The 144,179-nt window shown below is 34.9% G+C and overlaps 1 protein-coding gene and 1 long non-coding RNA gene across 3 annotated transcripts; both read right to left on the bottom strand.

Moving 5' to 3' along the window:
• Positions 1–28,729: 28,729 nt before the first annotated feature.
• On the bottom strand, positions 28,730–102,493 carry LOC125093613 (uncharacterized). Of its 2 annotated transcripts, none has more exons than XR_007125297.1 (3): positions 102,405–102,493; positions 71,150–71,313; positions 28,730–29,218 (listed from the first exon to the last, which is right to left on the bottom strand). It is a non-coding gene; the product is annotated as an uncharacterized LOC125093613 (long non-coding RNA). The 2 variants fall into 2 exon arrangements; XR_007125298.1 differs by lacking the exon at positions 28,730–29,218 and adding an exon at positions 38,514–38,630.
• On the bottom strand, positions 75,644–77,305 carry LOC125093612 (sorting nexin-2-like). The gene is given in 2 exon segments (XM_047719068.1): positions 75,644–77,085; positions 77,087–77,305. Coding segments are annotated over 2 exon segments (1,560 nt in total). The 3' UTR covers positions 75,644–75,744.
• Positions 102,494–144,179: the final 41,686 nt, after the last annotated feature.

Here is a 144,179-nt window from a genome sequence, read left to right as displayed (position 1 = left end):
GGTTTTTAATAGGAGCTCTATTACATATTTATAATTAATTAAATAATTGGCTTTTGGTGATTGATTCAAGCTCCAGGCCCTCTTCCCTGCCCAGAGACTGAGGATTGAAAATTCCAACATTTTAATCAAGGTCATTTCACTTGACAACCAGCCCCTTCATTCTTTAGGGATTTCCAAAAGTCACCTCATTAACATAACAAGAGACACCTTTATTCTCATCACTTAGAGAAATGCTAATGATTTTAGGAGGTCTGTGTCAGGAACAGAACAAAGACCGAATGCACATTTCTTATAAATCACAATCACACACATACATAAACATAATGAATCTCACCAGTAAGCTTTTGAGAGAAAAAAAGAGTTCTGAGAAATTCATGCTATATGACTCAATTTCTGTAAAATTAAATTGTCTTATGCCTTGGGGTAAACTTATGTGTATGACAAAATTGTAAAGGAAAGAAAACAAGTGTTAACATTTACTTTAGGATTGCGTTTACCTGGCGTGGAGTTATGCATTGGAATGATTTCAGAAGGTTCTTCAAAGTTAATGATAATATTCTGTTTGTTGTACGAGAAGATTGGTGCACACATTTTAAAAAAATATTTATTTATTTATATTATATATAGAAAGAGTCCATAGGGGAGGAATAAGGGGGAGGGAAAGAGAGAGTCTCAAGCAGGCTCCCAGCTGAGTGCAGAGCCCAATGGGAGGGCTTAATCTCACAACTTTGAGATCATGGACCTGAGTCAAAATCAAGAGTGGGAGACTTAACTAACTGAACCACCCAGGCACCACCATAGATTTTACTTTTATTGCTATTCTGAACTTTATGTATTACATACATTTATATATTTAATCATTCTATATCTATATACAGCATTCACATATTTATAGATCATATCAAATATATATTACATCTGTAAGTATACACATATATTCAAGCATACACATGTGCAATGGATATGATACATCTTGTATTGTAGAAATTTAAAAGGGATATTAAGCTAAGAAAAACAAAAAAAAATTTGTGTCTACACTTAATTTAGGATTGAGAAAAGACTAATATTAATGTAACAGAGATTCTGGAACATTAAGATGTGAATTTGAGGTCAATTGGTTGGCCAAAATGCTACCTTCCTTGGACACCCCTGCCATTTCTGAGGGAGCATTATAAGGCAGAACAATGAACAGGGAGGTGAAATATGGGTGAGGGAGGACTTGTTTTTTATGAAGAGATAGTGCAGTGTATATGAAGGAGTACAAATTTAAAATCAAGGAGAACTGGATTTTCATCCTGACTCATACTCTTAAACAAGTCATTTAATTTCTAACTATGTTTCTTCATCCTTAAAATAGGAGAGCACTTGTCATGATGAACACTGGGTGATGTACAGAACCATTGAATCACTATATCGTGTACCTGAAACTAATATAACACTGTATATAAAACATAATGGAATTTAAAATAAAATAAAATAAATAATCAAATAGGTATAACAATACACAATGTTATAGAGTTACTTTGAGGATTAATTATAACTACTAGTATGTATCTTACATTGTAGAGCCTCAAAGAATGTTATCGTTATCTACATTCTCCATAATCTGTGACAAAAACAATAATAATAAAAATAAGGATTGATATTTCCCGCTCAGTTTAGAAGCATATCATATGAGAATAGATTCAAATAAATTTTCAGAGGGACTCTGAAGTAAGATGTTTTTGAGACCAGTGGTCACTGTGAAAGATAGTAAGGATTACTTATATTTTAGAGATTTGAAAGTAAATTTTCTGTTTATATCTTTTCCCTTCTGCAGTTCTGGCCTATTATGAACACTTTGTCAGTAGGAAGTTCAATTTTGTGTGTGTAATGGCCAAATTCAGCATTTCTCTACATAATAATGCAAGAAAATATTTTGAGAGGAAAAAAAAGGGTTTTTTTTCTGACATTATCTCTCAGAGGAACCCTTTTAATAAGTATATTTCTAAAATTAGACTAAAAAAGTCTGAATATTACAGTGTCAGATTGCCAAAGAAATGCAAATAGCCCTCAAATGCCTAACCAACTAAGTCTTTGTGAGCCTAAGTGCTATATTCTGAGGTAAATTTGCTTTCAAATTATGGAATTAAGATCCTATTTAGTTTTCTGCACAGGTTTAAAGGGAGAAACAAAATGGATACACAAATGTGCCAATAAGAAAACAAAGGAAATCCAGCTTGGTATTGAAAAACATGGTGAAGTTCAAAATTTTGCCACCAGAGCTCAGTCTCTCTCAGGAATTCAAAATTGGATTTCCTTCATCCCTGATTTTCTGATTATGGGTAAGATACTCATTTTCTAGTTCTTTGCTTACTTGGCCTTTGGCATGATTCTTCTACACTCCCTCATTTTTCTGCAAGCAATAGGCTTGACCTTTTTTTTCCAGTGGGTAATCTGGCAAGTGAGCGCAAATGTGGTTTTGCTCTCAACTTGACCTTGGAATTTGCTTTATTTGAAGTAGGAGACTTCAGTTAGAAGTCAGATGGCACTTTCTCATTCCTATTATTTTGGTGTTTACTCATTAGAAAGTTGTTTGTCCTTTGAAGAATGTCTGTCCCAAAGCTCCCTGGAAACTGTGTGTCCAGTTAAGATTCAACTCTCATTCCATCTCCAATTGGCTTACTCCTATTACTCCCTTTAGATCCCGGTTGCCAATCAAGAAAACTGAATGCCCTAAGAGGATAAGATAAAAATTCACTCTTCAGTTGAAATTACTGACATGTCTTAAATTCAGTGGTCCTAGTAATAACATTTAAACTGAGGGTCAGATAACTTTGGTCATAATAAAAACACAATTCCAAATATTACAAGTTAGGTTGCTGGGCCTTAAACAAATTAGCAGTACTCAAAGGAGAGGAAACAAGATTTCCCAGGGATACTCAAACATTTTCCCCATCTTTGAAAGTTTTCTTTTACCATTGGGCATATATTCAAATATTAGTTGTTTTTGTTTTGTTTTGTTTACAACAGGAATTGAAGAAAATACTATACAACAACAGCAAAAAAGAGAAACTGAAAATGCGATAGATTCCATTGTGCAAACTCAAATGCCCTATATCAGAAAGTGCTAGTGACTATGAAATCTGAGGTAGTTTTATTGTATGAGACCAACCTTCCTCCAGTGAAGAAGGCCATGGTGTAAACATGGGATTTGGGGAATTGAACAAAAACTTTGGATCCTTCATCATTTGGCTCTTCTGTAGTGTCAGCAATGTGAAAGAGAATATGTCCCACTTGCCCTAAGCTAAATGTGCTTCTAAGTGAGCAAGGATGAATGTGAAATCTGATGCTACTCCAGATACTTCTAGACTATTACAATAGAAACTGAAAATATCTCAGAATCGTCCCCTGCTCTACAATGGTACTTTGCAGCCTCCAACAAGAGACTACTATTTCAGCTGTTTTAAATGCAAGCATATATAGTAAATTAGTAAGATAACAAATAAGAACAGATGGAAAGTTCATTAACTATGCTGATCCTGCATAATACAGGGTGACTTCAAATATGCTTGAAATGAATATGAAGCAGAGTTTCAGTTTTTTTCCTCTTTAACTTTTTTGGTACCTTCCTTTTAGGGTTGATGCAAAAATGGAAATCAACAAAATTAGACTGATGTGTTCTGTGAAAATCTGTGGTTTCCTATGCAGATTCTTGATTGTGGAATTTTAAGAATTGCATTAAATACAGTAAACTATTACTTTTATATAAAAGAACTACATACAGTAGGCATAATGGCTTCCTAAAGATGTCCATATCCTAATCCCTAGAACCTATGAATATATTACCTTAAGTGGCAAAGGGGAGTTAAGGTTGCAGACTAAATTAAATTTGCTAAGCAACTGACCTTGAAATAAGGAGGTTATTCTAGACTATGTAGGTAGGCCCAATACAGTCTGAGGATTCTTAAAAATTGGAAGAGAGAGAGGAAGAAGAGGAAGTTAGAGTATTAAGGTATAAAAAGGATTCAACTTGCTGTTCCTAGCTTTGAAAATAAAGGAAGAAGGCCATGAGACAAAGCAGCCTCTAAAATCTGGAAATGTTCAAGGAAACACATTCTCAAGAGTCCTAAGAAACTCAGTCCAGCTGACACATTGATTTTAACCCAGCTGACACTCATGTCAGACTTCTGTTCTATGGCACCATAAAACAATAAATCTGTATTATTTTTAAGCCACCAAATGTATGGTAATTTGTTATAGAAGATTGTTATGGTAGGACTCTAACTAACCAAGGACCTTATATATGTTTAATTTTATTGTCACATGTTTGCTTATAAAGGATAAATTAGGTTATACCTAACCTAAAGCAGAAATGAACCCATGATATGCTGAGGTGACATTTATTTAATCAAATGTAACCTTTCTAGATATTCATCTATTCATCCCACTAGTCAGTCAATCTGTCAATCATAAATTGATTGAGGACCACTGTATGTCAGAAATCATGGAAAACACTCTGGAGACAGAAATGAAAAATAAATGCACTGTACTTATATTCTTGAAAGTTAGAATTCTGAGTTCCTTTAAGCTACTGAGAAAATTGTCACAAGTAAGCCCCAAAATATCATTGACTTAAAATATTAAAGTTAATATTTATACCTATAAATCAAGTGTAGGTTAGATGGCTCTTATGTCTAATACCCAACAAGCTGTCATTCAGTGCTCCAGGCCCCTTCCATTCTGTGGCTCCATCATCTGTGAATTTTCAGTTCCTGCTGCAGAGATGGGAGAGAAAGCATGGAGGATTTAATGAATGATTTTGAAGGACAAGACTGGAAGTGACATGTAATTCTGAGTACATTTCTTTGCTATAGGATCAGTAGCATGGCCACAACCCAATTAATTGCAAGGAATGTTGGGAAAAATAGTTTTCCTGTGGACTCAAGAATAGATAATATGATCGGAGAGCATGTCACTGCTATTAACTATAGTCTTCTCTTGAGTATTGAATTCTTTATTCTCTTTCATGGAATTATGCACCTCGTCTTAAAGTGGACAAATCCCAAATCTCTGCATTTACTCCAAACGACTCAAATGTAGGATCTTCAGTAAAGTTCAGTGCTTTCCATCTTATTCAATGACCTAAATCATAAAACAAAATTTATCTACCCCACCTCCTTCCCAAATAATAGAAAAAGTACTGCATAACTACAATCAACACATTTGGATGGAAAAGAAAGGAAGATAATTATGTCTATCTGTTATTGACTGTTAAAAATCTTTGACACAGTTTTAATAAGAAAGTTGTAGGTACTACACCAGACTTTTAAAATATTTATCTATAAGATAATATTAAAAATCATAGCTATGATGGAGGTAAACTTGGTTATAGAAGCTTAAAGAATTTCCACATAGGGAGTGCCTGGGTGGCTCAGTGGGTTAAAGCCTCTGCTTTCGGCTCAGGTCATGATCCTAGGGTCCTGGGATCGAGCTCCGCATCAGGCCTTCTGCTCAGCAGGGAGCCTACTTCCTCCTCTCTCTCTCTCTGCCTGCCTCTCTGCCTACTTGTGATCTCTGTCTGTCAACTAAATAAATAAAATATTAAAAAAAAGAATTTCCACATAGGCATGGAAAAAATCTGATTTTTTTTTCTACATGTATTAATTTATTTTAATTAGTTTTGTGATACTAAAAATTGGTAGTATAATGTCAACAACATTCACATCACATAAATATCTTTATGAAAAACTTGTTAATATTGTGGACAGTATGTCAAGTCTAATATGAAATTAGTTGGATAGGTGGAATACATGCAATTTGAGCTAATTAAATGTCTTTATGCAATTCATAAGATTAGAAATATTTTTAATAGTGAACTGATTTTGATATTTTAGGTAAAAGTTTCTTCTGAACAAAAGGGGAATGGAAAGTCAGTCTTTTTTCAGTTCAGTGTAGATATTAAGGTTTGTCAATATGTCCCTTGGTTAGAAACCTAAATGTTTAGAAAATTTATAGTATGATTATATTTTTATAATTTTTTCATGACATATTGATATTTCAGTAGTATTCAATATTAATTTATATATCCAACATTCTGTTATATTTTATACTTGACTCATAAGGTAAATGGGGAGATGTAATACTCATAGACACAAATGAGATTATAAAAGTGTTTTTGAAGAGAGATGGAAACTGCTTAAAGTGGCTTTTAATTCCTTTAGGCACAAAAATCCCATATTCTGTAGGTATCAGAGCAAAGAATTAAACCCAGATTTATTTCCCTTCAAGGCTTATGATATTTTTTTATTATAGTAAACTGTCCATGTAAAATCTTATAGATTGGTTCTTGAAAAGTAGAAGACAGTTTTACACTTATTGAAGATGAGTATTTCCAGATACTTGTATGTATATGTCATTTAATTTAATATTGTCAACAAACCCTCAACTTAGGATGCCTCTTTTAATAATTCTCCAATCAGGGGTGCCTGGGTGGCTCAGTGGGTTAAGCCACTGCCTTCGGCTCAGGTCATGATCTCAGGGTCCTGGGATCGAGCCCCACATCGGGCTCTCTGCTCAGCAGGGAGCCTGCTTCTTCCTTTCTCTCTGCCTGCCTCTCTGCCTGCTTATGGTCTCTCTGTCAAATAAATAAATAAAATCTTTAAAAAAAATAAAATAATTCTCTAATCACACTTAAAATTTACTGTAAGCCCTGAGCCCCACTTGCCTTTTTTTTCCTCTCCATTTTGTTACTCTTCCACCATAGCAAGTACATTCTTCTTTCAAAACCCTTACTTCCTTCTCTCTCCATCCCGAAGTCTCATTTCCCAGAATTTTATGTACCTACTTGGTACATATTTTTCCATTGTTAGTCAATTCCTCTTTGAAGAAACTTTATCTGACCCCTTTGACCATCATTCTCTTTCTTCTTTTCACATTTTACTTACCATATGGGAAACTCTATCTATCATCTATCTCTCTCTTTCTTTCTTTCTATCATCTATCTATCTTTATCTATCTATCATCTATCTATCATCTGTTTTTCTTTCTTTCTTTATCTATCTGTCTACCATCATCTATCTAATCATCTACTACCTGCCAACCTACCTACTTACCTAAGTCTTCCTACAACTGAAATACAAAACCCATAAAAGAAAATCTTTAATCCTTTCATTTATATCCCAAACATCAAAACAGTCAATACATATTTGTTTAATGGAGGAAATGTTTACAGATGAAGAAAGAGAGGTTGCAATAAAGCTCAGTTCATAGAGTGAATAGCTATTGTCAGAGTTGTTGAATCCTATCTTACCAAGTTCTTCTTCGTTATTTCACTGATTCCCTAATAGTTTGTCTTCAGGTTAGTTTAGATAAAGCTTATCATTTAATATTTCACTCAAAGGAATTTGCTATGGATATAAGAAGGAATGCTTTCCACATTGAGTAGGTTAATACTATGTACACACACACACACACACACACACACACAATGTATTACAGAGAAGATTCTGTATTCTCTCATTAGAGGATTTAATGTTTGATTATGAGAAGCATAGTGAAATTTTTTTCTTTATAATTTCATGCAAGACACACCTTTAAAAATAGTCTTTTAGTAGAGTCAATCACTCAATAAAAATCTTATATTGATAATGTTGTTGATAAATGGTAGCGAACATCAAAGATATTTAAAAACGTGACAGTTTAACATATTCATATAATGGAAATTCTCATTTAGTGGTTTTATTTTTGTATCCCCTTTTATTTTTACCATTTTTGCCATTTAAACTTTAAAGGTTCTTATGGTATAGTGCCTCAGGATATGATTTTCTAGTTTATAAATAAATGCTGCCCAGCCTACAATGATGAACTATTGGGGAAGTGAAAAGAGAGATAATAGACCATTTGACTCTTAAAAATGCTGGTAGCAAACAAAATATATTGGTAGGAAAAATTAGTCCTAAAGGAAATATAAGTGCTCTGGGATAAAACATGAAATTAAAAAAATATATTTTTTAGGGGCACCTGGGTTGCTCAGTGGGTTAAGCCTCTGCCTTCAACTCAGGTCATGATCTCAGGGTCCCGGGATTGAGCCCCACATCTGGCTCTCTGCTCAGCAGGGAGCCTGCTTCCCCCTCTATCTCTGCCTGCTGCTCTGCCTAGTTGTGATCTCTCTATCTCTCTGTCAAGTAAATAAATAAAATCTTTAAAATATATATGTATATATTTTAGTTTTTGTAAAATATTTATAATGTTTTGTCAAATAAAGTGATACAAAATAAGACTTTCTCCAGTGTTTCACAACAGCTGCAAAAGGCAATATGAGAAAACTAAAATTGAAACTAATAATAACAATAATAATAAAAATAATAATTTTTGTTTAGCTATAGGCAACTTCTGCCATCACGGTAGCTTTTTTTCTTTTTTCCAATTATTGTAGTGAAGATTTACAGTGGTTTACTGAATTTTGCCTCAATGAGGAATACACATCACCATATATGTCTAAATCATAGAAATTACATCATGATGTCACAAAAATTCAAAGCAGAATATTCCTCTTTCATACAGGTCCTGGCTGGAGTTGGGGAAATGGTCTGTTGAAATTTTAAAAAAAATTTTAAATGTTTTCTCAAATCTTTATTACTACTTTAAATGGAAAAAAAATAGTTCAATTACTTTTAAACTATACAGAATTCATTGTACTTTCAAAGAACATTAGAACTATCCACAACAGATCTTCAGAAATCTTTTTGTCTTCAGTATTTTGGATATCAAGTTGCTATCTCAGGTAACATTCAACAGAAATTTAAAGAAGGACAAATCTTTTAGAAAATACTATTGAAATATGAGTCTATATCAAATATCTGTATATGAACCTATATTTATGTAATGCCATCTATTATTTCTTCCAACAGCTTTGTCTCAAATTGATCTCCATCTGATCTTCAACAGCAGTTAGTCTTCAAATTATTTGTTCTTTTATTTTTTCCTGCTCTGACTTGTGTCTTTCTCCAAAGCTGTTAGCAAGTACCTCAATTCTGACACTATCTACCTGGAAATAGCATCAGATCCCACAGGTTAAGAGCTCAGGGTATTTACCATAAAGATACAAACGTAGTGATCCGAAGGGGCACGTGCACCCGAATGTATATAGCAGCAATGTCTACAATAGCCAAACTATGGAAAGAACCTAGATGTCCATCAACAGACGAATGGATAAAGAAGATGTGGTATATATACACAATGGAATACTATGCAGCCATCAAAAGAAATCTTGCCATTTGCGACGACGTGGATGGAACTAGAGGGTATCATGCTTAGCGAAATAAGTCAATCGGAGAAAGACAACTATCATATGATCTCCCTGATATGAGGGAGAGGAGATGCAACATGGGGGGTTGAGGGGGTAGGAGAAGAGTAAATGAAACAAGATGGGATTGGGAGGGAGACAAACCATAAGTGACTCTTAATCTCTCAAAACAAACTGAGGGTTGATGGGGGGAGGGGGTTGGGAGAGGGGGGTGGGGTTATGGATATTGGGGAGGGTATGTGCTATGGTGAGTGCTGTGAAGTGTGTAAACCTGGCGATTCGCAGACCTGTACCCCTGGGGATAAAAATATATGTTTATAAAGCTGTAAAAAAAAAAAAAAAGAAAAAGAAAAAAGAAAGGATGAATACCCAAGTTTTGTAGCAACATGGACGGGACTGGAAGAGATTATGCTGAGTGAAATAAGTCAAGCAGAGAGAGTCAATTATCATATGGTTTCACTTATTTGTGGAGCATAACAAATAGCATGGAGGACAAGGGGAGATGGAGAGGAGAAGGGAGTTGAGGGAATTTGGAAGGGGAGGTGAACCACGAGAGACTATGGACTCTGAAAAACGATCTGAGAATTTTGAAGGGGTGGGGGGTGGGAGGTTGGGGGCATCAGGTGGTGGGTATTGTAGAGGGCACGGATTGCATGGAACACTGGGTGTGGTGCAAAAATAATGAATACTGTTATGCTGAAAAAATAAAAAATTAATTAAAAAAAAAAAAAAAGAGCTCAGTTTCACAAGACTGCCCTCAATTAACACATCCGTTGTAAATACAGATTCCCACCTGTTCTTCTAACCAACCGATTGTAAATCAGAGTTGTTAGAGCAACTCACAGAACTCATAGTAATAGCATATTACAAAATCATGTAACTCAGGAAGAGTCCTATAAAAGACATTCAGGAGACAGGATATGGGAAACAGGTTCAGAGTGTCCTCACTCTCTCCCAGTGTGCCACTCTTCCTGTATCAAGAGAACTTGTTTCATTGTTCTTTCCTGCTTCTAAAAATCACCACATTCCTAGGCTCATGGTCCCCTTTTCATTCTTCAAGACCAACAACACAGACTGAGTCCTCTCCTGTCACATCACTCTGACCTTATTGGGCATAGACCAGGATAACCTCTCTATTTTTAGGTTAAATGATTATCAAATTCAATCTACAAACTTAATTCCCCTTTGCCATATAAGGTAACATATTTATAAGTTCTAGGGGTTTATATGTAGACATCTTTAGGGGCCCATTTTTATGCCTATCATAATGTGGATAATGAATATGGGGTGATAGGTCATTTTTTGTATTCCATGGTTCTTCTGGGAGATAATCTGAATCAAAGTTTTAATGTTAATGAGGAAGCCAGTAATATGTACTTTACACTACTTAGTTCAAAGGTAGAATGAGGGAATAAAACATTGGCAGCAGCATACATATTGACCTGTGTATTACTTTGAACTTCCTAGATATTGGTTGCCTTTTTTTTTTTAAACTGGACTTTAATTTTTTTTAGAGCAGATTTAAGTTTACAGTAAAATTGAGAGGAAGGTACAGGGATTTTTCATATATCTTCTGTCCTCACACATGAATAGCCTCCCGCATTACAGCAACACTCAACAAAAGAGTACATTTTTACCAAAGATGAACCTACAATGACACATTGTAATCCTCCAAAGTCCATGGTTTACATTGAGTTCACTCTTGGTGTTGTATTTTCAATGGGCTTGGACAAATGTATGATGACATAGATCTATCATTATCATGACAAAGTATCTTTTCTGTTCTAAAATTTTTCTATATTCTGTTTATTCATGGCCTCTACTCCAGCAACCACTGATCTTTCTTTTTAAGAAATTTATTTATTCATTCATTCATTCACTCATTCATTTATTTAGGGGCGCTGGGTGTCTCAGTGGTTAAGCGTCTACCTTCAGCTCAGATTATGATTCCAGAGTTCTGGGATCGAGCACTGCCTCAGGCTCTGGTCCTAGGATCAAGCCCACACCAGAATTCTTGCTCACATATGTCTCCCTGCCTGAATCAGTCTCCCTGCTTGGTGGGAAGCCTGCTTCTCCCTCCCCTTTGCCCCTCCCCCTGCTTGTGTTCCCTCTTTCACTGTCTCTATCTGTCAAATAAATAAATAAAATCTTAAAAAAAACCCAAAAACCTTACATATTCATTTTAGAGAGAGAGAGAGTGTAAACAAGTAGGTGATAGGGACACAGGAGAGGGAAAGAGAGAATTCTCAAGCAGATCCCCTGAAGAGCATGGAGCCCAACATAGGACTCAATCCCAGGACCCAGAGATCATGACCTGAGCCAAAACTGAGAGCCAGCTGCTTAACTTTCTGAACCGCCCAAGCATCCCAACAACTGATCTTTTTGTTGTCTCCATAGTTATGTCTTTTACAAAATGTCTAGTTGGAATCCTGTTATTTATAGCCTTTTCATATGGCATTCTTTCACTTAATAATATGATTTTAAGCTTCCTCCATGTTTTTTCAAGACTTAATTGTTCACTTCTTTGTGCCACTGAATAATATTTCATTGTCTGGATGTATTATATTTTATTTATCCATTCACTAACTGAAGGGCATTTTGGTTGCTTCTAAGTTTGGGGAATTCTGAATAAAGCTTTTATAAACATCCATGTGCAGAGTTTTATGTAGGCATACATTTTCAATTCATTTGGATTGAATGAAATGAACCAAGGGGTTCATTTGCTGAATTGTATGATAAGAATATCCTTGGTTTTGTAAGAAATCATGAAGCTATTTTTCAAAGTGACTGTACTACTTTACATTCCCACCAAATTCCTGTTTTCTACAACTTTATGAGCCTTTTGTGTTTGTTGTCAGTGCTCTGGATTTGGGCCACTCTAAGAGTGTGTAGTAGTATCTCATTTTAGTTTGTATTTCCCTGATCACATATAGTGTGGAGCTATTTCCATATGCTTATTTTGCCATTCATGTATCTTATTTGGTATGGTGTTTAAGGTCTTTGACCTATTTTTTCAGTTAGTTTGCTTATTTTCTAGTTGTTGTGTGTTAAGAATTCTTTGTATATTTTGGATAACTATCTTTTATCAAAGTGTCTTTTTTTTTTTTAAAGATTTTATTTATTTATTTGACAGAGAGAAATCACAAGTAGGCAGAGAGGCAAGCAGAGAGAGAGGAGGAAGCAGGCTCCCCGCCGAGCGGAAAGCCCGATGTGGGGCTTGAACCCAGGACCTGGGATCATGACCTGAGCCGAAGGCAGCAGCTTAACCCACTGAGCCACCCAGGCGCCCCTCAAAGTGTCTTTTGAAATATTTTCTCTTAGTCGGTGGCTTTTCTTCTCATTCCATTGACACCATCTTTCACAGAGAAGACATTCTAAATTTTAATGAAGTCCACCTTATCAGTTGTTTCTTTCATGGATCACTCCTTTGATATTGTATCTCAAAAATCATCATACTCCAAGATTATTTAGATTTTCTCTTATTATATAGTCTGAGTACTGATCAGTGTGTGTGTGTAGGAAGACTACACAAAGTCCATGAAAAGAATCACCAAAAGGAACAGAAAGAAGAAAACTCAACAGATCACACAGTGCAGGGAGCAATTTGTAGTCTCAACATAAATCACGGAAAACTCAGAATAAATTTGGTACTGGGTAATCAGGAGGGTCTTGTCTTGCCAATGGGGGAAAAATCAGAACTAAACTAAAGCTTCTCTGGTTCCAACTAACGAAGTATAAAATGTAATCTTGAAAGGATTGAACTGCTTCCAAGTAAATTAATTGCATTCCAGAACAAACTTGACAATACTTATAAGAATACAAAATATAAACTGCTCAACAATGTAAGATTCCTAATTTCTGCTATCCAATTAGCAATTACTATACATGTCCAGAAGCAGGAGATATAACCCAAATAAAGAGAAAAACAATAGATCAAGAACGAAACAGAATTGGGGTACCTGGGTGTCTCAGAAGCCTCTGCCTTCGGCTCAGGCCATGATCTCAGGGTCCTGGTATCGAGCCCCACATTGGGCTCTCTGCTCAGCAGGGAGCCAGCTTCCACCTCTCTCTGCCTGACTCTCTGCCTACTTGTGATCTCTCTGTCTGTCAAATAAATAAATAAATAACATCTTAAAAAAAAAAAAAAAGAATGACAAGAATTAACACAGATACTAGTTTTAGTAGAAAAGAATATAAAAATAATCATCAAAACTGCATTTTCCATGTTCAAAAGCCAGAGGGAAGATTGAACATAAAAAGTAGAGATATAGGTAATATAGGAGACTCAAATTGAGCTTCTAAAACTGAAATAAATACTACCAAGTCTGACATTAAAAAAAAAAAATGGACTAGATGATATTAATAGCAGACAGTAAAACACAGAAGAGAAAATTAGTGAACTAAGTGACATACCAATAGATACTATTCTAAATAAAACACAAGGAAAAAAAAAAAGAAACTGTAATAATAGTGTTAGGGCATCTGGGCATCAGAGAAGTAAGATGAATTCAAGTGACCTGACATATGTGTAATCTGAATTCCCAAAGGAGAGGAGTGAAGTGTGACAAAAAATAATAATAAAAATCAGTGGCCAGGGGCGCCTGGGTGGCTCAGTGGGTTAAGCCTCTGCCTTCGGCTCAGGTCATGATCTCAGGGTCTTGGGATCGAGTCCCACATCGGGCTCTCTGCTCAGCAGGGAGCCTGCTTCTCCCTCTCTCTCTCTCTGCCTGCCTCTCTGCCTACTTGTGATCTCCCTCTGTCAAATAAATAAATAAAATCTTAAAAAAAAATCAGTGGCCAAAATTTTTTCCAGGTTTCTTAAAATGTATACACCTATAGATCCAAGAATCTTAAAAATTTAAGATTTAAAGAAAAAAAAAAACAGAAAGGAAACTGCATTAAAAAAAATTAAAATGAAATGGCTTAGAACTAGTAATAAAAAGAAATTTTAAAACTGCCATAAAAAAAGACACATTATATACAGATAAATAAAGATTAGAAGGACAGTAGACTTTCATCAGATAAAATGCAAACCAAAGGACAGAGCACATATCTTTAGAGTACTAAAAGACAAAGGAAAACAAAACAAAACAAAACAAAATGCTACCAACTCAAACTTTTGAGTCTAGAATTAATATTTTCTTTTTAAATTAATACAAAAGAAATATATCTGGAAAATCTGAAGAAATTATTTATAAACAACTTATACTACAATTAAAGGAATTTCTTCATACACAAGGAAAATGATAAGAGATGAAAATCTATATTTTACAAAGAGATAAAGAACATTGGAAAAGGTAAGAATGTGTGTAAACATTGGACTTATTTTCTTCATTAACAAAAAAAAAAAAAAAATAGGAGGGAAAGGGGCAGAGGGAGAGGGTGAGAGAGAATCCTAAGCAGGTCCCATGCCCAGAGTGGAGCCAGATACTGGGCTCGATCTCACAACCCTGAGACCATGACCTAAGCTCACATCAAGAGTCAGACGCTTAACAAACTGAGCCACGCAGGTGCCCCTGGATTGATTTTATATATTTTAAATATTTTAAGCTGATAACTGAAAGTATATCAAGCAAGTATAATAAAAATATATTATGGGATTTATAACATAAATATTATAAATTTAGGAGAAAAATAAGACAAACTTGAGACTGATAACAAAATATATACTTTTCTCATGTTCTTATACATAAAGTGACAGGATATCACTTACAGATCAGACTGGGATAAGTTAAATCTGTATACTTTAAACACTAATCACCACTAAATTAAGAAAAAAAATAAGAGAGTTACATCTAATAAGTCAACTACACTAACTAGTTTGGCAGGATCTAAAAAAGTTTGGTTTGGGGGCGCCTGGGTGGCTCAGTGGGTTAAGCCGCTGCCTTCGGCTCAGGTCATGATCTCGGAGTCCTGGGATTGAGCCCCGCATCGGGCTCTCTGCTCTCTCGGGGAGCCTGCTTCCTCCTCTCTCTCTGCCTGCCTCTCTGCCTGCTTGTGATCTCTCTGTCAAATTAAAAAAAAAAAAAAAAAATCAAATAAGCTCGTAAAAAAAAAAAAAAAAAAGTTTGGTTTGTTAAAGAAGAAAAACGACCTAACCTGTTATATCTTATGAAACTACAATTTATTTCAGGAAAGTGGTATAATATAACAAAAGCAATAAAGTAAAAACATGTTTTGTTGTCAGTGGCTTCCCTATAGTGAGTAATCTGGAGATACTGAGCACAGACTTCATTTGTCCTTCCTTTGCAGCATTGTACGAGATTTATATTTTCTCTTAGATCAGGAACCACTGGCATATGAACCAAAACACTGCAGATCCAGGGAGCTCAACGTGAAGTCTTGGCTGGTTTCTTACACCCTGCTGGTCATGTAGGCACCTTATTGCTATATGATCAGCCACAAAAAGCAGAAACCTGTGAGGCTCTCATGAAAACCAGGTGCAAAGCATCAATCTTGCTGTTATGATACTGACAGGTTGGCACAAAATACTCCCAGATTTGTTTCAGATCCAACGCACTGTCAATCATTGCATTTGTACAGGACCAGTGGTCAACGCCATGCAGGAACATCTTCACTTCAGCAAAATAGCTCAGGCAAACTCTAGGCCTGCTAGAATGAACCCTCATATCACAGTTCCCTGAACAATGACTTTTTTTAACTTTTTATAATTGTTCCTAATCTGATAGCCTTACAACTTTATGTGGTAAATTATGCAATCAAAATGCACACACTGGTACCTAACATTTGCAGTAACTGATGATATGGAGTTAAGTAGACAGTTTGAGCATATAATAATACCAACACAAATTTTTTGAAATATGTTTTTATGTGATATTTTTGCACAATTTTTCTTGTTTCCCAAATCTAAAGTTAACCATACTTTCCAGTGTATAAAATTAAAAACCATAAACAATATATCGTTTATTACATTTAAAACTGCTTTTGATTCTCTTTCATATGCTTGAGTCTTGAGAGGGTTTGATTCAGTCCTCTGATTAGATATTAATTAGATATTAATATCAGCAGTATTTAATTTATTTAATAATGAGATATTAAAGTCAACAGTATTATTAAGGGTTTTTTGGGTTGTTTTTTTTTGGCTTTTTGACTCTTATTTTTGCTTGTGATTCTGTATTTCACTACATAATACTGCTACATAGTACTCTAGTACATTACTATGATATAAACTTGACGTAATTATAGTACCTTCATTTTGTCCCATCCAACAAAATCTACTTTATTCCACATATAATACATTATTTCTCCTCAGAATATAGTTTAGGGGGCCCAGCTCTGTTATTCCAGGATTCCAATATCTTGAACACACAACCAGATTCCTTTTCTAAAGTTACATGATTTAACAGGTATTTATTCCCAGTGAAAAATGTTCCCATGTTCCCACACCAGAGTCCCACTATCACCCACAGTATTCTAGCTCTATTTGAGATTTGTCTTAAAATATCCATTACTTCCACTACAGGTAAAGAGTGGTTAGCAGTCAGCTGTGGCACTAGGATTGTCCAAGAGGATCTCATAAGGTTTTATTCTCTGCTTAAAAATCTCATAGATAAGATGGCTCATACAACTTCCACAGTGTTTATCTTAGGCTTCTGTAAGAATGGCTCAGCCATTTTGACTAGTCATTCAGATTTCTTTAGAATCACCACATGTAATAATATTCTATTTTATTTCAATATGTAGGCTTGCTTCTATGTCTGGGTTTGAACACAGCCACCTTAGTTATATCCCTCTGAAGTCCCAACAGCAAAGTCACAAAGAGTACATGGGAAGATACGTTCATTTGCTAGGGCTTCCATAACAAGATACCACAGGCTGGGTGGCTTAAACAACAATTTTTTTTTTCTTGCCATTCTGAAGGCTCAAAGTCCAAGATCCAGGTATCTGTAGGCCTTTCAGTTTGACTTGGGAGTTGCCTGCATACTTGCTGTGTTTCACATGGTCTTTCCTCTGTGTACACACATCCCTGGTATCTCTTGTGTGTCAAATTTCCTCTTCTTGCAAGAACATTAGATTAGGTCAGGGCCCATGCATATGACCTCCTGTAACCTGAATTGCTTCTTTAAAGGCTTTATCTCTAAACACAGTCACATTCTCAGGGGGTAGGGTTTGGAATTTCAACAACTGAATTTAATATGGGGACAGAATTCAGTTCATAACAGCTGGTGAGTTACCTTTTTTGATAGTATCAGTTGTAATCTGAAAGTAAAGTTGTACATCACAGACAGAAGCTACCTCACAGCAAGTGGTTTGGAGAGAGCAGACATGAGTTTCAGTGCCTCCCATCTGAAGGACCATGTCACATGTGTTTTCTCTTTGTCCAGACAGGAGCCATTGTTCTGTGCACCCAACTACTCAACCAGAGAGAGTCCAAGAGAGAGTCTACTTCATAACCTCTTACCCCCTGGCCCAAAAGGTGTATTTTTGCTTCAAGACTAATCCCAAGGCAGAGACCACAGAAGGTCTCCTGAAAAAAGTAAAAAATCATCAAACTCACTATTTTCAATAAACTCTAAGGATGAAGTAGTAACAGCACCCCAAGACTGACCTAGGAACCAGAGTTACAAAAACCACTGCTAATCATTATAACTCCTTCACAGGTATATTTCTTACTTAAACAAAATAGATTTGAATAATTCCAAATATTCCATGGAATAATTCAATGACTGCTAGAATAAACTCTCACAGCACTTCATTCTCACAGCATTTTAATGAAATAGAAAATTAAAAAAAAAGATTCAGTGAAAGAAAATTTTTAAACAGAGATTAAGAGAGAAGAAATAAAATAATATCAGAAATTTTTAAAAAGGGTAATCTTTACAGATACCCACTACATAGAATGAGAAGGAAATAAGGAAATACTACGCACAATTTTATTCAGATAAATCAAAAATTTTTATGACATGGGACAATGCTTTACAGGATATTAGCTGCTTAAATAAAATCTTTAAAAAAAAAAAGGGAGCACCTGGTGGATCAGTGGGATAAGCCTCTGCCTTGGGTTCAGGTCATGGTCTCAGGGTCCTGGGATTGAGCCCCGCATTGGGTTCTCTGCTCGGCAGGGAGCCTGCTTCCCCCTCTCTTCCTGCGTGCCTCTCTGCTTACTTGTGATCTCTCTGTCTCTCTCTCTCTAATAAATAAATAAAATCTTTAAAAAATAAAAATAAAAATAAAAGATATTAGCTGCTAATGGTCATTCATGAAATTTCACACCCAGATAGTTTCAATGGTGAATATTCTACCAAGTATTTAAATAGGAAATGTATCAACTATGTGTGAACACTTCGAAGAAATTAGATATGAAAAGATAGTTTCCAAATAATTCTATGAATCCAACATTAGCCTTATAACAAAAGTAGATAAGCCATTAAAAGAAAACTATAGTCCAATATTCTTCACAGAGACACAAATATTATAAATAAATATTATTGTAAATAAATATATAGATCTATAGATCTATATACATATAGATCTATATAGATATATATAGTTGGACTCAATTTGCTAAATATTTATTTACTGTATGTATATATCCATCTAGATATAGATATATCTATATCTAGATATAGATATGTAATCTTAAAAGATAGTATATCTTGACCAAGTTGAGTTTATCTTAGGAATGCAAAGTAAAATCTAAAAAAAAAAAAAAAAAAAAAGAAAAAAATATGGACAGATGCTGATTTTGGATACCTAGAAAAAACTCATAGCTAACTTCATACATAAAAGTGAAAGATTGAATGCCTTTCCCCAAACAGCAGAGATGAGCCAGGGATGTCTTTTCTCACAGCTATTATTCAATAATGCCTGCAAAATTCTAGTCAATGCAGAAGGGAAAGCATCTAGTTTGGAAGGAAAAGTTAATTCTTTACCTCTAAATCTATACAAGCCTAGCTTTTCCTTTTCTTGTTGACCTCAACCTAAATATTCCAGGCCCCAAGGCTTTTTCTTCTAGCCAGATCTGAAATACTCCATGGTCACCCTCTCACCTCCTCACTTGCTTTATTGAATACAGGCTGTGGAGAGTAGAGACTGATCAACACTTTCAGCATTGTATCCCTAAATTTGAGAAGACTTCCTAGCACACAGTAGGTAGTCAAAAAGTTTACAGAATGAAAGAATATGGGGGTGTCTGTGTGGCACAGTCAATTAAGCTACAGATTCTTGGTGTCAGTGAAGGTCATGATCTCAGGGTGTGGGATTGAGCTCTGACTGGGTCTCCATGCTCAGAATCTACTTGAGAACTCTCCCTCTCCCTCTGCCTCTCTCCTCCCACATATGTGAGTTCTCCCTCTCTAAAATAAACAAGTCTTTAAAAAAAAAAAGAATATGATGAAATTCAGTAAAAGAATTGGTAAAATTAATACAAAAGTACAAACTGAACTGCAAAAAATATAGATTAATTTCACTAGTAAAAATAGTGCCCCTCAGTCTTATTATTTTCTGGTCCTTTTAATTTAGATAAAATGTGGTTTATTTTTTTATTTTTTTTATTTTTATTTTTTGAAATATAAAAATAGGAAAAGTTTATTTATGAAGTTTGCATAACCCAAATTGCAGTTACACTATGTAAGTCATGCTGTACAACTGGCAAGGAAGAATGGAAGAAGATAGATTTAACTTGGTCACAAGCATATATACAACTTTTTAACATGTTCATGTTACATTATTAAGTATGGTAATACCTAATTGGATATCTGGATTCCTCCCTAACATACCTTATATTTTATCATGTAATGTCCCCCCTTTTTTTTTTTTAATTTTTTATTTTTTCAGCATAACAGTATTCATTATTTTTGCACCACACCCAGTGCTCCATGCAATCCGTGCCCCCTACAACACCCACCACCTGGTGCCCCCAACCTCCCAACCCCCACCCCTTCAAAATTCTCAGATCGTTTTTCAGAGTCCATAGTCTCTCATGGTTCACCTCCCCTTCCAATTTCCCTCAACTCCCTTCTCCTCTCCATTTCCCCTTGTCCTCCATGCTATTTGTTATGCTCCACAAATAAGTGAAACCATATGATAATTGACTCTCTCTGCTTGACTCATTTCACTCAGCATAATCTCTTCCAGTCCCGTCCATATTGCTACAAAACTTGAGTATTCATCATTTCTTTTTTCTTTTTTTTTTTCTTTTTTCTTTTTTTTTTTTTTTTACAGCTTTATAAATATATATTTTTATCCCCAGGGGTACAGGTCTGCGAATCGCCAGGTTTACACACTTCACAGCACTCACCATAGCACATACCCTCTCCAATATCCATAACCCCACACCCCTCTCCCAACCCCCTCCCCCCATTAATCCTCAGTTTGTTTTGTGAGATTAAGAGTCACTTATGGTTTGTCTCCCTCCCAATCCCATCTTGTTTCATTTACTCTTCTCCTACCCCCTCAACCCCCCATGTTGCATCTCCTCTCCCTCATATCAGGGAGATCATATGATAGTTGTCTTTCTCCGATTGACTTATTTCGCTAAGCATGATACCCTCTAGTTCCATCCACGTCATCGCAAATGGCAAGATTTCATTTCTTTTGATGGCTGCATAGTATTCCACTGTGTATATATACCACATCTTCTTTATCCATTCGTCTGTAGATGGACATCTAGGTTCTTTCCATAGTTTGGCTATTGTAGACATTGCTGCTATAAACATTCGGGTGCACGTGCCCCTTCGGATCACTACGTTTGTATCTTTAGGGTAAATACCCAGCAGTGCAATTGCTGGGTCATAGGGTAGTTCTATTTTCAACATTTTGAGGAATCTCCATGCTGTTTTCCAGAGTGGTTGCACCAGCCTGCATTCCCACCAACAGTGTAGGAGGGTTCCCCTTTCTCCGCATCCTCGCCAGCATCTGTCATTTCCTGACTTGTTCATTTTAGCCATTCTGACTGGTGTGAGGTGATATCTCATGGTGGTTTTGATTTGTATTTCCCTGATGCCGAGTGATATGGAGCACTTTTTCATGTGTCTGTTGGCCATCTGGATGTCTTCTTTGCAGAAATGTCTGTTCATGTCCTCTGCCCATTTCTTGATTGGATTATTTGTTCTTTGGGTGTTGAGTTTGCTAAGTTCTTTATAGATTTTGGACACTAGCCCTTTATCTGATATGTCATTTGCAAATATCTTCTCCCATTCTGTCAGTTGTCTTTTGGTTTTGTTAACTGTTTCCTTTGCTGTGCAAAAGCTTTTGATCTTGATAAAATCCCAAAAGTTCATTTTTGCCCTTGCTTCCCTTGCCTTTGGTGATGTTCCTAGGAAGATGTTGCTGCGGCTGATGTCGAAGAGGTTGCTGCCTGTGTTCTCCTTGAGGATTTTGATGGATTACTTTCTCACATTGAGATCCTTCATCCATTTTGAGTCTATTTTCGTGTGTGGTGTAAGGAAATGATCCAATTTCATTTTTCTGCATGTGGCTGTCCAATTTTCCCAACACCATTTATTGAAGAGGCTGTCTTTTTTCCAGTGGACATTCTTTCCTGCTTTGTCGAAGATGAGTTGACCATAGAGTTGAGGGTCCATTTCTGGGCTCTCTATTCTGTTCCATTGATCTATGTGTCTGTTTTTGTGCCAGTACCATGCTGTCTTGATGATGACAGCTTTGTAATAGAGCTTGAAGTCCGGAATTGTGATGCCACCAACTTTGGCTTTCTTTTTCAACATTCCTTTGGCTATTCGAGGTCTTTTCTGGTTCCATATAAATTTTAGGATTATTTGTTCCATTTCTTTGAAAAAAATGGATGGTACTTTGATAGGAATTGCATTAAATGTGTAGATTGCTTTAGGTAGCATAGACATTTTCACAATATTTATTCTTCCAATCCAGGAGCATGGAACATTTTTCCATTTCTTTGTGTCTTCCTCAATTTCTTTCATGAGTACTTTATAGTTTTCTGAGTATAGATTCTTAGTCTCTTTGGTTAGGTTTATTCCTAGGTATCTTATAGTTTTGGGTACAATTGTAAATGGGATGGACTCCTTCATTTCTCTTTCTTCTGTCTTGTTGTTGGTGTAGAGAAATGCAACTGATTTCTGTGCATTGATTTTATATCCTGACACTTTACTGAATTCCTGTACAAGTTCTAGCAGTTTTGGAGTGGAGTCTTTTGGGTTTTCCACATAGAGTATCATATCATCTGCAAAGAGTGATAGTTTGACTTCTTCTTTGCCGATTTGGATGCCTTTAATTTCCTTTTGTTGTCTGATTGCTGAGGCTAGGACTTCTAGTACTATGTTGAATAGCAGTGGTGATAACGGACATCCCTGCCGTGTTCCTGACCTTAGCAGAAAAGCTTTCAGTTTTTCTCCATTGAGAATGATATTTGCGGTGGGTTTTTCATAGATGGCTTTGATAATATTGAGGTATGTGCCGTCTATCCCTACACTTTGAAGAGTTTTGATCAGGAAGGGATGCTGTACTTTGTCAAATGCTTTTTCAGCATCTATGGAGAGTATCATATGGTTCTTGTTCTTTCTTTTATTAATGTGTTGTATCACATTGATTGATTTGCGGATGTGAACCAACCTTGCAGCCCTGGAATAAATCCCACTTGGTCGTGGTGAATAATCCTTTTAATGTACTGTTGAATCCTATTGGCTAGTATTTTGGCGAGAATTTTTGCATCTGTGTTCATCAAGGATATTGGTCTGTAGTTCTTTTTTGTTGGGATCCTTGTCTGGTTTTGGGATCAAGGTGATGCTGGCCTCATAAAATGAGTTTGGAAGTTTTCCTTCTATTTCTGTTTTTTGGAACAGTTTCAGGAGAATAGGAATTAGTTCTTCTTTAAATGTTTGGTAGCATTCCCCCGGGAAGCCGTCTGGCCCTGGGCTTTTGTTTGTTTGGAGATTTTTGATGACTGTTTCAATCTCCTTACTGGTTATGGGTCTGTTCAGGCTTTCTATTTCTTCCTGGTTCAGTTGTGGTAGTTTATATGTCTCTAGGAATGCATCCATTTCTTCCAGATTGTCAAATTTGTTGGCGTAGAGTTGCTCATAGTATGTTCTTATAATTGTCTGTATTTCTTTGGTGTTCGTTGTGATCTCTCCTCTTTCATTCATGATTTTATTTATTTGGGTCCTTTCTCTTTTCTTTTTGATAAGTCTGGCCAGGGGTTTATCAATCTTATTAATTCTTTCAAAGAACCAGCTCCTAGTTTTGTTGATTTGTTCTATTGTTTTTTTGGTTTCTATTTCATTGATTTCTGCTCTGATCTTTATGATTTCTCTTCTCCTGCTGGGTTTAGGGTTTCTTTCTTGTTCTTTCTCCAGCTCCTTTAGGTGTAGGGTTAGGTTGTGTACCTGAGACCTTTCTTGTTTCTTGAGAAAGGCTTGTACCGCTATATATTTTCCTCTCAGGACTGCCTTTGTTGTGTCCCACAGATTCTGAACCGTTGTGTTTTCATTATCATTTGTTTCCATAATTTTTTTCAATTCTTCTTTAATTTCCTGGTTGACCCATTCATTCTTTAGAAGGATGCTGTTTAGTCTCCATGTATTTGGGTTCTTTCCAAATTTCCTCTTGTGATTGAGTTCTAGCTTTAGAGCATTGTGGTCTGAAAATATGCAGGGAATGATCCCAATCTTTTGATACCGGTTGAGACTTGATTTAGGACCAAGAATGTGATCTATTCTGGAGAATGTTCCATGTGCACTAGAGAAGAATGTGTATTCTGTTGCTTTTGGATGAAATGTTCTGAATATATCTGTGATGTCCATCTGGTCCAGTGTGTCATTTAAGGCCTTGATTTCCTTGTTGATCTTTTGCTTGGATGATCTGTCCATTTCAGTGAGGGGAGTGTTAAAGTCCCCTACTATTATTGTATTCTTGTCGATGTGTTTCTTTGATTTTGTTATTAATTGGTTTATATAGTTGGCTGCTCCCACATTAGGGGCATAGATATTTAAAATTGTTAGATCTTCTTGTTGGACAGTTCCTTTGAGTATGATATAGTGTCCTTCCTCATCTCTTATTATAGTCTTTGGCTTAAAATCTAATTGATCTGATATAAGCATTGCCACTCCTGCTTTCTTCTGATGTCCTTTAGCATGGTAAATTTTTTTCCACCCCCTCACTTTAAACCTGGAGGTGTCTTCGGGTTTAAGATGAGTTTCTTGTAGGCAACATATAGATGGGTTTTGTTTTTTTATCCATTCTGATACCCTGTGTCTTTTGATTGGGGCATTTAGCCCATTAACATTCAGGGTAAGTATTGAGAGATATGAATTTAGTGCCATTGTATTGCCTGTAAGGTGACTGTTATTGTATATTGTCTCTGTTTCTTTCTGATCTACTACTTTTAGGGTCTCTCTTTGCTTAGAGGACCCCTTTCAATATTCCTGTAGAGCTGGTTTGGTATTTGCAAATTCTTTCAGTTTTTGTTTGTCCTGGAAGCTTTTAATCTCTCCTTCTATTTTCAATGATAGCCTAGCTGGATATAGTATTCTTGGCTGCATGTTTTTCTCGTTTAGTACTCTGAATATATCATGCCAGCTCTTTCTGGCCTGCCAGGTCTCTGTGGATAAGTCTGCTGCCAATCTAATATTTTTACCATTGTACGTTACAGACTTCTTTTCCCGGGCTGCTTTCAGGATCTTTTCTTTGTCACTAAGACTTGGAAATTTTACTATTAGGTGACGGGGTGTGGACCTATTCTTATTGATTTTGAGGGAGGTTCTCTGAACCTCCTGAATTTTGATGCTTGTTCCCTTTGCCATATTGGGGAAATTCTCTCCAATAATTCTCTCCAATATAACTTCTGCTCCCCTCTCTCTTTCCTCTTCTTCTGGAATCCCAATTATTCTAATGTTGTTTCGTCTTATGGTGTCACTTATCTCTCGAATTCTCCCCTCGTGATCCAGTAGCTGTTTGTCCCTCTTTTGCTCAGCTTCTTTATTCTCTGTCATTTGGTCTTCTATATCGCTAATTCTTTCTTCTGCCTCATTTATCCTAGCAGTGAGAGCCTCCATTTTTGATTGCACCTCATTAATAGCTTTTTTTGTTTCAACTTGGTTAGATTTTAGTTCTTTTATTTCTCCAGAAAGGGCTTTTATATCTCCCGAGAGGGTTGCTTTAATATCTTCCATGCCTTTTTCAAGCCCGGCTAGAACCTTGAGAATCGTCATTCTGAACTCTATATCTGACATATTACCAATGTCTGTATTGATTAGGTCCCTAGCCTTTGGTATTGCCTCTTGTTCTTGTTTTTGTTGTGAATTTTTCCGCCTTGTCATTTTGTCCAGGTAAGAGTTTATGAAGGAGCAAGTAAAATACTAAAAGGGTGGCAACAACCCCAGGAAAATATGCTTAACCAAATCAGAAGAGATCCCAAATTGTGAGGGGGGAGAAAGGGGATAAAAAGGGGTTCAAAAAGAAAAAAAAAAAAAGAAACTATTTAAAAAAAGAAGCCGATAAAGAAAAAATATAAAAAGAGGAAAAAATATATATATATTAGATAAACTATTTAAAAAACGTTAAAAAAGTAAACGGTAAAAGTTAAAAAAAATTAGCAGAAGAAGAGAAAAAGAAAAGAAAAAAAATTGAAAAAGAAAAAAAAATTAAATTAACTGCAAGGCTAAAAAATCATGGGGAGAAAGCCATGAGTTCCGTGCTTTGCTTTCTTCTCTGGAATTCTGCCGCTCTCCTTGGTATTGAAACTGTACTCCTTGGTAGGTGAACTTGGTCCTGGCTGGGTTTCCCGTTGATCTTCTGGGGGAGAGGCCTGTTGTAGTGATTCTCAAGCGTCTTTGCCCCAGGCGGAGTTGCACCGCCCTTACCCGGGGCCGTGCTGAGTAATCCGCTCGGGTTTGCTTTCGGGAGCTTTTGTTCCCTGAGCGCTTTCCGTAGAGTTCCGGAGGGCGGGAATGAAGATGGCGGCCTCCTGGTCTCCGGCCCGGAGGAGCCGAGAGCCCGGGGCCCCACTCCTCAGTGCGCCCCCAGAGAACAGCGCCCAATGATTCCCGCCACCCTGGCCTCCGGCCGCGCTCCAAGCTGACCGAGCCTGCGACCGGTTCAAGGCAACCCCGGGCTGAGAGTCACTCCTCAGCTCTGTCTCTGTAGCCGGCTTCTCCGTTCTAATACCGGTAAGCTCTGCGACACTCAGACACCCCCGATCCTTCTGCGACCCTGCGGGACCTGAGGCCGCGCTGACCCCGCCTGGGCTTCACCCCGGTTAATCCTCTGGAGCGATGTCCCTCAGCGGAACAGACTTTTAAAAGTCCTGATTTTGCTCCGTTGCTCCGTGGCTTGCCGGGAGACGGCCCCTCCCCCCGCGGTCTATCTTCCCGTCGCTTTGGATTCACTTCTCCGCCAGTCCTACCTTTCAGATAGTGGTTGATTTTCTGTTTCTAGAATTGCTGTTCTTCTTCTCTTCGATCTCCCGTTGGATTTGTAGGTGTTTGCAATCTTTAGATAAGCTATTTAGCTGATCTCCCGCTACCCGAAGTAGTCTCAGCTGCTACTTCTCCGCCATCTTGACTCCTCCTCCAATGTGGTTTATTTTAAACTTCATATCTACTTTAATAGCTTATGCCATTAAATTCTGTCCTAAGTGTAGAAATTGACTCATTTTTCCCCCCAGGGCTATTTTATAAATTTGAATATTAAAGAATAATAATTTCCTTACTCGAAAATGTCTAATTGACAAAAATCAATCCATTTGTTCTTCTTCATAAGCTCCCTTTTAATGAATTCAGCTTTCTTAAGGGATCAACAATTTTAATTTAAGAGATCCTTAAAAAATCAGAGCCTTGATGAAAATATATTTCATATTGTTAATCATCTTAAACATAGGGACCTATTAAAATTAATTCCACTATATAAATCCAACATTATGCCTTTATTTTAAAATGTGATGGTATAGATCTTTACATTAAGATATTAAAGTATATAAACTTACTTGAAATTAGATTAAATGCTCTGAGATTATTGGAGCACTGTGTTCTTTGAAAAGTTTGCCCCATGGTTGTCTACTCATATTTTATGTTAGTACTGTTTGGTAATGCCAATCTAACAATTTTTCAAGCTTTATTCTTTTTCCATGTATAATTTGCTTTTAATTGGAAAAAAACTAATAAAATTGTTACAATTTTGTGAAGAAGAGAATAACCATCCTTGAGTGAGTCCTAAGAACTTGCTTAAGGTCTAAAATACATGGACTTGGGGCACCTGGGTGGGTCAGTGGGTTAATCCTCTGTCTTCAGCTCCAGTCATGATCTCAGGATCCTGGGATCAAGCACTGCATCAGGTCCCCTGCTCAGCAGGGAGCCTGCTTCACCCTCTCCCTCTGCCTGCTGTTCTCCCAACTTGTGCTATCTCTGTCAAATAAATAAATAAATAAAATCTTAAATAAATAAATAAATAATCAAATAAATAAAATGCAAATAAAATAAATAAAATGCAAAATAAATAAAATAAAATAAAATAATCAAATAAATAAAATAAAAATCAAAAAAATAAAAAAAATCAAATAAATAAAATAAAAATAAAATAAAATCACAGTATCTGTGATCCTAGGTTATAGTTCTGGGCTTCGAGGAGCCTGAAAGTGTTAATAATTATATTATTTTATATAATCTAATTCTGTACACAGAACATACCAACATTCTTAAGTTTATATTGGTCTCATTCTATGCATTTGGGAAGGCCATTAATTGGTTAATATTTCTGGGGTCGGCATAAGTTTTACATTATTTGCATCATAATTACCATTAAAAAATCACATTATGGTAGTATTACACTTAACTTCTAAAATAAATACATAAAAGTAAGAATGTTGGTCTTCTCTATAGAATTTTGAAATTAGAAATTCTGGTACTATTTTATCATTTAACTAAGACAAATCAATAAATTCCAATGTTCCTGAGTTAAAAATCCCATTTCCTCATGTGTAGTATCCCTTCAGTGAGTGTATACTGACACACAGAGAGCTCTTCTAGGCAAAGTTGTAAATCCTGTTTTTGTTTTTTTTTTCTTTTTTTCTTTGTTTTTTTAAAGAGTCAAAAATTCTGAGATTTCCTTCCTTGACTTTAGTTTTCTTAACTATAAAATGGAGAGGTACAGAATGTTGGGAGGATACTGCCTATACCATGCTTAATGGGGATGTGGAGTTGAATTTAATAGTGTTAGGTGAGTAGAAGTGATTTCCAAAAGGATACACAATTCTATAGGAGAAATCCATGAGGCAAAGATAATTCTACTCATGACTTTCCCATTCTCCTTAGTGCTTAGATTAAACACTGGACTGTGTCTTATACGTGGCACAAATACATAATCAAAAAGAGAACAGAGCAAAAATTATACTTACTGCTTAACCTAGGACTTCCTCCAGTTGGAAAGAACAAATAATTAATCCTCTTATTCCACTCTTATCTATACCAACCCTGAAGGTTATTGGCTAAAAACTTTCTTGGCTTTATTGAAACTATGGATTGGGATAGGTCATAGCAAAAATTGCTTTTACAATCTATAAGAGCTCAAGGCTTAGAACACGGTGATGTACAAAGGTATGGCTGGGACAAAAGTAAAATAATAATAAATGAAAGAGTTAATGGGGTTTAAGCATGACTGGAACTCTCTTTTCTGTTTTTTTTTTTTTTTTTCTTCTTCTTCTTCACAGAATTATATGAGAGTATTTTGTTTTTCTGGTGCTCTTAGAGTTGATTTCAGCCATTCTAAAAGGCAAAATTAGAGTAAGAGAAAAATAATTAAGGCTGGATAAATATCCTTGTACTTGAATATACAGTTGTTTTCCATAACATTACACTAAAATGTGTTTTTCATTTTAAACTCAAATTGTAATATTGCTTCTTCAGTAACTTCTTTAGTACCCATCACTGTCATACCTGTAAAAGCAATAGAATGTGGATCCTATTAAGATCTAGAGCCGTTAAGTCCATTTTGAATGAAGCTCATCTGTAAGAAAGAAAGAAAACTTTACATCATAGTTCAGATATGCAGAATTGATGTTGAATAATAAAAATGTGAATTAAAGAACTGAATTCTATTTTAATGGAAATATTTTGACATATTAGAAATGGGAAATATACCTGTTATACAGGAAAAATGCATATACATAAAGGTTGCTTATAAGTGTTGTATGCGTGTGTTAGATGCATTGTATATAGTATATGTATACTCCAAGTTTCCAGTTAAAACAAATACTAAATAATTTAAAGTATTCTGTTGTGATAAATTAGGTTTATTTGAAATAGACTTATTTACAAGTGTATACAGTATTGTACAAAAGAGTCTTCAGCTTTTAGAATAAATGTTCACAAAATATAGGGGAAAATAGCTCTAAAGAAAAGGTCAGAACATCTGGAATCAAAAGCAAGTTCAAATATATTTTGGCATTTTAAAAAGTGGTTTTATTAATAAGCCGATGTCACAGTAGATGATAGTACTGGTGTCACTTTTACTTTCAAACCAACTTTTGTTATTATTTGCCAGCTTGGTAACAGGCAAAACACTTTTAAAAGTCCATTTATAATTCATAAGCATCACCGATATAGTTAAGTACGGGTCATAAAAATAAAAATCATATTGTGAATAAAGATTGTAAATTAAGCTATACAGAACAGAGTCTTATGTATTGGTAATGTAAGAGGCTGTGTTTGTAAGAAACCTTGTGTTTGTTCCGGATTTGAATTGAACTTTAGGCAGTAAGAAGTTAGCTTAAGGAAAGGCAGTTGTAGGTCAAACCCCAATTTTAGTCCAGTCAGCTTATGGTTTTAACAAAAATGAATGTTTTCTGATCTTCATATTTGACTTTAAAGTATAAAACATCTGCTTTTCTAAGGCATAATGTTCAGACAAAGGAACTATAATAATTATTTCTAAACAGCAACCAAAACTCCCTTTATGGGCTATTTACTTCACCTTACAGAAATAAATGATTAGAATACTTTTGCTTACAAAGTTGAGGTAGAGATATTCTACTCATCCTGGCAATACACTTTCTTGCCCCACTTACATCTTTTTTTTTCAGATGGAGATGAGAAGTTTCAAGGGAAAGTAGAAAAAGAATAGTACAGACCACATGGTATCTATTCCTTGTTAAGTTCCCCTAGCACTTTATTCCAACTCCTACAGCTAAATAAATGAGTGCCAGAAACTGGAAAAATCCTGTGTTGAGGCTGACTGTGCCCAAGCAGACCATCTTCAAGGCCAGGTTGACTGAGTTAGGAAGTAGTTGGGTAGTTGGGAGGCAGTTATCTAAACTTTAATTGAAGTTCTGGCATAAAAATACTGTAATATTTTGGAGAAGCTGAAGATAGTCCTGTTATAACAAAAATTGTACTGGACACAATTAAGTGGCTATTGCAATGAGATCAGAACTCAGTCTGAATCAGTGCAGCCAAAGAAGACTGGGAGGATCTCCAAGTGCTTGAGTAAGGGAACTCATGCGTCTTGTTTGCTAGGTGACATCACTCCAAAAAAAAAAAAAAAAAAAGTAAATCTTCTTGTGTTATTGTGATGGGAGGTTGTTTGTTTCACAAGTTGGAGCAATGTGCAAAGTTAGGCTCCTCCTTGCCCCAAAAAACTGAAAGATAGGTGTATTATCTCCCTTGTGGGTTACTTTTTTTTTTTTTTTTGTAAAGAATTTATTTATTTGACAGAGATTGAGTACAAGCAGGCAGACAGGCAGGCAGGGAGAGACAGGGAAGCAGGCTACTCACAGAGCAGAGAGCCCGATGGAGGGCTCGATCCTAGGACCCTGAGACCATGACCCAAGCTGCAGGCAGAGGCTTAACCCACTGAGCCACCCAGGCACCCCATGGTTTACATTTCTAAGGGATGGGATCTTAGAGCCTTGGTAGAGACATTCCTGGCTTGTAAAACTGGAAAGAGGTCTTAAAAGATTTCTCAAAGAAATTGGGGAAAGAATTTATAATTCCATTTCCAAAGCACCTGCTCTAACTAAAAAGATGTGAGGGCCTAAATTCAGGTAGGATCCTATCTAAACTTTAATCATACTGGGGGAATATTCAGGACATCTTCGTTAGTACCATTGGTGAGAACTGTGTTGGCTGAGGCTCCCCTGGTACCTTCACAAGAAACACTTACTCTTACTTCTAAGAGTAAGAAGGGCAGATAACTACTAACAATTAAATCAGCCAAAAGCTATGCCTATATAAATGGTGTTTTAAAAGAAAAGAGTCGATTCTTAGTCATGAGCCAGAGACCTGGAATACGTGCAGTAAATCACACTGTTCTATGTTCTTCTATTTAATTGTGTAAGTTGAGTTATTCTCAACAAAGTCATTTTTCTTTACAAAGTCATGAGTTTCCAGCCACTATTATGTAATATCCTCTTAGATAGATATTACTTGTTTGTAACTATTTGAGACAAGATAGTGGTACTTATAAGAGCAAACCAGACAATTGACTTCCCTCCTTCACTTAGAGAATTCTATCTCAGTTATTCTTTTTTTTTTTTTTTCTGAGTACAACATAAATTAGAAAAGAATCCTCTCTTTTTGCTAGAGAAGCAAGAACCAGACCAGAATTAAGGGAAATTTCTTCATTGTTGTGCAAAGAAATCAGCCTTCCCTTGCAGAAATGTCTTTTTGTTTGAGAATTGAATAATCTTAAACAGTTTTCCTTTTCACTGTGGGATTTCTCTGTGTATTTAACATACTCTTTAAATCTCCAAGAGAGAAATATACGATGCAAAATTTCTTAAGGTATTGAACCACGGTGTTTGCTATTCCTAAAGTAAGGTTAATATATTGTAGAACCAGGATAAACGGATCGAGTTAGGAAAATGATTGTTGTTCAAATCCCTCAGCATCATGCCACAGATAAACTTTTAAAGTTTGTTTTAAGTGTAAAGCAGAATCAGCAAATATCTGGCAAATGAATGAAAGGGGCCCAAAAGTATCAGTGGCCTCTTCCTTCACCCTGTGTTGATGAAGGAGGTCTGCAGTATAAAAGAAGCAGCTCATTTTCACAAAGAAAAGAGGCAGAACCAAAAAACTTGCTAATAGTCACCTTCCAATTCATGGATTTGTTTTATTTCCCCTGTTCGGGGAATTCTTAAGTTTTCTGTATATGTCACTGATTCAAATTTCTGCAGCAAGAAAATGCTAAATTTTTCTGCCTCCTTTTATGACTTAATTTTTCTACCATGAATTCCTTTTTTTTCCATCTCACTGTTTCTATCCCTGAATCTCTTTGATATCACCTTGAATGGTTATAAATAATTTCAATCTCTGTAATGTTTTCTATGAAATGTTTATGAGGAATGCCCATTGTCAGTGTGATATCTTAGAGTTTAGGATACATTCCAACCACAAAAAATAAATCCTACATTTCACTAGTCCTAGGATGTACTTTTTTTTATATTTTAATATATTTGAAATTGGGATACATCTTATAATTTATGGCCTTATATGATTAATTTGGCCTGGTAGCAGTCAAGTTGTATCTGTGGGTATATTAATGTCAAAACCATCTGCATCCAAATATTCAAATTAAATTCTAATTTTTTAAAAGATTTTGTTTATTTGACAGAGAGAGAGATAGTAAGAGGGGGAACACAAGTAGAGGAAGTGGGGATGGAGAAGCAGGCTTCCCACTGAGCAGGGAGCCCAATGTGGGACTCCATTCCAGGACCTTGAGATCATGACCAGAGCCAAAGGCAGACAAGCTTTAACTGCTTAATGACTGAGTCACCTAGGTCCCCTCTAATAGTTTTGAAAAAAAAAAAAAAATCATATAGATAATAGTGGAGCTGTCATTTAATGCATAGAAATCATTGGTTGTGGGGAAATGATGAATCAGATATATTTAGCAATATGTTAAAATTGTAGTCAAAATAAGGTGAGACCCATATGAAGTTAAAACTAGCTTACAGACAGACACAGAGCCAGTGGTTTCAGCTCATTTATGGATTCTTTCCAGAAATGTTGTATCATGGGGGCACCTGGGTGGCCAGTAATTTAAGTCTCCAACTTGATTTTGGCTCAGATCATGATCCCAGAGTTGTGAGATCAGCCCCAATTGTGGAGCTCCAAGTGAGCATGGAGCCTGCTTAATTAAGATTCTCTCTCCCTCTGCACCTCCCCTGAACATATGCTCTCTCTCTAAAAAAAAAAAAAAAAAAGAAAAAAAGAAAGCTATATCATGGTGGTCTTGATGGAATTCAGCATGACTTTGTGTTTAAAAATATGGATATGAGGGGCACCTGGGTGGCTCAGTTGTTAAGCAACTGCCTTCTGCTCAGGTCATGATCCCAGGGTCCTGGGATTAGGCCCCGAATAGGACTTCCTGCTCCAGGGGAAGCCTGCTTCTCCCTCTTCGCCTCCCCCTGCTTGTGTTCCCTCCCTTGCTGTGACTCTCTCTGTCAAATAAATAAATTTAAAAAAAAATCTTTAAAAATATGGACATGAAAGCCATGAGCTAAAAAAATTCAGAAATCCATATTTTGAAAGTGAAAGTTTTAGGAAGACCTTAACAAACTTAGTTTGCTATTTATTTATTTATTTTAAAGATTTTATTTATTTATTTGGCAGAGATAGAGATCACAAGAGAGGCAGCCAGAGAGAAGGGGAACGAGGCTCCCTGCGGAGCAGAGAACCTGATGCAGCGCTAGATCCTAGGATCCTGAGATCGCGACCGCGACCTACCGAAGCCAAAGGCAGAGGCTTAACCCACTGAGCCACACATGCGCCCCTGTATTGCTTTTTTTAAAGGTATATGCATGAGTTACATAAGATAACTCTGCACCTAATCAAGGTGAAAATAGTTCTTTTAGAAAATAAAATATGAGATGATAAGATTGTGTCAATATGACTAAAGATTGTTTTATAGGCAGGATTTTTGTCCTTTTGTAGTTGCATGTAAAATGGGATTGGTGATTAAAATTTATAATAAAGTCAGTGAAACTTATAAAATCATGATAAAAATTAGCGCTATGCTTATTTTTTTATAAAATGTAAACATTTTCTGATAAAATGCATTTTCCTGCTTTTTGCAGAATTGATCAAAATTTAAATTTTATTTAGAATATATTAGAATTATTTTTAGAATTTTATTAGAATTTATATTTAAAATGTATATTAAATCTTTTAATTTAGGCTATAACAAACAAATAATAGTTTTTTTTCCTTACCCAGCTAATATATAAATGAAGTGTTTTATCAGTCATATTCCCAAAATGACCTTCTCTATACCTCTTGAGCTTCTTACAAAATTCTAATATTTTTATGAGCAACTACATATTCAAGAGTAAAATTTATATGGAAAAGTATCAAAATACAATGCCAAATTATACTCAAATACAATTTTTTAAAAAATCAGGAGGGGTACTTGTCCTACCACATATAAAATTGTATCATACATGTATATAAAATTAAATACTATAATTTTGGTCATAGGTTAGGTATACAGACCAATGGAAAAAAATGAAAGTCTAAATATCATACAATAAAGGTAGTATTTTAAATCAGTACAGAGAGAAGATACTATCCAGTAATCATCCTTAACCCCCCCACCACACACACACACACACACACACACACACTCTTCTGATGTAAAAAAAAAAAAAATGTCAGTAGCTCATATAATCTTCAAAAAATAACTTTATAAGATTTAAACAAACCTGACCTTAAAATAAATAAATAAATAAACCAGTAATTGTAAAAAGTAAATATAGAAAGCTATGTTTATATTTTGGAATCAGGCCATCTAAAATAAAAGAATAAATTCAAAAGCTAGGAAGGAAAAGACAAAGAAATTTACCAAGCAAAACCTCAGTCTGTTATACAACCTTATTTTGGAGAAAATATTTGCATTCTATAGCAGGCAAGAACTTGAATCTTGTAAACAATAATAAAGTACAAATGAGAAAACATTTAAAAAGCTCGTCGTAAGAGAAAATACAAATGATCAATAATGTACAACCTAAGCAGTAATTAAAATACATTATTAGTGGTGCCTGGATGGCACAGTCATTTGGGTGGCAGGCTCTTGATTTCTACTCAAGTTGTGATTTCCACATCTTGAGATGGGGCCCTAAGCCATGCTCTGCACTCAGCATGGAGTCTGCTTGGAGTTTCTCTGTCCCTCTCCCCCTCCCTGCTTCTCTCTTTGTCTCTCTCTCTTTCATATAAGTTTAAAAATAAATAAATTAGATAAAATATATATAAGAACAAAGTTAGTTGGAGCTTTTCATCAGTCAGATTGTCAAACAGTAATATGTGTTGATGACATCAAACGATGATGATGTTAAGTTTGAATAATGTGGACCTTTACATACTCCTATGAGATTTGCAATTTTTAATGCCCATTTGGGATATGATGTTAGTATATGTATTATTTTTTTCTATATTTGCTGTAATAAATTAGTAGGTATTGGCAGAGGCTTTAGGATAGAATATGTTTCTTGAGGCTCCTGAAGAGAATCTCTTTCTTGTTTCTTCCAGCTTCTAGTGACTGCCACCCTTCCTTGATTTGTAGCTATATCACCACAGTCTTCAAGGTCAGCATCTTTAAATTTCTCTCTGGTCCATCTTCACATCCTTTCTCATGTGTTTGTGTATTAAATCTGCCCCCACCTCCCGAACCACAGCCTCCTTCCTCTAAAAATACAATTTTTTTTAATTGCATTTATAATGCAATTTTTAATTTAATTTTTTAATTGCAATTGTAATTGCATTTAGGGTCCATCCAGGAAATCCAGGATAATTTCCCCACATCAAGATCTTTAATTTAATGGCATCTGTAAAACTTTTCCCCACATAAGGTGACATTTATAGGTTCCAGGTGTTAGGAGTTGTATTCATTCAATTTACAAGGCCAGAGTCCTTGAAATCATTCTTGGCTTTCTTTTCTCTCATGCCCCATGTTTAAAAGATTGGGAAATCATTCTGACTCTGTGTTTAAAGTAATTGCATTTCTCCATGGCCACCATGCTGATTTAAGCCATGGTCAACACTTACATGTCTTTTGTCATAGCTTCTTAACAAGTCCTGCTTCTATTCCTGCCACATGCATTCAATTCTCAACACAAAAACCAAGTCATCCTTTAAACTCTTAAGGTAGGTTATGGTAAAATGGTGATCAAAAAACTACAAGGGCTCCCCATTTCACTGAGTGAAAGCAAACTTGCTACCATGGTCTACAAGCCAAATGTAATCTGTTCCCCACCCTGTAACTCCAACCTCCTTTCTTACCTCTTTCCACATTCACTCTAATCATCCCACTCCAGCAACACCACTATTCTGGCTTTTATACTGGACATATCCTTCATTTACAGCTTTATGTTAAATATTGCTGTGTTTAGGGGCACCTGGGGGGCTCAGTGTGTTAAGCCTCTGCCTTCAGCTCAGGTCGTGGTCTCAGGGTCCTGGGATAAAGCCCTGCATCAGGCTCTCTGCTCAGTGGGGAGCCTGCTTCCTCCTCTCTCTATGCCTGCCTCTTTGCCTACTTGTGATCTCTCTCTCAAATAAATAAATAAAATCTTTAAATATTGCTGTGTTTGGAATTCACTTATACCAGCTGTCCACTTGAAGAACACCCACACCTACAAAAGCCCTCACTCAACTATTATTAGCAGTAATGTCAACCTATTGCATCCTATTTACATCAAAATCCCCTTCCCAGAATAGCACCTCTGATTGTAGTCTTATTTTTTATTCAAGTATAATTAATATACAGTGTTTATAATTGTTTCAAGTATAATATAATGATTCAACAATTCTTTTTTTTCCAACTTCTTTATTATTTCTTTTTGAAGGATCTGATTCAACAATTCTATACATTTCTCCATGTTCATTAAGATAAGATTGTTTTACACCCTTTCTTTTCACTTTCTAACCATTATACATCATCATCTTTGTTATTTTAATCATTTATCTATTTCCCAATGGTAGGGTAGAACTTCCTTCAAAGTAGGGATGATTTTGTTTACTGATATATCCCAAAAACTTGGACCAGTGCTTGGTGCAGAATAGACATTCAATACATGTATAAGTAAATGAATTGCTTAATGCTACCAGCTGACCCACTATGGCATCTCACCACAGTTTTTGTCTTCTTTTTAAAAATGTTATTATTTTTTATTACTACTTACCACAGGGGTAGTTTCTTTTGACATTTGAAGATTTCTTTGATGTGAATTTCAAGTGAATTAAACTTTCCAAGAGTTCACTCTGGAAAAAAATTATTTTTTTAAAGCTTCATAGGTGATACTGTAGTAAACTCAGATTAACCACTTATTCTGTAGACTGTATGAAATTCTGAGCTGATTCCCTCTTTATTTTTTTTTTATTTTTTAAAGATTTTATTTATTTATTTGAAAGACAGAGATAACAAGTATGCAAAGAGGCAGGCAGAGAGAGATAGAGGGGGAAGAGGGCTCCCTGCTCAGCAGAGAGCCTGACATGGGGCTAGATCCCAGGACCCTGGGATCATGACCTGAGCCGAAGGCAGAGGCTTTAACCCACAGAGCCACCCAGACATACCTGATTCCCTCTTTAAAATATATCTCAAGATAACAAGAAGTACTTTGGAATTTTTGTGAGGGAACTAAATATACATGTTTGTATAAGAAATATCAGTTAAACTATCAGAAGAAAAAGAAAGAAAAGGGAAAGAAAATACATAAAAATTTAAGCTATAAAAAGATAAGAGGTGTAGTTTCTCTTATTACTTTCATCACTAATATTTAACTATATGTTTTCCTTTAAAAAGACTCAACGTATTGGTGTGGTGTGAGTAAGATGTACATATATTATTTCATACATAAATGAAGAGTTGTCCCCTTCCTTCAAGGAGCTCATAGTTCAAAGGAAGGTGATGCTTTAAACAGAAGCCTCATCTAAAATTGGAGATCTTATAATAGATGTATATTCTATTCCAACACCAAAGATGACAGAATATATTTTATGTAGATGTGTGAAATATGCCTATGCATTAGAAAACTAATTTTAACTGAATATATATATGTATGTATATATATATAGATAGATAGATAGACTTAGATATAGATATAGATATATAGTTAAAGAGAGAGCTAAAGACATTCTAGGAAAAGAAAAAAAATAAGAGTGTAATAATCACTGAATGGTGAGGTCAATGTATCTGTTGGATACATTGTAGCACAATGAGAAAAGAAAAGGAATTTTGTGAAATAAGTCTATGATAAAATAATATAAACTTTATTTTTATAGTTCTTGAATTAATATTAATGGTAAAATTTGGAGTAACTTTTAGTTATACAACTTTCTTTTCTCTGTAAACATAAAGTTATTTCTTGGAACAAAAGCTTCATAATCGCTGACAACTGTCAACCCAGCAGTACATTTTCTCTTTCTGTTTCCTGTCAACAAAGAATAAAGTTAGGTTACTCATGTAAAATTATGCTTTTAGAATTACAAACTTTAATCCAGAAGTAGCCATCTTGATTTGAGAAAATAAACCATATCATGGAACCAGTTTTTATTCCCTTATTATGCAAATTGTTTAGCATATTGCTCAAGCATCAGGAGACATGTTGCATGGTTATCAATATGTGTCAACTTGTGAATGCTTTTGGCATTTTTCTATTTATTTTGAAATCTTAGCGGTAGGAAAAGATTATTGAGAAAAGAACATGCTGAAACAGGATTTCCATTGTAAAATATATATATAGATAGTACAGATTAAAGACTATTCTCAATTTTCTCTCTCAGTCCTGCCGATCTTATGACACTGTCACATTGACAACACAAGGACTTTTAAGAGTAGCAAAGGGTAGTACCGGTGTGCTCCTCAACTTTTTTAGTAAGCTTAAATGCTTTTTTTTTTTTTTTTTAGACCAAATGGTTTTATCTTTTTTTTTTTAATTGTTGAGCTGAAGGAACTTTAGTTGAGCTCTTGTGACTTGCAAAAGATTTTGATATAAAAGAGATAGCAACAGTTGCTGGAGGGTAGCCAGGGGGGATGGAAATAGAAACCTATACAACACTAGTTCACTCAACTCTTAAAAAATGCTTCTGCAAGTTATCAAACAACTATTTTAAAAGCAACTGGGGATGCAGTTTTATAGGCATAAAATCGCGTGCAAGAGAATCAACTTAATCAAGACCCGGGGGAGGAGGAGAATAGTGAAAGGTCCATTGCAAAGGCACAAAGAAATGCAGCATCATGACATCTCACCTTGCTGGAGGGCAGAAGGAAACAGAAAAAGGACACTGGGCACTGATGCAATGTACAGATACAACAGAGTATTCAATTGTGTTAGGGTTCTCCAGAGAAACAGAAGTCACAGGAGAAATAGTAACTATATGAAAAATGGAACTCTCTCTGTCTCTCTGTCTCTCTCTTTATATATATATATATATATATATATATATATATGGAAATGTAGATAATTTTTTTTAAGATTTTATTTATCTATTTGACAGACAGAGATCACAAGTAGGCAGAGAAGCATGCAGAGAGAGCCTGATGTGGAGCTTGATCCCAGGACCCTGAGATCGTGACCTGAGATGAAGGCAGAGGCTTTAACCCACTGAGCCACCCAGGCGCCCCATGGAAATGTAGATAATTGTTAATGCTACTAAAATCTTGTGAATTCTCCAGAGCAGAAGTCTGGAAACTCAGGCAGAGTTACTACGTTGCAATCTTGAGGAAAATTCTTTCTTCTTTGGGAAAACTTTGTTTTTAAGGTCTTTCACTGATTGGATGAAGCCCACACATAATCGGGGAAGACTCATTCGATTTTCTCAAAGTCTACTGACTGAAACACTAATTACATCTAAAAAAATTACTTTAGAGCAATATCTGGAATGGTGTTTGAACAAAGAAATGGGACTAGCTAAAGTTCAACAAAAGAACAATAACCTTTCATTGACACATTAAAAAAACCATCAATAACAAGTAAAAGAAAAAAGATCTATGACTCAAAATGATCATTCCTGAGTTAGACAGCTTAATACAAGCCAGTGTGTCTTATAACCTACTTATCATTTGGGTCAGCTATTCCCATTCAGCTCTGCCTGCAGAGTTTCCACTGCCATGCATTGTGAGTCACGGGGGCTGGTCCTAAAATTTGATTCCTAGATTCTACTCCCACACTTCCATCTACTGACACGTTGTAGCCAGTCTTTGCAACTTGGTTTCTAATATCTATTCCTTCAACTATTTCTTGACCAGAAAAGAGATTATATGTCTTACCAAGGCCAGGTTTTTGCCTTTCTTCCCCACACCTTCTAGCCAGGCACAGCCCTGTCTCAGAGTGGATGCTTAGTACGCATGTGATGAGGATTTGGTGGCCTGCCTGAATTCTGAATCTTTTGTGTACCCTCAGCTACTAGGTTATTAGAGCGTTAATATTTATTTTAAAAACTTGTATTGAAGATATGCAATAGCATCCATTTGAATCCATTTTCATAAACAATTTTCTTTCCTCTTTCAAATGTAAACTGAAACATTAATGAAGCACTATTTTACATTTTTTTGAGAAGCAGAAAATACTTTAAAATTATCCCTTGTGCTTTCATTATGAAAGAACGTTTGTAAAAAAAAAAAAATCAGGTGAGGAAAAAAAGATTCTACTTCTTTTTTTTTTTTTAAGATTTTATTTATTTATTTGACAGACAGAGATCACAAGTAGGAAATCACAAGTAGGCAGAGGCAGGCAGAGAGAGAGGAAGGGAAGCAGGCTCCCTGCCAGGCAGAGAGGCCTATGCGGGGCTCAATCCCAGGACCCTGGGATCATGACCTGAGCCGAAGGCAGAGGCTTAACCCACTGAGCCATCCAGGCACCCCTAGGATTCTACTTCTTTAAGAGGAAGTCCCTTCATTTTATATTTGAAATCCCTCCAAAGCCTCCCATTATATATGTAAGTATATATGTGTATGGTAGGTGCTAGATGGCCGGTTTGTACAAGCACATCCTGAATGTCCCTGTTAATTACTATTGTTAGAATGTAGAGATCCCATCCTCCCTCTATGTTCCCATTGAACAGAAGAGAAACATGTTGCTCAGTGTTCAAGGTCAGTGTCTCTTTGGTACCAGAGAATGTCTAGATGGAATGCCTTGCTCTCCTCTGAACGTCAGCTGAACAAGGGGAAGAAGGACCACAGGTAGCTGCTGGGCTAGTTGTTATCCTATGAAACCTTGCTGCATTAGATCCCAGCAACGATACTTTGTCAGGAAGCTGTTCCTGGACTCTTGTGTGTTAGTTCCCCTAACAAACCTATGTTTCAGTCACCAGGTCATTTGTTTGGCCTTACCAGACCATCACCCATCACCCACCCTTGGCTTAGAGTCTTCTAAGGTGCAGCTACACAATATAATGTGTAATAAATATTTATTCATACATTATATAAATAATGAGCATGATTTAAGTGGTGGAGATGGATGTGTGGGTATAGAGGAGGAGCTGAAGAAGTAAGTCTGCGTGTATATGATTTCACTTTAATTAGACCCAGACAAATTTAAATAAATCATACTATAAAGTGGCGATTTACAGCATATTATAAAATTGTTGATAAAACTCTCATGACTTTTTACACTTTATGCAAACCTCTTGAATAACTTTTGAATGTTCCAATTATGAACATTAATCTCTCTCTGGCCTATGTAAAAAAAAAATTAACTCTGTGTAAAATATCAGTCTTCAGAGGTGTATCTTTGTTTTCCTTAATGATGAGTTTACTACAAGTAGTTAACTCATCTATAAAATTGGAAAACTTTCCAATCACATAGGTTTGGGAAACAATAAATGAAGATATCATGCAAAGATATTAGAAGTGTGTGTGGTATAAATAGTATTCATTAAAGATTATCAATATTATAAACTATATTAAAATCCTTTTGTTAGAAAGTAACATATAATTGCATCATCTGGCTTACACTCTGGAAGTAACATTTTAATAAAGATTTAGTGGATTTCATGGGAAATAAAGCAGATATATTTATCTGGCTTCAGATAGCCACAGAAGCCCTGGATTCTTTTTCCCATCTTATTTCTGTGTGCCTCTTTGTGCCTTCTGTAGCCCTATTTCTTTGGGCCTGCCTTCTCAGCTCTCTATATGCATAGTAAGATTCTTGCCTTATTCATAAATATTAACACCATATTACTTGGTTCTTCTATGTCTCAATATCAAAATCTCAAGTAAGGAAGCCTGGATTCATTTGGGTTAAAAGCTTAGTCCTTGTGAGACAGCTCCTGAGGCTTTATGGGTAGGTGCTTTTTGAGGTCGTTTAAGCAGGTAAGATAGGCAGACACACATAAGGTATTCAAAGGCATATGTATAATTTTTTTCACATCCATGATTTGAAGTCAGGTCTTGGGGCTTAGGCAGCGTATTACAGGACCATGTAGCTACATGATTTTTTTCAAAATGAGGCTTAACGTTATTGGAACAAAACTGGTATTGTGTTGTTATAGTACCCTGAATTTTCTCTTTATGTGGTTCCATGATTAAAGGGATATAACTATGACCTTACTTCTATGACAATGAACAGTGTTTGGTTCGGGAGAAAATTAAGTTTTGCTTTTTTTTTTTTCTTAATTTCTTTTTAAGATTTTATTTATTTATTTGAGAGAGTAAGAACACAGAAGGAGAGTGAAAGGGAGAAGCAGGAAAATTAAGGCTCTGAAGAACAGAATCTGCAGCTCAGGAGTTTTCTGAAAATTTATTTCAGAATAGAATGGTAGGCTGTTCTTTCTCTCTTTTTTTTTTTAAAGATTTTATTTGTTTATTTGACAGAGAGAAATCACAAGTAGGCAGAGAAGCAGGCAGAGAGAGAGGAGGAAGCAGGCTCCCTGCTGAGCAGAAAGCCCGATGTGGGGCTCGATCCCAGGACCTGGGATCATGACCTGAGCCGAAGGCAGCGGCTTAACCCACTGAGCCACCCAGGCACCCCCATGTTCTTTCTCTTTTTAATGAAAGAGACAAAAATAGGCACATTTTTTGCCCTGTTAATTTTATATTTGTGTGATTTCGAATTTTCAGCTTTTCTCTGCTGTTTTTTTTTTCAGCTCACTCAAAAAGTGAAAAGAAACTGAATTTTTTTTTTGTATCTGAATTATGACTAACCTTAATTTTCCTGCAAGAAACTGCATTCTAGTTTGTATATTGGATTTTAAGAAAAGACATGAGTAGCAACTTGACGTTTCTTATGCTTTTAAGTAAAGCATCTATTCTATAAAATTTAAAAATATCGCTTAAACATAATATAATCCTCGCTTAAACATAATATAATCACACAGAAAAAAAAAGAAACAAGAAGAAATACAAATAAAAACAGCAGTAGTGGACTGTATAATTATGCATTACCTATCTACAAAAAGCAAAAACCCATTCCAAAAAAAAAAAAGAAAAGAAAAAGGTAAGATTTTATTTTTTATATTCATTCCTCAACTCACCATCTCAGCCAAGGTATACAGGAATTGTGTATATATAACATTCAGGAAAATTAAGAGGCCAAAGTATATAGAAATGACTCATGAGGTCACCATAAGTTGATGCTTGTATAATAATATACAGAAAGAATAGTTTCAAATATAATTTCAAGTTTTGTTATGAGTAGAGGCTGCATGGAGTGAGTACTCTTGATCAGACTTATCAACCTCAGCACTACGGACATTTTGAAATAGCTACTTCTTTATTATGGGAAACTGTCCCATTCATTATAAAATGTCATTCCTGTCCTCTACACCTAGATGTCATTAACACCCCTACCTCCCCAAGTTGTAACAACCAAGAGTGTCTGTAGACATTGCTAAATTTACCCTAGGGAGCAAAATCAATTCATTATAGAATCGCTGCTTTAGTTTAATTCCTAAAATTAACCTCAAAAGTTGAGCCACATGAATATAGAATAATCATAAAATTACAAAACTAATATGTTGAGAGTTGCAGAAAACAAGCAGCAGGTATATGTCTTCAACAAACATTATTTATTGAGAGAAATAATAGTCAGATCTAAATCTACCATAAATGTCTGAAGAAAACCACAATTGAAAAAAATAAAATGTATATGAAATCTTACCTAGAATATACGAAAAACTGAAAAAAAAAATTCTGTGAAGTTTGAAAACTAGGGTAAATGCTTTCTCTCTAGTCTATTAACTAGCATAACAAATATTTTAAAAAAGAAAATGCAAAGTAGCTACACATTTTTCACATTATCACCAGTTTAGAAGATAAAATGACAAAATATACTCTTAATTATATCAATTAACTACAAATTGAATGATGAGTTTTGCTTGAAACCATTTATTTTCTACTTTAGAAAGAGGGCAGTGGTTAAACAATAATTATTTTAATGACATAAAAACCATGAAGTAGAGCTTGTTTATAATTATAACTCTAGACTAGAAATTTTAATCATTAAGAAGTTTTATGTCCAGAGATTTCATGTCCATGGACAGCATGGCTTGCTATTAATTTTAAACCCATTATGTTAGTTGTTTTGCATTTTTATTCCTAGAAAAGTCCAATTCTGACGCCACATGGTGGAGAAGACACTGCACTTTATTTAACACAATGTTTTAGAATTCTTTACATTCCCAACCAACACAGTAACTAATCCAACCCAATGGTGATTGAAGCTATTATTAGCTTTAGATATTTGTCAGATGAGCCTTTCTTTAAAGATTTAATTTATTTGTGTGAGAGAGAGACAGAACAAGAGAGAAGGAGCACAAGTTGGGGGAAGGAAGGAGGAGAAGCAGAATCCCTGCTGAGCAGGGAGCCCAAAGTGGGGCTCCATCCAGGAAATCCAGGATCATGACCAGAGCTGAAGGCAGATGCTTAACTGACTGAGTAACCCGGGCACCACTAGCATTTTTCTTTTAAAAGATGTTTTTTCTTAAAAAGGAAAATACAGCTTTTCTTTATTTGTCCATAAACTATACAAAAAGTGGCTTAACATTACAAAGCAACAAAGGAAAATATAATTGCTTACTTCATGTATGATATTCATCAGCAAAAAAAAAATATTTTGAACAAGACTATTAAAATATAATGTTTCGTTAACTATAAAATTGAAAGAGGCTGGAGAAAACTCAGTAAGATTCTTTTCAAAGAGCTTATATTTCATGCACAGTTATTTTAAAATTTCTTTTACGTAAGCCACATGCCAAAGTGAGATCTTAAGGATGCTCTTCTCTAGTTAGGTTTTTGTTTTATTTTGTTTTATCTCTATATAAGTCTTTTGCTAAAACTAGTAATATTATTGAAATTATTTAAGACTTGAAGAATTAATCAACAGAAGAATGGTATCTAGTATGTGCTATGTGTTGTCTTAATTAACATAAGTAATCATAGAAGACTATAGCATGGGAGATAGTTGCTAATCTTAGAGCAAAAAGTAACAGAGTCAATTATTTGTGACTAGATTTTTTTCAAATAGCATTAAATCTGGAAAAATTATTTCCACAAAAAATTCAGAGGTGTAAACCCTTCCCCTTGTCCAGAATTATAAATATCAAGACCTGATGTTTTAATTAAGACTGGAAAAAGATAAATAAATAGATGCATCAACACTTTGTTGCTGGCACTTTGAAGAATGAAGGACACAAATTGAAAATTTTAGCACAGTGAATAACTTAATGAAAAAGAAATATAGAGAACTATTAGAACAAAACATCTTTGGAAAATAAAAGAAGAACAGCAATTACAGAAAGAGGGAGATTAGTCTGCAATCTTTTTTTTTTTTTTTTTTTTTTTTTTTTTTTTTTTAGTAGGCTTCATGCCCAGTGTGGAGCCCAAAGCGGAGCTTGAACTCAAAACCAAGATCAAGACCCCAAGCAAAGATCAAGTGTCAGATGCTTAACTGACTGAGCTATCCAGGCACCCTTCTCTGCAATCAAATTTAAAGAAAAAAAAAAAAAAAAAAGATGAGGGCACCTGGATGGCTCAGTCAATTAAGTACCTGCCTTCAGCTCAGGTCATGATCTCAGGGTCCGGGGATCGAGCCCCATGTCAGGCTCTCTGCTCAGTGGGAAGTCTGCTTCTCTCTCTCTCACTCTCTCTCTGTGTTCTCCCTATCTCTCTTTCTCTAAAATAATTAAATAAAATCTTTAAAAATAGATGTCTAATAAAAAATAAAGAGGGAATGAGGCAAGAAGGATAAAGAGGCCATATACTCTTTGAAGTAGCTATTCCATGCAAAATTGCGTGGCTCTCAAAAGAGCATAAAGTCAATGGATTATCCAGAGCCAGAATATGATGATGAGGACTGATGAGGGCTTAAAGGCATGTCCTTAAGTCACATCTGTCTAAAGCTTACAACTTAAAGTGTACTAACTTTAAATTTAATATTTTTGATAAATACACATATACACACAATATTATATATAATACATATACGCATATATTCACATACCCACATATATATAAATAATATATAAATTCTTCGGTTAAACAAGTAAATTGCATATTTTCACTTGATCATGGGGATTTAGTATTACCTGATGGATCCATTTTAAATTCTAAAAATATCTATAAAAGACATGAGATGGATATTTGAAGTACATACACTGGTTGAGGAAATTCCAGCAAAGATGTGGTATCCAGAGTGAAAAATGAAATTGAGTATTATCCCACATAATATTTCCATTAAAAAACTTAATTATGTTTCATATGTTGCATCAGTGCTCATTATGTTTCCACCAACATCAGCAACATCTGGGAAATTGGCAGATGATACAAATATCACTCCATACCAGTCCTTCTGAATCAGAAACTCTGTGGTCTGGGTCAAAAAATTTGGGTTTTTATAAGCTCCTCAGTTATTTCTGAAGCACAGTGCAATTGAGAATCACTGTCTGGTAAAATACTTTGGACATGTTAATCCCCCAAAATGTAAAGAACTTGATGCAAAACATGCAACATCACATAAAGTAGCATGAAACAAATGCGATAATAAGGCCCCTCCATAAAGTCCTAGTTCCTGACACTTCAGATATATATATATATATATATATATATATATATATATATATATATATATATATATCTATCTCAAGAAGCTCCTCCCCAGTACACAGGGGTTCCTCAGAAAATTGTGTTGGGAGTAGCTTTCCTGAAGTACCTGAAGTTAACACTGTAAAGGTCCATGACATACTTCATGGACGTTACTTCTACTAAGCAGATGGTTGGAAAAAACGCTTTTGACAGAAAGGATGAATTTTCCACTCGTGAGGAGAATAGACATTTAGCTGTTGTTTAATCAGAATCCAGGCAAGGTTAATTTCCCATGCGTTTGAGGACAAGTGGTCAGCTGGAGTGGATCCTGAGCCAGCAAGTTTCAAGCACTGGTTACTCTTGCCAATGTAACTGGATGACATCCCGGGCTCAGATTGCCTAATGTTTGGGCTCTTCATTCCTTTTGTCATTAGCCCTTGAATATCTATGATGTCCATCAAATGTATGTATCACAAAAGGCTTTTCTGGTCAGTGAAAAGCATCTTAATGATCCATTGAGGTCAGGGCATTTTAATGTACTGAGTCAGTAAAGGCAAAAACAACAATGAAATAACAACAACATATTTCCCCTTCTTGGATTACTAGAAGTATTTAATCTTCACATAACACATTTGGCTTTTCAGCATGGACTCATTCTGCCCTGGAGAAAGTCACTTTCATTAAAAAATAAGGAAAATCACTCTTTTGAATAAAGCAAAGGAAAATAAGGAGTTCTGTATCAAAAGAGAATAGCTGCTCTTATTATGTTACAACATGAAGAAAAACATATATTGTTATCAATATAGTCATGCAAAGGATAGATAGAAGAAAGAAAATGCAAATAGTAGATAAATATTCAGTCAGTTTTACAGTATTTCAGACTTGATGCATATGTGCCCTGAACTTGGCTATCATGAAACAAAATACAAAGGAAAAATTGAGTTGCTTAAATCACATTTTCTGAGGGCCCATTATGTACCACACTGTGATGTCTGAATCTTCACATGCATTTGCTTATGCATTTTATGTATTTCTCATAATAATTCTGTTACGTAAATATTATTATCACTGTATATGAAGGCAAAGCAAGGTTCAGAAAAGTTAAGTACAAAGTAAACAGTGTTAGCATATGTTAGAACCAGATTTTTTGTTCCTGTTTTCTTTTATTTATTTATTTATTTTTTTTATCAAGATGCCCTGACTGCTAAGACCATACTATTTCTCTAAACCAGAAGTAAGCAAGCTTCCTGTAGAGCACTTGATAGTAAATATTCAAGTTCTGTAAATATGGTTTTGTGTTAACTACTCAATTTTCTCAGTTCAGTGTGAAAACAGATTTAGATAATATCTAAACAAATCAGTATTGCTGTGATCTAACAAAATATGGTTTACAAAATAGTCTATAAGCTATATTTGACTCATATAACAGTTTCTGACCTTTGCTTCGAACAATAATATAGCATGCTTGCCACCCCATCTAGACTTCTGTCAGCAAGCTATTGCACTCATTTCCCAGTTCTTAACTGATCACAGCTTCAACCTTTTCCAGAGTATTTTCCACAACTGTTGAAACACTCGAAATTTTAAATTCAAGAAGCAAGTATGAGCACCAAAGAGGGCAACCTCACTTAAGCACATCATTATGCTAAAAAGAAGGAACAGAAGGAGAATCTTAAAGGCATATCATTTTCAAGGATAATCAATAAAATTAACAGCTGACTTATCAATAGAGATAATGAAAGTAAGGAAACAATAGAACCAAATGCTTTAAATATGAAAAGAAAATATCTGTTAAACTACAATTTTATAGGGGTGCCTGGGTGGCTCAGTGGTTTAAAGCCTCTGCCTTCGGCTCAGATCATGGTCCCAGAGTCCTGGGTTCAAGTCCAGCATTGGGTTCTCTGCTCCACGGGGAACATGTTTCCTCCCCTCTCTCTGCTTGCTTCTCTGCCTACTTGTAATCTCTGTCAAATAAATAAATAAAATCTTTAAAAAAAAAAGCAACAACTATAATTTTATAGATAGAGAAATGATATTGAAAGGTGAAGTCACAATAAAGATACATGCAGATAAGCAGAAAATTAAGGAATCACTCAAAGGCAGATCTTCACCAAAATAAATATTGAGACAGTATTTTTTGTTTGTTTTTTGGAAAGCAAAGATGTGAACAACTCAGGAAACAGGTCATGTAGATTTCTTTGGAAGAACACTCTAGGCATAGAGTCTTAGCCAATGAGAAGGCCTTTAGGTGAATTCGTGAAAGAAGGTGGGTGAACCAGAAGATATAGCTGGGTGATTAAAAAGAGAGAGGTCAAAGTAATAATTTTGCCACCAAAGGACCATGATGTTTAGCACAAGTGTTAGGGAGCCAAAAGAGGGTTTTTATCAAAGAGTTTAAACAATTAAAGTAATATTTTAAAGGATTTTTCCCTTATCATTAAAATTCAGAGTAAGATTTAGCTTTCAAAATCTATCACTGATATGTATAACTTGTGGATTTTAGTTAGAACACACCCATATCTTCACATGCAAACACACTCATGCAAACACATACAGAACACACTACTTAATATTTATAACCAGTATATTTGCATGCAAATATTTATATCTAAAATTTCTGATTATTTTTATGCACATTGATCTATTTCCACTGCAGTTTTTATTAGCCTACTTCAACAAGGGAAAACTAAGCATTTTAATGTGATCTGTTAAAGACAGTTGAACCAAGGATGAGACAACAATACAATGACTGTCATGAATGTTGTCTATTTCTATGAAGTCACATTGTTAAGCAGAAATATTGGCATATTAATAACATTTTCAAGTATATTATGTAAGCTAGAAGAAATGATGAAATGTATAGTCAACTAAAATATACTTGGCTTTCAAAACCTGTGTTTTTGAGGGGTGCCTGCTTGGCTAAGTGGGTTAAAGCTTCTGATTTTGGCTCAGGTCATGATCCCAGGGTCTTGGGATTGAGCCCCATGCCAGGCTCTCTACTCACAGGGGAGCCTGCTTCCCCCCTCTCTTTCTCTGACTATCTCTCTGCCTACTTGTGTCTCTGTCTGTCAAATAAAAAACTCTTAAAAAAAAAAAAACCTGTGTTTTTGAAAACTTTAATTCTTTAATCACACAATGAGAACAGAATACAATTCTAATAGACTGTACCAGTTTTTTTACAACTAACATTAAATTTAAGAAACTTTAGCAAGGACTAAGTTTGCATTAAAATTGTACAAAAAAGTTTTTAAAAAGTTAAAGTAAAACTGCTCTTGCGTTTCAAGGAATAATTACCATTTACCATTATTTTCAAATTCCAGAGGACTGAATTTAAAATTTTTTCATTTGGGTTTGCATTTATAGATATACTGATTTATGTCATCATATATTAGAGAACAATTTATTAAATAAATGATAAATATAAAGGTACCTCTATAGCAGGGAATGGCAAACACTTTCTACAGAGTTAGTTATGTATCTCAACCATTCAACTCTGCCTTTGTAGCACAAAGCATAAAGTATGTGTAAATGAATTAGGTAGCTGTGTTCTAATATAAGTTTATTTAAAAAAAAAAAAGACACCAAACTGAATTTGCTGATCCTACTGTGCAGCATTAGAAATAGCCAATTACTTTATTTGACTAGAAATTGCACATTGAATAGATATCTCTGCAAAGTTTTGATATATATTTGAAAGAGTTCTAACATTGAGGTCCAATGACCTAAGCAAAACTTCTTAAAAATAAAATAAATTTGATTTTTTCTTTTGAATTTTATTCACAATTTTATCTCAATAGTTTGTCAAAAACATCATGAATTACTTACCAAAATTTTTATATATTTGTCTAACTTTCAAAAATGAAGAGACACAAAAAATAGAAAATAAATTAATTTAATTTAATTTGTATTTAAATTAATTTCCAATAGTTGTATATATATTAGCTCAACTAGTTTTTTAATAATGACTAAAAAGGAAAGATTTAATACTATCAAAATAGTCACTCAAATGTTCAGCTCATATAACATATCTCTTAATACTAATTTATTCAATTATCATTAATATGCTAAGTGGTTATATATCATTGCTATCACTTTTATTTATTTATTTATTTATTTATTTTTTGTTTTGAGAGAGAGAGAGAAAGCATGCAAGCAGGGTGGGGGGTGGGTAGTGATGGAGGGACAGAGGGAGAGGTAGAGAATCCCAAGTAGCCTCCACACCAGGCATGAAGCCAAACGCAGGGCTTGATCTCATGACCCTGAGCTGAAAGCAAGAGTAGGATACTTAACCAACTGAGCCACCCAGGTGCCCCTAATTGTTATTACTTGTATACAAACATAGCTATAAATGAAGTGGAGCTGAACAGGAATTGATATGAAAAATTAAATATCCATTTTTACTTTCTTATTCTATATAAAATTATATTACTACTAGTAATTTTTATGTTATTTCATAAATGCTCAATACTATTGCTTTAGGATTATGACTAGAATTATCATCCAACATGTTTATCATATTTTTCAGGGTTCACCCTTACCATCCCTTTTGAGTAAAAGGAGCATATTTTGTGAAACTGACAAAAGGAGCATATTTTAATTTCTATTTCTTAACATCTCATTTTAATAACTGACATTCACGCCAAGATCATACTGAGACTTATTCTCTAATCTGCTAATTCATTAATTCATTGATTCATATATTTATTTTTTTCTGGTCTTTACTTTAACCTGAGACATAATTTGTAACTAGAGGTTAAAATTAATTCAAAACCACTTGTTTTAAACTATTTAATCTCTTGTCATTTTTAGGTCTTTTCCCCACCTGTAAGATGCTAAATAGATCTTTTCATATTTCAATATGCCTGTGGATACTAAAACATTACAGTTCAGATTTCAAAAATATACCTTTTCACCACTTAAAAACTGTTAATATTTTTAACATGTTAATATTTTACCATTTACAGAGGCAAATTTATGCTTCACTTTTTTCTTTCTTTCTTTTAAGATTTTATTTATTTATTTGACAGAGAGAGAGATCACAAGTAGGCTGAGAGGCAGACAGAGATAGAGGAGGAAGCAGGCTCCCTGCTGAGCAGAGAGCCCAATGCGGGGCTGGATCCCAGAATCCTGAGATCATGACCTGAGTCAAGGGCAGAGGCTTAACCCACTGAGCCACCCAGCTGTCCCTTCATTTTCCTTTATGATTCAAATATAATTTGTGAATTTTAAAAAATACACATATGTAGTAATTGATGCCTGTTTCTTCTTAATTACTAGAGTTTAGCAATGTTTTCCTTTCACTACTAGTTCTACAGGATGACAGAAATTTTCAAACCTCTTGTAGCTGGTGGGACCATGTGATGAATTTTTGTCCGTGGATCATGAATTTGTGATATGTGTCTGGTGAGACAGGGAGGAGCCTGTCTCACCAGGGTCTCTTTTGTTACCTTTTGTTCATAGAGAACATGTGCTGAGATTATGAAGCCAGAAAGCACCCTGGCTCTCTGGAGGAACACTGTCCCAGAGAGTCTCTTGGACAAACAGTGTTAATTATGTGAGAACTAAATCTTTATTGTATTAAGTCATTGTGATTAGGAGACTGCCTGCTACCATATTAGAGCCATTGTAACTAGTAAAGTGTAGACATTGAAGAAAAAAAATTTAAAAGCAGTATAAGAGAATAAAGAAAGAAAAATCACCCCAAGCATTTCATTCATATATAATTCCATATATACTTGGACATTAAATGACATTATTCTTTACACACTATTTTGTAATCTGTTCTTTGGGTTAACATTACCTCCTGACCACTTTCCAAGCCATTAAATATTATTCCACCACATAATGTTTAATGACTGCATAGTATTATATGGTAACGGTCTATGAAAATTTATTCAATCAATTACCTATTCTTAGACTATTAGGTTGTTTAGAAAATTTTCTATTGCAAACCATATTACACTGAACAATGTTATAGCTTTATCTTAAATAATTCATAATTATGCCTATAAAATAAATACCTAGAAATAAAATTTTTGATGTGAATGTTATAAAATAATAAGGCTTTTACCAAATTACTTGCCATAAATGCATTGATTTACCCTACCACTAACATAATGAGAAATTTTTTTCACTATTTTGGGTCACTTTTGAAAAATTCCTAACATTAAAAATGCTAATTACATATGAAATTGGGCACTTTATATTTTCCATCTCAAAAAAGTTTTAATGTATCTTACATATTTTTTGAAATTTAAGTAATCTTGTCAATAATTTGTCAGCAATATTGGGAATTTGATTCAATTCAATTCAACAACTATTATTAAGTACTATGAGCTTTGTCCTCTCTAAGGCTCTGAATAACCCAAGATTAAATTATTGTATGGAAATTTCAACTCAAAATCTTCAAGTCAATTTTTTATCAGAAATATTTTAAAAACTGTGTCTAGTAGAGGCACCTGGGTGGCTCAGTGAGTTAAACATCCAACTCTTGGTTTCAGCTCAGGTCATGATCTCAGGGTCAATGGATGGAGCCCCATGTCAGGTTCTATGTTCAGCATGGAGTCTACTTAAGATTCTGTCCCTTCCCTCTCTTTCCTCCTCTGCTCCTCTCCCTGCTCATCTCTCTCTCTCAAATAAATAAATAAGTAAATAAATAAATAAATAAATTCTTAAAAACAAAACTAAACTGTGCCAACTAAAGTGTTCTAGTGCATTTACAATTTTAATTTCCTGTTGAGATAATATTTATATAAGAATCTCTAGCCAGGCAATCCTATGTATAAAGCCTTTAAAATTTTTTTAGAAACCTATTTTTCTCTTGATTCTAAATTATGCCTGACAATACATTTAGTCATATTTTTATCTTCATATATTGGGTCCCTAGCATTGCCAAACTCATTTCGGAAGCATTATTTATATAATCCTTATTCTTCCTAGTTCCAATACTTGTAGAAAATTCTGGTTGTCTCAGTCTGGATCAAATTCCTATCTCTGATGGTGTCTACTATAACTACAAGCTGGGTTATATTGTATGAAAACAACTTTTTCTGATGAAGTTCTTCCAAAATTGAAGGATTGCCTCCAAAGACAGATGTATGCAAAAGTGAGTGAGAGGGGCCTTTTTGGGCAGAAACCAAACACCAAAAGTGTTTCATGCTCATCCCTCTATCATTATCGGTAGCTCAATATAGTTTTCCTATCACTACAAAAATCACACTTGGTGGTTGCTATCTGTCATTTAATTTCTCGTATGATTTTCTAACAAACAATAAGCTCCCTGAGGCCGTCAGCTGAGGATATCTTATTTACCAATGTGTCTCAAGCCAAGCACAGTATCTGATAGTAAGTTCTTAATAAATATATGTTGCATGAATGCATAAATTAAATTCAATATAATTAAATTAAATTAATAACTTTTGGATATTTCTTTAATAAAGAATATTTGCAAACTGTGTTTTAACATTTGCCTTTTAGGATATTTTAAAAGCAAATGATATTCAAATAGATTAAACACATATTTAATAAGTACCCATTCTGTGCAGTATTGAATCCTTCAAATTAAGATTATAGACATAGTCTCTAATCATCTTAAGAATCTCATAGCCTGGAAGAAGAGGAAGTTTTTGACAGATGCACAATTCATGATGACAAGGAAAGTTGAAAGGATTCTGTGCCAGATGAAGGGATGGTATTACAGAAGGAACTTCAACTCAAGAATGGTTTATGCAATGATCTAGTTCATCCATTCAACCAAGGAAAAATCATGGGCTGACAATCACATGTTTCTTTGAGAAGAAGAATTTGGAAGATCAAGTTTGGCTCTAGATCCTTTGTGGTGGAGATGCATAGGAAAAGTGATAACGCAAATAGTAGCACAACATGTATTTATATTTACCTACATTTTTAAAAATTTAAATTAAATCAATATATAGTGTATCATTAGTTTCAGAAATAGAGTTTAGTGATTCACCAGTTGCATGTAACACCCTGTGCTCGTTACAAGTGCCCTCCTTAATACCCATCACCCAATTACCCCACCTCCTCCAGTACCCCTCAGTTTGTTTCCTATACTTAAGAGTCTCCTATGGTTTGTCTCCCTCTCTAATTTCATCTTATTTTATATATGTGTGTGTGTGTGTGTATATATATATATATATGTATATATATATACATATATATATATATATGACATATAGCTTCATGAATTTGTGTGTTGTCATTGCCCAGGGGTCATTCTAATCTTCACTGTATTAGATATACCAATCTCAGTTTTAGTAAATGTACTGCCAAGGGGAAGAATCTATATGTTTCTTCATATATAAAATGTATTTTTTGAGGTATAGTATTTTAACTCTTAAAATGACCTCACCAAATTATTTTTCCTTCTTCTTGTCAGTTTATACATTTTACTGAACTATTCATATTATAATCTCTGTGCACACCAAAACCACTATACTGCATGTGATGTGACTGTTTGTGGTTAAATTTGTGTAGAGAACAGGATTCTCTTTTGCTCAATGCTAGCTAATCTAATCCATCAGGATTGACATGAGTTTGTCCTCATCAGCAAAACTGTAATTAACTAAAAACATCTGAAAACTGTTACTGCCAGATGTCCATTGCCAGAACTGACTTAATCAGAGCTAGATGTTTCATGTCTTATGAACTCTCTTCCATCATCATGTGAAAGGCCAAAAAGGATAAATACAATGTTAATACAATCAGCAATCATGGGGAAAAATACAATGGTTTCGTAAGTTTGTAAGGGTCTCTAATTCTGAGACTCATTCATTAAACTAATCTCTGTATGTTTGTGTATTGTATGAGATTATCAGTTTATTAATCAAATAGGGCATGAGAAATAAGTTATGAATTTTGATATAAGATGTGAGCTATAAACAAGCATTGGTTTAGCTCTAGTTAATGGGACTTAATGTACTCTCCTCCTCCACTTCATGATTCTCTTGACCCTACTCCTCCCCTTCCTCCTCATCTTCCTCCTTCATTTTCCTATTCCTTCTCCTTTTTCTTCTTCTAAATTTCTTCCTTTTCCTCTTCCTCCTCCTTCACAATTTCACTAAATCCTAGCCAAATAAATTCTTTAAAACAGTTATTTTAATTAAAAAAAAAACACTACAAATCATCACCACCATCACCATGACAAAAGTATTTATTTAATACCGCAACATTTGTTCAGTATAACACACACTAATTTGTTTTGAGTAAAAAGAAGACCCTGAAGCTAATTCCCTGGATTCAGAATTAACCTCGAGCACTTGCTAGCTGTTACTTATATAAAATCTCCTCGTGTCTCTGAACCTGTTTTCCACGTATAATGTTATATATATAATTGGAGGAATAAGTAAGTTAACAGTAGATAGCTAGAACGTGGTACATCATACAAAGAATGCTTTTACTTATATCACACAGAAAAATATTTTACTTTTCTGAATATGCAAGTCAAATATCTATCAGTTTTTCCACATAGCACTGAAGATTCTCAGTAGTATGAACAAAAGACAAATGGTTGCCCAGAAATAGGAAAAGTTAAGGAGTAGACAAAATTCTATGATATTGTTGAGGTCTTCTCTCTCTACCCTTCTTCCACAAATGTGAATTTTAAGGTCAGAATATTAATCTGCTGATTGAATAGATTAGCGCTTTCTTGAAAATGTTAAAATATTAATTTCAGAAACACTGTGATAAGGGTGTCGATAATTTTTTTAACATATGAATCAATATTCTCTAGTACAACCAGAGAGATAGGAATCAATACATATTAGTTTAATGTCAAAGCTAGACATGCAGTTTTAAAAATAGGAAATTGCTTTCTGAGTGGAAAATAAAATGATTTTTTCTTAAAGTGGAAGATCCTTTCAGACCCCAAGTCATGCTTTGGTGATTCTTTTAGGTTCTATCACATTTTTTTGAGCTGTGGATTGTTATTTAGGGTTTTGTTTTCACCATTTCTAATATTCATTTTTTCTAAGATTTTTACTCTTCCCTTGAAGCTACACTTTCTTTTTCATAAGTGACCCCCAAGCTTGGCAAAAAAAAAAAAAAAAAAAAAAAAAAAAATATATATATATATATATATATATATATATATATATTTGTTAAATTTTGGACATTGTTTGTGAAGTAATAAGTCAACTGGTTATTTGAGCCAATTTTTCTTTAAGATAATTTGTATTTTAAGTAATCTCACACTTTAGCTCACCATTACAACAGGAGATAGAATGGAGGTTTTACACTAATAATGACTAATAATTAAAAACATACTTGAAAATTCTTCCTCTGAAATGAGACTATATAGATGCCAGTATCAGGGACAGATGCCTTTCTCTAAGAATTGCCAAGTAGGAAGGGACTCCACCATTACCAGTCACTAATTCAGTGCTCACCCTCACTGTTTACAGAGAGAAATAAGTAGGGGAAGAGTGGTTCGGAGGTAACATTCTACTCTTTCTTTGTTCCATTTTTGTTTGGAAGTGGGTAGCCCCTATTCAATATGCTTCTTTAAAGACTGTAAGGCTGTCAAATTCAATGAGTTGCCCTTGCACTAACATAAGAATTGAGGAGAAATATCAAGTTGAACTTTCAACTTACCTGGGTATAGCTGACTATGCTCTTTCCATTTGAGCTGTATCAAGGATGTATGAATGTTGTGGGAATCAAGAGTTACTACTGCAGAATTTAGGTCACTTGGAGCCATTTTCTCAAAACCAAACCCAGGAGCATTGTCTACCTGCCCAAAGATTCTAGGAGCAAGAGACAAATGCATGTACAGAGATGGAGCTTGTAGCTGAGGCAGGAGGGCTGTTTGGAAAACAGTAAACCAGATCTTGAAGAAGGAATTGGCAGTGGGAAAGAGAGGCAGGATTCATTGAAGAATTCAAACACATTTTTGAAAAATGTTTCAGCATTTGCATGTGTGCCACTAAGGGCACTGATAGTTAATCATTATTACCCAGAGATTTAGGGAAAAAGAGAGAGAGAGAGAGAAAATAAAATAACAAGCTCTGCTAGTTAAATAAAAAGATATGTTCCCGTAAGTGTCCCTCATATCTCCAAGCCAGGGGCAAGGGCACAGATAAAGGTTCAAATCATGTACATATAAATATTTTCAAGTTATGAATCAAGATAACAAATTGTTAAATAATATCCACTCTGTTTTCCTACTTAATAAATATAACTTCATAATGATAAAATTTTAAAATATGGGTAAGGCTGTGGATTTTATGAAAGAAAACTGGTTTTAACTATTATTGTACATTTCTAAATATTTTATATATGGCAAATTATGTTTAAGTTAGTAGAAAGATAAAATATACACATAATACATAAATTTTTATGTTTACCCCACATGGATTATTTTCCTTACTCTTTCTCAGAAAAACAATAATTATGTTATTATAATAAAAAATTTCACATAATTTATGCTCAAATGATAAATTAAAATCAGTTAGAAATAAAATGCAAGTTTATTGAAAGCATAAAAATGTGAATATGTGTATGAAAATGTAAATCAAGCTAAATGTAATTGTATCATATTCCTATGCTTCAAAAAGTTACTTTGTTTCTAAATTCACAATTCATTATCAACATTAAAAGACAAAACACAAATTATCAATAATGAATATAGAAACATTTAAAACAGAAACATTTTAAGTCTTTAAAAATATATTCAAATATTTCATATAATTAAAAATAAATTTTGCGAGCTAGTAACATGTTGGCAATTTAATAAACTGGGATCTCATTAATATTGCACATTGTGGGGGTGCCTGGGTGGCTCAGTGGGTTAAGCTGCTGCCTTCAGCTCAGGTCATGATCTCACAGTCCTGGGATTGAGCCTCGCATCAGGCTCTCTGCTCAGCGGGGAGCCTGTTTCCCCCTCTCTCTGCCTGCTTCTCTGCCTACTTGTAATCTTTGTCTGTCAAAAAAATAAAATCTTGGGACGCCTGGGTGGCTCAGTTGGTTAAGCAGCTGCCTTCGGCTCAGGTCATGATCCCAGCGTCCTGGGATCGAGTCCCACATCGGGCTCCTTGCTCAGCAGGGAGCCTGCTTCTCCCTCTGCCTGCCACTCTGTCTGCCTGTGCTCGCTCTCTCTCCCTCTCTCTCTCTGACAAATAAATAAATAAAATCTTAAAAAAAAAAAAAATAAATAAAATAAAATCTTAAAAAAAAATTGCACATTGTGTTTGGATACATATATACTATATAACCCCCCCAGACATGCAATATGAACAAATTTAAGAGTGATATACTTTTTTAATATTAAAAGTGTTTTTAAATCACAATAAATAACTATTGAAAGTATCACAGTAATTCTGAAATCACAAATTAAATCACATGGAAAAGGAAGAAAAGGAAGATTTGGCCCTCCTCAGATCAGGGAAAATATTTCACTAAGCAAGAATCTATTGTACCCATGCTATCTGAAATAAAGAATATGCAAGTTAATTAATTGGTCTTTTTTCTTACTGCACCATTTTCATGACATAAAGATTAACTGAAAATCAAACTATCGTATGATTTTGACACTGATAACAGAATACACAAATTGTCAAGGCACTAAGAAGTAGTCGCTTTTTCCTTCAAAATATACAGTAAGACAGATGGAGAAGTATTTCCTTGAGGTCTCAACAGAGTTTGGAGGGTAAATGCTTTGAAATTATAGGTCTTGTTGTGTCAGCATTGAGCCAAGATTTTGAATAAACCAGACATTCATATTCTGTAGTATATTTATTGTATTTTATTTTTATAACTTGCACATGCTATTTGATATATAAGTCATAGGAGAGGTCCCCTGATTGCCAAGGTCTAAGAAGGGTGTTATTTGGCCCTTTTTCCTTCATCCCTATTCCTGATTCCTAAAGATACAGAGAAAATAGAACACCACAGTGAGTGGAAGGAAAATCAAAGTTCCTTTCTTCACCCCAAGTCCATCAAGTGACAGACTTGGCTGATAATTGGAGAATATAGTTGGAAGAACATGGGAGTATTTTGTTACTAAGGGACAGGAAAGAAAACATAAGAAGTTGTGTTTCACAGCAGGGAATGGCGCACTGTAAAGATCTTCTAAAGCTTTTTTGAAGAATCCAGTAATGAACCCCACCAAATAGCCAATATTTGTATACCTGCATTAAGACATATTGCATTTGATTAGCAGAAAAGAAATGTAAATAGCCATTACAAATTAAAAATCAAAACTCAAGCAAAACACGTATTTGACTTTTTTCTTCTCATTCTTGCTCCTCTGACTCTAACTCTTCAACCCAAAAAGGGAAAGAAGCAGAAGGGATAAGAAAAGGAGTAATGACAGAACTCAGACACCGTAAGGTCATGGGCCTTCTTTCCTCCCACTGATCTTGGATCCACGATCTGATAGACTTTGAGGAAAGGCAGAACCTTAAAATTGAAATTAAGTTTATAGCTGTGATTTAACCAAAATGTAATATATAAATATTTTTATAAATACTTTTTAAAATAAAAATAAAATCATGCCATTTGCTCAATACCATTAAGTAACAAGAAAGGCAGATATTGTTTGAATATATTAATTATAGAAAAATTATTTTTTAAAAAAGTTTTATTTTATTTAAATTCAATTAATTAATATATAGTGTATTATTTGTTTCAGGGGTAGAGTTCACTGATTCATAGTTGTATATAACACCCAATGCTCATTACATCATGTGCCCTCCTTATGGCTGTAACCATTATCAATCCCCCATCTCCCTCTCCTCCAGCAACCCTCAATTTGTTTCTTAGGGTTAAGAGTCCTTTAGGGCTTGTTTCCTTTTCTGATTTTGTCCTATTTTATTTTTCCCTCCTTTTTCCTGTGTTTCTCTGAGAAAAACTTTTTCTTCATGTACCTTTTTTAGTCCAGTACATTCAATAAAATAGTTACATAGTTTGCAAATTTTCTGACTATTAGACTTTTCTCAATGTTTAACTCTTATAACAGTGATATAATGAACAACTTTATTATTCATTATCAACGTAGTTCCCTCAATATTACCTTAGAATATATTATCATAAATGTGAGACATATGAAATGTCAAGTTGTACTTCCTTAAAATGTATAATGACCTAACCCCGCAAATCTATTTGCTTTTCATAATTTTAGGACAACCTTTTTATTTATCCAAATTCAATTTTCTTTTAAGGAAGGTGAATACAATTTTAATGACTTTTTCATATAGTTCAATTTAGGAGCTTGATGCTAAATATAGAATAGAAACTCTTAAAACAAAAAAACAGAAGGAGTTAAAGAATGTCTTAAGTTACAAAGAAGTCCATGATGCTTGCTTTGAGCCATGCTCCAAACAATCATCCTTAAGTTCTAACAACACCTTTAACTGTGACTGACACATTCTAGGGTAACCCCCAATGTGATATAGTTCCCTCTCTTGAGTAGGAGGTGACACCAGTACACAGCTTCTAATAAATCAAATATACCAATTGAAATGTACTATCATTCTCATGACTGTGCTATGCTATACAACAGAAGTGAAAGGATTTCATCATCATCATTACCATCACCATCATCATCCTCAGGTCCAGATGTATTATTATTTTAAATGCTTTACCATAAAGTTATTAAAAAAGCTTGTATATGTCATTTGTATAATGAAATATTTTCTTTACATTCTGAATATTACTTCTATGAAGTCTTATTATGTTAAGAATGCTATCTATGGTCAAGCACTTGTAAATTATTGTGCAAATCATTTTTTAAGTAATGAATTTAGATAGAGATGAAATAAAGGGATGTAATCATGGGTCTGTTTTCCTATGATCTCTGTTCTTCTGATTACCACCATTGTCTTCCATTACTCATGATGCTATTTATCTGTCTCTGCACTTAAGACATGTTTTATAGTTATCCTTTTTATGTATTCCTCATTATCTCTTTGAAATAGTTTGTCAGCTTCATTAGACTGATGTAAAATAGTTGAATTAACCTTGCTTAGAGTTTTGGAAACTTTTCCAACTATACATTGTTATTATGTTGTTAAAAGAGAGAAGTTGCATAGTTAACTAACATCACTTGTAAAAGGTAGATTAACATCTTACATTCAAAACAAGTCAATTAAATAATAGTGGAGCAATAGGTAAGGCTATATGAATGCAAGGTCAAAAGATTAAGCCAAGTTTTCTGTATCTCTTAGCCAAGCTCACTATTTGGTGGAAAGACAAACATGAAACAACAGAAGTGTTCATCCACCAACATTCTGTTCTGTAACAAAATAACATTATTTAATTTTTTAAACATATTCTATCATTACTCCAGAAATGTCCATGGTGGGTAGTCCAAACCTGATAAAATATTCTCAAGGAAAAAAGTTTATCTTCACTTGATAGATTTAAAAAATTAAATTAAAATTGTCTTTTTGACTATTTGTCTAAAAGGGTTAGTTAGCATTCATTTTCTTCCAACATTTTAAGTTGAAGAAAAACAGTTGCATAATGGTCAATCAATATAAAATATTTTTAAAACAAATTTTCTGTATTTCATCCATTACTTAATATCCCTTTGTAAACCTCCTTAAGTCTAAAATAAAATCTGAAATGACTTTTATAATAACTAGTCCTCCTGATGACTTAACCATCACTATTCTAAGAAACTAAGAAGAAAAAAAAATAGGGTCTACAATAGGAGAATAAGTAGGGACGCCTAAGTGGCTCAGTTGTTAAGCATCTGCCTTATGCTCAGGACATGATCCCAGGATCCTGGGATGGAGTCCCTCGTTGGTCTCCTTGCTCAGCAGGGACCCTGCTTCTCCCTCTGCCTACTCTGCCTGTTCTGCCTGCAGGTCTCCGTGCTTCTGCTCTCTCCCTGACAAACAAATAAAATCTTAAAAAAATAAAATAAAATAGGAGAATAAGTAATAGAGTGAAATAAGCAGAGAGAAATAACATTGGGGGGGGGAATATTTTAAAATTCCGTATAGGTTGTTCACCTTACATCTTCTGATTTTCTCCAGATGAGAACTAAGTAAAATCAGACTCAGTGCTTAATATGAATTCCTATAAGGAGTTAAAAATGGGCCAGGTACTTGACGTGGAATCAACAGATCAGGACACATTTCTTTCTCTACTATTAACTCAGTGTGACCTTCAGTTACAGATTTAGCCCCTTTGATTCTAGGTTCAATTCAATTTAACCAATATTTCATGGTAAAGTTAGAAATTATGTAATGTGTTCTTGGCTTCCATAAGAGGCAGTTTGGTAAACAAAATTTAGTCCTTAACACTAAGAAAAATATATTATAATCACATAAACATGAGAAACAGGTAAAACTAGAATAAGTAGTAACACTAAAATTAGTTAAAAAAAAATCAAAATAACATGTGCAAACTCCCCAAAATGAGAATACACCTGTGTGAGCAAGAATGAACAAGAGAGCCAATGTTGCTAGAGATACCTGAGTGAGGAAGAGGACTGGGAAGGAAGGTATGAGAAGCAAATAGGATTAGCTCATATTGGGACACTTTGGACCTGATTTAAATACTGTCTTTTTTGTTTGCTTTTTTGTAGAGTGAGACCGTAATGTAATTGAAGGCTGCAAAAGAATAGTGGTATCTGATTAAGTCTTAGCCTCGTTCTTCTCCCACCAAATGAAGAGATTCAAAGAAGATTTATTAAAAGGCTACTTTAATAACCTAGGTAAGAGACAGTAGTAGCTTGACCAGCATTTGTCAGAAGAGGTGGCTGTGAACTGTGGTCAGATCCAGAATTCATTCTGGAAAGAGGATGGCAGAGTTTGTGGATAGAATCGATCACCTTTTTGAGAGAGGAATCAAGAATACTTCCAAGTTTTTGTTTTTGTTTTTGTTTTTGTTTTTTTGATCTGAGATATTAGAAGAATGAAGTAGCCAATAATTGAGATGGGGAAAACTATGGGAATATTCTTGCTTCCATAAACCAAAAAAAAAATATTTCAGAAAGGGAAAAATAAAGATTAGTATAGAAAAGATTTTAGGCAGAGAGGAAAAATAGAATAAACATGGAATACAGGGTAGCATGGTAGGAAAGATAAGAGCTCAGCTTATTTTACTCCTAAGTGAGCTGTTATGTCAAGAATACATAATGCATGTGGAATTACAGTATCTGATACTGATAACACATTATGAAAAACTTAGAATATTTGCTGAGGATTTCCCAGTTTTTGAAAATAACTAAAAGCAATGGGCTTTTTGAACAAGAAAGTCATGATTAGAATTTCAGAGACAACGTCCTTGTCTACTCTATCTGGAAGAGACCAAACATTTCTTCTGACTAGTATACTAAAAGTTGAATGATACAGTAAAATAGTATACATATATTTAAAAATACATATAGACTGATAAACTACCTGTTTGTATTCTAATCAACAATGTATACATAGTATCATTTTATACATATCAATGTATACATAGTATCATTGGATAAAAAATACCTCTAACTCCCATTTGAAGGTAAATAATTTAAATGTTAATGCAACCGAGCACCAGTGCAGAACCAATGTATCTGAATTGGACACTTTTTATTCCTTTTTTGGTAAAATGTTTTGATACATACTTTATCTATTTTCAGCTGCTGTGATTAATCATTTTCCTCTAAATATATTATACATATTCCACATACTGTCTAATTTACTTTTTCCTTTTAATATTTTAGGAGTTCCTAGTTAAGTCTATTAATTTGTTGCTGGGGGTTTTCTGTCTTTAGTTTTATATTTACAATTATTAAAATGGACACATGCATAATAATAATAATATCTGTGGACCTGGGTTGTCTACCTACCCTCTTATCTTGGGTAGCTCTGTTTCTCTACACATGAAAATACGACCAGCTGTAGTAAGTTAGCCACTTGCTTGCTATGATAGAATAAAAGGAAAAGAAACAGGGACAAGTTATAAGATTCTATTCATGTCAAAATAAAGAGGGCTTTACTCTGAGTGTTAACAGCTGTGGCCAAAATCCCTTATTATTTACAGATTAGTCATCTGACTGTGGACTAGGGCCAAATGCCACTGCAATAAGAATGGAAAACTTCCATATTTCCATTCTTTCATTAAATCTTTTGAGTGTCTTCAGCACTCATTTTCTGAGTTGAAAATATTTGAGCTCCCACGCTGTGTCACTTAAATTGAGTGGGACATGAAGACTAACAAATCAATTTTTGAGACAACCATGTATTATGAAAATAATTTTAAGTACCTTATAAAAAGATACTGGCCTTTCCCCAACATGAACTTTTTACTAATAGCTGGGTCATCCCAAACCTACATCATTTGAAAAAGTACAATAATTGGCCTAAAACCCAAATAGAATCTGTAGATAAATAACAAGAAAAAGAAAACAAAAGGTAGAGATAATAAGAAAAAGGAAGGGAAAGAAAGGAGACACAAAAATGTTGGCTGATAAACAATAAAAAAAAAAAAATGGTGCCCTTGAGCAGATGGACTGTTTGATAAAACACCAATATAAGTTGAAAAAAATCAATAAAACCTCAATCAATTCCCATTGTACAATAAGAGTACAATGCAGAGACCAAAAACTGTGTTAAAGAGATGAAATACGAACAACAGAATTCAAGAAATAACTAAAAAGAAATTATAATGCTATGAAAAAATGAATGGTAAGTGAGAAACTGCTCAATGAAGAAGAAATGAGCAAAGCTGAAAAGATCAGAGTTCAAACACGGATCTAGTAAAAGAAAAGCTTGATTTGGAAGAGAGGTAAAGAAGATCTATCACCTTCCTATACAGTTTCATCTAATTTTTTAATACATAATTAAAGTGTTGTCTATGAAATAACAAGTAATACTTAAAAATCCAAGAATTATTGATACAAAAATGTCAACAATGAAACATTTTCCAGTAAAGGTAATGTTCATGAAAGGTAAGAAAATTTTAGCAACTAAGCAAAATTTCCCAAATTACTTTGTAAAGAGAAAATCATCAAATAACCAGATTTTCTTTAATCCAGAATAAAACTGAGTTACAGAGAAATGCCTATAAAAGTACACTCTCCATAACATCCCCCATGAAAAAAGAAGAAATAGTAAGAAAAGAAAGAAGGGAAGAAGGAAGGAAGGAAGTCTTTTAAAAACACCAGAGGAAATATAATTAGAGAAAGAAACATAAAACATATAATAAAATTTTAAAAGAAAGTGAAAAACAAAAAATTATGACAAAAGATGACAGTATAAAGTATGAAAGAATGCCAGAATGCCAACCAGATACATCTGTGACAACAATGGGTATAACTGGGCTAATCGCTCCCAAAAAGAAAAGGACAAGTCAGTTATAAAGAAAACTTGCTCATATGTTACATTAAGAGAGAGAGAGAGAGAGTGTGTGAGCAGGGGGACAGGGGCAGAGGGAGAGGGAGAAGGAGAAACTTAAGCAGGCTCCACCCAACACAGAGCCTGATTTGTGGTATGATCTCATAACGTTGAGATCATGACCTGACCCAAAATCAAGAGTTGGACAATTAACCAACTAAGCCACCAGGTGCCACAAAAGTATTTATTTTTTAATTAAAAAGTATATAACCCAAAATCAGAAATCCTAAAATATTTGTGATCTATAAAATTTAGCATCATATGTTATAATTAAAATCTGTAAGATGGAGATGGGCATTGCAGGGTGTATCTTAGGTGTCATTTTGACAGAGCCCCCATTTACTCATCACCCCAGTGGACTTCAGCCAGATTAAACTGGATCCCAGTAAGAGTAGCAGATATATCTCCATTTATAAAACTGACTCCCTACCCCCAGAAAAGACTGCTTTCTTCTTGATAAAAAGAATTTTTGTTGTACCAACCACCACATGAAAGGTGCTCAGTAAATAATTACAGCACTCCTACTCTCAGTTCAAGGAACTGAGGAAAAAACAAAACAAACAAACAAACAAAAAGAAAATGAAACACATTTTTTGGACAAGTGAATAGAGGACTTCAGTGCATAGTTATTTAAAAAAAAACTATAAGAATATGTGGGAACATAGAAAAACTTTAACAGAAGGAAAATTCAGTTCAGCTCTCTAAGTTATATGTCAAGTGAACAAAATTATTTAGACTCTAATAACATAAAAATAAGCTAATTTTATTTTTTATTTATTTAATTTTTTAAAGATTTATTTATTTATTTATTTGACAGACAGAAATCACAAGCAGGCAGAGAGGCAGGCAGAGAGAGAGAGAGAGGGGGAAGCAGGTTCCCCGCCGAACAAAAAGCCCGACACGGGGCTCAATCCCAGGACCCTAGGATCATGACCTGAACAAGAGGCAGAGGCTTTAACCCACTGAGCCACACAGGTACCCCCAAAATAAGCTAATTTTAATCTTTACTTCTTCATACTCTAAATTCTGAGAGGTTACCATGTATGGGGCCAAATTAGGACTTTATTTGCCTTATTTTAGCTAATTCACTTTTTATTAATATAAAAATCTAGGCTATAAATTCTCCTCTCAATATTGTTATATCTGTATGCTGTGGGCTTTTTATCATAGTTTAAAATTTAAAATCACACAATTTCCAGCTTAATCTTTAGTAATATAATTTATTTGGAATTTATTTCATGGAAGCTTACCAAAGAAATATCAGGCATAGGTCTAGCAATTTTCCATGTTCTATCATCCATAATCTTCACAGCTGTTTGGTGAATCTCAAAGATACTGAGTAAATCTTTCATCATATTTAATATGTGGCGTATAGAAAAAAGTCCTAGAACTTATTTCCAAAAGCCCACCTTTTTATTGTAACATAACACCAATTGGTATATTTGGCCTTTTTTCATATACCTTATATGATTGGATGAATTGGAATCCAACCTATTTATTTTATGTTAAAAACTTAATTAGGTAAGTGCCTGGTAAGTGAATTTCTTTACACATGTACTTATTATAAAACAGGAACATGCAAAGTATCCTCAGAAAAGTCATCCAAATTGATATTTGCAATTAAATTATTTTCTTCAACTTCAGGGTACTTAACACAAAAGTGAACTCCAGGCTTTTATGGATATTAAATTGGCAGCAGATATGGAAAAATGTTAGCCTTATGTGACTGGATTCATAGTAAGAACTATGGCTGTCAGATATTTCTAACAGTTTTATTTTGACTGGTAAGTTTTTTAAAAACAAAGTGTTACTGGGCTTTAATTATTATTTCTGTAATAGGAAGTTACATGATAGATATCTGAATCAAACTTCAATTTGGAGGTATCTCCCTCCACCCTTATCAGATTTTCTTATTTAAATCTTTATTTCCTGTCCCTCCCCCCAGGTATTCAATTATCTGTAACAGAGTCATCACTATTCAAATGCTCTCAGAGGTCCTTGAATTTGTGTAACAGAAAAGAAAATACTACTTCAATTTGACAGGTTTAACATAGAATAAATTGAAATTGAAATGTATATTGTCTCTACCTTCTTTTGAGGTGTGAAGTAGAGAATTTGTTCATCCTGTGAAGATAATTATTATAGGAAAAAGTATTTTTTTTTTTATAAAAATAATTTCCAGTTAGGTGTAGTAGCCTGTTTGGAAAAGGGAATGAAGGGGCACATGCATGGCTTAATCAGTTAAGTGTTCAACTCTTGATTTTGGGGTGATGCCGTGATCTCAGGTTTGCGAGATCGATCCCCACATCAGGATCCATGCTAAGTGTAAAACCTGCTCTCCCTCTCCCTTTGCCACTCCCCTGTTCACTCGCTCTCTCGTTCTAAAAAAAAGGGGGGGGATACCATCTTATTTATTTTTATAACTGCTATTTTGAACTATGATTCATTGTCTATTCAACTTCCACTTTAATAAAGTGTTATTACTTCCAATAGTCATGATCAGGTCTTTCAATATAGGATATTGTCTATCCCATGACTTTAAATTTTCACATCTTCATGACTGCATGTGTGTCAGAATTGGGTAAGGCTTTGGAATCTCTCCCATCACTCAGAACTCAAATTTCAAAATAAAATGTAAAAATAATAATAGTAATAATAATAATAATTTTAAACAATTTAAAAATGTAAAAAAACACAAAACAAAACAACAACAACAGCAAAACACTCAAATGGAAAAGTATAATCCATGCTACCAAACAATACAGAAGCTACATTAGAGGCTGTCTATACTCTTCTTTGGGTTTTTTTCTTTTAATTTTGCTCTAGAAATTCTAAATATACAGTTGTGACACCAGAGTGAATCCATAGAGTCGTTATGACAATTTCTGAATCCATTCTGGTGATTATTCTGGAGAAGAAGTGAAGACCCTACATAGAGTCTTCTCTGTCTTCTATTTCTTTCCCATTAATGGGACTTGCTTAGAATCATAGTTTCTAGATAAAACAATCTTCTGAGACAAAAATCCAGTGATTTTCCACTTTGAAGACAAAAGATAGGATAAAAAGGGGCACTGAAGTTATGCTTTAGTGGTCTTAGAAGTCTGACTGACTCCCTTTTATTCGGATAGGACTTTTCTTGTTTCCACTACCTCCCTCAGATTTGTCTCTTCACATTCATTCTGTTGTCAATTATTATTATTATTATTATTTAGAGTTTTCTTTCATAGTATTTTCCTTGTTGTCTGGTGTAAGAGATCTAATCACATGCCATTTTTCATGCATATTGCTATCATGGGGATCATAGTCCCCTTTAAATTTTCCATAAAGATTTTGAAAAATCATCAGATTTCATAACTAAGGAATTAAGGTCATTTTGAAATTTAAATCTCCTATGGTCCCATATGATAAATTGCTATAAAGTTACTGGGTCAGGTTTGAATTTAGGGGAAAAAAAAAATATATATATATATATACACACACATATGTGTGTGTGTGTGTGTGTGTGTGTGTGTAGTCTCCAACTCAATTTTCCTGGCCAGAAAAAAAGAAATAAAAGAAAAAAGCAGGTATTTAAAGGGACATGTCAAAATTGAAAAATAAGCACAACCTAGCATCAGGAAAAGGCATTAAAATTTCTTAGTTAAAAGCTATATTCTGTCTCTTCTTTTCATTTCCTGTGTAACCTTGGTTAAGTAATTTAACCTGTAGTTCAATCGTTTTATTGGCCAAAGCAGAAATATATCTCAGGAGAAAATACACACTGCTCTAGTATGTTTCAGCTATCAAAGAACATGGAATATCAATTTATACCATCTATAATTTTATACATCATTTAAAATTTTTAAATCACAAGTCAATCTTGTTTTCTTTCAAAAATAAAATACGATCTGTTTCTTTGGAATTACAATGACTGAATCTTCAAATAGGAGAGGAGAATTAGAACTTGTACCAAATCATTTTTATGCTTTTCCTAGTCAGATGTCAAAGAGATAATGTCATTCATGAGAAAACAGAAAGAAAGAAGGAGAAAGACATAAGAGTGGATTGGGATACTATATATCCAAAGGTTTCTGAGAGAGAGAGAAAAATAAAAAAAAGATAACAGATTTTATACTGAAATTATCTCTCTGTTGTGCAAATACATCATTTCTTATAAGAAAAAAACCTGCATTTTCTCTTTATTCATATGAAATACATTTTTTAACCTCAAAGTCTTCATTATATGTTGATCATTTCACAAAGCAAATTTAGAAAGATATTTCTTACACAATAGTTTAATTAATCCAATTGACATATCCATGTTAAACACTGAGGGTAGAATATTTAGAGCAGAAAAATGCAATATTAAACTAAAGGATTTACATAATCTTGGGCACAGATGCCAGATTTTAAAAAGCCAACATCACCTTTCATAATTGAAAGCAAGGTACCTTTACAAAGAATCGTTTATTAAAACCAAAGTACTATTTCAATAAAGTATTAAGATTGCTGCATAGAATGCCCTGTGGGCAGCACTCTGAAATAATAGTGAATTGCTATTCTAATCCACAATGGAACATTTTAATAAGTGTGATAAATGACTCACAGAGAGCTTCAGATTTCAATGTCAGTGGAATTAGAATCAGGAAACGGCTGGCCCTGGGTGATGGATGTAGAGGATTTTTGTGGTAAACACTTTGCAATGTCAGGACAATACCAGCTTATGGAACACTCAGAGGTTAAATTCATGTCCATTTGTCAACTTGCTGCCTGAGGGTAAAAATGCAGACAGAAAACCAGTCTTACTTTAACTGGTAATATAGTTCCTCACATTCTGTAATACTTCAAAATGATACAAAGCAAAAAAATTAAAGATACAATGAATAGAGGTAAATCACTTGACACTTAGAGAGGTACCCTTAGTAATATTATGGATTGAAAAGATACATTGTGATCAACTGGGCTGATAGCCTTGACGGTTCTTTTCTCCTTTTTAAAAAATATGTTTCTTTCTTTAGGTGCCCAAGCTTTATGAGGATATAAATGTATATGTGATGCTTCTTCTTCTTTTAAATTTTCTAAACAGATGCAAATCATGTATTGACAAAATTTTCTCTGATTATTTTAACTTGAAATATAGATTCAGAGGAAGGATATTCTGAGATTTTAAAACATTTATGACATTATACAGAATAGTGTATTATTGTACTCCAGTGTTCAAATAAAAGAAAAGCCTGACCTAGTACATTATTACCTTCAATGGTTTTCTTGCATATTATTTTAAATGTTCCCAAAGGAGACAAGCATTTGATTTATGCTTCAAGTTTTCTAAACTAACCTTTTCCTCACTTTTTTTTAGTATGCAGTCTATCCTGCAGAAGAATTGTGCTAATATATACAGTACTTTGTTATCAATATAATAGGTCTTCACGAAACTTAACAAGGAGAATTCTAGAGGGCTAAAGCAAAAGTAGACCCAATGCGGGTAAATATAACAGGTATTTTCTAAATTCTGTTATCATAAAACCATAGACCTATACAAACTGCAAAGACATTATAAGGAAAAATATTTTACATTTATAAATAAGATCCACTAAAAATTACCAAATTAAGTTAACTCTGAAATACTCTTTTATATTCAGTTTTCAAAGTGGTTTTTGGTGATTGCCAATCAACTAAGGCAGTACTATCTAAAGTTTAATATGTGGAGAATCACTGGCGATCTTAGTCAAATAAAGATTGTTATGTAGCAGGTATGCCATGAAGAGCCATAGTGGAATTCCTCATAGGATTTCAGGTGAAGTTGTGGATAGCACCTTGATGAGCCAAGCACAAAAGACACATCCATGACTTCATCCCAGGCATGCTGTATAGGTGTACTTTTGAGGAGTAAAAAGCAACTGTTCCACATCACTCATAATTACATGAATAAATTATATTCTAAATGTTTCGTTCAGTTAGTGTCAAAAGTGACAAAAGTAGGTGTTACAGCCATGGGCATTGACTATGCAATCAGACATATGGGTTTGATACCCATCTTCACTCTCAACTAGCCGTGGAATTCGTGTCTATGAATCTCCACCTATGAAGCTAGAATACTAGTAAGTTACTCCATTCAGTGTTTAGAATGATTAAAGAAGACAAAGCAGGAGTGCCTGGGTGGCTTAGTGGGTTAAAGCCTCTCCCTTTGGCTCAGGTCATGATCTCAGGGTCCTGGGATCAAGCCCCGTGTCAGACTCTCTGCTCGTCAGGGAGCCTGTTTCCCCCCACGCTCTGCCTGCCTCTCTGCCTACTTGTGATCTCTCTCTGTGTGTCAAATAAATAAATAAAATCTTAAAAAAAAAAAAAAAGACAAAGCATATAAAACACTTAGAATAGTTCCTGGCATTTTATAGACCCCTAATAATTTTTATGTGTATTAAGAGATGAAAGTTACTGACCCAGAGCCAGAAAACCTGGATTTTAATTTTTAAATTAAAATTAAAAATTTTAAAAATTAAAATTAAAATTTTGAATTTAAATTTTAATTTGATTTTAAATTTAAATTTTAAAATTTAATTTAATTTTAAAGGGTTAAGTAACCCTTTAAAATGATTTTTAACCCTTTAAAATGATTTAAACTTTCTGATCCCAGTTTCCTCCTATATGAAATAGGAATAACTAAATATATTTCTAAGGACTGCTAAGATTATTAGGACAATACATATGAAAATACTTTGAGCCCTAAAAATCATGTAACTTAAACGTCTAATTTGTACTCCTCGAGTATTTAAGTCTTTTAAAGAACAGTTTAAGTTCACCAAATAGTGATAGGTATTCAACAGCAAACAAGTAACTTTCTTGATATACTTTTTGTTTTTTTTTTTTTAATCTCACCCTTGTCAGAGTTCCCCAAGAAAATTTTGGCAAAGTGTGGACAAATGAAAAACTGGTGAGTCCTACATATATTTTAATGCTGATTAGAAATTAAAATAAAAGTGGAAAGATACACAATTTTTCCTGCCCTTGAATAATAATATGTCACTGCTAGTAATACTCTATGTCTCTTTGCATGCTTAGAGAAATGTAACGTATTTTATTTGGGAAAAGAAAAGGAATCAACTCTGTCATACTTGAGCTCTGACAAAGGAGACACTCTGTAAATAGCTGTTAAAGAATTAATTCAAAGTGATAGTTTATTCCTGATTCTGTGTCTCTCTTGTGATATATCCTTAAAAGTATACTCAGTCTCTTTATTCCTTAGAGTCAATCTAAAATGGTATTATCAATGTAGAACTTGCTCCTTGGAAACATAACAGTGAACTGTGAGAATTAACCAAAATGATGACAGGTAAGCCTTTTGAACTGCTTCTTCAAGAAAGATTCCATAGAAACACAAACCTCTCAAGGCATTAAAAAAGTTCTTTTGAAAGTGGAGAAAAAAATAGCTGAGAGAGAGAGAGAGGTTGGTAGTGAGGAAAAAGGAACATCAGAAAGGAGGGAGGTGAGAGAACACAGGTTAAAGCCTCTTCCATTTCACAGAAGTAGCACCAGGCGAGCACACCCCTCTCTCTTCTGGATGAAGCAAAGGGTCTCATATTGTGTCAGCATTAGTGACCTGAAAAGGGGATGATCACTAAACTGATTAAACACAAATAGGCAGGAATTCTGGACACCCATAGGTTAAAGCTTAAAGATTACAAAGGGAGGCTGGAAAGAATGAGTCCATTTGGGAAACTGAAAGTTAGCGTACCAAAGAAACACCACAGTGGCAAAATTGAACTAATGTGATTCCAAAGTCAATAGTGTCATTTTATTTTTATTTTTTAAAAGACTTTATTTATTCATTTGGGAGAGACAGAGAACACGAGCAGGGGAAGGGGTAGAGGGAGACCAAGAGGGAGAAGCAGACTCCCTGCTCAGCATGGAGCCTGATAAAGGCTCAATGTGGGGTTCCAATAGGGGGCTCTATCCAGGACCCTGAGATCATGACTTCAGCCAAAGTCAGATGCTTAACCTAAGTACCCAGGTGCCCCAGTCATGTCATTTTAAATATCAGTGAGTACATCACTAAAAAATCCGAATACTAGACAATATGGAAAGGGTGCCCACAGTTTAAGATCATTTAATTTGGAAGTTAAGTATTTTTCTAATTCTAGGTATTTTTGTATATTTTAAATGAAAATGGTCATGAAAAATCTAATCAAGAACAAGTTAGGTAGATGATGGCCCAAGTCACTGAGCTATATGTATATGGTGTAGAAATTAAATTTAAGAAGTCAAGTAATATCTCCAGAAAAATGAAAGTCTGCATTCAAGATAGGCTAGTAGGCAGTTACTTAGTAACTATCTTAATATTGCATTCCTTCCTGTTTAGTACTGTTTGTAAATACCCTCAAAAGTTAGGGTTATCACAATGCCTTTTTTGTTTAAAAAAAAAATAGCCTAACAATTTTTTTTCAAAACACAGTGAATAAAAAAAACAAAATAGTCACAGTGTTTACAGAGTTTTTGGAGATTAATACAATAGTATCTGAAAAAATATAAATATGTATATTTTTGACTATCCAAGTTTAATTCTAGGAATATTCTAAGCAATTATTTACATAGATGTGATACATATAGACAAGTTATATTTCTTACAATATTATTTACACAGGTGAAAAAATTCAGTAACCACCTACATGTACCGTAATAAGGACATTATATTATATCGGTAGTAAAGAGTAGTGTGCAGCAAGCTAAAAAGATGAGATGACGTTTGTACTACTAACTTGTGAGTAATAGAGTGGGGGGGGGGGAATTGCTCACAGATCCATAAGTCTAAAATAGTCATGTCAGAATAAAATGTGTGTGTGTGTGTGTGTGTGTGTGTGTGTGTGTATGCTTTGTTTGTAGAAAAAGATCTAGAGATCTGGAATGATACACATAAAATTTCCGTTACAGTTAGTCATGGTGGGAATGGTTGAAGTGGGAAGAAAGCAGGGAGTGACAATGTGATTATTATTTTTATTTTTACTACAGAGTTTTATATTGCTTCAGTTTTTCTATCCATTACTTTTACAATGAAAATTATGGGTAATTAAAAAAGTTAAAATCTTATGTTGATAATTTTTTTTTCATAAAATATAGAGTGGTTTATTTAGATGGTTTTAAATGATTTCACTGCGGAATTCAGCATAACTGGAACAAACATACAAGATATTCGTAACAGAAATCTTGCTAGGCAATGGCTTTGGCTTCAGGCAGGAATGCCTCCCAGTATTTTATCAGCTGTTGTTGTGTTTGTACTAATGATTCTAAGTACTTGATAATAACAGTTTTAAAATCTTTCACCCGTTCTTTCTCAAATCTTCCCACTTCTTTTCGAATTGTTTTAGAAATCTGTTCAAAATCTCTTTCTCCTTGTTGTCCTTTTGCCTCCCACTCTCTTATTTCATTTTTAGCTTGCTGTATTTTATCTGGTTTGTTAGCAACCATCATTTTTCCCTCAGTTTCACGTTTTTTGAGCAAAGTAATTTGAGCGTCTTCCCATTTCTGCCAGCACTTCATTCGATGGTCAAACACACCTTTCACTGCAGCAATAAGACGAATGTAGTCACTAAGTAGTTCTGAAAACATGTAAAAGTCAGCAAAAGCTTGTTCTTGATGTAACTGGTCTATTTTCTCCTCTACCTCTGCAATCTGAGACAAAGCTCTAGATAAAGCAGTGTGGTCCTCAGAGTTACCTAACATGGCAGCACTTTTCGCAAAGGCAGCTGTGTTGGCTGAAAGTTCTTTTCTATGACAGACCAAGTCTTCGACACTAGCATGAAGTTTCCTAAGTTGCTGATCCAGATTTTCAAATTGTTGCTGCTTTTCTTCAAACCACGCATCTGATTCATTCATCTTGATTGTCATTTTGTTGACGGCGTCTGCAGCCTTGTTCACCATCCTCAATATTCCTGCTCCGCTCAGGGCCTGTGTGTTAACTGCTCTAGGCAGCTCTGAACTTTCCAGGAACTGCCTTAAATCAGGATCCTGTAGAAAAGTTGGATGCTTTACTGTTCTTTGAAGATACCTTTCAAGAGCTGCTCTCCGTTTCTCTACAAATTCAGTGGATGAAGAATCTTCTTTACCCACTTTGACCTTGGTCATGCCTACTATACTCTTTTCTGGAGCTGGTGGCACAATATAACCAACATGTAAATACTTGCTTGCTAACTTGCTATGCAAACCAAGAAAGTCACTGAATCTTCTTTTCACTGAAAATTCACTCTTACTGAACATGGAAGGAGAGGTCTTTGTTGTTACTCTATACGCCATGTAAGCATTCATGCCATCACCAACTTTCTCTGGATCTGATACACCAATTTCTATATCAAAAACATCTCCATTTGCTGCTTCTTCAATCTCCTCCCTGGATCTATCGAAGATAACAGGAGCAGACATACTCTTGGATTCAATTCTGGGAGCAATGATTGTAGTAGGGGTCACAGGTGTGACTGCAGGAGAAGGTTCTGAAGACAGGATAGGTTCCCTTTCTGGACTATCCAGAGAAACTTCTTCTGTGGCTTCTGCAAAAAAGGTCTTCTCTGTCATCATCTAGCACCACCGCTGCAGGTTTCGGGCCATTAGAGTTTGTACTGACATCTTCTGCATTAAAACTGGCTGGTTCTGGAGATGATGGACACGACTCGAGGGTGGACACAGTGCTGGTGAACAGGTCTTCTCCATCCTCCAGCTCCTCAAAGTCGGTGGGCTTCGCGTCCCCCAGCGGAGGAGGCTCCCTCTCGGCTGCCATCTTCGCTGTCCAGATGACTTCGCGAGCGAGGCCTTGCGGACCTGTCACGTGAGCACGCCTTATGTTGATAATTTTAAAGAACTATATCAGGTTATATGCTTGACATAAGTTGAAAACAATGCATGTAATGATAGATGAATCTAATTAGAATGAAGTGCAAAATGGAACACTGTTCTTGGAACTCTAAATAGAAAAATTATGAAATGGTAACAAAAATAAAAAATAAAAAAGGAAAGTAAATAAAATTTTAATTTCACTTATTTTCAATAAGACAAGTGATCATCCTCAAATGACAGTATCAGACTACTCATGTCATTAATTAAAAAAAAAGATCCTTTCCATTTCTGTCAATGGTAGAATTCTGTATTTACATCAAGTAAATCGCATTACTTAATATATAGATTTTTGTGCTTATGTGCAAAAAACTTGGTATTTTTTCTAATAAACCTGAGTACACTTGAAATCTTCTCACTCCATTAATAACATTCATTGGTATCAGGCCTCTGAGGAGACATAAACTCTCATGTACCCAAAGGTATACAATGTGGGGAGATTAAAGAGACTGCCCATAAAATGTAAAGTAGGGAATACTGCTTATTTGCCACAGACTTCGTCTTTGCAAAATAATTAGGGGGAAAAAAGGACTATTTTATTTTGAAAGAAAATTATTGGGAAAAAAGATAATCATTGACATCCTAACTTTTTTTTTTTAAGCTTTTATTTATTTATTTGACAGAGAGTGAGAGAACACAAGCAGCAGGAACAGAGAGAGAGGGAGAAACAGGCTCTCCACCAAGTAGGGAGCTCGATGCAGGGCTTGATCCCAGGACCCCTGGATCATGACCTGAGCAAAAGACAGACACTTAACAACTGAGCCACCCAGGCACCCTGACACCCTAACTTTTTAAAGAAATCAAAAACCTCACATCTCTAGAACAGTGCAATGTAGGATCCTGGGCATCTTGCTTAGCCTTTGTTAATCCATCCCTTTATCATTTCATTAAAAGCCTCTTTCAGGGGCGCCTGGATGGCTCAGCTGGTTTAGAGCCTGCCTTTAGCTCAGGTCATGATCTCAGGGTCCTGGGATGGGCCCCACATTGGACTCCCTGCTCAGTGGGGAGTCCGGTTCTCTTTCTTCCTCCACCCTTCCTCCTGCTTGTGCTCTCTTCTCAAATAAATAAATAAAATCCTTAAAAAATGTGTGGACTACAGTATGTTACTCTGTTAATAATATATATTTTTTTAGATTTCACAACAAAATATCATGGTGTTTATAGAAAAAAAAATGCTTCTCCACTGGTGAGTAAAGCTTTCAGTGAAAGTCCAGAGTATGATTGCAGTTATTTATTCCATATTCCATGTTTTCCTACTGGGAGGTTCTGTGAAATCAGCTCCCTCCGTGTAAAATTCTTTCATTTCTCAACATTCTGATTCAAATTCTCTGTCCCTCTCTCCCTCTGTCTGTCTTGCCCCATTCTCCATGACTCCTTGTGTCAGTCAATGATTTTCTAATGTTTCTCGCTCCATAAGCATTTGTATTTCATGAAAAGAATTTTACATCTCCAGAATAAAGAAGATAGAATTCCTAGCTAAATATAAGTGAGAAAGAAATAAATATTTATGATTTTCATTGAGGTGGCTATGATTAAATATAAAGAAAAGATTTATAACATCATCAATTTTTTTTATAAATAAAAGTTTATTTTTTTGGACCACTTTAATATAAATTAATGTTGAGAATCATGTTTATAAAATGTCTTGTGATGGTCAGTTGTAAGACTGTGCCACTTCCCTTTGGAATAGTCACTTATCATTCCCATCAGATCAACTTATATCAGAATAAGCATGATCAAAAGGAACTGAATATTTAGGACTTGCTATTCTGAAATACAGTCTGTAAAAAAATGTATATTCACATCATACAATATCAGAATGTGTCTAAAAAACGAAATTAAAAATAATAAGCTTGCAGAAAAGAGTAAGGATGTCCAGACTATTTGTATGATATTGGCCACTCAATTCTTTTGAATTACCTAGCATATTAATTTATGGATTCTTTCTGAAGCATATTGGTTGATTTTTTATACTCGTCACTCGTTTATTTATTCATGAGTTTGAACAAATACATTAAATACTTCTGTGACTTTAGTTTCATTCTTCTCATTTCTGAAAATTGATAAAAGCCCAATTTAAAATTGCATGTATTTCTGATGAGATGTACTACGTACATTTTTCATATGATAGAGATGAAATACATGATGATTATGCTAAATACTAGGTAGTGCTTAATGCAAAAGTAACAATTTTTATGAGTTTGACCTTCAGAAAACCCACCAGATTCTCAGGGTGAATATCTGAGGAAAATCTTCAAAAGTTTCAGGCACAGATAAAGGAAAACAGCCATTCTGAAATAAGCCCAGAGTATTCTGTTCTCCTTAACAAATGTCTGCATCAATGGAAACTATTTTATCACAGTCTAACTGACTTGGGTAAGGGAAGTAACCACCTCTAGCCCCCATCTTGCCTACCTGTTTCACCTAACAAGAAAAAAATCCCGAGAAATAATTGTGAAGGTTAGAGCTCAGAGGTACAGATCTAATAATAGACTGAGACCAAATCTTAGGATTAAAGAAAACTTCCTATCCGAATCCTTATTAACACATGGTTGTTTAGAAAATTCCAAAAAAATCAACCAAAAGTGACTTAAGTTAATAAGCAGTTATAGCAATGCTGTGAGATATAAGAATAATATAAAAAGTCAACTGCTTCTTTTATATACAGTAAATAATTGGAATTCGAAATAAAAAAAAAAAGTAACACTATTTATAGTAGTATTAACTGAAATACTGGGGCACCTGGGTGGCTCAGTGGGTTAAAGCCTCTGCCTTTGACTTGGGTCATGATCCCAGGGTCCTGGAATTGGCTCACACATTGGGTTCTCTGCTCAGTGGGGAGCCTGCTTCCCCATCTCTCTCTGCCTGCCTCTCTGCCTACTTGTGATCTCTGTCTGTCAAATAAATAAATAAAATCTTAAAAAAAAAAAAAAACTGAAATACTTAAGTATATATCTAATGAAATATATCAAGATCTTTATAAGGGAAACTATAAACTATTATAAAAAAATCAAAGAAGATGTAAATTCCATATTCATGAACAGGAAGACACAATATTATAAAGTTTTCAACTTTTCTCAACCTGCTATATATTCAATACAATCCCAGTCAAATTCCCAGCAAGTTATTAACAGGTATTGATAAAAAAATTTTTGAGTTTATAGGGAAAGGCAAAAGACCCAGAATAGTCAACACAATACTAAAACAGTAAAGTTGGAGGACTGAAAATACCCAACTTCAAAATTTACCAAAAAAGCTCCAATAATCAAAACAATGTGATATTAGTGTAATAGTGTAAGAATGAACAAATAGATCAGTAGGTCAGAACAAAGACAATGACAAATATAGTCATGTGATCTCTGACAAAGTAGCAAAATCAATTCAATAGATAAGTAGTCTTTTCAACAAATGGTGCTGGAACAGCTGGATGTTCAGATGATAAAAACAAAAGCAAAACACACGCACACACACACATACACACACACACACCCAAAAAACCCAAAGAACCTAAACACTGACTTATATTCTTTTAAGAAAAAAAAATGGAATTAACCATCTTAAATATAAAATTCAAAACTATGAAACTTATAGAAAATAATAGGAATAACACGGAGGACATTGGGAGATGGAAAAGAGAAGTTAGTTGGTGGAAATCAGAGGGGGAGACAACCCATGAGAGACTGTGGACTCTGAGAAACAAACTGGGTTTTGGAGGGGGGCAGGGCTTAGGGGATAGGGTGAGCTTGGTGATGGATATTAAGGAGGGCACATATTGCATGGAGCACTGGGTGTGGTGCATAAACAATGAATTTTGGAACACTGAAAAAAAATACAATAAAAATACAGAAAAGAAAACAATAGGAGAAAATCTACATGATTTAGGAATTGGTAATGCCATTTTACATACAACAGCAAAAGTGAAATCCATACAAGAATAAGTTGGGTATCATTAAAATTAAAAATTTCTGCTCTCTGAAAGACACTGATTAGATAAGAAAAAGGTAGTCCGCAGATTGCACGAAAATATTTCAAAAACCCTTTTTAAATGATTTTATTTATTTATTTGAAAGAGAGAGTGAGGGAGAGAGATCACAGGTAAGGGAAGGGGCAGAGGGAGAAGCACACTTCCTGCTGAGCAGAGAGCCTGATTCGAGGCTCCATGCGGGGCTCATTGCCAGACTCATTATGGAGTTTGATCCTAAGAGTCCAGGATCATGACCTGAGCCGACCAGATACTTAACAGATTAAGCCACCCAGGGATCCCTGAAAAACCCTTATCTGATAAATACTTGTGTACAAAATATACCAAGAATTCTTCAAAGTCAACAATAAGAAAAGAAATTAACCAATTAAAAATGAGCAAAAAAAGCGGGTGGCCAAAGATCTGAATAGATACCTCATCAAAGAAGATACACAAATAAGCACATGAAATAATGTTTGATATCATGTGCTATTAGAAAATAACAATTTAAAACAATATTTTTTTTTACATCTGTGTACTTTATTTTCTTCATAGATATTCTGTTAAATAAAACATCATTTGTATACAGGCCATAGTATAGTCTCATCTGTAAAGAGAATTCTTTGCAGAATCAAACTTCTTGTGTTTGTTCCATATAAAAGTATTTAATTTAATTATCATAATTTAATTATACCTATTAGAATGGTTAAAATTCAAAACATTCAAAATACAAAATACAGATGATGATGTGGAACAACAGGAACTTCACTAAATAGAATGGTAGAAATGCAAATTGGTACAGCACTATGAAAGAAATTGGTAATTTCTTACAAAATAAAACAGTCTTACCATTTGATCTAGCAATCGTGCTCCTAGGTATTTACCTGCATGAGATGAAAATGTATGCCCATATGAAAACCTGTACTTAAATATTTAGGGGAGCTTTATTAATAATCACCAAACATTTGAGGTAACCAAGAGGCCCTTTAATATGCAAATGGATAAATAAACTGTGATATATCCTTATGACTGAATATTATTCATTGGTAAAAGGAACTGAACTATCAAGCTATGATCAGATATAGAGGAACTTTTAACCAAGAGACTATTCTTGTGTAATTCCAACTTCATGACAAAAAATTCTAAGAAAGACAAAACGGTGAGGTAGAATGAAATCTATGGCTGCCAGGAATTTGAGGGAAAGAAATACAAATGGGGGAGCACAGGTGATCTTTAAAGCAGCAAAACTATTCTGTTTGACAGTGTAATGGTAGATATTTCATATTAGGCATTTGTCAAAACCAGCTGGAACTATACAACACAAAGTATAAACTCTATTATACACAAAGAGCTTCTCTCATGTAAAAAATGGAACATATATTCCCTATATTGTACTTTTCATTTCCATAACTTATTTTGAAATTTGTACTTCTTAATCCTCTTCCCCTATCTTGCCCATCCTTCCACTTCTCTTCCTTCTGACAACCAACAGTTTATTCTCTGTATTTAAGTCTGTATGTGTTTTTCTGTTTGTTTAGTTTTTTTTGATTCCACACACAAGTGGAAGCATATGGTATTTATTTTTCTCTGTTTGACTTAATTGCTTTAGCATAATAACCTCTAGGTCTATCCATATTGTCATGAATGCAAGACTTCATTCTTTTCCATGGCTGAAAATATTCCATTGTGTGTGTGTGTGATATATAGTCATGCATGCATATGTATACATATATAATGGGATATTATATATGTATGTGTATAGATGTATATGTATGTGTGTATATAAACACATACACACACACACACACACACACACACCCTTCCTTATCCATTCTTTTATCAGTGGATACAGTTTGTTTCCTTACCTTGGCTATTATAAGTGTTGCCGCAATAAACATAGGATTGGGGTGTATACATCTTTTTGAATTAGTATTGTTTTTGTTCTTATTTTTCTGGCTGAATACCCAGCAGTAGAATTACTGGACCACATAGTATTTCTATTTTTAATTTTTTGAGGAAACTTCATACTGTTTTCCATAGAGGCTGCAACAATTTGCATTCCCACTAACAGTGCACAAGTGTTTCCTTTTTCTCCACATTCTCACCAACACTTGTTATTTCTTGTCTTTTTACTTTAGCCATTCTGACTGGTGATTTCTCATAATGGTTTTGATTTACATTTCTCTGATGAAAACTGATTTTTTTTTTTAAATGTACCTGTTGGCCATTTGTATGTCTTCTTTGGAAAAATGTCTGTTCATGTCTTCTGCTCATTTTTTAATTACATTGTATAGGTTTTGGGTGTTGAATTATTAGTTCCTTATGTATTTTGGATATTAACCCCTTATTAGATATGTCAGTTGCAAATAAATTCTTTAGTTCAGTAGGTTGTCTTTCATTTTGTTGATGGTGTTTGTCATTGTGCAAAAGCTCTTTATAGCTATGTAGTCTCAATAGTTTATTTTTGCTTTTGTTCTCCTTGCTTGAATAGACATGTTCAGAAAAATAACACTAAGGCTATTTCCTAAAAGATTACTGTGTGTATTGTCTCTTATGAGTTTTATGGTTTTAGATTTTACATTTAGATCTTAAATATATTTTGAATTTATTTTTGTCTTATTTGTTTTTGGTATAAGAAAGTGTTCCAGTTTCATTCTTTTACATGAAGCTGTTCAGTTTTCCCAAAACCATTTTTTGTAAAGACTGTCTTTTCTGCATTGTATGTTCTTGCCTCCTTTGTCATAGATTAACTAACCATATAAGGGTGGATTTATTTCTGGGCTTGTATTCTGTTTCATTGATTATATATTTGTTTGTGTACTGGTACCATACTGTTTGTATTACTATAGCTTTATAGTATAGCTTGAAATCTGGGATTATGATACAGTTTTGTTCTTCCTTCTAAATATTGCTTTTGCTATTTAGGGTCTTTTCTGGCTTTGTAAAAGTTTAGAATTATTTGATCTAGTTCTGTGACCGATGGTATTGGTATTTTGATAGGTATTGCATTGAATTTTTACATTGCCTTTGGTAGTATGGACATTTTAACAATATTAATTCTCAATATTTTGTTCTTTTTGATGAGATTGTTAATGGAATTTTTTTTATAATTTCTGTTTCGGCTACTTTGCTGTTAGTGCATAGAAACATAACAGGTTTCTATATATTAATTTTGTATCTTGCAAGTTTACTGCACTTATTTATTAACTTAATGGTTTTTCGGTGGAGCTTCTAGGGGTTTTCTCAATATAGTATTACTTCATCTGCAAATACTGACTGTTTTATTTCTCTCTTACTAATTTGGCTATGTTGTATAACTTTTTCTTGTCTGATTGCTGTGGTTTTCTTTCACTACTATGTCGAATAAATGTGGAGAAAGTGGACATCCTCATCATTTCTTATTTGTTATTAATTTTCAGTATTTTTTGTTGCAGTTGAAGAGTATATTTTGTAAGACTAATTTATTTTTTAAATTTATTAAGCTTAATCTAAAGATATGGCTTAAGGTACTTGATTAAAACATTAGCTCTAAACCTGGAGATTGTTCCACATCCACTTGAAAAGAATATGTAGTCTATAATCATTAGAAGGAATGCTCTATATAAGTCAGTTTAACAGTGTTGTTTGGTAGTGTTGTTAAAGTCTCCTATATCCTCCTGAAGTTTTATTTTTTGTTTTGTTTTCTGCTGAGCTTTGATCTAGTTATTCTTTCAGTTATTGGTAGTGGAATACTGAAATTTTTGTTATTGTGACTTCATGTATTTGTGGCTCTGGAATTAAGTGAATAGACATTTATAATTGTCACATCTTCCTGACTTACTAACTTTTTTTTAATCATTACAAAATATACTTCTTCCCTAAGAAAATGTATTATCTTAAAGTTTTTCTTTTTAATACTTGTATGCTATTTACTTTAGTTTTTTTTAATATTTTCCTTTTTCATGGCTTATCTTTTTCCACTTTTTACTTTCAATCTATGCATTTCTTTGAATTTAAGTTTTGTTCCTTGTGGACAGTGTATGGTTGGATCTTACTTTTTATCTTGCCTATCAATATGTGCCTATTTTATTGGTTTATTTAGAGATTCATCTTTAATACAATTAATGCTATAGTTGGATTCAGATTTCCACTTTCAGTCTTTGCTCTCTGTATGTCTTCTATTATTTTGCATTTCTAGGCCCCCTTGACTATTTGCTTCTGTACTAAATATTTAGTGTCAATTTTAGTTATTTTTTTTATTATTGTTTTTTAAAGATTATATTTATTTGAAGGAGAGACAGAGATAGTGACAGAGACCACGACAGGGTGGAGAGAGAGAAACAGGCTCCCACTGAGCAGGGAGCCAACATGGGCCTCAATCCCAGGACCCTGAGATCATGACTTGAGCTGAAGGCACATGCTTAACCTACTGAGCTATCTAGGTGTCCCAATTTTAGTTCCTATTTAAAAATTTTATATTTTCGTGAGTTGTTTTTCACAGTTGATCTCACGATTACAATTATTAGTTTATTAAATTCACTTTATATTAATGCTAACTTGATTCCAGTATAATATATAAACTTTGCTCCAATATAACTCTGATGCTCCATCATTATACTATTATTAGCATATATATTGCAGGGGCGCCTGGGTGGCACAGTGTGTTAAGCCTCTGCCTTCGGCTCAGGTCGTGATCTCAGGATCCTGGGATCAAGCCCTGCATTGGGCACTCTGATCAGCAGGGAGTCTGCTTCCCTGCCTCTGCCTGCCTCTCTGCCTACTTGTGATCTCTCTCTCTCTCTCTCCTTCCCTCTCTGTGTCAAATAAATAAATAAATAAACAAAAAAACCCCATATGTATTACATTTCTATGTGATAAAAGTGCAGTAATCAAATGTTATAATTATTTTGTTATAATATTTACCTTTTAAAGGCATTAGGGAAGGTATGAAAAAAATATACTCAGATTCATTTATATTAACTGACTTATTTAGTATCTATATTATGCATTATGTTTTCCTGTGACTTGAGTATTGTCTCATAAATTTCCTTTTAGTCTGAAGACTTTCCTGTATAATTTCATATAAGACAGATCTGGTAGGAGTAATTTCTTTCAGTATGTGTTTATCTGTGGGTATTTGAATTTCATTTTTGTTTTTGAAAGATATTTTGCTGGATATACATTTCTGAGTTGACAGTTTTCATTTGTTTGCTTGCTTTGAGTATGTCACTTCACTGTCTTCTGGTTTCCATGGTTTTAGATGAAGTCAGCCCTTAATCATATTGTGTCATTCTTCTCCATAGTGAGTCATTTTTCATTTTCTTTATTCAAAATTTGTCTTTGTCTCTTAAGATTAACTATGATTTCTTTAGATATGGATTTATTCACAATTCTATTGAATAAAATTCTATTAAAACACTAATGTGTTTTATTAAATTCTTGTTATTTATTTAGTTTTCTTTTCTTTTCTTTTCTTTTCTTTTCTTTTCTTTTCTTTTCCTTTCTCTATCTTCTCTATTACCCTGGGAGTCCCTTTCCATACTTGTCAATAAGGTCGATATCCTATAGCTCTCTAAGGTCTGCTAATTTTTCTTCATTCTTTACTTTCTGTTCTTTTTGTTGGATAATTTTTACTGGTCTTTTGTATGTCCACTAATAATATTTTCTGCTATCCAAATTTTCTGTTAAGTTTCCTATTTTATTTATTTAGTTTTTAGTTAGTTAGTTATTGTAATGTTCAACTACAGAAATTTCCTTTTTTAAAAATCAGTTCTATATCTTTATTGGTAATCTCTTTTTGTTGAATCATTATTCTAATACTTTCAGTTCTTAAACATTGTTTTTAGTTTTTAAACATTTTATAATAGTTGCTTTGAAATCTTTGCCTGTGAAGTCCTATATCTAAAACAGTATCTAAACAGTCCTATATCTAAGCAGTATTATCTTCTTTCTCAAATTATGATTTATATTTTATCCTAATTCAACTATCTCATAATGCTTTGTTGAAAATTCAACATTTTGAAAATTCTGGATTTTGATTTACCCTCCTGAAGTTTGTAGTTCTCTTTTTGTTTGTTTCTATTTTCATTATTTGTCTTAATAACACCTGCAAAATCTTGTTCTTTCTTCTGTGGTAAGTGACCACTGTATCTGTCTTTGCTCAGCTTTTTTTTTTTTTTTTAATTCTTCTTTTTACTTTTAAGATTGGTTTACTAGAACCATTGTCCTTATGCAGCTTAGACGTCAATCAGTGATTGGATTGATGTGTTCTACTACCTCTAGCCAATGTGCTGATAGATCTGTTTCCAGCAGTGGTAAAATTTGAAAGTTCTCTTGCTTTCAAGTCTGTCTCACCTTTTATTTTCTCTGAGCTATGTTTTTTGTCTTTGTCCACATATGGGAATCCATAGGGTCAGCCAGAGGTGTATGTCTGGATTGGACCCTTTCATCTCTGATGCTTATTCCTATACCCTGAATCATAAATAAGCTTTCTCAAATATGAATGTAACCCTGGGCTAGTATAACAGTTGGCTTTTCTCACACAATCATGTATGAAATTGTTACTCCCATCAATAATGCTGCTGGGTGTAGATATTGCCCACATCTCCAGATCAAGCGAACCTACTTTGATTGTGGCCAAGAAGCATCTGGTTTTTTCCTGTCTTGTCCCGGCAGAATCTTCGCATTTGTCAAGATCTGGGGTAGGAATTGAGGGTAAAAATATCATCAGAATGGATCCCCACAGATTCCAGTTCTTACTAAATATTCAGTATTCGTTCAAACAAAGACACTTTTCGTATAAATATATTGCCAATTTTCAGTGTACTAAAATAGTGGTTTTTTTTTTCATTTTTGTCTTGCTTTATAGTTGGTTTTGTGAAAAAATTTAAAAATTCCATGGCCATAGAGAAAGCTCACATGACCCCTAAAATTTTTTTAGACTTTGTACAAAGGGATTCTTTGGTTGTGTTATATTATAATTTTATATAAGTTAAATTGTGAAACTTAAGATGATTCCTTTGGAAGATTTACATAATGGGGAGAAATAATATCTCATGTTGAGAGTTTTCCATAGATCATGACTAAATTAAGATTATGGGTTACTAGAAGTAGGGAAGAAATAAAACAGAGAATAGGCAACCATAGACAATAAGAAACTAACAACCAAAATGTATTTCTTGTGTTAAAGAAAGCATGGTAGGAGATGTCAATAGGTTTATTAGAAAGATAAAACCTTGAGAATATTCTTTCTTTATTACTTATTTTATTTATGTATTTATGTATTGTGTATTTATGTATTTATTTTTAAATATTTAATTTATTTATTTGAGAAAAAGCACAAGCAGAGGGAGAAGCTGAGGGAGAGGGAGAAGCAGGACTCCAGAATCTGAGAACCCCCTGTAGTCATGGGATCACGCGATCATGACCCAAGCCAAAGGCAGATGCTTAACCAAGTGAGCCATACAGGTACCCGTATTTCTTCATATTTTAAAAAATATGAGTCTATCTCTACCTTACAGCTGTGCATTAATGTTTTATACTATTGAAAGCAATTATTAGATGAGATAAGCAGAATTCTAACATGGTCACCAAGTATCATGCTTCGTGATTGTTATGTTATATGGAAAAAATGAAGAATCCTTGCAGATATACTATTGTAGATATAATCACTTGACTTGAAGTTAACCAAAAGGTAAGTTACCCTGGTGGGTCCTAACATAATCCAATCAGTCCTTGAGAAGTAGGTCTAGAGGTAGAGTTCAGAAGCATGGAAGCAGCAGAAACAGCATTCTTTTGGCCTTGATAAAGCAAAATAGTATGACATGTGGCAGGTAATAATGAAAAGTCTCTGAGAGCTAAAGGATTCCATCCTACACTCATGAAGAATTGAAATCTGTCAACAGTTGAGGTTGTCAGAAGACTGTAAAAATTAGATGACTTCCTCAGGCTGGCATCTCTTTTCCAGTTGGTGAGAATCTGAGGACAGTACCCAGCTAAATTATGTCTGGACATCTGATGTACAGATATTGCAAGATACTAAAAGGGTACTGCTTATAGTAACTAAGTCTATGGCAATTGTTTATGCAGCAATAGAAAACAGAACGAAGATGATCAAAGTAACAGTTTAGTTGATATCTCTTATTAACATGACCATTTGTGGTTTTATCCTTTATTAGGTGAAAACCTCCTGAATTTCCTTTCATGTACTACTTCTTTTCCACCATTACTCCATGTAATTCTGTTGGATCCAATTAACCCTTCTCCACTACTGAGCTCCTTTATGAGTTGAGCAAATGAGAGTACCATGTACTTTATTCTGTAACTAAAAAGATGGTTTTTCCTGCTGTGGTTTATAAACTGACAATACAAAAACCTGAAGATGTTGGCGATCACCTTTGAAACTACAAGACAGATTGTATAGTGAAATGAGGCAATATAGAGGCAAATGAGAGATTAGATGGATTTGAGAAAGCCCCCATATCTGCCTGTTCCTGAACATAAATGTAACACTTCACATGCAAGTTACATTAGACAATTAAAAACATTTTTTTTTTCCTTAGACCATTCTGAGTTTGGTTCTATTTCTTGCAGCTGCAAGAAGCTTGACCAATAAAGAAAGAGCCACAGGAGGAACTGAAAATGAGGAAAATATAGTCTGAGAATAAATTCACTGGGCATGATTAATACATGGTATATCTGTCACTAGTATTCTTAATACTCTTTCAGCAAATACTACTAATCAATCTCTCTACTTTGGTTGTTGGCACAATTTTAGATCTTCATTATAATTCTCCAGATTTAGCATAAAATTTGGAACCTATTCTACCCCCAGTACAGAATGATGATAATATTCATGAATAAATAAAACTAGCTATTATTACTTGCATGTTTCCTATTTTCTGAGTACCATTTTGTTTATATAAATTAACAGTTTTTGATAATAATAAGAAAAATATATCAGAACAATACTAGGAATTATATTGGTTACTAATAGTGTCATAGTAATTTGTAGGACTTTACCACTTGTTAAAATACTTTCTCATAGTTCTGTGACAGTGGATGTGCATACTACCGAATATATTAGAGAATTAAAATATCTGCAATACCAAAATAGAAGCAATTTGTATGCTGAAAGTCAAACTACTCAGCCAATAAAATCCATAAGATCATAGTCAATTCTAATAGAGTTTCCATCATTTGGAAGAGTATGTCCTTAGCTCTTCAGGTGTTAAAGGTACATAATCTAAGAAATATACTCCAAAGTCTTTACTATGAAGCAGAATCTTATACTGGCAGCACATCACAAAAATCCCCCATTTCTTTCAACTAGCCCTTACATGAAAAAATGACATACTATTTAAAAATGTGAATTCATGTTGAAAGAATTAATTAATAATTTTAAATTGCAGGTATATATTTACTTTCTATGTAATGTTGGTCCAATGAAGAACTCAGAAGATATCATAATGAAAAAAATTTTAAACTAAATGACTCTGTAGAGTTTCTAACTAGTACTTTTCACTTAGTTTGCATTTAATATCATTGCAAATTAGAATAATTTGCTACAGTTGCAGATACAAAATTGAAATTATCTGCACTATAAAATCACCTTTATATATCTTGAAAGATGGTTCAAGGCAAAAGAACATTATTAGGTTCTATACAGGGGGATAAATGAGACTGTGTGCATAGTGTAATCATGTATTTGAAAGAATACACTGTCTTTGTTTGGAGAACTGTAGAATTGAGAGAGAAAAATGAAAAGTGATTCTGGAAATTTAATTTGTTTGGAGGAAAAACAAGAAAAATTTCGTCAAAATAGTTAAGCTTTGCTGCAATTTAAAAATGATTCTCAGATTTAAAATCTTAACAGTGTTTATAATGTGTGTGTCAATATGTCAACTTTGAATTCCTCAACCCTTATTTGAAGATGTAGGAGTTAAAGTAAAATGGATTTTTTCAAAGTTATGATTATTAAGTAATAATAGTAGCTAATATTTGTTTGGTGTTCAAATTTTAACTCTCTATATATTACCTAACTTAATTTTTCCTATTACACTGAAAGGTAGCTACTGGATGTCTTGGTCAGTTGAGCATTGAACTCTCAATTTCAGCCCAGGTCACTGCAAGATCTCAGGGTTGCAAGATAGAGCACCAAGTGGGCATGGAGCCTACTTGAGAGTCTCTCTCTCCCTCTCTCTCTTCTCTTCCCCTCCTCTTTTCTCTTTCCTTCTCTTAAAAAGAAAATGAGAAAAGAGAAAGAGTAGATACTTACTACTGTGTGCACTTTAGAGATGAGAAACTGAGGCCTGCTCAGATATTAAATGACTGTGTCAGAGAGCAGTAATATTTAGTCTCTTCCAAGGTCCTTCTAGTTGGACTAAGAATCAAATTGACTCAAAGTGAATTAACCGGAGAAAAACAAATTTTATAGGGTACATATGGTGAATCCACAGAGACAGGGACATTCCAAAGACAGTCAGGCAAAATGAGGTATATATGTCATCTTGAACTAACGAGAAGGGAGTATAGGGGTTGGGACTTCAGAAGAAAGGGGTGTAATTCACACAGCAATAAGAAAAGCAAGTGCTTGGTAATTAGAATTTTGTGCCGCTATGCAGATAAATCACTCAGATAAAAGCTATCTCTGGTCATATGGGGAAGGCCTCCAATTTAGACTCCTCCATGTAGTTAAGAGAGGAGCAAAGAGTTTTCATTGAGTCTACAGGGTCTTGAATGCCTTTAGCTCTAAATAATCTTTATACCAACGTAGCCCGTCTTCGGACAGCCTGTCCTAGACCCTTAGAGTAGATTAGTTATGGAATAATCTAAAGGAATAAATGCTGTGCAGTAGCTAAAAAAATATAAAAGTGTATTTAATATATGAAAAATATTCCTAGTATTCAAATAAAATAATTAGATTAAAATAATTGTTATTTGTGAGTTTTGGAGTTATGAATAATTACAATTTCATTCTTCACTCTTTTCTTTGTTTTCCAAATTTTTCTGCAATTGACTTGTGTACATTTTTTAAGCAGGAAAACAATTTCATGTATTATTTCATAAGTTATACTTTTTTTTTTTCTTTAGACATACAAATAAAAGCTTTGTGTCTATTATGTTCCAGCTACTGCCTTGGGCGCTTTGCTCTTCTATTAATTCTTCTATGACTCACATGAACTTGATGAAATAGATACTATTATTGTTATTATTATCACTATTTTACAGCTGACAAACTAAGGCACAGAGAGGTTAAATAACTTACTTGAGATCACAGCAAAAAAAAAAAAAATTGGTAGAACTATGATTTAAACAAGGAAACACATTGATTCTTTGGGTAATTCACTGTCTGCCAGCACCAACACATTATCAATCTTTATGGCCACTCTGGTTTTCCAGATACTGTTTAACTCAGACTTAAGTAAAGGTCTTTAAAATGTTTCTTTCACACTTGCCAGCAGCAAACCACAATAGGGCAGTTCCTGATTTTGAAAGGAATGTGATGCAGGATACTCTAGGTGTACAAGGAAAATCTGCATAAAAATTAGAATCATCACTACGTTTTCTGTATTCCTGCTGATCTCTGCAGTCCCTTATCATATCACAGTGGCACTGCCAAGAGGAAGGGTAATAACCTCAGCCCTTTTAACACAATTGTTCTTTCTGTTACTTTGGGATTTTGTTTAATATTCTCCACTGTTAGAATTATAGGAACAGCAGGAGGAGGCCGAATTAGCAGTTATAGATATATGCTTATTTCTTGCAATTTTTTTCTTCAAGTTAAAGGGCAGTTCATATATTTGAGTGAAAATGCAGATCTTAGTTTAAATGTTTAAATGGATTTTGAATTTGCAGTTTAGACTCCTTATTTTAACTCTTAGCAGGTCATTCAATCCACCCCATAAAATGATTAAAAAAACAAAGTTGCCAATAAATCATAACCCTATGACTTTGTGGAGTTGTTTAATGTTTTATTATTGCTTATAAGAACTATTAAATGTGAAGCTTTATTTTGGAGAAGCAAAAGTTGATTTATGAAATAGAAGTCTAAATATTTTTAAATAACAAATAATATTTTATCAGATATTTAATTACCTAGAATTGAATACCATTGAAATAGTGTCAATTTATTGTATAGGTACAAGGACAAATCAGGCTTTATATTTGTAAAGGAAGTGTAAAAGGATTTTTAAAATTAAGACATATTTAGACTAATATCCCAAAATAAATTCAAAGAGCAGTTATGACTTTACTAGTCAAAAAATAGATTAATTTTGAGGCAATCTTGTCTCAAATGTATATTTATATGGATTTTCTTTTACATAATTAAATTGTAACTATCTATGAAGATAAAATACCTAAGAAGTATGCAAGCCAAAAATTAAATTCTTGTAATTTAAGTTTAATAATTTCATTATAACTAGTAATTTCTTGAAGGTTAAAATTTGTCTGTCAGTTATCTCTATTTTCAAGAAGATGAATGAAAATTTTAATTAAATAGATAATTCCAAAATGACATGATATTTTATTTTATACCAACTAGCAATTTTCTTGTGAGTTTTTAAGATTAGTATCTTCAATTATCAACCTTAATATTTGAAGTAGAAGTAATATAGCAAATTAATGTTCCAAACTTGACCTAAAAAAGTTAACTCTTCCTGAGAGCATATAGAATATAGTTTTGGTAAGAATTAGATATATTTATTTCATAGTGAAATATAAGTCATCTTGGTGTTTCATCATCATACAAAATAGAACATTCTTACACATTTTTCTTTTCAAATATTAATGGTATTATGTTCTATATCATTAGAATTACTCTATAGGTAGGTTTTTATACTAATACAGTAAAATGAAATAGATGCAAATCATTTTAGATAGAGTAAGAAATACCACATTAAAATATTAAACCAATGTTTCATTTAGCCAAATATTAACTTCTAGAAGTTTTGCCAAAAAAGGTTTCCAGGTAGAAAGACGAGAATGGATGAAGTTGGTCTAGGATTGAAGCAGAGAAAATGAAATTATATAAAATAAGACTTCTTATTTAAGTATGATTGGAGGCACCCTCAAAGAAGTTGTTCAGTTGCAAAGTTTACAAAAAAAAAAAAAAGTGTTTATTGAGATGAAGCTGATGACCACCATGATAAATATATCATGAGACAGAACAGACACAAGAAATAAACTTTTATCGAAACGAGAATCAATATTCTAGATAGTCTCCCACTTTCTCATCACCTGGAACTGTCCACATGGCTTCCATACAGAATGACATCTGGATTATTTCAAAACCAATGAGAAAGAAGGAGAGCCCAAGGTGAAAATTGCAATGTTTATAAGGTAATCAAAGAAATAGCATCCTACCAACACTTTATCACTTTCATGTGCTACTAATCGGTAATGGATTACCAAATGCTGCCCACACTCCAGGAGAGGATATTACACCAGGGTGTGGAGGGGGAAATCATTGTGGAGAATTTTACGGGATTCCTGCTATATTTATTTCTATTTCTGCTTCTAACAATCCACTAACAAAAATCCAAGTTATGGCTCAACATAACTTAAATCTTACATGTAGCATTACAAAATGTTATAGAAACTGAAGAAAGCACCAGAAGTGAATTACCTGGTCTTATCTTTGTTTTTTATAAGTTAGAAAGCTGAGAACCAAAGAAGAAACACTTGTTTGAGACAAAACTCAGAATAAAGCGTTTATGCTTTTTTTCCCATTAAACTGTCCTATAAGTTGTCAATTTCTAAAAACTATCTTGAAGTCATTTTAGATTTACTAAATAATTGTCAAGATAGTTTAATGAGTTCCTATAAAAGTTTTACCTAACACCCCTAATACAAACATCTCTGCAATTATAGTACATAATTAAAACTAATAAATTAACATTTATCAGACTGCATACATATTTTATTAGCATTTACAATACAGGTATAGCTGGAGATATTGCAAGTTCCATTCCAGACCACCACAATAAAGTAAATATTGCAAAAAGGTCAAATGAACATTTTGGTCTTCCAATGCATATAAAAGTTATGTTTGTACTAAATGTAGTCTATTAAGTGTGCAATAGCATTATATTTTTTAAGAAAACAATATACACACCTTAATTTAAAAATACTGTATTAATAAAAAGCGCTAACCATCATCTGAGTCTCCTCCTGTCAGTGGCAAAATCTCATCCTTTCCTTGTTTTTCATGACCTTGATCCTTTTGATAGTCTGGGCCATGTTTTGTAGAATGTCACTTGATTTGTGTTGGTCTAATATTTTCTTGTGGTTAGACTAGGGTTATGATTTTGGGGGGAATTATACAGCAGTGAATGAAATAACATTCTCATCCAAAATATCATGTAGTATATGATGTCAGCACAACTTATGATATTGATGTCAATCTTGATCTCTTGGTTAAGGTGGTGTCCACTAAGGATTCTCCACTATAAAGTTACTATTTTTCCTATTTGTTTCAAAAGACAAAGTTTTAAAATACATAGTATGTCTATTAATCCATGTAAAAGTACACACATATATGCATAAGTGTGTGCATGTATGTTTGTTTTAGTATATATCTACCTGTAGATAAACTAAAACAAAGTGTCTCATTGGTATTTGATATTCTGACTCTATCTACACAGAATCCATCTTACCCTTTTCCCAAAACTGACTGTATTTTTAAAATTGCTCTTAGATTTCATCTTTTTAGTATTAAAACATATATATATATATATACATATATATATATATATATATATATATATATATATTATTGAATCTAAAAACTTGTAAAATTGTCTGGAGATAATGCAAAGAATCTTGAAACTCTAAATACATTTTACTGTGTCTTCTTGTATGAACTTATTTCTTCATTTCCAGCCCACTTTCATCACACACATGCATGTTTGTATACACACACACACACACACACACACACACACCCTATCTAAACTAAAAATGAAAGTAATGAAGCTGAAGCTGATGTTGATTAAGTATGTTTTGATTTTTGGCTGCCTGTCAGTGATCACATTTTAAACATTTCAAGCCTTGGAGTGACTATTTTTTAAATTATCTTAGGCATATATAGCAAAACCATTTTTTTGCCAATGAATACTCTAAATTTTTATTTCATTTTGTTCAAATTCAAATGGAATTCACTAGTAATATTACCCAATAGGTGAAGTGGCACAAAACTTAGATTTTGGAAATACTATCAACTTTTGATTATTGATAAATTTTGCAAAGAAGATGTCATTAAAATGCATTCCTACAAAAGCTGTGAAAAGACCAAACAAATTAAACAATAAGAACTACATGTACAGATTTAATTTAATTTTAAAAGTTACAAATGTTCTTTGGAATATCTCTAAATGTGGGAAAAAATTTTAATGGAGTACTACTTTTTATTGATAATTTCTATTTTATACTGGCATGGAAATAAATGGAGAAATCCTATGCTTTTGAAGCACATATGTTTGACAAAGAAGACATACAAAGGTGCATTCAAATAAGCCCTAGATGAAGTCAACTTAATTTAGCAAATTTTGTCTTGTAAAATATTAGTTATAAATATTAGTACTCCAAATGAAGGCAGTAGGACAGTACTTATAAATTGTTTGAGAAAAATACATTCATATTTCATGGGAACAAAACAAACTAAAGATAAAAACTGGAATTGAAACTTGTCATTATTTTTAAAAGTTTGTTTTGTTCTTATCAGTTACCAAAAGAGTGAGACAGAAAGAAATTTTCTCAATTAAAAATGTTACAGTATTCAAAGAAGTAACAACACAAACGTCAACACTTCAACTGTATTAAAAAAAATCAAATTTAAAGAAGATTGTGGGTGATTTGGGAAGAAGAAAAAGAAGGAGGAGGTGGAGAAGGGAAAAAGAATAATATCTAAATTAAAAATAGTTTGCAAAAAAAGACAGTTGCAAGGCATATTAGACAAAGGGACTGAAGTGCATGAATATGGAACCAGAAAAAACATTCTACTGTTTCACTTTTAATATAAATGATACTTTTTTATTTAATTGAGATACCTTAGCAACAATGTATATAATTAACATAGATATATGTGATTTTAAGTTGTTTTGAATTAATTTTATTTTCAAAAATAAATTTTGAATAACTGATAACCACTGATAAAATAAAATAAGATCATTCAGTTCCTGAATAAATACCTTAATATAAATTTTCACTTGTAAGATATCTTGGCTTGAATGATATAATCTATATTTGCTCTGTACATAGCATTTAACTTTTATTGTTGTTATATAGCTGTAGCTTTTTATGTTTTTGCTTGTAGAAATTAACAACTTCCCTTTGATATTTTTACTGTTAGGTCCTTCTTATTACTGTGAATTTTACTCAAATGTCATCCCCTCCTTTTATCAGTCACATTATGTCTAGTCTTATTTTTTCGGTGCCAGTCTTTCTACCTGAGATTATTTTGTCATAACTATATTCTTGTGTACTGTTTTCCTTCACTAACATGGAAGTGGGATGGAGGTTTTCTTTGGTATAGTTCCAGTGTTATTTTGCTCCAGCTGGAATAAATGATACCTGGAAGAGAACTGAGAGGTTAACCATCTACTCCAAGAAGTCATCACTATATGAATAAATGGAGAATGTACTTCAAATATTAAAACTGATTAGTCTACTCACAAAGCAAATTATTTATATATTATTTATATACAATTTATAAAGATGCCACAGGAAAACGCAGACTTCTTAGAAATTTTTGTAACTTCAAAATACCCTGACGTTTCTACTCTTTTGTGGGATTTTCTCTCATGCTATTTGCTCTGCGTGCCATCGACCCATTATTCATATTTTGGTAACAAATTAATCTCTCCTCTTTTCTACGAACCAAATCAAATATTACCTCTGTTAAAAAGAAAATGATAAGGGGCTGCCTGGGTGGCTCAGTGGATTAAGCCTCTGCCTTCAGCTTAGGTCTTGATCTCAGGGTTCTGGGATCAAGTGCCACATCAGGCTTTCTGCTAGGCAGGGAGCCTGCCTCCTCCTCCTCTCTCTCTCTCTCAATCTCTCTCTACTTGTGATCTCTCCCTCTGTCAAATAAATAAAATCTTAAAAAAAAAAAAAGAAAATGATAAGACCCAAAAGATGTCACTTATGTTGTCATGAAACCCAGGGTTAATACCTAAACAAATTGCAGTTTCAACCTCCCCCAGATGTAAGTTGGTCAGTCAGTAATTTTTTGATGATCATCAATGAGTTCATCTGTCATATGGGTCATTGCCCTCCCCAAAGATGAGATAATCCACTCAGTAAGACCCCTTGCCCTTCTACTCAAGGGCAGGTGAACTGGCCTGGAAATATCGTTTCTTTTCTTTTGTCAATAACTTTCTTGCCCCGCCCTCCTTCCTATAAAAACTGCCCATCCTGTATCATTCTTCAGAGCTCCCTTCTACTTGCTGGATGGGATGCTGTCCTAATTCATGAATGGCTTAATTCAGCCACTTAGATCTTCAAACGTACTCAACTGAACTTTTCTTCAATACCTCCTACAAGATGTTTGACTCTGAAGCAACCTAAATGTCCTTTCCTCATACTCTTTTATACTCTGAGTGTGCTTCTCGCAGGATGCCGCATTTCACAGACATATCTTGTTCACTTTTGTTTATCCAGTACCTAGTATACGATAATTATTCTAGACTTTCAATATGTATTTCCTTCAAAATGAAGTTAGGCTCATCCATATCATGTGAAAACAATTTGGCCTTCCATGTACTCTTGGAACTTATGAAGAATTGTCAAGGGGTAAGTAAAATAACAATTCTTCAGACTTTCCCCAAACCCAGGTGCTTTCTAGATCAAAATTAGTCTTTCATTCTCCTATGTTGTTAGTGGGCTAAATCCATAATCAAAGCCTAATGAGAATGAGATGAATATAGGGTTGAAGCTAACTCCTCTCTCATTCAGGGTATTGATGCTGGAGGGGCAGAGGATCCCAGAGAGGGGGCCTCAGTCCCCTTGCCAAGAATGTTACTAGCTTAGCATGAGAGAGAATTTAAAAGCAAGACCTTTAGAGAAAGGGACAATGATTTGTTAATATAGAAGTACGAAAGAAGCTACTTTACAAGGTAGTGATCTCTACCCCTAGATGAGAAAGAAGTCCTCTTTGCCTCTAACAAAGGGTTTTATAAGGGTTTTTGTTTGTTTGTTTGTTTTTTCAATTAGCTAACTGTACAAGGAGGGATTTACTCTTTAATTTTGGGTTAATCATTTACATGGGGCTATTAGTTTTTCCATTGTCTTAGTGTTGTGCAATTACCCACAGGGAGCTATTTTAAGAATGTCCAGGTGTGCCTGGGTGGCTCAGTCAGTTAAGCAACCGACTCTTGATTTCAGCTCAGGTCATGATCTCAGGGTTGTGAGATCTAGCCCTGAGTCAAGGCTCTGTGCTGGGCTTGGAGCCTGCATAAGATTCTCTCAAGTTCTATCTCCCAGGCTTCCCTGAGCTATTGGAGGTCATTCTTATTTGGTACATAGTATTTTCATAATAATTCTTAACAAATGTGTTTTATGTAAATGAATATACAGTATTATATACATATATCCATTTCTGACTTGCTCTCCCCTCCCTCATCTTCTTAGAATTGGCACAGTATAAAGAACATATTATATTCTCATAGTGGGAAGAATAATGGCCCCCAAAGATGTGTGTGTACAAATCTCCTGAACCTGTGATTATGTTATGTTGCATGCAGAGAGGAATTAAGGTTGCAGATGTAATTAAGGCAAATTAACTGACCTTAAAATGGAAAGATTATTCTAGATTATTCAGTGGCCCAAACTGATCATGAAGGACCTGAAAGGAGGTGGGTGAGGCCCAAGATTCAGTGTTAGAGTGATGTGATGTGTAAGGGAGGAAAAATAATTTTCCCTCTACTCTTCTGCATTTTTGTCTGAGACCCCCTGGAGTAAAAGACAAATTAACAAGAGAAAAAAAAAAAAAAGGAAATTTATTCTTTATACAGGGGAGATAACCTAGAAAAAGTCAGCAACTCCCCAAAATGTTCAAACCCACCACCTTAAACACCATCTTCAGCAAAAGATAAAAGCAAGATGCTGGGGGAAAATCCATTTACGAGCAAGGTCAACAAAGGTGAGGTTTGTTCTATTATGTATTTCAGTTTAGACTTTCTCCAGTGACAAGATTCTCTTGTAATTTGGAGTCATCTTTCTCTCCCTGGTAAAGAGGGAGACACTCTTACAAATGGAGATTTTCATTATAAATGTAAATTTCCCTTACAAAAGGGTAACTTCTACTTTGCTTTCTGAGCTTCTCTGTGTTTGAAATTTCTCAAAAATAATCAGCTCAAAATAATCCCTATGCCAAAGAGTCATATTCTGGGGTGGCATATTCTGCAATTTTTCAGATATGAAAAAGACTCATCCACTCACGGCTCCATTGATGCCTTTGAGGATGAATTGAAATGATGAGCTATTGAATTCTGGCAGCTTCTACAAGGTGGAAAAAGCAATAAAGCAGATTCTCCCCTAGAACTTCCAGAAAGGAACTCAGCACTGCAGACACTCTGATTTTAGCCTAGTGAGATCTATTTCATAATTCTGATGTATGGAACTATAAGATACTAAATTTGTATTGTTTTAAGCGACTCAGCTTGGGATAATTTTTTGTAGTAGCAATAGGAAACACATATAGTGCTAAAACAATTGTCAATAAACATAATTCTCATTTGAATTTTCCCTCTCTTGCAGCTGATTTTTCCCCCTCACTTATGTGTTGCCCTGAAAGTACTAATCAAAGGTAGAATCTATGTTCTGCTCTTTGCTTCGCCAAATACAAAATCAACACTAAATAAATGAAATTAATAATATAATACATTTTAAAGGATAAATTGCCTTGTAGTGATGATGCTTTGTTCTGAATTTATGGGTCATAAATTCAGAACAAAGCATCATCACTACAAACCCTTATCTATAGTTTAAAACAGCTCACACACACACACACACACACACACACACTCATACACACATACTAAAATCTGCCAAATTTTAGGGGTTCTTGATATTAGATACATAGTTATGTGTTGAGGAAAATGTTACAAACATGATAAATTTTGACCAGTGGAATTGCTGATTTGTAATTTGGAAACTGACAAATTGAAGATAACATGGCTAGTCAAGAAAAAAATTTAACCTTGTCCATCAATTTTCCTAATAGTGAAATAAAATGCTGACTAATGTCTGTAAGAAGAATTGAGAGCACACCCCCCATCTTTGCCTCAGAAAATGATTTAACTCATCAGTAAAGTGTGACTTTTTCTTTCTCTAAGAAAAATAGAAAGAGAAATGGTGAGATGCAACAGAGCCATGTTTATTTTGGCAGAAAAACATAGCTGTAAACAGTAACAAAAATTGCTATTACTGTGTTTTGTTGTTGTTGTTGTTTTGTTTTGTTTTTAAGAATGATGCCTGCTACCTATTCCCTTTCCACTAGAGCAATAGATTTTTATAAACCTTTTTTTTTTTTTTTTCCTTGCTGCTGGCTGATGAAGGATGTGGACAGAGCAGAATTCACATCTCACATTTCTCCTTGCCCCTCCCAGACAAAGACGCACACTCATTGTGTTTGATGTATTATTTCCTCCACAGAAAACAATGGTGCCTCAAGAAAACAAAATGATACAAAAGGCTGGGCTTTACCTGATGAATGGGCAGCAAAACTTTATGGAGATGAAGCCAGTTAGGAAAAATAATAGCAACTCTAAATAGGCTGGGATAAAATGAAAAAAAAAAAAAAGGTGCATAATTTCTAGATGGCCTAAAAATAATTAGCAATAACGCAATTTATTTGATAATATGTATATGAGATTGTCAGTTTGCAAGCTGGCTCCCATACACAGAAGAGGAGGGGAGACTGAAGAAGCAGAACAATTCTGATTGGTAAGTGGCAGATTTAAGAAGCAAGGGAACTTTCATGACAAGACAAATAGGTCTCCACACCCATTAGCTAGAATTTTGAGAGTTCATATAGAGGCCTTACCTGGTTGGGTTCAATCAGGTACACCATCCAGAGGGTGGGTCTTAACAGCACATGGTTTCATGTTGGAGTCCTTGGAAACAGTTTCCATTATGGAATGGCAGGCAGACCTTACATTCCAAGGATAAGTTAGGGCTGAGGTGCCTTTCATTGCTGGGATCCAGCTCATGAGTCAACCACTGGTCATAGCCTTTGGATGACCTTCTCCAACACCCTACCCATCCTGAATGGCTTTTACAATCTTACAAGTCCCCTCTTCTGCAGTGTGCCCAAGTGTCCAGCAAGGGGTTTCACTAACATGGAGTTAGCTCATTTGGCACTTATCTGGCTACACAGAGGCAGATAGCACAACACTGTAGCTATGTGCAAGAGGAAACACAGGTTAACATAATGATTCCTGAAATAAGTGAATTTCCCCCCCACCACCAAGAGCCTCATTATTTGAACCACTGATTTATTAAGTCCCCTAGGCTGGGTATTGGATCACTCAGGGCATTAACTTGTGTCCTCATGTGATTGAATAAAAATTACACATTAAACAGATTTATCAGGTATGAACACACAACATTCTGTTTGGATAATGGTGCAGATGCCTATTGGCAAGGCAATAATAATGTCCAAGACCAATATCCATTTTGGAGGGCAGTTTTTCTCATTAGAGACAGTCCAATGTTCAGTAAGGACAGGTTTTGTTAGCTATCATTTAAAGCTTGTTGAGTGAATTTAGTCAGGGTTTCTATAGGTATGAAAATGTCCTCCAGGCCTGTGGAGGGAGCAAAAATGGCAACCAAATGATCATACGGGTGGAAACTAGAATGTGTCCATCTGGCCTTGAGGAGATAGCCCTTGGCAATTTTTCTTATCATGGGACAGATTCTCTCCTCTTCCCAGAGAAAACCCAGAGTAAGGCAACCCAACCACCCATGTGGAACCATGGCCAAAGACCTGTGCCACGCAACCTCTGGGTCCAACCCAGGCTATATAGTAAATAGCTGGTTGGTACAACCAGACAGGGACAAACCAGTCACTATCTTTAGTGTGACTGACTACACAGTCCTAGATATCCATCCTATATTCCTGGGACAACTGTGTTCGTTCTGTTTAGAATGATTTTTCCATTCCCAATAAAAGTATGCCCAGCTGTTCAAATGTCCATAACCCCGTATGAGCCATATGACCCCATCCCAAATCTGAGTGTCATTACCCATCATTCTAGTGATGGCTCTTCTAGGACCCTTCTGGTCAGGAGTTTGATGGGTTGCCTGTATAGTTTGGCTAACAGAAAAAGACAGAAATACCCATGCCCAATGTTATTGACAGTGTATGATACAAGCCATATTTCTGGATCACTATTGGTAATATTAGATGTATTAAGAGTCCTAGCCTTCGCTTGTGCTTCCTTCATGCACTGCTTTAGGACCTTCCCATTCCCTCCTGGAATGTTGGTAATCACTATGGTAATCCTGAAAATCTTGAGAGAGGCATCTGCCCACATACAGAACAGTTAGATTGATTCCTTTGCTGGGCATACAGTGGACCCATTGTACAAAGCTATTTCTATCAGGTGTCCACCCCATTACTGAATATGGTAGCAACTGGATACTGCAGAAATCTAAGGTTGAAAAGACCAATATTAATAGGAAGTTGTATAGGTAGGTCTTCCCCTTCTGTAAGAATTGCACTTGGGGCCTGATACTGGGGAAGTTAATGTGGCTGCAGCTTTAAGATTTTGACCAGGCAGTGCATACCAGGGAAAGCCTGGGGAGGTAGCACTGTCAGGTGCGAGGAGATGGACAGGGGGTGGGATATGCCGGGATGGGTTAGATGTGCCTCTTTCAATGGTGTATGTTCCATTCCAAACAGTGTGTTTCAACTGGTCCAGCTTGCATCTTGGTCTTTGAAATATGACCACAAAAGCTGTCTATTCAATGATGGTGTCTGTCCATAACACTTAGCTTCTTAGTCCCCTAACTGTGTTAGCCTGGTGTGTGCAGTGGCAGAGAAATCTTGTATGTCTACACAAACCAACACATAGTTAGAACTTCACTTGCAAAGCCAGTATAACCAATCTGTCAATTTCTCACTGGTTGGTACCTGTGGTACTTCTTTGGCAGTTGCTTTGGGCATTGTTTAAAACATACAGGACATTCTGTTACTGCCATTAACTAAGTCACTGTATTTCAAGGGCAATCTGGCATCCTTGATAATATGTCATTCTACCCAGGCACTCTGGTGGCTGTTCTTCCTATGCACCCAGTCTTCTGTATCTATTGAAAGATGAGTTACTAGGGCTTACACCCAAGGTAGGATGTTAGCTTCTTAATTTCCAAGGGTTGTAGTGTCTTATGAGCTGGAACATGGTAGAGAGAGAGGACTGCCTTACGCTCTTGCAGGAAAACCTAAATATCTTTCCACGTATCCTAATCCCACAAGGCCTAATTCATGATCATACACCCCTTAGCTTCTTATTGTCTAAGCCATGGGTTTAATCTGTTTTTTTTTTTTTAATTTATTTACTTACTTGAGATATAGTGAGAGAGAGAGAGAGAGAGAGAGACCATGAGCAGGTGGAGTAGGAGAGGGAGAAGCTGACTCCCCACTGAGCAGGGAGCCTGATGTCAGGCTCCATCCAAGGACTCTGGGATCAAGACCTGAGTCAAAGGCAAGCACTCAACTGACAGAGCCACCTAGGTGCCCCATTTCTCGGGGGAGAGGGGTTAATCTCTTTGGAACAGCCTAACCGTCCTTGCAAAGGGTTAATGGCTAGGGCTCTTGAGTGGTCACTAGCTAAACTACTTTCAGTTAGGCCCACTGGCTGCTGTAATTTGTTTGTTTCCATCCAGATGGTGTCAGTGTCGGGCTGAATAGTGGCTCCAGCCCATATGGGCAGATTGCCTGAGCTAGATCCACCTGTGTACCAGACATCAGCAAGAATTCCCCCACTCCCTTTCTGTGGCCACAGAAACCAACACAAGAACAGGGGTAGGGACATTTGAAGGATCTATATACTCCACAAACTCTAGGGCCACCTACATATCTAGAAACAGTGTGTTGGAAAACAGGGTCATCCACTACTACAAGATACATCACTTAGTTGATGTGGGGGTTTTGAGCCATATCAAAGTGGGTCAATAGAACATATTCTCAGCTCATACTTTGATAGGTAGGTAAGGAAGTTCTTACCATGATGATGCTGTTACTTCATGAGAGAGTCTTTCTGGGGGAGCATGGTGCACACTGCTAAGAACTATTGTTCTATGGAGGTATCTCAGGTTTCTGTCCCCTTTCAGAGCTGAGACCAAAATCCTATGGGTACTCTCTCCTATTATCTCTGACACACTGTCTAACCCATACCTTCCAGAGTAATAGACACAGCTAACTCAATTGGTAGCTCTGCTTGGGAGATGCCAGAACTCTAATCTGCTTCACTCATATTTTTACCTTCTTAAAGGTAGCTTGCCCAGTCCTACATATACCCTTTCTTTACCAGGTGCTATAAAGGATGGAGGCACTGTGCCAGGCAGGGAATAAAAATCCTGCCCAAATCCCAAACCTCTATAAAGTCTTGTATCCTTTTTGTGTTCTTGGAGAATGGATGGGCTTGCACCTTCTCAATTATAGTTTCTGGAACAATACATGTCTTACCCAACCAAGCAACTCTCCAAAAGTTTGTAGCAGTGTCTGGGCCTTGAATTTTCTGTAGGTTCACCACCCATCCTCTCCCTCACAGATGTACCAGCACAGTTAGCAGAATGTCCTGCAGCAGAGGCGAATCTTCACATGGTAACATTATATCAGCAATGTAATAGACCCAGTTATTGATGTGGGGAAGGAAAACAGAGAGAAATCTCAGGTTATCATCCCATAACATAGTGTGGGGCTGTGGAAGTAGCCTTTAGAAAGCACTTGAAATGTCCATTGCTGCCCTTCCCACATGAAGACAAGTAGATGTTAAGTCCAGTATAGTATGGTACACTCCTAGGAGCATGACCAAGTGCCTAAGATGGCGGCAATGTTGAGCATGGCCTGATTCATGGGGGTGGGGCACTACCTTGTTCAATTCTCAGTAGTCTGTTGTCATAAGCATTGAGCCATCTGACTTTTTTTTAGTGGCCATACTGGGTTGTTGAAAGCATTATGAGCAGGGCATACAATACCCACTTGGTGTAGTTCTTGGATAGTTTCTCTTAACTCTGTAAGCTTCCAAGCAATTTATACTGTTTGACAGTTACCAGTCTTCATGGAGACAGAAGATTACTAGTTTCCAATTGGCATTTCCCCTCAACACTGGATTGATTATTCTAACCTAGAGGGGAAATTCACTGATAGAGGTTTGCAGATTTGGCCTTTATAGTACATCAATGCCCAGTGTATTTTCCAGTATTAAAGATATAAACTTTTCCTGGGGGTGCAGGGAGAGCAGCCAATTTCAATTTCAAGGGGGACCTTCCAACCTTAGTGTGGCAGGGGCCTGAAAACTTCTGAGGGGTACCATGTATTACAGTACCTTCAGCTCCAATTACAAGCAAACCCATCAACTTTGATTATTTCTGGGAGACCAATCAATAGTTGAGCTCAACATTAGGTCTCTGATCACCTCCAGCAACACTCACCTGAGGGCAATCTTGGCTTGCTTCCTTTACCTGAGTGTGAGAGGCACCCACCCTGACTATATATCCCTGAGGGCTCTGCTCAAGCAGATAAAGAATAGTAAGTGTAAGTGGTCTAAACTGTTGTTCACATTCTAAGGCTTTCTATAGGCTAACCAACACAGAACCATTGTTGCTTGTCTGTCTTTTCAGGTAGAGTCAGGGCAGCACTGAGGTCAACCACATATGCTTCTGTGTTAAATTTGCTAGAAACTTTACAGATGTTTGGGAGAGTCTTTTGGCTTCCAAGCTCCCTCTCTATCTTGGGTCTTTACCACATCCCTTACCTACTCCTGGGAGTGGTCAATTTCCCCCAGATCAGCAATGGATTGCACAATATCATAAATGCCTTCTTCCATGACTGGGCTCAGCATTCCAAATCAGGTTCTTGGCGGGTAGACTGGAGTATCTTAGCATTCAGTCCTGCAGTGAATGTGTTCTGATAAAGAACTTCAAAGACAGGAGCACAGATTGCCTGTCACTTTCCCATTCCCAATAAAACTATGCCCAGCTATTCAAATGTCCATAACCCCATATGGATGTGTTGCACCTCCTCTGTAGCTGTCCTGGGTCCTAGGTACCCAAGGAGATCTCATATTGGGCCACACCTCACTACAAGCTAGAATAGTCCAATCTATATGGGACTGAGTAATGCACGTCCCCAGTGCCATGGAGACACTCTGAGAGCAGGATGGATGGGCTGTTGCTAACTTTCTCTGCTTCTTGCCTGTCAGAGAAATGCCATCGTACTCTATATCCTATAGCCACGTAACCACACATGGACCCATCCCTGACCTTCTGTCAAAGCTTGGCAGCTGTATCAGTAAACCCAGTGATAGTATATTCTCTCATCATGAATGTTGCCCTAACTTGGGAATGCCCCACTGGCTGGGGTTGTTTTGTTGTGCTTTTACTTTCCTTTGTAGCAGGGTCCAAATGGCAGGTGTGTTTCATCTGCTGTACTGTCAATCACCAAGACATCCTCCTCTTCACTCTCCTCACTTTCCCTGGGATTTCACCCTCTTAGCATCCCAGTGAGGCTTGTCACAATCATTCAGACCTGAATCTGTGGCAGCTTGCACACCCCCTTAGCTTTGCAAAACAGCACTCTAAGTTCTCCAACAGATCATCCTGCTGTCTACCTTCTCTACCAGCCCTAAAGTCAGCAAAGAAACACACGTCTTCCTCTATTCTCAGCACTTCTAACTTTCTAACCCAAGCTTTAGCCACTAGTTGAGTATTGGTGTCTAGCCAAACTGTCCACAGTGGAGACCAACACACTATGGCAGCCACTTGTTTCCCTTCCCTGTCACAGTACACTCTGCACAGTTCCTCAAACAGGTGAAGCAAACCAGCCAGCATTTTTAGTATAGTCCTCATACTTACATGGTAGTCCACAAGCATTTAACAGTACCCCCGACCCACATAATGCTCAATGGCCAACTTAAGATTTCCTCTGTGAATGACCCTTTTCTGAGACCCATTTTTGCTGTCTCTTGGTTGGTCGACTAATTGTTGGTTCACAAACCGGATCCCATATACAAAGAGCAAAGAGAAACAAAAGACAGAAACAGGCCACTCCAGATTGGTAGGTATAAGTTTTAATAAACAAGGGACTTATAGGCAAAGGTTGTCTTTGGCAGCCACACGATGAATAGATCTCTGTCCTTGCCCACTGGAATCTTAGAAGTTTATATGGAAGCCTTAACTGGGTTCAGTCACATATACCATTCAGAAGAGCTCAACAACACATTGCTTTCTCAAGGCTACATCTTTGAAAATGGCTCTGATTGTGGGAACAGCAGGCAGAAGTTGCATTCCAAGGACATGGAAGGGAGTGAGGACCATCCGCATTCCCCGAGTCATCTCATGGGTCCACTTGTGGTTACATTCTTTCCAAGAACTTACAAAAAGTATAGTGCAATGATAGTAAATTCTTAATTTTTTTGTGACAATATTCCTTTCGACAATAGAATGAATGTTATGGATACCTTCCCTGGAAATAGCAAGCAATTATACACACACATACCAGTTTGACAGACAATTTGCAGTCGCTCTCAGAATCCCTGCATCGAATCCATGGACCTTCCAGGCATTCAAAATGTCTTGACTAGGACCCACTGGTTAAAATAAGTGTGTGTTACTGTTCTTTATCATCCTAAATTAAGTCTGAAATGGTGTGTTATACTTGTAATCTAAATTCTAAGTGAACAAATTGTTACAATGTATTCTATGGGTCAGTTTCAGATGAAAAGCCAAATAGCAAAGGAATTACATAAATGGAGAAAATTTCTTAAAACATTTTTCCAGGTATTATAGTTGTGTTTTATGTGAGGCAGAGATGGAATAGAAGAATAAGAAAGAATTGCTGCCCACAAAGAAAAACAACAGGTAGGAAATTCTGAGACCCTGGGTGAAGGAAAAGGACTGTTACTCAAGATGATTTGAATAATGCCAGGGTAGAGTCTGAATCATAGCTAGAAATGTCAAGAGCACACCCAGATAATAAAAAGAATGCAATAAATATGAAGAGAATGGTGAGAACCTATATTCTTGAGAGTGATGGTGAAGAATCTGATGAGACAAAACTCAGAGATTTGGGAAAATAGTTCATGAATTTGCCAAATATTACTCAATGCAGGTGATGTTGTCAGATAAGTCTACACACCACCACTTTATTTAAAATATCTAAGCTGCAGATTGGGATAGCCATAGTATAAAACAGGTTTTGGAATAAATTTGATGTGGTTCAGCTCTGCCACAGGGTAAAAGAGTGCAAGCACTTTTTTAACCTAAGAACATAATGTAATTTTGATAACTTTTGATTTCTCATTTGTAAAAATGGTGAAGTTGTTGCAACTAACTCATAGCATTATTGGAAGTTTAAGTAGGACAACACATATAAAAATTTACCATCAGTGCCTTATAACATAAAGGCAGAAGAAAAATGTAACTGTTGATATGATTATCACATAAGAATAATACAATTGATCTATATTAAAGGAGATTGCCTTTTTAATCAGTGTACAATTATCAGGGCATTTATATTTTAGTTTCAATCATGAATCTTGGTATATTCTTAATTTCATTTACTTATTCAGCTATTTATTCAGAGCTTTTAATGAACCAGAAAATTCTAGGCACTTGGGACATAGTATTGAAAAAAATAAAGTCCCTGACCTCATATTCTCATTATGTTATATCTAGGAAGATAAATGGTAAACACGGAAATGTAACATGTCACAAGGTTATGGGAGCTTTTCATAAGATTAAAGCATCTAAAAGGTGTTTGGAGGGTGAGAAGGTTGGTAATACCATTTTGTTTGAAACAATCAGAAAAGAAACATTGTGGCCTTGGAGCAGAGGAATAATATGGTCTGAAATATTTTTAAAGGATAACACTGGCTACTGTATCAGAAACAGATGGTCTGGGAATCAGTCAGAAGGCTTTTACAAGAAATACTGTTGTTTGTTACTATCTTGCTCTCTGGTGGTAGCAGTGAAGATGTTAAGAAATGATAAATTCTGGATATATCAAAAACATAGAGTTGAAATTATTTGCTAAGAGGTCACATATATGTGTGTGAGAGAGACAGAGAAGGCTCAGGAATAAAATATTTGGTCCACTTGGAAAAATGTGATCCTTAGCCAATTGTTTAATTTATATTAATAATGATGTATCTACAATAAAGACAGTCATTTAAGTTCTAATGAAAAAATAGCTGTTATCAACTAAATAAAGCAAAGTTATCACAGTCGAATAAGAAAACAAATGCATGAACACTAGACTATGTAAGGCAAAAAATCAAAAGTAAAACATGATTGTTCATGCAGACTTTCCCACAGTGTGACTGAGAGATGGACACACACCATGCTTCTTGTGTATGCTGGGGATGACAATCTCTCATTCTATGAAAAGTTCTTTAAATATATGTAGATTATACAAAAATTTGTCTTTGTAAAACTTAACTACTGTTTAGATAATCGTCTCACATTTCTTTTGGAGACGAGCTGAAATACTTAAAATCAGCAATAGTTCATGGGGTTTATTAACCTTAAGCTCTCTTTAGGAAGAAAAAATGAGTGGGGGGAAAAAAGATGTTACCTAGAAACAATGAAGAATATTCAGAATAGACTGAGAATGAACAGTCTGCTTCACTACAAATATATACTTAACAGTTATACATCTTATAATCTTTAGGGAACTGTATTCCAAGTATATCTAAGATAGTCCTTTGCCAATTTCCATTTGTTCTCATTCACGAATTCCAACCTATTAACAGTATTAGTGAGAACCACTGTGCTTATGTCTGGGAGAAATGGCTAATGTGTATTGCAAAATTATTTGGATTGAGATTTATTTTAAACTGCTATACAAGCCAGTTCTTGCCTTATTATTTTCTTTTTTTTTTTTTAAGATTTTATTTACTTATTTGAGAGAGAGACAGTGAGAGAGAGCATGAGCGAGGAAAAGGTCAGAGGGAGAAGCAGACTCCCCATGGAGCTGGGAGCCCGATGTGGGACTCGATCCCGGGACCCCGGGATCATGACCTGAGCCGAAGGCAGTCGTCCAACCAACTGAGCCACCCAGGCGTCTCTTGCCTTATTATTTTCTAAGAAAAAAAAAAAAAAATACTGTTTCCTTTTGGCTCCTCTGGTCATCTCCTTTAGATAACTTTGCTTCAATTTTTATGGAGACTTCAATTTAACTTTCACATCTCACATTCAATTCTGAAGGAGAATTGCTATCTTCTATTCTAAGTATTTTAAGCTAGACCAAAAAAAGGAAAGAAAGTAAAACAAAATCTGGCATATGCAAAAAAGAGGAAGGCATATGAAGAAAAAGGAATCTTTAAGAACCATCATTCTATTGTCTGCTATGCTATTCTATTTTAACATAAAATGTTTGGAAAATCTACTTGCCTTCGTATTCACAGTAAGTGCTTTATTTAATTTCCCCCTTTCAGAAGGATTTGCAGAAGTTGAAGTAGAAATGCTGATTTTTTAAACCTATAACTGGAACGATACTAAATGCCTGACAGCAGCAGGAAAGTCCAGCACCCAAATGGAAACGTGATAACCCATTATGGAAGCACATGAAAATACAGATAGATTTGTCTCTGGGAGTTCAGGGATTCTGATCATGTTTCCAGTATGCATTTCCATCCCTGTGCTTAGAACTGCTCATAGTTCTGAGAAGAACATTTGCAAACTCAATGTCTTTCATGATAATAACTTTTCAGACTTTTTACTGTCAGTTTTAGCAAAGTGTTCAATATCTGCTCTTTCCAATCATGAGAAGAGACAATACCACACACTTCCATGTAAACTTAGAGTCCCTTATTTGTTATATACAAATAATATGAACAAAGTGATTTTTAATTATTTAATAAAAATGGACACATTTATTGTAAAGATTTTTGCTGGTTTTGATTTTTATACTCACTATGATATTGAGTCTTTTTATCCTGCATGAGTTTATCTATGCATATATACATATGCACATATGTATAGGATATTGCATGGCAATAATGTAAATGTGGTTTAGGAACTGTTATGTATTTAATGGCTTAATTCATATCTTACCTATAAGAAAACTGAGGTAAGAGGAGTGTCTTCACTAACTTCTACTAATTTTTTCAGAAGCACCATTATATTTCTGTCACTGAACTCAGTCCTTTTTCTTATAATCTACATCTTTATGAACTTTTTTCCTGGTCTATAACCAATTAGAATCTCTTATTTTCATAATGTTAACATTTTTAAAGGATTGGAAAGTGTTCGAAAGAACACAGAACATTTAAAACAGGCATTAATCTGCTGAACAAAATCAATAAGTAATCATTGTTTTGTACAATGCAGCATAAAATATAAAAATTATATAGCATTTAAGTTAAATGCAGATTTTTATATATTTTAATAGTTTGAAATAGTTTAAGTACAAATTAATTTTAGCTTTTTTATATAAGAAGAGGTATGGAATTAATTTATAAATGTTGAAATCACTATAATTACAAAATGAAAGTTCTTTCACACTTTGACATCTCCTCTAGACAAAGTTTGACATCTTAAAGTCACATCCAGCATGTGAATATTAATCAACAAAATCGTTAAAACTGTGAGTTTTTGTACTACGATATATAAGAACAACTTTTAATTCATATTTTAGTTTTGGAATTAAGCTTAGAATCTTAAGAAAAAAGTGCTCTTATTGCTGTCCCCTTTGAAATCTTTTTTAAAGAAATACATGGGTTTAGAATGGTGCTTTGTAGATTCTAGTAATTGTCTGCTTACTTTTCATCAAACTTAATAAAATCTGTAACATTTAGGCTTGTTTGTTGGCAAGTAGCAAAATAAACAAACTAACCAAAAAACAAAATAAAAACAAAACAAAACAAAAAGAAAAACACATACCTTTACCTACCTTAAGAAAAAATAAAAACTTGTGGGGTGCCTGGGTGGCTCAGTGGGTTAGGCCGCTGCCTTCGGCTCAGGTCATGATCCCAGGGTCCTGGGATCGAGCCCCACATCGGGCTCTCTGCTCAGCAGGGAGCCTGCTTCCCTCTCACTCTCTCTCCCTGCCTCTTCGCCTACTTGTGATCTCTCTCTATCAAATAAATAAATAAATAAATAAATCTAAAAAAAAAAAAAAAAAGAAAAAGAAAAAATAAAAACTTGTAAGGGTTTTCCAGTCAAGAAAGAGATCTGACTGGCAGAAATAGAGTAGTCACTGTCACTCTCTTTCTCTCTCACATATTTATTCTAAAACCCCTCACATAACATCAACTGAATCACTGTTGGCTTACTTATTTTAGGTTCCTCAAAATGTCAAAGTTTAGTCATGCTTACAGATTAGACATTTGTGATGGTTAGTTTCATGTGTCAATTCTTCTAGGCTATGGTAACCAGTTTTTGGTCAAACATCAATCTAGATATTGTTATAAATGTCTATTTCAGATGTGACTAACATTTAAATTAGTAGACTTTAAGGAAAGGAGATTATCCTCTATATTATGGGTGAGCCTCATCTAATCAATTAAAGGTCTTAAGAGCAGAGACTGAGAATCCCCAAAGCAAAAGAAATTTCCTCAAGACTGCAATATAGAAAATCACTTAAACTAAAATTCTAATTTCTCTATTTATGGATTGTGTGATTTTGGATAAATCATACATCCATAAAATCTCAGTAACTTAAACCTTATTTTCTAATAGTAATAACAATAATACAAACATTGTAAGGTTGCTAAGATATCTAAATAAAAAAATGCATATAAAGTGATTAATACAATTATTGGAACAATTTAAATAGACTAGTTTCAGTATTTACACCTAGTATTTTATTACTAATACTAATAGTTAGATTCTCTATATAAAAGTTGACGTGAGCACAAATGTAATTATTAAAAAATAATTTATATGTGATCTTGTTTCTCTGATTTGCAACACATTTGTTAATTTAAAAATTAGAGAGATCTGTCTTTTTATATGAAATAAGAATGTAATTTTTCTTATTTCACCAATTTAATTTTATGAACTACTCTTACTTTTTAACTCATTCCCCAATTAATGAAATGGCTTCCCTTGTAACTGCCCATGCTACAGCCTTTGTCATCTTTTAGAGTGTGTAATCTTTAGTAAATATGAAGTAGGTAAATACTGTCTCAAAAAAATCAATCTATATTCCTCTACTGTAAAAGGATCCTAGATGTTTCAGATATATTTTGATAAACATTTTTCTCTTTGTATTACCTTTTCTATCATGATATTATTCAACTAGAAAGAAAAAAAATTGCTTAGTTGTATACTTGAAAATTCACATAAAAGAGGAATCAAAAAATAGGTCTCATTTAACCTAATACCTGGATAAATGAATTCAAAGATCATTTTTAGACATTCACTTTGTTTTTTATCATAGAGGGTATGCTTTCATTTTTCTAGCTACTAAGTTTAAATTCTTTTGTTTCATCCCTTGGTCAAACGATATGTCTTTTAATATCAGTTGAGCTTACTTAAATTACCATTTTCACAGTTAACATTCACCCCAAATTACCTGTAATATGTCAAATCTTCACGACTAGGATTATGTTGAAAATGGATTATAGGCAGACAACTGATTCCAGAACTGTCATTCATCTTCTCTAGAGAGCTCATTAACCTTTAAAGGTTTGTGCATGATTCCATAATTATCTTGCAATGGGATTTTTTATTTCTCTTCTGTTTCATCAGGTTGCCCCTTTGTATGGACTACTATGAGGCTGACATTCTTCTTAACTCTGAGCTGGCAAAGCAGGTGGTGGCACATAGAAGTAGTATATAAAGCAAACACTATTCCTATCATCACCATCCATGTCCTTAGCATTTTTTTCAGACACAAGATGAAGAAATTACCATGGCTTTTTATGCTTCAGAAATATGTAAAAATGACTTGAGGAAAATGGTAAATAGTATAATATTCATTTTTCATATTTTTTCCCAATTCTTATCAAAAACCTTCTTCTCTTGTAAGGCTTATTCATGTTTGTTTCTTTCACTCTGTATAACTTATTGCTTTGCACCCTATTTATTTTCAATATGGCAAATTATTTTCAGAGCAGAACCTTGTATAAAATATTTTAAAATTCTCTTATTTAAAATACCTGTGTATTTCTGGGGCACTTGGGTGTCTCAGTCTGTTAAGCATCCAACTCTTAATTTTGGTTCAGGTCATGATCTCAGGGTTGTGGGATCCAGTTGCCCTCCCGACCTGGGTCATGCTCCATGCTCAGTAGGGTATCTGCTTGGGATTCTCTCTCCCTCTCCTGCCCCTCTCACCTTTCTCAAATAAATAAATCTTTGAAAATAATAAAATTTAAAATAAAATAAAATAAAATACCAGGATATTTCTTATAGTGCAACAGGGAGAAACTTAGGATTTCTGACTCCATACTGCTTCTATTTCCCTTATTGCTGTCGTTTAAACCTTAGACCCTTCTGCTTGGCCCTGCACAAAGTCAAGTTAATCATCAAAGGAATTTTGCTTATAGCTAAGATTTAGGAAAACTGCCCTTTCTAAAAACTACCTCGCCTGAGGGGATAAGAAAGTACGTACAGGAATGACCATGCTATGTTCAAGATTTGCAGGAACGACATGTCCAGATTCCTGTATCCAAAGATCAACTGACCAAGGACAAAGATGTTACCTGATCTTCCTGATCTGTCTACAGATGTCAGTCAGCTTTGATTCCAATCCCCTCCTTCTTCTCTCTTGGGCTAACCAGAAACGTTTGAATTTCATGCCATGGGGAGATGGTTCTTTGGGACAATAGTCTACCAACTCCTTGGTTTTCTGGATTTCTGAATAAAGCTGCTTCCTTACCCCAGCATCTTGCCTCTCAACTTACTGGCCTGTCATAAGACAAGCAGAATGACTTTGGACTCCATTACAATAGAAGTGTGTTCCAAAATTAGAACTATAAGAGATGGATTTCAGAACTTTTGCCTGTTATTTTCATTTTTCACTATAAATGTCAACAGATGAAGAACACAAATTGAGGACTGGAAAATTCTGAAATGAGCTCATCATATAGGCAGAATGATGAAGATCCAAAAGCAAGAAAGCATAATTGTCCACAGCATCACAATTCCAAATATAACAATAAAACATTTTTCAGATTTCGAAGGTGGAGTTAGCTAAAACATTTAGTGTTAATGAGTGATTCCAATTTTATCTCATCTCTGATAGTACAGGTTCTATATCTTCCTGCCCCATTATAATTGTCCCAAATGTCTCACTCTTAACAAACATCAGTATGGTTAAATTGTTGTGGAAAATAATCAGACCCATGAGAAACAAAGCAACACTCGAGAAGAAGGAGAACTCAAGTTCAAGGCAGCAGTCCCAGGTGAGCTGGCACTCAGGATTCTGGGGCCCCGGTTTTGGGGCTACAGTGTTTTTTAAAGGGGAGTGGCAGAGGTCAGGTTGCAAGAGCTATGCTGACTGCTGGTAGGAGGGTTTAAACTGGGGTGGGGGCTGCTTTAGGGGGAAACAGTGGTTAGGACAGGGCAGGGGGCTTGCGGCAGAAAGCCTATTTACGGAGACAGAAATGGCTGGTTATCTCTTGCTATTTTTAGTAACTTTTCATCTACTGGGGCCTGTCAGCCAGGACCTCCTCTGGGTAATTCTCCTCTTCAAAATGACACTGGGTGAGTTACCCATCAACTCAGACCCTCATTTGAGTACTAAGTATTCAAATGAGGGTAAAAACATAGTGATCTCCTAAGAGTGTTTTAGAGAGTGAGGAAATATGAAACCTGTACACACATCCTAAAATCTAGTAAAGATTTTAAAATATTATAATTACAGTTAATATTCTATACCTTAAGAGTAATTTCCCAAGATTTCAGGGTTAATAATGTTTAAGTGATTATCATGGATGAATTATATCACCCTCCCAAAAATGTATTTGTTAAAGTTCCAACACACAGGATCTCAGAATGTGACTGTATTTGGAGATAAGGTGGTCTTAGGGGTACTTAAGTTAAAATAGGTTCATTCAGGTGGACTTTATATGACTAGTATCCCTTTGAAAAGAGGAGATTAGGACACAGACTTATAGAAGAAAGCCCATGTGAAGACATAGGAAGAAAAGAGCCCTCTACAAGCCAAGGAAAAAGGCCTGAAAGGAAACCAACCCTGCCAACACTTTGATGTTAGATTTCTGATCTCTGGAACTATGAGAAAATAATTTTTTTTTTGAGTCACCCACCCAGTCTGTGGTACCTTTTTATGTCAGCTTGAGCAAATACAGCAATAAGTTTAAAAAAAAAATTTAAAACTACACACACACACACACACACACACGTGCATACACATTTAAAACTCTATCTCTCTCTCTCTCCATATATATATATATATATATATATATATATATATATATCTTTTGTTTACATACATACACACACACAGAAGAAAAGAAATAAAGTTGGGCTTTGTGGGGAAAAAAAACTTTCAGAAAAGTGTTAATGTTCTCTTTACCTTTAGGGTCCACACAGTACCACTTTTGTTTCATTTTTCATGTCTGCTTCATTTTCTGTGCTCATAAATTAGAAATACTTGCCAAGATTTAGACAAAACAAACAAACAAAGCAACAACAACAAAAAACAGTGGATCAATTATATGAATTTCTGGCAGGAAAGGATTTAATACAGGGAATTATATGCTTATAAAAAACATGGAGGGGCTAGAATAAAGGTCACTTAAAAATTCCAATGTTCCAAAATATCAGAAAGTTTCATGTATCATAGAAAACCAGTGCTGTTTATCTCAGCTATTTTCAGCAATGAAGTGTGTGATTAATTGAGGATGATGGAAACCATTGTCAAATTGTTAAGTCTGGCATTTGCAGAATTTACATCCTTGTTCATCTTTTCTGGAGTAGTAAGGTTTTTCCTTACACTTCTATCAAATATCATTCACTTTCTTCATACTGGAAGAATTTTGCTGGCAAGAAAATTGACAAAACGCATGTTCCTGATTTTACCCGTCTGGTGATGACTATATCTCACATTTGCTTAATTATCTTTTACAGGTTCTGTTTAGTTTTCCAACCTGTCCATCATGACAATCAAGGGATCTTGAGGATGCTCCAGAGCAACATGTGCTTCAGTTAAGACTCCTCTCACCCCAGGTACTCACACCTGCATTGGCAGCAACCCAGCAGGTTCAGAGCAACTTATGTGCTCTGGATAATTGGCCTTCCCTGGCTTAACATTTAACTTGGTAAATTAGCAGATATTTCAGAATAGTCCTACCTTCAGCCCTACTTTTCCACTAACATTCTTAACCTTATCTCCAGTATCTGTTGTATTTGTCAGTGAGCTCTAGAGAAATAGAATTTGTATATACATACATATATAACTTATTTTATTTATAATATATATGTGTATATCCATATATATCTATATCTATATAGATATAGATATTTTATTATAGGAAATTAGTTCAGGTGATTATGGAGGCTGATAGGTACCAAGATTTAGTCAGCAAGGTAGAAATTTATAGTCAGCAAGGTAGAGCTGATGGGTAGTTGTAGTCTGAGTCCAAAAACCTGAAAACAAGAAGACCTGATTATATAACTTCCAGCCCAAGAGTCAGGAGGCTGGAGACCCAAGAAAAGTCAACATTTAATTCTGAACCAAAGGCCAGAAAAGACCAATGTTGTAGTACAGTGAATCAAGAGAAGTTTCTTCTTATTAGAGGAAGATTCAGCATTTTGTTCTATTTAGGTCTTCAACTGATTGGATAATAACCATCCACATTAGGGAGGATAATCTGATTTACTCAGAATATTAATTCAAATGTTGATCTTATCCAGAAACTTATAGATATAGAATGATGTTTGATCAAATATCTGGACACTCCATGACCCAATATAGTTAACACATAAAATTAACTATCAGAGGTCCATCCTTTGTCATCTCGGCATCCATATACATTTTCTTAAACCATATTTATCTCCAAATGAACAAGATAACAAGATCATAATTCTATATAACATGATACAATTATCCTGCGTACAATTAAAAATCACTATCCCCTTCCCCAGAAGAGGGGTTAAAATCCTGGAGTAGTGAGTGATGTTTATTCTTTTTTCTTTTTAAGATTTATTTATTTATTTATTTGAGAGAGAGAGAATGAGAGAGAGAGAGAGAGAGCATGAAAGGGGAGAAAAAGACTCCCCAACGAGCAGGAAGCCCGATGTAGGACTCAATCCGGGACTCCAGGATCACAACCTAAGCTGAAGGCAGTTGCTTAACGAACTGAGCCACCCAGGCACCCCCAGTGATGTTTGTTCTTAACTTAAATACTGTAATATAAAATTTAAAATACTTAAATACTATGATATATAGCCAATACATCGTACATTGCATGATAAGGAAAAAAGGGAGAAAATAAAAATATTTGCTATACAGACATGCACATACACACATGCGAACACATTCATAGAAAAATAAGAAAAGACAATTACAGTCTTTATGTAACTGATCACATTGATATAGCTGCTATTTGTAGTTTTCTTTTTCTATTCCACATATTTTTTTTCTTTGCCTTCAACAAGCACCTCTATTGATCCATGTGTTCTTTACTTGGAAGTGGTGACCCAACCATTCATTTTGAAGGGTCTGGGGCATTAGTAATTCTGCTTGAACTGACTTGTAATTTTCCATTGGCTTTAATCACAAGGCATAATAATACTAAGAGATGCCATAATGGATTCCAGACACATTCCTCCTTCACTGTGGAATAGTATTCTAATTTCCCATTGTTAGCCAAGATCAGTCACCCTAGCCAGCACTGCAACTTCCTTTTTTGCCTATTGATTCAGAGAAATGAGGACCCCAAAATGTCCTGGTGGCACTCTTACCTTCTAGTCCAATGGAAGTATTATGGTGACTCCCAATAGAAGCGTTCTTCTCTTTGGAGCTAACACCTCTAAGCTAACAGAGCATAAAATCATGGGAAAAGGAAACAAATATTTCACTAGTGAGTTATTAGGAATAATAGTAGGTGGTTCTACTCTCCCTTCCACTCTTTGCTTCCTGGACCTATGAACCCTGACTATGGGATAAACAACATATATTGGATACAGATCCAGGACCTATATAGTCTTCTGGAGAACCCTGTCCCAGGCACTGATTGGTAGACCCCCCTAACTGGTTCTGAAACTAAGTCTTCAAAAGGCCATTCCAGTGTTCTATCAAACTACTGCTTTAAGATAGTGGAAAACATGAGAGGACAGTGAATTCCATGATCATGAGCCCATTGCTGCACTCCTTTTGCTATGAAGTAAATTCTTTGATCACAGACAAAGCTATAGAACACTATCACAATGGATAAAACATTAGTTAAATCCAGAGATGGTAGTTTTTTTCAGAAGCATTGCATGCAAAGAAGGCAAATGTGTATCTGTAGTAAGCATCTGTTTCAGTAAGAACAAAACCCTACCCCTTCCATGATGGAAGTTGTCCACTGCAATCAGTCTGCTACCAGATACCTGTCTGATAACCCAGGGGATGATGCTATATCAGGGACTCAGTGTTGTTCTCTGCTACTGGAAGATTGGGTATTCAGCAGTGGCCAGAGCCATGTTGCCCTACTTTTTAAAAGAACATGCTCAGCTAATAGATTGGTTGCAATCTACTGGAGTCAAGGACACACTCTGATACAATTAATTCATGACCTTAATTCAAGCAATAGTTTATATAATATCTAGAATGGTACTAACTTCCTGGGAGTTAGGTGGAGAGTTTCTCTGGAAGATTGTTGTCAAACACACACACACACACACACACACACGCACACACACACGTGTGTGTATGTGTGTGTATATATATATATATATATATATATATATATATATATATATGAAAATACTAGTTCATTATTAAATATTTCTGTCCTATTCTACTCTGTTGAATGAGCCTTAACCCATTACAAAATTTTTATTTTATTTATTTATTTATTTTTTAAAAGATTTTATTTATTTATTTGAGAGAGAGACAGTGAGAGACAGCATGAGCAAGGAGAAGGTCAGAGGAGAAGCAGACTCCCCATGGAGCTGGGAGCCCGATGTGGGACTCGATCCCGGGACCCCGGGATCATGACCTGAGCCGAAGGCAGTCGTCCAACCAACTGAGCCACCCAGGCGTCCCTCCATTACAAAATTTTTAAAAATGAGAAGTAGAAGTATCATAGTAAGAACTGGTGACAACCATGTACTTAACTGAACTTATTCTTTCTTCATCCAAAATGAGAATCCCTGCAATAATCTTAATAAAAAACAAACAAACACAAACAAACAAACAAAAAAAACAAACAATGAGGGGCGCCTGGGTGGCTCAGTGGGTTAGGCCGCTGCCTTCGGCTCAGGTCATGATCCCAGGGTCCTGGGATCGAGCCCCGCGTCGGGCTCTCTGCTCAGCAGGGAGCCTGCTTCCTCCTCTCTCTCTGCCTGCCTCTCTGCTTACTTGTGATTTCTCTCTGTCAAATAAATAAATAAAATCTTTAAAAAAACAAACAAACAATGAAAACTCAAAGAATTAATTTAATGATGAACACCTTCAACAGAATCATTATTTTCTGCCATTAATTAAATTCTGCCATTAATTAGATAGTTTAGGGCAAAATGATAAGAACAACATTTTGTCTTAATAGTCCTTTGCACAAAATGAGAACATCTCTTCCTTGTATCTCACAGGAAATTTTTGAAAATGAAATCTGAGTATTTTAATAAATGTATTAATTACTTGATTACAAGTCACCTATAAATGGATAGAGCAAAAAATTAGGATATCTATACTTTCAAATAAGAATTAAAATATAACAGTTATTTAAAATTAATAGCAAAATTAAAATAACATTTTATTTACATATTTGTGCACTGATGATAAAAAATAGCAAACATACTAACATTTAATGTTAATATGTTATTGTTAATGTTAATATGACTAGAATATGACTAGAATGTTACTAGTTATCATTCATCCATTAAGATATTTTCAATATTACTTTAAAAAGGTGGAATTGGGGGGCACCTAGGTGGCTCAGTCAGTTAAGCATCTGCCTTCAGCTCAGGTCATGATCCCAGGGTCCTGGGATCAGTCCCGTATCAGGCTCTCTGCTTGGCCAGAAGCCTGCTTCTCCTTTTCCCACTCCCCCTGCTTGTGTCCCCTCTCTCACTGTGTTTCTCTCTGTCAAATAAATAAATAAAATCTTTAAAAAAAAGAAAAAAAAGATTTAAAAAGGTATAATTAGTGGTGTGTAGAAAAAAAGTTATTAATTGAATGCATACTATGTATTAGGTGCTATTGGATGCACTGAGGAAACAACAGGGATAAAAACAGACAAATATATTTATCCTATCAGAGAGCATTATTCTTGGGGTGGAGGTGGTGAATAAATGATAGATGATAGATAGACGAATAGATAGATAGACAGACATCTTCAGAGAACATTAAAGGTATTGGAAAAAATAATTTGATGGGATGTGGCAAATGGATAAAGAGGACCTAATTTGCTTTGTTTGATAGATCCAAGAAAATCTCTTTGATAAGCTAATGTTGAACAGAATCTGTAAAGAAATGGAGAGCAAAGGAAGCAGATACCTGAAAGAGGTGTGTTCTAGGCAGGGCATACATGGGTTCGATCAAGATTTAAGCACATCTGCAAATATCTTCTCCCATTCTGTGGGTTGCCTCTTTGTTTTGTTGACTCTTTCCTTTGCTGTGCAGAAGCTTTTGATCTTGACAAAGTCCCAAAAGTTCATTTTCCCTTTTGTTTCCTTGAAACAAAATTCTTGAAAGAAGTTACTGTGGCTACTGTCGAAGAGATTACTGCCTATATTCTCCAGGATTTTGATAGATTCCTGCCCCTTACTGAGGTCTTTATCCATTTCGAGTTTATTTTTGTGTATGGTGTAAGAGAATGGTCAAGTTTCATTCTTCTACACATAGCTGTCCAATTTTTCCAGCACCATTTATTGAAGAGACTGTCTCTTTTCCAATGTATATATTTTTTCCTGCTTTGTCAAAGATTATTTGACCATAGAGTTCTGGGTCCATATCTGGGTTCTCTACTCTGCTCCACTGGTCTGTGTGTCTGTTTTTGTGCCAGTACCATGCTGTCTTGGTGATCACAGCTTTGTAGTAAAGCTTGAGATCAGGCAACGTGATGCTCCCAGTTTTGTTTTCCCTTTTCAACATTTTCTTAGCAATTCTGGGTCTGTTCTGGTTTCCATACCAATTTTAGGATTATTTGTTCCAGCTCTTTGAAAAATGCTGGTGGAATTTTGATTGGGATGGCATTGGAAGTATAGATTACTCTAGGCAATATACACATTTTAACAATGTTTATTCTTCCAATTCATGAGCATGGAATAGTCTTCCATCTTTTTGTATCTTCTTCAATTTCTTTCATGAGTCTTCTGTAGTTCCTCAAGTACAGATCCTTTACGTCTTTGGTTAGGTTTATTCCCAGGTATCTTATGGTTCTTGGTGCTAGAGTAAATGGAATCAATTCTCTAATTTCCCTTTCTATATTTTCATTGTTAGTGTATAAGAAAACAACTGATTTCTGTGCATTGATTTTGTATTCTGACACATTACTGAATTCCTTTATGAGTTCTAGTAGTTTGGGGGTGGAGTCTTTTGGGTTTTCCATAAAAAGTATCATGTCATCTGCAAAGAGAGAGTTTGACTTTTTCATTGCCAGTTTGAGTACCTTTTATTTCTTTTTGTTGTCTGATTTCTGTTGCTAGGACTTCTAGTACTATGATGAACAACAGTGGTGAGAGTAGACATACTCGTTGTTTTCCTGATCTCAAAGAGAAGGGCTGATATCTAAGATCTATAAAGAACTCAAACTCAACACACACAAAACAGATAATCATGTCAAAAAATTGGCAGAAGACATGAACAGACACTTCTCCAAAGAAAACATACAAATGGCTAACAGGCATATGAAAAAATGTTCATCATCATTATCCATCAGGGAGATTCAAATCAAAACCATATTGAGATACCACCTTACATGAGTTAGAATGGCCAAAATTAACAAGACAGTAAACAACAACTGTTGGAGAGGATGTGGAGAAAGGGGAACCCTCTTACACTTTTGGTGGGAGTGCAAGTTGGTTGCAGCCACTTTGGAAAACAGTGTGGAGATTCCTTAAAAAAAAAAAATTAAAAATAGAGCTACCCTAGAGCCTGCAATTGGACTACTGGGTATTTACCCCAAAGATACTGATGTAGTGAAAGAAGGCCATTGGTACCCCAATGTTCATAGCAGGAATGGCCACAGTTGCCACACTATGGAAAGAACCAAGATACCTGTCAACAGATGAATGGATAAAGAAGACATGGTCCATATATACAATAGAGTATTATGCCACCACCAGAAAGGATGAATACCCAACTTTTATATCAATGTGGAGGACTGGAAGAGATTATACTGAGTGAAATAAGTCAAGTAGAGAGAGTCAAGTATCATATGGTTTCACTTACTTGTGGAACATAAGGAATAACATGGAGGACATTGGGAGATGGAGAGAAGTGAGTTGGGGGAAATTGGTGGGTGAGACAAACCATGAGGGACTGTGGACTCTGAGAAACAAACTGAGGGTTTTGGAGGGAAGGGGGGTGGCAGGTTGGGTAAGCCAGGTAGGGGGTATTAATGGAGGGCACATATTGCATGGAGCACTGGGTGTGGTGCATAAATAATGAATTTTGGAATGCTGAAAAGAAATAAAATAAAATAAAATGGAAAAAGAGATTTAAGCACAGACTATATTGAAAATGTCAGTAGAAGACCAGAAAGAAATCTCCATTTTGATGTTAAGAATAAGAACGGAGATTTTGCTCTAAATGTACATAATTCTGAAGAAGTTTCTAAATTCTATGTGATAAGGAATTTGCCACAAGTATTTGTTATGTGGAGATAAAATATGAAATAACAATTGAATATCTTTTGTCAATCTATAGTTTTGAAAATACCAATCATTTAAAATATATATGAACATTTAATAAAGTATTTTTTAAAGTTAATTCAATTTAACTTTTTTAGTGATCCAAAATTCATTGTTTATCCACTACACCCAGTGCTCCATGCAATACGTGCCCTCCTTAATATCCACAACTGGACTCACCCAATCCCCCACCCCTCTCCTCTCTAAAACCCCAGTTTGTTTCTCAGACTCCACAATCTCTCATGATTTGTCTCACCCTCTAATTTCCCCCAACTCACTTCTCCTCTCCATCTCCCAATGTCCTCCGTATTATTCCTTATGCTCCACAAGTAAGTGAAACCATATGATAATTGACTCTCTCTGCTTGACTTATTTCACTTATATTTTAGACCTCATCACAGCAAGCAACAGGTTCTATTTATTTGCTATCACTCATTAAAAAACAATACTTTAGATCTTGATGAAGTCCCAAGATATAAAGTATTTTTTCTTAATGGGTGGTAGTAAATAAATAAGACCTGTTCCTTGCTATGACGAGGTCTAAAATGCAATTGAGAAGATAAAGGAAACCATTTATATAAATGGTAAGATAACTCAAAACAGAAAACTATATGGCTGCCAAATAGTAGCTACATTTAACTATTGTACTGAGAATATGAAGAGATCACATGAAGCAAAAGTAGTCAGAAAACAGGATATTAGGAAAAATGACAATGTCAGATATTATCAGGAGAATGTAAGCTCTTTAAACATTTTCTTGAAATACTAATTTTCAAAAGATGAAGAAAATATTAAATTTATTTGTGCAGTGTCAGGAATTGATTTCAACATGAAAGATACTTAAGGAATTTTTTATAGAAATTTCCAAAAAAAAATCCTTCAGATTTTTTTTTTAAGGAATTGATGAAACTACAGGAGACTTGGGGAAGAAAAAAAACATATGAAGTTAATTCCTATGTATGTTTATAAAGAACAAACAGAAAAAGCCCCAGCAAGCTTAATTGTAAAATGTTTGCCTACATAGATTGGACCAAATCCATGTAAATCTTGCAAATATGCATCTGAATGTAGAATTCAGTGTGAATTCATAGGTAGCTCTCTGTCTGCCCATGCCTCCAAGTCGATGGTCTCCTTTATGGGTAGAAACAAACATTAGTTGCCTTCATTATCCATAGTCTCATAATAAAGTGTGTGGAAATGGAAGTTTAAAAAAATGCTTATTGAACAAATGCATGAATATAATACATCTTACAGTGGAACTGAAAACAAATCTTGATCTCATATGATAAGCCCTAACTTTAATTCACCCTCCTAATTATGTGAAATAATACTTCTCTGTGGTTGGATGGTTTTCAAATGAAAACTTGTATCCACCTCTCACATGTCAACACTTTCTAATATTGTCTGAAATAAATTAGAAGGACAAAGGCTGGAATGTGACATTTACACCTTGGATAAAGAAGGGGAGGGCTGGGCATTTGAGAACTTCTCTTCTTGAAGAACTTCTAATGATTTTTTTAAAAAATATATACATTTGGCTGCTTTTAGCATTTCAGGAAATAATAAGTATAATACCTAATAGTTAAAGACAGATACTTAGCAGGTTCAAATTATTTTTTACCAGAGATAACTTGTGACCACAACAAAATCAAATATTAGCAGAATGACTAGTAAATTCCAAGTTCGTGTCAGTCACTGGAGAGAAGTGTAAAACTCCTATTCAAGAAACTAGTTTTTTATATATAATTTGCCAAAGCACTATATCTATATCTAGAAAACTTGTTTAGCATATAAGAAAGTGTCCATACTAATAATAGAATTATTAGGAGATACAGGAATGAAAACTGGTGTTACATGTTTTAGACTAAAGTAATTAGAAAGGATTCAAAAATAGAGATGAGTTTTTAGTTGGAATTTAAAGGAGAGAGAACAATCAATTTTGAGGAAGAAATAATGTCAAGATTTTATATATATGTATATACATATACATCCATATATCAGAAAAATCTTTCAACAGCAAACTCTAGTATGAAAGGAATAGGCAAAAGTATTTATGTCATCATATAATGAATCTATGTTGGACAAGAAATATACATATTTTTAAGGATTTATTTGTTTATTTTAAAGAGAAAGAGAGAACAAGAGCAGGCATGAGCAAGGGAGTGGCAGAAGCAAAGAAGGGAAGGGAGATAAGCAGAATCTCCACTGAGAGCTGAGCAGGGGGCCCAGTGTGGGGCCTGATCTCAGGGCCCTGAGATCATGACCAAAGCTGAAATCAAGAATCTGAGACTCAACTGAATGAGCCACCCATATGCCAACGTGAAAATATTTTTCAAACAGTATTACATTTTCCACCTCGAAATTGTCCCTCTTATATTACGTTGATTTTATCTGAAAGTATTTATAATACAATTAGTGTGGGGGTATATAAAAAAGAGAGGTAGCCTGGAGAATTCATGTCTTTGAAAATTATCTTGCCTTTCTAGACATTAGAATATATAGAACAAAGAATGCCTCTCTGCCCTATTAGAGTTCACATTCTGACGTAGATCAAAACTTTTTTTTTTCTTTAGAGCCATAAAATAAGTATTTTCAGCTTTAGGGCTCTTGAATTTCTGTTGAAACACTTAACTCTGCCATTGTATTAGAAAAGCCACCCTAGATAATACATCATTCTATGAGTATGGCTGTGTTCCAATAAAATTTTGTTTACAAAAACAGAAATCCGGCTGGACCCAATCACAACTGAGGTTGTAGTTTGCCAGCCTCAGTTCTGGCAGTACATTTTATAATATGCTAGAAGGTGACAAGTCATCAGGAGAAGACAGAAGAGGACAAGGTTGGAGGAATGGAGGAGGGAGAGATTACAATAGTAAATAACATGGTCAAGCTGGATCTCATTAAGAAGGCACTATATGTTAAGGTGTTGAAGGAAGTGAGGGAAGAAGCTATACATCCAGCTGGCAGCAATGCTCTGGGTGGATGGAATGACCAGTACACAGCACTATGCCTGTCCTCTTTGAGATGAACAAGGAGACCAGAATTCCTATAGTAGAATGAGAGAACAGTAGAACAGAAGATGCCATTGAAAATTTTCAGTGTGTAAGACTGTGTAGGTCCTTATATGCCAATGCACAGTTGTTCGCTTCTACTTTGAAATATACAGCTGTCATTCATAACAATAGAAAATAAAAACCATGTGCAGTTATTCAATCTCAACTTCATACTAAAATCATATTTACTTCCTACCACTGCTGAGGGGAATAAATTAGATATGTCAGTAAATAGTACAGTATCTAGCAGATAGTTTCAATAGCTATCAACTGATATTATTAATGTTGGTGTTCTTGTTTCAGTTATCACCACTAATCAGAGTGAGTATAAAAAGTAAATATGGTAAGAATAATAAAAATACACAAAGTCTGGAGACAGAGAGATAACTGTCAGAGAAAGCAATTATATTCTTTCTCTATTTTGGTAACGTGTGTCTTGACTGGCCACTAGGTTCATATGGCAGAATGTTTGCAAAATGACACAATTATTTTCCAACTGCTTTTGAGATCAGTCACAGAGATGAAGTCTATTTGTCTATTTTTCCACCCACCAAATATGGATTGGCTTTGTGACTTCCTGTGGCCAATGGAAAGTAGTGAAAAAGGGATCTTCCAGTTCTGACTTAGGTTGTTGTTTTAAATTTTTGAGTTTTGAAGTGGTTTGTACAGAGTGAAGAATATATAATAAAGCTAATGTATAGCTTGTAGATTTCTTGAAACTGAAAAATGACAGACTGAACTATAAGCAATTGGGTTTTGGGAATAATTTTAATTAAAAAAAAAAAAAGTAAATGTGCCAGGTCAGTTGAGTCATATCTCAGAAATTCCCTGGCCTATTTTCAAGATATGCAAACAGTGAGGCCCTGGGGAATCTTTTAACTATTTCACACATATAGTTTTGCATAAGCTGTTTTTCTGGATTAAAGTATCTGAGGAAAGTTTAGGTATAAACATATAGATTCCTCAAATAAAAGAAAGTTAGCAAATTAAATACCAACAAACATATATTAAGCACAAACATTCGGTGTTCTCTACTACAGGGGTAAAGGCTTAATGTAAATGATACTTTTTAAAGATACAAAAGCTATGTTTAGGAAGTATTTTGATTATTCTCTTTAAGAAGTATTTTGTTTAAGAAGTATTTTGATTATCTCCCTAAAGCAAGGATAATATTATTATCTCTCACAGTTTCTGTGGGTTAGGAATTTAGAAAGGCCTCCATAGGTATTTCTACCTGAATCTGTCATGTAATTGCAGTCAGGTAGTGGCCAGAGTTGAAACAGTAGGGGGCTGGAACATCTGTAAATTCTTCATTTTTCTCTTTCTCAATCTCCCTCCTTCATACACTTCTTCTCCTCTTTCTCTTTCTCCCGTTGTCTTTATCTTCATGTAGTCCGAAAGCCTTTCCATGAGGTTGCTCCTCATGGACTAATTTTGGGTTTCCCCCATACCATAGCAGCCTCAGAATAGTAAGGTCTCTCCTACGGTGGCTCAGGGCTCCAAATCTGTGTTCAATCAAGGGAGGCAGAAGGTCCATTCCTCTTTGTGACCTAGCTTCCGAAGTCATGCAATGTCTCTTCCACCACATCCAATTGGCTGCAAGGGAGTGATGGATGATTCTGATTCAAAGGGTGGAGGATTATTCTCTATACACCATAGAAAAACACAGCCACCACCTAGAATAACATGTGATATGGAAATTATTGTTGTGGCCTTCACTCTAAAATGCTGTCTGCCACAAGAAACAGTGTAATCATTCCAAAATTATAAATAATTATCTCTTTCTGCCCAACCCAAGGTAGAATTGCTTTTCCCAAAGGAGCATTGAATGTTACCTATATTTTAAGGTCTTACACACTCTTTTCAAATAATACTTCTCTTTTGATCCTAATTTTGTAATTACTTTGAATGGCTCCAGGTGGACAGGATCTAAACCAAAATGTTTTTTAATATTATGAAACTATCTAGACACTGGCACTAGCAAATTAGCAAGCTGCTCAAAAATCTCTTGGGGTATCTTGGAAGAATACTAGATACAAGGTAAACTGTAGATTATTGAAACAATTACATCAGGATTTAAATATACACATTATATTTATTTTAATTAATTATAAAAATGTTCTTTCTATTTTCATGGTGGATTTTATAATAATTATCTTGGGCATGCAAACTTGCACTTTTTTTTCTTAATCATGAAAAATACTGGAATATGGTCTTTTTAAATAGAATTTAAAATCAGTGGAAAATGGGAGAAAATTAAGATGGCAAAAGTAATATTATTTTGTTTATGATACCAATTGTAGAATTTCCTATGAAATAGTAAAAATAAAATGTGCCTTCAAAGGAAATTATTTTTAAAAATAGACTAATTTTCAGTTCAAAAAAGAAGCTATCAATGTTATATATGGAAATTTTTTTTACTGTTTTCAATAAATATATATATCAGAATACATATTTATGTTCTGATAAAGAAGATATTTATGAATTTAATCATACTATCTTAGCATTGCTATTTCTTATCACTAACTATTAGTGCAATTTCCTGTTTTTCCCAGAAAGAAAACACTGTCATAACAGAGGTAAATATTTTTTAGTGAAAGTTTTATTGTGAAATCTTGCAAATTATTCTCTATTTGAAATCTCAATCAAATGATAAAGGGATGTATTTACCCAAGTCTTCACCTAGCTCAACTTGAACATTTTATGTTATCAGAATAGAAGTTTCTCAAGGGCCAAGATTTTTGTTTGCATTATTCTCTGATACATGCCAAGCACACAGAGTCATGTGTGTCCTATAGAAAATTACTGTAGCAAGCATTTTGGGTACCAGCATCACATTCCTCTGGCTAATCTCTGATTTCAGCTCAGCCATGCCAAAAAGAATGATGCACTTTGGCACCAGAAAACTAACAGATAACAGAATATCTGTTAGTTTTCAACATGTATCCCTAGACCTTCCCAAGACTTCTAGAGCTCTGGACCATGGTGAAATTTTAACCCAGAAGTGAGGCACACAACTCTGCAAGGTTAATAGATGGAATCTGCTGGGAAAAGTTCCAGTCTTTCATCTTTCAATTGAATGCTCCTAGAAGGCATTCCTTATGCTTGCCAATAAAGCATACTATTGTAAAGTACATAGGATAACTTTCCGAATAAATGAGTTCACCCTAGTCCTTGTCTTATTATTTTTTTGAGGGGAATGGGAAAGTGTGGACCTGAATTAAAACTGTATTCTATAGTTACATATATTTAGTGAAAATGTTTGCTTTGTTTTGAAAAAAAGTTTTTGGCAAGTCAGTTTTTTTTTTAATTACATATGGCATCCTTCATTCTTAGAATTCATTTCCTGTCCAATGTGAAGATCTTCAAATTCACATAGAGCTGCATAAAACACATTATCTTATAATTGTAGTAAAACAAAGTTTGAGATAAGTGCTTCTCTACCCTTTTAGTAAAGAAAAAAATAAATGTTTGAAGGAAGAATGACATAAAGAATTTATAGTTTTCTCTTCTCCAGTTATTTAGCAAATTATATTATACAGGTCAACTTTCCAACATTTCAATATAAATCAAGAAATGAGTGTGTATTGGTCAAGTGAAAGTATAATTATTACCTCCTACTTCACATTTTAATTTTCCATTAAATAAATAAATATTAATTGAACTTACTCTTTTTCCAGGTACTGGGATGTGTAGATACCACTTAATCCTCAAGAATTAATAACTGTATGAGACCAAGACATGTATAATTTTTCTTCAATTCAAAGCATAAATTCATATTCATATTTTATGAATTTAATCCAAATAGAACAGTTGGTTTTAGAAATAGAAATGCATAGTTATTTTATAAGTGGCTTATTTAGAAAATAAATAAGTAAAAAGTATATTTTATTATATTATTATATTTTATTGTACTTTTTGTACAATTTGTAGATAATAATTACTATTTGTAAATAAATAGTACTATACACATGCAATTAAAATTTAGTTCAATGCAGAGGAAATGCATTGGGAAGGAATTTAACATATTTACATGTAGATTAGGGACTGAAAATTTTTTAAAATTCAATAACAGATCATGAGTAGGCAGTGAAACCAAAAAGAATGGAGGTTTTATTGAAACTAATTGAGTTGATATCTCAATATAAGAGTTGTATTTCAAATTGTATTTCAAGAGTTGCATTCATATTAGGGAAACTCTACAATAATTCTCTTAATACACCTTCTGCTCCCCTCTGTCTTTCTTCTTCTTCTGGAATCCCAATTATTCTAATGTTGTTTCGTCTTATGGTATCACTTATCTCTCGAATTCTCTCCTCATGGTCCAGTAGTTGTTTGTCTCTCTTTTGCTCAGCTTCTTTATTCTCTGTCATTTGGTCTTCTATATCATTGATCTTTCTGCCTCATTTATCCAACAGTAAGAGCCTCCATTTTTTATTGCACCTCATTAATAGCTTTTTTTATTTCAACATGGTTTGATTTCAGTTCTTTTGTTTCTCGAGAAAGGGCTTTTATCTCTCCAGAGAGGGTTTCTCTAATATCTTCCATGCCTTTTTCGAGCCCAGCTAGCACCTTGAGAATCATCATTCTGAACTCTATATCTGACATATTACCAATGTCTGTATTGATTAGGTCCCTAGCCTTTGGTACTTCCACTTGTTCTTTTTTTTCTGTGGTGAGTTTTTCCACCTTGTCATTTTATCCAGATAAGAATATATGAAGGAGGGGTGCCTGGGTGGCTGGGTGGGTTAAAGCCTCTGCCTTAAGGTCAGGTCATGATCTCAGAGTCCTGGGATTGAGCCCCACATCAGTCTCTCTGCTCAGCAGGGAGCCTGCTTCCTCCTCTCTCTCTGCCTGCCTCTCTGCCTACTTGTGATCTCTGATCTCTGTCTGTCAAATAAATAAATAAAATCTTAAAAAAAAAATATATGAAGGAGTGAATAAAATACTAAAAGAGTGGCAAAGACTCCAGGAAAATGTGATTTAACCAAATCAGAAGAGACCCCAAATTGTGGGGGAAAGAAAGAGGGTAAAAACGAGTTCAGAAAAAAAATTAAAAAAGAAAAAATCAAGAAAAAAAGAAAATATATATATTAGACTGGTGAATAGAACAGAATCACCCACTTAATTTTGGGAGTATCTTGATCTCTTAGAAGAAACTACTCCCCAAAATTTTAAAGAATGAAAAAGAAAGAAAAACATATATATGGAATATGACTATAAATATGAATTTTTTTAATTTCTAAAAAAGGAGTTGATAAGATAAGTTGATTGGGAGAATAAAGAAAAAGAGAGTGGAGGGAATTTGCTCAGGCTGGAGACTAGAACAATGCCCTGTGGTAGACTTAGGGTATATTTTGATCTAGTAGAAGAAGTTGTGTCCCAAATTTTTTTTTAGAAGAAAAAACCCTATGTGTATACAAAAAATAAAGTTGATACAATGAAGGATAAAATATGACTATAATAATGAAGGTTCAAAAAGATTTTTTTAATGAAAGGTATTGTTAAGATAAACTAGTTAAAAAACATTAAAAGAGGAAAGAGCGAAAGTTAAAAAAATTTTAGCATAAGAAAAAAAAATTAAAAAAATTAACTAACTTTGCAAGACTAAAGAATTATGGGGAGAAAGTCATGAATTCCGTGCTTTGCTTTCTCCTCCTCTGGAATTCTGCTGTTCTCTTTGGTAAGTGAACTTGATCTTGGCTGGATTTCTTGCTGATCTTCTGGGGGGAGGGGCCTGTTGTAGTGATTCTCAATTGTATTTGCCTGAGGTGCAATTGCACCGCCCTTACCAGGGGCCATGCATTACTTAGCCAGGGGCTAAGTAATCCACTTGGGTTCACTTTCAGGAGCATTTGTTCCCTTGTCACTTTCTGTAGACCTCTGGAGGATGGGAATAAAAATGGAAGCCTCCCAATCTCCAGCCTGGAGGAGCTGAGAGTGCAGGGCCCCACTCCTCAGCGTGCCCTCAGAGAAAAGTGCTCAATCACTCCCATCTCCTCAGCCTCTGGTCATGCTCTGAGTGCACCCAGCCTGTGACCAATTGTCTCTGCCCTGCCTGGAGTCTCCAAACCCAGCAGATCCCTGTGCTCTTCCAGGAGAGTCTCCCCAGATCTTGTGAGGTCTCTGGTCACAGAGCAGGGGCCTGACTGTGCCACAGATCACAGTTTAAGGTAAGCCCGAATTGAGAGCTCACTCCTCAGGTCCATCTCTGTACCCAGCTTCCCTGCTATAATACCTGCAAGTTCTGTGACACTCAGACATCCCTGATCCTTCTGTCACCCCGCAGGACATGGGACCATGCTGTCCCAGTGTGGGCTTTACCCTGGCTAGCCTCTGGAGTGATGTCCCTCAGTGGAGCAGACTTTTATTTATTTTTTCTTAAAGATTTTATTTATTTATTTGACAGAGAGAGATCACAAGCAGGCAGAGAGGCAGGCAGAGAGAGAGGAGGAAGCAGGCTCCCTGCTGAGCAGAGAGCCCGACACGGGGCTCGATCCCAGGACCCTAAGATCATGACCTGAGCCGAAGGCAGCGGCTTAACCCACTGAGCCACCCAGGTGCCCCTGGAGCAGACTTTTAAACGTTCTGATTTTGTGCTCCATTTCTCCACCACTTGCTGGGAGCTAGCCCTTCCCCCCGCATCTATCTTCCCGTCCTTTGGGTTCACTTCTTTGCAGGTCCTACCTTTCAAAAAATGCTTGATTTTCTGTTTCTAGAATTGCTGCTCTTCTTCTCTTTGATCTCATGTTGGAAATGTAAGTGTTGGAGTGGTTTGATAAACTATCTAGCTGATCTCCTGCTACATGATGTCCTCTCAGTCTGCTACTTCTCTGCCATCTTGACTTCTCCTGATTTCTTTAGCTTTTTGAGGCAAAGAATCTGTACTCAGAAAACTATGAAGTACTCATGAAAGAAATTGAGGAAGACACAAAGAAATGGAAAAATGTTCCATGCTCCTGGATTGGAAGAACAAATATTGTGAAAATGTTGATGCTACCTAAAGCAATATACACGTTTAATGCAATCCGTATCAGAATCCCATCCATTTTTTTCAAAGAAATGGAACAAATAATCCTAAAATTTATATGGAACCAGAAAAAACCTCAAATAGCCAGAGGAATATTGAAAAAGAAAGCCAAAGTTGGTGGCATCACAAATCCAGACTTCAAGCTCTATTACAAAGCTGTCATTATCAAGACAATATGGTACTGGCACAAAAACAGACACAGAGATCAATGGAACAGAATAGAGAGCCCAGAAAAAGACCCTCAACTCTATGGTCAGCTAATCTTCAACAAAGCAGGAAAGAATGTCCAATGGAAAAAAGACAGTCTCTTCAACAAATGGTGTTGGGAAAATTGGACAGCCACATGCAAAAAATGAAACTGGACCATTTCCTTATACCACACATGACAATAGACTCAAAATGGATGAAGGACCTCAACATGAGAAAGGAACCCATCAAAATCCTTGAGGAGAACACAGGCAGCAACCTCTTCGACCTCAGCCATGGTAACTTCTTTCTAGGAACATCACCAAAGGCAAGGGAAGCAAGGACAAAAATGAACTACTGGGACTTCACCAAGATCAAAAGCTTCTGCACAGCAAAGGAAACAGTCATCAAAACCAAAAGACAACTGACAGAATGGGAGAAGATATTTGCAAATGACATATCGATAAAGGGTTGGTATCCAAAATCTATAAAGAACTTATCAAACTCAACACCCAAAGAACAAATAATCCCATCAAGAAATGGGCAGAGGACATGAACAGACATTTCTGCAAAGAAGACATCCAGATGGCCAACAGACACATGAAACTGTGCTCCACATCACTCGGCATCAGGGAAATACAAATCAAAACCACAATGAGATACCACCTCACACCAGTCAGAATGGCTAAAATTAACAAGTCAGGAAATGACAGATGTTGGTGAGGATGCAGAGAAAGTGGAACTCTCCTACACTGTTGGTGGGAATGCAAGCTGGGGCAACCACTCTGGAAAACAGCATGGAGGTTCCTCAAAAAGTTGAAAATAGAGCTACCCTATGACCCAGCAATCACACTACTTGTTATTTAACTTAAAGATACAAATTTAGTGATCTGAAGGGGCACATGCACCCAAATAATGTTTATAACAGCAATGTCCACAATAGCCAGACTATGGAAAGAACTTGGATATCCATCAACAGATGCATGGTTAAAGAAGAAGTGGTGTATATATACAATGGAATACTATGCAGCCATCAAAAGAAATGAAATCCTGCCATTTGCGACAACGTGGATGGAACTAGAGGGCATTATGCTTAGCAAAATAAGTCAATCAGATAAAGTCAATTATCATATGATCTCCCTGATATGGGGAAGTTGAGAGGCAATGTGTGGGGTTTGGGGGGTAGGAAAAAAATAAATGAAGTAAGGTGGGATCTGGAGAGAGAGAAACCATAAAAGACTCTTAATCTCACAAAACAAACAGAGGGTTGCCGGGGGGAGGGGGATAGGGAGAGGGTGGTGGGATTATGGACATTGGGGAAGGTATGTGCTATGAAGTGTGTAAACCTGGTGATTCACATACCTGTACCTCTGGGTAATAACATATTTTATGATAATAAAAAATTTAAAAATTTGAAAAAAAAGCTAAAGAAATCAGTAAGAGTCCAATTGTAGATAGATGTATAAGATTATTTAAGCTGTTTTATATTCTATTTGGATAGCAAAGAAGAAGAACCAAAGGATTTTAAGGCAGGAAGTAACATAAACTGATTGTATTTTAGAATTAAGTATTTACGATTTAGTTTATAATTTCTATCTATTGAAATATCTACAATTTCTGACAGGTGACATTCTAGCCTCATCTTGAAAAATCGCAGGGATCAGTAACTCCAAATACTACAATGGAGCCCATTTCATTGTGTAAAATTATTATATAAAATAAGCAGTACTTAAAGGTAATCATTGGCACTAAGAAATAATTTATATAAGATTCTATTTCAGGGGCGCCTGGTGGCTCAGTGGGTTAAGCCACTGCCTTCGGCTCAGGTCATGATCTCAGGGTCCTGGGATCGAGTCCCACATCGGGCTCTCTGCTCAGCGGGGAGCCTGCTTCCCTCTCTCTCTCTCTCTGCCTGCCTCTCTGTCTACTTGTGATCTCTCTCTGTCAAATAAATAAATAAAAATCTTTAAAAAAAAAAAAAGATTCTATTTCAAATGTAAAAGGAATTTTATCAATGACCAGAATTCTCCAACCCAGTAAATTTGTTTTTTCTCAAGTGTCTTATTAGTATAATTATTTTAATTTTATAACTCCTAGAAATGCCCAGAGAAATACTGAAAGTTTTCATTTTGACATTATGAGCTCTTATTAATGTAATTTTTAAAAATTATTTTAATTCAGTTAATTGACATATAATGTATTATTGGTTTCAGAGGTACAGGGGTATAACTCATCAGTCTTATATAACATCCAGTGCTCTACAAATGTGATTCTATAGGTAATTTTTTAGCAGAAATTCTCTTCCCATCTCTGCCAAGTTAAGTAAATAAAACAATTAATAAATATCATGCAATAAGATTAAGCTATATATTACACAGTTATAAAGATATCTTATCAAAAGGCAAATGTCTCCATTATCCATCATTAGTCATTAAATGAAGGCAAATATAAGTCAGAACATTTCTAATTATTTCATGAATTTTAAATTATATTCTAGAGCCTAAATTGTAAACAAAACCAGAAAAAATAAACATTTAAATTCACAGCAGTAGGATGTATATTTTTCTCATGTAATTGCTGTAAAAAGGAGAAATATTTGCCTACTTATAACTCAATTATATATATATGTGTGTGTGTGTGTGTGTGTGTGTATTTTTTTGAATGAGAAGAAGAGAAGAAAGATGAAGAGAATTGATACTGAAAAAATAAAGAAGGAAAAGAGAATCTGAATTTAAAGCATTTGGTGCATATAAATTTAAAAAAAGAGTTAATTTTCTTTTCCAGGAAAATCCACTGAAGTATAAGACAGTAAAGATGATTACAAAAAAATAGCATTTAGATGCATTTAAAATCAATGTAGAATAATCACACAGATCCTTCTGTCTTTCTTCTATTTCCCTTTTGGGTATTGAATTAACAACTTAAAAATATAGAATATTACTTTAATAAATTTCTAACTCCTCTGCCTTTAGCACTACTGAGCAAATCTTTGAAATCAACAAGAAGGTTAAGCACAAAAGAGATACATGGACATGTAGTAGGAAATAAAAACTCATTGTGCTTTCTTTTATTTGACTAAATGTGAAAATCCTTTGTGAGATATTTTTGGTAGAAGGTTTGGTACAAATGTAATAGTTTTTAATTTAATTTTATTCTTCAGCCTTCCAAGATTGATTGTTTAGGCACCACACCCAGTCCTCCATGCAATATGTGCCCTCCTTATTACCCACAAGCAGGCTCACCCATCCCCCCCCTTCCAAAACCCTCAGTTTGTTTCTCAGAGTCCAGAGTCTCTCCTGGTTCATCTCCCCCTCCAATTTTCCCCATTTCACTTTTCCTTTCCTTCTCCTAATGTCCTCCATGTTATTCCTTATGCACCACAGGTAAGTGAAACCATATGATATTTTACTTTCTTTGCTTGACTTATTTCACTCAACATAATCTCCTCCAGACCCATCCATGTTGATACAAAAGTTGAGTTCATCCTCTCTGATGGAGTAATATTTCATTGCATATATGAACCATATCTTCTTTATCCATTCGTCTGTTGAAGGGCATCTTGGCTTTTTCCACAGTTTGGTGACTGTGACCATTGCTGCTATGAACATTGGGGTACAGATAACCCTTGTTTCAATGCATCTATATCTTTGAGGTAAAAATCCAGTAGTGCAATTGCAGAGTCCTAGGGTACCTCTATTTTTAATTTTTTAAGGAATCTCCACACTGTTTTCCAAAGTGGCTGCACGAACTTGCATTCCCACCAATAGTATAAGAGTGTTTCCCTTTTCCCACATCTTCCCCAACACTTGTTGTTTTTTGTCTTGTTATTTTTGGCCATTCTAACTGGTGTAAGGTGATATCTCAATGTATTTTTTATTTGAATTTTCCTGATGACTAATGATGATGAACATTTTTTTTATGTGTCTGTTAGCCATTTGTATGTCTTCTGTTCATTTTTTAATGTGATTATCTGTTTTTTGAGTGTTGAGTTTTAGGAGTTCTTTATAGATCTTAGCTATCAGCCCTTTGTCTGTAGTGTCAATTGCAAATATCTTCTCCTATTCCATGGGTTGCCTCTTTGTTTTGTTGAGTGTTTCCTTTGCTGTGCAGAGGAAAACGATGAAGTCCCCAAAGTTCATTTTTTGTTTTGTTTCCTTTGCCTTTGGAGACATGTGTTGAAAGAAGTTGCTGTGGCCAATGAAGAGGTCACTGTCTATATTATCCTCTAGGGTTCTGATAGATTTCTGCTTCACATTGAGGTCTTTTATCCATTCTGAGTTCTGTGTGTATGGTGTAAAAGAGTGGTCAAATTTCATATTCCCAGCACCATGTATTGATGAGACTGTCTTTTTTCCAATGTATATTTTTTTCCTTCTTTGTCAAAGATTATTTGACCATAGAGTTGCAGGTCCATATCTGGGCTCTCTACTCTGTTCCACTGGTCTATGTGTCTGTTTTTATGCCAGTACCATGTTGTCTTGGTGATCACAGCTTTGTAGTGAAGCTTGAGGTCAAGCAACGTGATGTCCCCAGCTTTGTTTTTCTTTTTCAACATTTCCTTAACAATTCAGAGTTTTTCTGGTTCCAAACAAATTTTAGGATTGTTCTAGCACTTCAAAAAATGTCAGTGGAATTTTGATTGCAATGGCATTCCATGTTCATGGATTGGAAGAATAAACATTGTTAAAATGTCTATACTGCCCAGATCAAATATAATATTTTGATCAAAGTTTGTAAGTATATAAATCAAGCAAATTGCAAAATTTCATTAACTATGGGTTTCATATGAGTTTTGTGTCTGTGTGTGTGTGCATGTTTTCAATTACTTCACATTTGCTTACTGAAGCATTTTACTATATATTACGCACTGTGCCAGGCACTGGGGGATAAAAACAATTGGTGTTTTCAAGCACCAATCAATAAGCACACTGTTGCATTAACTCTTCGTTCTAAACACTAAAAACATTTTTTTTTTATAGCCACCATTTGTTTTTGCATGGGATAGGTGATTGTTGGATACATTTACTGCCTCTGAGCTTTCATCTTTAGGTCCCCAAATGCCCATGTTTTTCTTTTAATGATTATCCTTATCCTTATGCTACCAGAGCCAACTCCCCAGAAAGAGATCTAAAAAGCAGAAGGATATGTCTGGAGAATACCATTCACACATATTCCTTCCAAATGGGACAAACTAAGAAGTATAACAAAGTCTCAAAACTCCCTGCTAAACCACGATAGGGCTGATACTTGGACTTAGTTGAAATGATTTGACTTCTTGGAATCTTTTCATTAAGAATTTGGGACACCTGGGTGGCTCAGTTGGTTAAGCAGCTGCCTTTGGCTCAGGTCATGATCCCAGCGTCCTGGGATCAAGTCCCGCATTGGGCTCCTTGCTCAGTGGGGAGCCTGCTTCTCTCTCTGCCTCTGCCTGCCACTCTGTCTGCCTGTGCTCACTCTCTCTGACAAATAAATAAATAAAATCTTAAAAAAAAAAAAAAGAATTTACATGAGGGGCACCTGGGATGGCTCAGTGAAGCATCTAACTCTTGATTTCAGCCCAGGTGATGCATTATCTTAGGGTCATGGGCCAAGCCCCACATGGGGCTCCACATTCAGCAGGGAGTCTGTTTGAGATTTCTCTCTCCCTCTCCCTTTGCCCCTCCACCTTCCTTAAATGCTCTCTCTCTCTCTCTCTCTCAAATAAATAAATAAATATTTTTTTAAAAAAGACACATGTATGGGAATCCTAATATCATGGCCTGTTTCAGAGAAAACAGAACTAAAATGATATTCAATTAGAATTTTTCAACATTTTCTACAAATTTTGGAAGAGAGCTGAAGATAAAGGTTGACATGCATTCACAATCCTTTGCAACATAGTCATCACTAAAACTGTGAACTTCAGCCATAAAAATTAATGCAGTTCACATGCCACAATAAAATAAATATATCTAGACCCTGTTTAAGCTTTAAGACCTATAAATGTCTATCTACAAAGTAGAAAGTCTTACAGAAAAAAAAATAAAAATATGTGTGTATATATATACGTGTGTGTGTGTGTGTGTGTGTGTGTGTGTGTGTGTGTAATTTCAGAGATGATTTTCACAAGACTTTGTGATGGGTACTCCCAAATACTTTATGTGGGGGTGCTCCTGCAGATAACACTGACAATTAAGATTTTGTGAATGAAAGGTTTTATAGAATGGATTGACTGACCAGGTTAAAAAAATCACTGAATGCTCATTATTTTTATTGTTCTGTTTCATCTAGATAATGGCTTCTTCAGAAGAAATTGAGTCAAAATAATCTGGTTATTTAATCTCTAGGGACAACCTTTCTGTGATGTAAAATTCTCTCATACTTCAATTCTGACTTGTTTTGTCCCCACTCTGTAAATTGCAGCTGTTTCTAAGTGAACAAACAAGAATATGAGAGGTCTTCTGAAAATAAATGAGGTAATTTTGATGAGTTTTTTAATAGAATAACAGAATAAGATAATGTTTTATTTTTTCTGTAAGTTCAATACATAATACCTTTGAGAGTTCCATTTTACAGACCACCTTTTCTAATTCTGTCCATTTTAACTTCTGTTTTGAGAGCCATATAAGGATCAATAAGGGGGTGTTTCATGAAAGAGAATGTCATATGACTTTGAATAGTTTTGGAAAGTCTATTGGATGAAGAAGCACATGGTCATGTTTTAGTCATACTTTGATGGCAAACTATGGGACCTTGACTAAATCACTCATGATTTAATATTAGATACTAAATATTAAAGCAAAAGAAAGTTATTTTGCTATTAATAATCATGTATATTTAACAAAAATATCACTTGGAGCAGTTTACACTGCTATAGTATTCTTTTAAAAAGAGATGTTTTGGGTACATTGGAATGACTGAGTATTTCAAGAATGCTTGACACATCAAAAGTGAGAGATGTGAAGCTTAATTTACTTCATTAAATGTTTGTTGAATATTTCCTGCCACTCAAGTTTTGAGTAACCTATTTCATCTGGTAAACAATACTCAGTATGTTGGAACAAGTAATGAGGTTATTTTTCTACAACAAGTTTCTTTGCCTTGTTACACCAGTAATTTTATGAGGACAGAAAGATGATATTAAACACTTGTGAATGCACAGAACCTTAAAAATTGCAATGGATTATTATGGTTACTGAATAATTGCATAGTAATAAAGTTTTCTTTTCTTTTATTTATTTTTACAACTGATGCAGGCCCATCGCTAAAGACCAGAATTTGTGTCTAAATATGGCTAATGAGGTTATTAACTAAAATTAGTGTTTAAGGCAAAAATAATTCTTTGTCTTCTAAGAAACTATAAAACCCATGTAGAAAACTGTACCTCATTTGTGCCAATTTTCATTAAGAATTTTTTTATGTGGAAACAGACCTTATTCTGCTTCTTTTCTTTCTTTCTTTTTTTTTTTTTTTTAAAGATTTTATTTATTTATTTGAGAGAGAGGGAGCACAGCAGTGGGTGAGGGTGGTGGAGGGACAGAGGGAGAGGGAGAAGCAGACTCCCCATTGAGCAGGGAGCTGGACACATGGCTCCCTTCAGCACCTCAGGATCATGACCTGAGCCAAAGGCAGATGCTTAACTGACTGAGCCACCGAGGTGTCCCTTCTTTTTCTTTTATAACTCATCTCATAGGAAATAAAGGGAATAATGGAAGGAGAAAAACCTCAGCATACCCTTAAGAGTTTTCTAGATTAAAGTGTTAAATTTTATTCTATTTTATTTTATTTACTTTTTAAGGTTTTATTTATTTATGACAGAGAGAGATGGTGAGAGAGGGAACACAGCAGGGGGATCAGCAGGCAGAGGGAGAAGCAGTCTTCCCACTGAGCAGGATGCTGGGATCATGACCTAAGCTGAAGGCAGACATTTAATGACTAAGCCACCCAGCACCCCAAAAGTATTAAAGTATTAACTTTTATAGTTAAAATTAGTAAAAAGTTACTAATCTGTAAAATTTCCAAATAATACTGATGGCTTAGTGGAAAGCAAAGTAGATTAAAGTATTTAAACGTGATTTTTTAGTAGGTCACATGAGATCTAGTTGATACTGAATAAGATCAGAGAGAAGACCATATTTAAATATATAGAAATATATGACAATTAGAAAATACATGCAGAAAACTATGACAGAAATTGCCAGTATCCAACAGGAACATTCCTTACTGCTAAACTGAGTGTGTGACCAAAATGTATCACATCTCTAACTTCCTAGTTGTGGCCATGTGAGTACATTTTTGTCAATGATCAATAGAATGTATGTGTGAATCTAATAGGTATCATTTCCACAGTTGCCTAATAAGCACATTCTTTCCAGAATTA

The sequence above is a fragment of the Lutra lutra genome, chromosome 2, assembly GCF_902655055.1.
Source record: "Lutra lutra chromosome 2, mLutLut1.2, whole genome shotgun sequence".
NCBI lineage: Eukaryota > Metazoa > Chordata > Mammalia > Carnivora > Mustelidae > Lutra > Lutra lutra.
This window is presented reverse-complemented; position numbering and strand designations above follow the sequence as displayed.